Raw genomic sequence first — 141688 nt, 5'->3', positions numbered from 1 at the left:
ATAGATAGATAAATAGAGAAATTGAAAAAGAAAGGAGATAAATAAACAGTAGCTCTGTTGATGAGTCTGATGGTTGATGATTGTGACTTTTTGTTATGTGACAGCACATCAGTGTTAATCTCTCATCCTAGCTGTTGTTCGGGTCAATATCTGACTTTAAATGTGTCCCTTACAGACCACCATAGGACTTGACAGCCATCAGTCCTTTGTCTCTGAAATCACCCCAATAAATGTCCATACATGATCGAATAGCCATGAAAATGACACGACCATACAAGTTGTATTAAACCGAAATGGATTTCTTTCCGCCGTCTCACTTGAATTCATTCCACAAGCTGAGGCCTGCAGTCTGAGGAAGTGAAATGATTTGCGGTCTCAGCCCCTGAAGACGTGCCCGAATTGGTTTTATACCACCGACAACATGCAGAATTACTCCGTCATAAAGCTGTCAGGTAATATAACCATGTTGTGGTGCTCCTGAAGTGCAGTGCCCTGACTGTAAGTGTAGCACACGACGGTTTCCTGTCTTGTTCAGTTTGACGTGATCTGACATGGAAAAGGTGATCGTGCAGAATTAAAAACAACCACACGCATGCAGCATGTTTGTGTAGTGGATGAGTGAGCGAGCCAGAGCAGCGAACAGTGAGGAGAGAATATAACTTAAAAAATCAAATACTTGGGTTAAAGGTCAATGTTTGAAGATAAATAAAACAGGAAATCTGACAAGATTCCTCTGTGTTTCTGCTTGGACTGTACGAACACAAATCTACTTTGTATTTGCCTTGTTTCCTGTGTTATTCTGTGTATTTCAGGTCACACGTAAGAGATATATATCGACTTAAACAGCAAATATAACAGGAAGTCTATGGGCTGTTAGTTCTGTGAGTAAACATGGCAGCTGGTGGAGGGTGGAAGAGTTTATTGGCAGGAAGAAAGGCAGTGTTTTAATTGGCTCATGTGGAGAACAACAACATTTTGTGAAAGCACAGTGAGCGGACCTCTGTCCTTCTGTTTTGTTTGTTACCATCACAGAGACGTGGAGCTGTCTGTGGTGCTGAACCTGCCGGTGCTGAAAATGAAATATTTGTTGGTCACATTATGGCACTTCCTGTGATGTGAAAGAAGAATCATTACCAGGAAAAATGATCACTCAATACACTGCGTATATTTCATGAATGTTAATTTGATTTGTTCATTCAGCGAGAAAATTCTTTGCTGTTTTTTTTCTTCATCAATATTGTCCCAGTTGCTCATTATGGGCTTTTTACATAATTCACTTATTAGTCCTACCACGGGCTGTTTATGCTGTTTGGGCTCCTTACTTTGTGTTAATGCTGAAGGCGATGCACCAACACTGAGACTCTCTCCACACTCAGAATGATCACGTGAGCAGCTACAAGTTCCACTAACAGGGAGCTTTTATGCTGCATCTTTGCACCATTTGAAGCCTCCTTTTTTTTTTGCACACATGAAGGCTTTATTGGGGAAAATATTGAGGGGGAAAAAAGATGAGAAACAAAAACAACTATTCAGACAGTAACTGCTCTGAAAGTAACAGATGGGGTTTGGAAAGCACTGGTCTGCATGTCAGAACAGACGTCCTCTAAACTCTTTTGAAATACAACAACTTGTAAATGTTCTTTCACAAAAATAAAAGAGATTGAACGCAGAGAATGAGAACGAGACAGAGCATAATAAAATAACACGAAACATGACAGATAACAGATAACGAATTACTGCTCTGAACTAACAGCACAGAGTTTACAGCTCTGTGAGCCACGACGCTGCTTTCAGCTGTTTGAAGCTGCGGTACAGTATTTATCATGATCGTGCTCTTAGTTTAGCATGTTAGCATTAGTGCTAATCAGCACTACACTCAGTAGTAGTCAAGTACAGCAGAGGTTCATGGGAACGTCATTGGTTTTGCAGACATTTGTAAATAAAGTGGGACGTCACTTCTCCACTTCCTCCCACTGCACAGACATGAAGCCAAAAACATCCAGTGAGCCAAACTATAACTGAATGAGTCGCAGCGGTTTGTTAGGTCATGTATGCAGGTTTAAACCTGAAAGCAGACGATGAGCGGCTCTACTTGAATGTTATTGATAGCTCAGCCTTCTGCTCATTGTGACCAAAGGCTTTTGGCTGCAGCTAATGCAGCTTAACCTCTTAAGACCTGAGCTCTTGTTTGATATGCATCTTTTATTTCTCCTTGCTATTTGGGCTTATTGGACCCTGATAAGTATAAAACCTAAGCATCATCTTTTTACATGGTGTAGTTTTAGAGAAACATTATGTCCACATATGTGGACAATCGGTCTTCATTTCCAGAAAACACAATAAAGTCACCTTTGTCCAAAACTCTTTATTTCCACCCTGAACATAGCAGTTTTTTTTTTCCTGACTGCTTTTGCATGTATTTATAACACAAACAAAACATATTTTGAACATGTTTTGAAAATCACGGTGCAAAAAACAATATGAAATATCAACAATTTTGCCCACATACATGTCCACACGGCCCCAGCTAAGCAGAATGAACTACTATGGTAATATAACCCAGGATGTGATGTCCACGCATGTGTACACCAGGTCTTTAGAGGATAAGTAGCTAGTCAATCTTAAAGCCTCGAATCACAGCGTATCATCGCAGAGATGCTTTCCAGGCGCACAAGAAAACAGGATACTAAACAGCATAACAGCATTGGGATCACAATCACGATCAGTTGAAGCTGCTGACTTAATTTCTGATGGAGACAAAGAGGGGAGAGCTGCAGGAGTTGAAATGATCTGATGTGTGCTTTGAGTTTTAGTAGTTTAACCCTCGTCCCATTCGTCGACTTGGAGCTGGTGGGGCTCACGAGCTTTACTGCAGCGAGCCACCAGGAGGATATCCAAATGTTTTGGCTTCACTTTTTTGGGAAACTGTCATTCGGTCCATCTTTATAAACACTCCTAAAGCACTAACTTCCCTGGTAATGTATCCCATAGTTGTTAAGACATTCAATCTGACCCACTAATGTCAACCTTATGGCGGCACTAGAAGAAAAGTCATTCATCGGGATTCATCCTCTGGGGACCTTAAATGTCTGTACACATCTCTGTGCCAATCTATCTGATAGTTAAAAACTGGTTATTAATTACCTGTGTCATTCTAAATAGGCAGAAGATCAATGAAGAGATGATAAAGAGTATTTTGAGATGACATTTCACGTTTGCAGTCAGTTTCCAGGGAGCAGAACCCTCTGGATGTTGAGATGCCCGAATGTCCAAAGCTATGCAGGAGATTTCTTCACCCTGTGGCGACAGAAAACATGCAGCTCTTCTCCTCCCGTGATCTGATCTGCCAGGACTGATTCTCATGGGGTTTTTTTTTCTGCAGAGCTCTTTGAATGAATCCATCAGCTTCTCACAGAAATGTCATTTCATGGTGGAACTCTTTTTGTCTGTCTTGCAGCGTCAGGAGATGAAGTCTCATTTTCACTTGTGGTTAATGAGCCAGATTTTCCAGCATTAGTCTGCACTAAGCATCCACATTTACAGTAATCATTACTGAATATAGGGCACACGTCGGTGTTGTGCTATGGCATGCTAGATGAGCTGTAACCACATACAGTTACACAAAGCTGAAATGTGATTGAGAATAACACATTAGCACCAGAGTGGCACCGAAAATATTAGTGTTAGTTTTCCTCATAGAAAACCCATGTACAGAGGCTGAGTGTGTAATATGAAACACTGTAGTAGTAATAATGTTGACTAACACATCTAACAAAGTGTCAGTAATATATCAGGCTTTTGTCTCTTATTCATGTGTTTCTGTTCCATAAAATATACATGTGAAGATATCAGAGGTGTGGACTCGAGTCACATGACTTGAGTCATGAATTTGATGACTTTTGACTTGAAAAGACTTGCTACTTTCCCCAAACCCAAAGATTAAAAAGTATGTTGACATGGACCGCTATATATCTATATCTGTGTGTGTGTGTGTGTGTGTGTGTGTGTGTACCAGAGCACGACATCCAATCAAATTAGATCCACGTTGTTTTGATCCGACAGCATCCAACCAATCAAATTACAGGACAACCAGTGAAGCGGATAAAGCAGCGCGCCAGTTGGCAAAAATGACACCAAAGATAGTTTGTTTGGGTATAAAAACTACGAGGTGGTCAACAAAAGACGAATCTCAGTATGTAAAACATGCAGGTCGAAGATTACGGACGGAGACGCAATGTGATGGAAAATACTGAAATGACAATTAGCTGTTGATGACCTAGTGTGACAATACCGAGACACAAAATGTATATCTGCCCTGCAACAGTCCTGCAACTGATCCTAAGAAAAGAACATGGCAAAAACAGGAAAACACCTGGAGTTGAGTTTGAGGGCATTTGATCAGAAAACAGGAAACCACCTTGATTTTAGCGTTGGGGAGGATGACCAGAAATTACCTTGTCGCTCTTTGTGTCTGTGATTTATAATGCTGTGTTTTACTTAGATTCTTACCGTATAAGGAAGAAAACCATTTGTGCTTATGATACGCCCAACTGCCTATAATATTCTGTCTGATATCTCTTTGTGCCAGTCAGCTCCTTCACTCTCCTGTGGTGTGGATAGTAAAGAGTTCAGTTTGCTTGGCATTGTACCGAGCTTGGTTTTATTTCAAATAGCGATTTTCCACTACAGCAACAACTTCCAACTTTGTTCGACATTTGAAGCTGCACAAAGAACGGTAAGTTAAGCTAACACTAGGACTCGAAAGGACTTGAAACTCAAATGGTAGGACTCGAGGGCAAAGACTTGAGACTTACTCTGGAAGATATATAAGAGACTGCAGAGATGCAGAGTTTATTTACTAAAGGATGAATGTATGAAATGTATGGCACAAATAAAATGTTAAATTGCCCGTGGTTAGAAAGATGCAAAGGAAAACACAGTAAACAACAAGCCAGTGTTCATATTCAGCATCCACAGTGTGATACCTTTTGAATGCAATCCTTCTCTGAACAGTTTTTCCTTCCTTGAAAAATGTATGTTTCCCCGCTCTTTGATTTTCAGTGGCCAGAAGCAGAATCCCGAGACCCCGGTGAAACAGAATCAGGAAGAAGAACCAGAAGCCAGCTACTGCAGCACAATGAGAAAACGTACTTCAGATAACCTGCACGCCTCCATCGTCTGAAGCAAAGACAATACCAGCGAATAAACTTCATGCCTCCAACACACAAAAACACCACCTCATGAATTCTATGTTTGCGTTACAGCAGAATTCGTATGCACTTCTGCTGCTGTGGCCCACAGCTGATAAGCCTCTGTGAATGTGAAGCTATATTACATGCCTCTCCTTCCCACCAAGCAACTTCAAGTGCAGTGAGACTGAGACGCCTCTGTCACAGCTCCGAGAAGGCAAAATGAACCAAGTTGGTGGCGACAGACGACCTTGTGAAGTCTGGGTTTTCACTGGTAGTTTCATTTCCTTTTTTTTTTTTTTTGCAATTCTGCTACAAGCTGGTAGAGAACTGTGCTGCTTTATTGTTTTTCTTTTTTTTTTGGTTTGTGAAAGAGAGAAGCAGGCAGGCAGATGAACGCAAACTCCGAGTGCTCTGTAAGTGACATGGCAGCAGCCAGATTCACAAATTGCTCAAGGCATCTTTGAATTAACAAGAGGAACAGGCTGGACTGCCAACTGCAGAAGCCTGTTGTGTTGTCTAGAATCAGTAAAACTATTGTTTGTAGTCTTATACCGCTGCTGAAGACTGTTGTGTTGAGTTGTGACAGTCAGCTGTGAATGTGTTTCAGGATTCATCGCAGAGCTGCTTTAGTTTTATCCAGGTGTATCTAATAAAGTAGCAGCTGAATGCACACCTCTCCATTATTCATTTCTTTGTAATACTTGAGCTGGTGAGCAGGAAACATTAATGCGTAGTTAATGAAAAAGTAGCTGCTGCAACAGGGAATGATTTTTTTTTACATACTGCAGCTATTCAAGAAGCATTGACCTGTGCTGAACTCTCTGCTGAAGTTAATGTCTTAATCTCATTGTCTAAATTTAAATATCAGAATTAAGTTAAAGTATTCTTGTTTGAGAGAATCAGGCTAATCTGTGAAGAGCCGGCAGTGTAATTCAGACACATTCATCTAGAAAGTAAGAATGAAGAAAACATCCAGCTCTCCTTTCTTTTTAGCTCTGTTTTGGTCTTCACCACCTCCCGGCTCTTTAGCTCAACTACAGGGTTCACTAAAAGTTAGGGATATTTGACTTTCAGGTGAGATTTATGGAAAATGTAAAAAGTGAATGCTACAGTGATATTATATCATGAAAGTAGGACATTTAAGTAGAAGCATGCACTGGTGATTTTATTCATCTTAAACAATTTATTGAAAGAAAATCTAACAACAGTGGAGGGTAAACGTAAAATTGGGACGTGAAAGCCGAATATCCCTAACTTTTTGTGAGTAGTGTATGTTCACCATCTGGTTGCTGACGTTATCTGTCTGGACAGTTTATGAAAATAGCTGCTGGAAATGAGGTTGACGAGATCGACGAGACTGAGCGAAAAACAAGAAAAAGAAAGCTGCAGGTCCCAAAAACCAAAACAGTGAGCCGAAAAGAAGAAGAGCTGAAAAGAAGAGCTAAGAGCTGTTAAAGAGCTGTTAATTAATAATATGATATAGTATAAATGACTAGCGCAGCTTTAAATGATGTTTACATCCTAATTATACCACAGGTTTCCTCTGACTGCACTACTGCTGCAGTGTAATTACTCTGATAAGAGGAGGGAGAAGTGTTTGTCCTTCAGCTATTAAATAAATCTCCATAGAGGTAAATATGAATTATTCTTTTCTTTTTCTTTTGATTTTCACGTCACCGTGTGTTTTAAAAACGTCGTGAACATGTTGGACATTATACTGGGTTATAAGTGCAATACAGTAAAATAAAAAGAAAGAAAGAAAAATTGTACTTTTTAAAAAAAAAAAAAAGCTTTATGTAGATTCCCATACGAATAAAACCAGATGAGTCATGGATCAAAAACAGGCTTTTAGACAAATCCTCCACAATTACCATAAGAATAATCATACTAAAGAACTAACAACAGCTGTCTTCTTACAGCGGGTACAATAGATAAAGAGTCTGAAACCTAGATTAGGAGGAATGACGGGGGATTTTTAGGTGGCTGTTGTTGCCGAGCGCCCAGCTACTCATCCTCAGTGATGATTGACAGCAGGGTTTTCAGTGGGAGATAAGAGGTGAGAGTGTGTGAAGCAAGGTGTCAGCGGAGCTGGAACATTAAGTCCAACAGAGACGACAGAGGCGACGCTGCCAACGCAGCATCCAAAGCAAAATGCAGCTGGAGTGTCTGTCTGTCCTGCTGTGCAGTTAAATAGGTGATGTTCATCCCCCATTAATGTGAAACCATCTGGTGTCATCTGTCGCTCGGCCAAGTTGGTGCCTACTGTAAGAGGGGTTCGAGTCACGTGGTCAGCGGAGCGACAAACACAAGGACGGTTGGTTTTCGGCTGGATTTTGATTTCACAGGACACATTACATCATACATTAGATTTGTATGACGATGCTCCTTTTGGACGCTATCATGATTTATCTCCTCCTCCTCCTCCTCCTCCTCCTCCTGCTCTAGTTTGGCTTCTGTTTGTGGTTTTTACCCAGAATGCCTTTTGCCTTTGGTGGGGGAACTTTAGCCTCTGTCCGGGTGACGAGTGCTGTGATGCTCCCACACCGACGGTGGTGTGTTCACTCTCTGATTCTCTGTGATTGACAAAGTCTGACATTTGCTGTGGATGTTTAAGGTGGATTTTTTTTTTTTCTGATGTCAGGCTTATTTCAGTTTGGAATATGTGGACCTGACAACATGTCATCCAGCTGTATATACACACTAAGCCAGTGAGATGATAATCAGACTAAAGTGACATTTGGTTTTACATTATTCATTCAGCCTGACATTGTTTTCATGTTCGCCGATCACTTTTTTTTTTTGGGTTGAGGGTTATTTTAGCTTGATTTTCTCACAACCAATCAGTAGCTAGTGATGTATCAGCCCCATCAGTTGACAGGAGAGCTGATGTAGAGGCAGAGAAGACAACCGCTGAACCATCCTGACATGTGGGCAGTGTGTCAGAGACCCAATAAAGGCCGTTAAGCAACTTAATTTGTCGCTGAAATGCAAGACGAGTCTGTGTCTTTCATTAATATAGCAAAGAAAAAGATTACAACCGATGTTACATCTGCAAAGATCCGTTTATCGATCATGAGGAATACACAAAAAACAACCCTGATGCTCCAGATTTAAAGCAGAAAGGTGTTACAGGCTGAAAGCGTCGCGTCTTAAAGATGTGAAATTTACTAGCTATACTAATGCATTATGGGAAGTGTAGGATCCAGCATTGTTGGAGCTCAGCCCAAACTAGGGACTAGGGACTTCATTCCCCTCTGACGGTAGCGTGCAGCGCAGGCACGATTCTTCGCCGATCGTCATAGCAACACAGCACGAAACTGCCTTGGCATCATCCTCGACGTGACACAAACACACAGGAACAATGGCGGAGGTGTAAACCTTCTCTGCCTTTTATTCACTGACAAAAAGTCTGTATGTTTACTCCTAAACTGACAACTTAACTGCTAACCTTCCCCTCCGCTTCACGCCCATTCAGCATCATTCTCTGCCGCTCACTCTCTCGTTTGTGGGCTGCCATTTTTTAAAAATGCCGTCGCTATTGACGTTAGCTTGATTATTTCAAAAACGCTGGGTTTGTGGTGCGCTATCTCTCTGACCAGCCACTGTTTTTTAGTGTTAACTCAGCTCGGTTGGCAACTCCACCAAAACAGTACCATGCATATCCACCACTTTTGCAAAACAAGTGAGTAGAGTCAAGTGGAAAAGAAAAAACACGTGTTCATTCAGTCCTCCAACTTTGGAGCAATAGTAAATCCCTCCAGACACTCGTGGACGGTTCTAGTTATAAAGTAGTGACACAAAAGGCCCGACTCCATTAGGAAGAAGCCCCAGCTATTTTTACTGTATGCTGAATTATACTTATTCAGCTGGCAGTCGGGTTTGTTTTCCTGTCCTCCCCCACCGTCTTTGCTGTGTTGTAATTATTATGCAAATTGCCGTTGCAGGGATTGAGGAGCTTCAGGTTTTCATTAGTTTTGGAGATGAGTGCTAATTCTGTGATGGGTGGAAGCCTTGTCTCTCTAATCTTGTGTATAGATGGACCACAGATGCCTTTTTTTTTTTTTTTTTTACACAGGCACTGTTGCAGAAAAGAGCATCTGTAATATGTATATGGTGCTTTGCTGCAGCTCTGATGATGCAGCTGGATGTTGCTGTGAGGTCAAAGGTCAAAGCAGCATCACTGGCAATGAATTTGTAAAAGATGATGTCAGTGTTTGGCCATTGGTTGCACATAATTGCTGTTGTCGTCCAGGCTGACATCTCTATACAGCCGGAGACGTAGAGGAAACACAAAGACGCACCAGACCTTTGACAGGTCATCGTCTTCATCCTCCCATTCATGCCGTCTGTCTCCAGCCATCAGTTGTTTCCATGACTCCCACTGCCATCTCTCGCTCCTGCTGCATTGGCTGGCGCCTACAGTACGCTTGAAAGACATTCTTTTTAATTACACTCGCTGTTTTGTGACTATCTTCTCTCCCAGTGGACTCGTTGGGAAACTGTCAGAGTGAGCCAGCTCCAGGCTAAATCATTTAAAACAAGCATTAATGTGTCTAAGTGTGTGTAAATGTATATGGTGCTATTGATAACATGCATATTTCATTTTCGTAGCCAAGTTCCCCACAGTCATCTTCTTAATGTATGAGCAAAATGAGTAATAGATAATGTGGACAATTGTATTTTCCCTTTGCAGACTTGTTAGTCTGGATGTGAATTTAGTATTCATTAGTCCTAGTTAAATTGAATTGGGAGACAAACTGATGTAATTTTTCCGAATGTTGGGGCTTAAAAAAAATTGCAATTGCAAAACAATTCAAAACAATTCTATTATTTTGAGTGTCATTATAAATATCTGGATTTCATTTGTCTTCAGAAGCACTCTTTTTTCTTTTTTTTCCCCACCTCGTGCTCTCATCAAGAAGAAAGACGTCCACAGCCATCACTGTGATGTTCCTGGAAACGGTTTGTATGGGAGCATTAGCATCTGAGCGTTAGGACCATAATGAGAGAAGAGCGAACTAATGGTTGTGTAAAATGGCCTCGTGCTCCTCAGCTGATATAAAACAATGCGGCATAATTAGAAGACAAAATGACTCACTCGTTGGCTCCCCATATCATTACAGATCCATCGGCGTGTTTAACAGTTAGCAACAGACACTGTGGGCTGGTGAGATCGCTCCAAGTGTAAAGCTTTATGGTTGCAGGAACACACACACACGCACTATTATAGCACACATTATATTAGCTTTAGACAGTGTTACTGATAAACATCACAACATTGCGGGTACTTAAAGGAAGAGTCCAGAGTTTTGGGTGGTTGGCTCGTGTGCTGTGTCACTGAGTGGAGAGTTAGTGACTTTAAAGCAGCAATAATAAAGTGCAGAACTTGTAGTCTACTGGAGTATTTCTATTTCCTGCTGCTTCACACTTCAGACATTTTGTGAAGATGAAGATAAAGATGGACTTTATTGACTTTTAAATGTGCATGTTACAGCAACAACAACAGGGGAAAGATAGCACCAGTAGAAAAAGACAAAAAGACTGATAAAATACAATGACAACATTTTAACCCTTTCATGCATGAATTATGATAACTTCAGTCAGGATAAGTGTTTTTATTCATCTTTAGGCTGAAAAACAAGGTTTGAACTTTATTTTTTTTCAACCCATTATTCTATAAAGATATATTTACATGTCCACTAGTTGAAATACAGCCACTGATGCATGATGTTCACTTCAGTGGACATGTGATTAATCATAATTTCCTCCCAATATAAAGTCAATACTTTATTGTTTAGCTATTGCATGACTCCTTAGATGTTACTTGATGTCACCATATTTTTCTTACCTGCCAGGGTTTCTTTTTATAGGTTTGAAGAGAAAGAAATGCGCAACTTGATGTTTCTGGCTGTCTGTCGGCCATCTTGGCTTCCCACTGGGCAGCAGTCAGTGTATGAGATGATGCAATAGCTTCACTGTGGTGGCTGATGTGCAACTATGCCATCAAAAGTCATGCATATACAAGAAAACTGACCTCTATGCATGAAAGGGTTAATAACAATAATTATTACTTACACAACAATATTGTAGTAATGATAAATATTTACATTATGTACATCTTTCACTCATGTAGGGAATTTTGTTTCCACTCCATTTATCTGATAGCTGTAGTTAGGCTACTGTGCAGATTCAGTTATATAACACAAAACACGATCAACAAAGAAATGATGATTGATTGCTTGGTGAAATTCACATGCCACCATGCCAAAAGAATAAGCTGAAACTTTACCAGCTGTGACGTTAAAGAGAAAGTTTCCCAATTTTCATCTGACTGTGTATCTTTGAAATGTGGGTAGTCCGTTCAAATGGTAGCCTACGCATGAACACCTGAACGCCTTTAACTAGTGTTCAGCGTAGCCTCTCATCTCTATGTGCACAACATTTAAATGTGTTAGAAGAGGTCTTAAGATAACATTACATCTACCACACAGCCCAATGGACCACTGCAACACATTCAGCTTGTTGCTTGGTTGAAAAGTTCCCTTCATCTCTGAAAAGCTTTGCCGATATTGACTCTGTGCTTTATTGCGTTTATTGTCAGCCTCTCTGAAGCAGGATTTCTCCGGCATCTGAAGGGGCGTGCACATCTGAATTTGCAGAACAGCCAATGGGAGCGCTCCCTGTCTGAGAGGACATGTGATTGGCCAAAGTCTCCCATCTCCCATTGATTCAATAAAGCCTGAAAACAGCCAAGAGGAGGTGTAGAAGTCTAGTTTTCTCTCTCTCTCACCTCTCTTACAACATGCTGAAAGGTTATTAAGGATTCTCTGCCCAGTGACACAAATAACAAACTACCTACCCCAGCTTTAAGTACATTTCCCCAAATGTCCCAATACGTTTACATTACCCTGTATGGGACTCTCAAATCACCGCCTGCTACACAACACTGTCTTCATTATCTGAAAGTACACAAAAAAAACAAAAGTGTGAAATGCATCTTAATACTTGCTTAACACTTGAACCAATTATATGCAAATAAATGCCACAGCCAAGACATTAACCGAAAAGAAAAAGAACAGTTGCAGCCAGAAGACCTAGACGCTGAATAACAAAATGCAGTTAAACACATTTCGAGACGGAAATTTTAATTATTTGAAGGACTTGTTAGCATAACGTGGGAAAGAGAGGGCCTGTTGTGAACGCCTTATGTAATATCACCCAGCTCCTGCCACTCCACAGATGGTCCAGGAGAGGTAGGCAGTCGTACCAGCACATCTATTTCCACATAGCAGCAGTAAGAGCTCTTATCCTTCTCTGCAAGCCCAAACTCTGACAGGAGGCTGAAGCACTTGACGAGCAGCAGCGAGGCCAGATACAATGATTAAAAATGGATGCTGATGCGAGAGAGAATGTCAGCATGATGCTGCCATAACACACTCGTATTAAAAATTTTTTTTTTAAAAAGCAGTCAGATTGCTGCCTGTGGATGTGTCGCTCATTGGTGGGTTATTGATTATGGTGAGTGAGCAGAGTGTGCTAAGAGACAGGCCGGTCCCCAGAGAGGATTTGCATGATTGATGCTTTCTTTACGAGGCTTCTGTGCTTGTCAACTAGTCAGCTCAGCAGAAAAAAAAAAAGAAAAAGATGCATACTGTACATGATGATAAATGGGAACTTGTTGGGATGTGATCTCTGAAATATTGAATACCAGTAGACCTACATACAGTACATGGAAGCATGAGGAGGGAGCAGGTCCTGATTATCGAATGATTCCCCGAGTGAGGTTCGAGGAGGGTGACGGCTTTAGTTTCCTAAAAGCTGGTTTCTTCTGATTAGATGATGTGCTGCGATGCTGACAAACACTATATGAGTATATGAGATATTAAATATTTGCAGCCTCAAACACAAAACATAACACACATACACATCCAGAGAAGAATGATCTAGATCCTTGCGTAGCAGTATAAAAAATACTTACTCCACTTGACAAATAAATAAAACCCCAAAAGTACCTGTAAAATTGAGTATTGTTTGAAATATGTACTTAAAGCAGCTGTAATCAATGAAAGTGTAAAAAAAAGGATGCTGGTAGTGATGAACCCACAGAATTATCCCGTCTCTGCAGTCAGCAGCAGCTCACTGTGTTAATCTCTCCTAGCTCTGTTTCTTGGTCTCCACCAGCTCCTGAGGGAAACATCTGGCTCTTTAGCTGCTAAATGCTCCACTATGTTCAGCAGCTAGTCCCTAACTGTGTCCGTCTGCTGTTTTGTGCTGATGGGTAGCGTGAAGTGGGTTTTTAGAGCTTTTTTCCTCTGGAAACAGCTGCCTGCTGCTGCTGCTGCTGCTGACAATGACACCATGAGAGCAGAGAGAGTGTAGCGATACAGTGGAGCTGTGGGTTGGACAGATAGACAATGAGCTGGAAGTAGCTTTTGTCATTTAATACATTGTTATTCTGAGAAAACATCAATTATAACCGATCTAAGTACAGTACCAGAGTAAACATACTCAGTTACTTTTCACTGCTGAAGACAATCCATGAAGAAACGCATGCAATCCATCCCGCAGGCTGCATTTTCATATACTGTGCATGGTTAATTCTGAGTATGATGATATATGTCAGGTGTGGAATACGTTCAGGAACAATCATATGGCTACAGGGCTGGAGAGAGGAGCCTTGGGTCAGGGTGTTTTCAGCAGGGCAGAAGAAGAGCTGCTGAGATATTATCAGGTAGTGGAAAGAGCATTTCCTGAACCTGACCAACAGACGGGAGAATTTCCAGAAGCCTCAACCAAATCCCTGTTAGAGGTCTCTGAGGTCGTCTCTGCAGTGTCACATGGAGGTCGTCTCTGAGGTGTCACATGGAGGTCGGCAGATCAGGGTGGTGGTTCCCATTTTTAAAATGATGAACTGGAGGGTGTGCTCATCAGGGGCCTGACTGTGGAGCAGTGGAGCAGCCGTTTGTCACCACGTGTCTTGTGGACTTGGAGATGGCTGCAGGAATTTGGCCTACTGGGGCTGTTGCTACAAGCCATCCTGTCCATAATGATAATAATAATAATAATATTAGTGAGGCCAAACAAAAGTAAGGATTAATGTTAGTATTAAAACAAAAAGAAAAAGACGAGAGAGGGAGCAAGAGAAGAAATAAACATTAAAAAAAGTACATTAGAGTAAAAGAATAAGAACAATAATAAAAACAATGATAGAAACATGACCAAGACAACATCACATAGAAGTCTGTAAAAATGGGTTTTAAGAGGTCATTTAAAAGAAGTGACTGACTCTGTGATCGTTATCTCCTCCCTCCGTCCTGCAGTAGACCTGCAGGGATCAAATAAACTGCTGCAAGAAACATGATGTTAATTTATTTGTTCTCCAAACGTTGTCCATCCATCCATCGACTATCTACTCTGCTTATCCTTCATGGCCGCTGGGGGGGGGCGGTGGGGCAGAGACAGACAATTATTCACCTTTAGAGGGACTAATTAACATAACCTGTATGTCTTTGGACTGTGGGAGACCCCTTCTTGTTGTGAGTGAACAGTGTTAAACACCGTGCACCACCAAAAACATATAGTTAATTATGTAATTAATGTAATCTGAAATAGAAACAAGTTATTATTCATTTTAGGAAAGTTCCAGGTAATCTGCACACTGTGGAAAACAAATAAAAAAATACTTTAGGATAGGAAATCTTCAACAGGACTGAGGTGCCCCTACAAACCTGATATTGTGTGCTGCTTTAGATCAGAACCTTGTCTTTTAACACTGCTTCAGCAGAGCTGGGTGTTAAGTAATTTTTTATTTTTAAATAACAGAACAAAATAAGGAACCAGTCAGCACAAGATCCATCCAATCAAGTATACAGATTGCAATAAAGAGAGACAAGGACTACAATCAGCGCACAAGGTCATCACATACCAACACATGGATTACATTATTATCATCTATACTTCCTCCCTTTCCTTCCCTGATAACAAGATACACAGCAAACGAATATCATTACAAAGCTCATCATTTACTTGTAAAAACAAAGGAAGGACGTCCCTTTTGTAGCAGACCAGGAAGGTCATCAGGAAGATAATTAAGAAATGGCTGCCAAATTTGATAAAAAACATTATCAGAGCTGGGTGTTTTTGACCCAATTCATTGGTATCTAAAAAAAAAAAAAACACACACTAATTAAAACAGAAACAGAAAACAATAACATGAATTTATCAGGAACAAAATGCTTGAGAAGATAGAATAAAAGCTCCTGTGAGGTTGTGTTATATGACCTCAATGGGTGAGGGTCGGCCTGCTGCCACCGGCCCTGGGTCTGGAGAGGAAGGTGGATCTTGGATGGAAGCATCACATCCCGATTGCTTAGCCCCACCACCCTGGTTTGAATGAGCCATTACCGAGAGGCTGCATCCCATTCAGTAAACCTGCACCGTCCCTAATAGCTGTACACATGCACCCTGTTGCCGCTGATTAACTGCTGTGATAATAAGAGCGGCGGAGAGAATTGGGCCGTCGATCACATCGTCAGTTTGCAAGGAGATGAACGAGTGAAAAGAAAAATTCCATCAAAGTGAGTAAAAGCAGCACAATAGCGGAGAGCCGCCATTACCGAGCGTGACAATCACACAGATGAGCCAAATATGTGCCCCCCCCCCCCATCTCCCACCTCCCATTGTGCTCCAGTGTTATCACCCCGTACACTCCCGGGCACAAATTAGTGGCACGGACGTCCAAGAAAATGGGCTTATCATTAATTTTGCTATTTACTGAGGAAATACAATACAAGAGTGGAGGAGCAGGACTCACACACAGCCCGTCATAATTGAGCTCTGCCTCACCACACTATTGTCCCACTGGAGGCTATTCTTGGTGACTCATTCCCATATTGATGGCCAAACAAAGCTCATCTCAACCATTAAGGTGAGCAAAGACAAAACGGCGAATGTTTAACACGGAGAATATTTCCTGCATGCTGTTCAGCTTGATGCTCAGCTCTTGTACTTTGGTAAAGCTGCAGCCAGCGTGAAGTTTTTAGAGAAATAAGGGATTTTATGAGAGGAGTATTGGTGGCAGTATGTTACAAAGAGGGCATTTTGTCATGCTATATGTGCAACTGGAACCAAAGGGCATTATGATTCACTGGCATAACAACTAATGAAAAGACCACGTTTGAGCACGTAGGGGAAAGGCTGAACTTTCTTTGACCCTGGAGATGGATGTAATGAACTAAACACCAGCAGGCAGAGGCCGTGGTGAAGCTTCTGCAGGCTTCCTGTGAGCATTTATCACCATGTGGGTTTGGTCATTATAATTAGCACTGACATTGATAATCAGGGCTTTATTTTGGCTTTCTGTTCCTTCATAATGACAAACAGGGTCCCTCCTTTTACTCTGCTGCCTCCCTCCGGGACGAGACGACCGTGTGAGATGAGAAGATGAGCCTTAAACCAGAGTCGAGACGGTCCAAGTATTGTTGATAACAGATGTCTCCAAACGTCCTCTGCTCTGGGCAAGGTATCATTAATTCAATATGTTGCGAAGGCTGTGATGTATTATGCGAAAACTTTTCTCAATATTTGTTTGCTCAGGGAAGGTTTACCATAGATGTTGTGGTTTTTTTTAGCATTCCCTCGCGCTGCACTCCTCCAGCCTTGACACACAGTGTACACAGAAAGTGGGACCGCTCAGGTCAGCCTTGCTCCGCTACACTGAATTATCCCCTGAGCACCTGTGCTACAGATACTGATGCTAACCTAAAAGACTATTTATTCCAACAAAGGACAAAGACAATTTATACAGCGAGAAATTCACCTTTGACCACGGCTCAGTGTTCTCACACTGCGGTGAACTCCACTTTAATAGGCTCACCTCGGTTGTAATAAGTAGAAGCTACTTTTGCATTCAGAAATGTCTGAATTATTTAAAAACCTGGATTCAAGGAGGTGCTAGAAACCTACCGCAGGGATTTCATTTTCAGCCCATTCAAATGCAATGATCTCGCTTCCTACCCAGCGGGATCGAGGTGAGCTTCTGTATCTGTATATAGACATAAAGATAACAGCCTTTCCCTTTCCAATATCTCTCAAGTTATTTTCTTCTTTGAAGGACAACTGTAATGCCTTTTTGAATATTACATGAAGCCCCTAATGGAGAAGAGTGCAGTCTAATCAAGATCACCATCAATAAATGCTTTGTTTGTGGCAATGAATTATTCAAGCAGCACGCGATCATTTCACTGAACCTCATGTGGATTTTGTCCTGCTTTGCTTTTAACAACCTGCAGTAGAGTTTCAGGTTTCTTCACCTGCCTGCACTCGAAACCATTTTTAGATGCGATATCACTGCTTGGTTTGGGACTCCAGCCGATGCAACTAAAAATCGTAGCTGCTCTGCAGGTTAGATGAGTCAGGGCGCACCCACCCCATCGTGCCATTTTTGAGAAGCTGGTGATCAGACTGGCTCAGAAAAATCCCATTAAAAGCCTTTCTGTCCGCGGTGTGAGATGGTCTGTACGAGAAAGCACACCAGGTCATCAACTGTGAGTCAAACCACACGTCAGCGCCGCACATTAAATATTGAGGGTAATATTTACAGCCTTTTGTGGATATTTCCCTCTCTTGCTCTAAATCCTGGAGTCAGTTTTCTGTTTGCTGAATTATGGCACCTGCATGTTGGCACAGAGCATCCATCAACCTGAAACATGACTCATCAATAATAAATTAGATGAATAGAAGACAAAGTAAATAGCCATCAGCCCTTATGCGCAGCTGGAGTTTTCCTTTGTGTTGTTAGACTACCTTGTTTTGCAGTTTTAACCAAGTAAATTAATACAACAGCTGTTGGTGGTCTCATTGTGGGTGTAGGTGTCCCACTGGAGACAAGGTTAGAATTTAAATCCTTAATTACCAGACTGTCGATTCAAACTGTAGTTTGAGCAACAAATCGGCACACTCGTCACATTGCACCTTCACCGTATCAGTAAAGACTGCTTGTGCAGCTAAGAGTACAAAGTATTCTGCAAAGCAACTCCTCTCGGAAGTATAATTCATTTTTTTAAAGATTACTCAAGCACATGTAACAGAGAAAATGTCATGCATTACTACCCACTACTGATTCTACAGCCTAAATGCTTCAGTCAATCCTAAGATAATATTAACATGTTGATGTTTATGAGATAATAGTCACCATGTTTGCCATGTTAGATTAGCTGGATGTTTGATAATTAACATTGAAGCTTTTTCTTCCAAAGAGGAACATGAATGTCGGTACCAAACTTCATGTCAATGCATCGAAAAATTGTTCAGGTATTTTTCTCAAAACCACAAATGTCAACCTCATGGTGGCACTAGATGGAAAGTAAGGAGGTTACCAAAGTCTTTCTGGGAACCATGAATGTCAACGCTTTGTGCCAATCCGTCTAATAGATGTTGAGATTTTTCACAGGTTGACTGAAAAGTCTGCTGTTGGTGGCACCAGAGGAAAATCGTCAAAGTCACCCCTGGAAATCAGGGATGTTGTTCAGTAATCTATACATTGGTAGAAGACCACAGCCGATGGCCCACAGATCAAATACACAAGTGACACTGTCTGTCCACAAGTTAAAGCTTAATCTCAGCACATCAACCTCGTGGTCATTGTTTCATTTCAAATGATTATTTTCCTCATCTAGCTGAGTGTCCGTGATGTGCTCTGTTGTGGAGCAACCAAAATGGTCAAAGTATTCCTTGCCAGTATGTCCTTGTCAGTCATTTGTGTTTTCCAGAAGGACCCCGGGCCACTTTAAGGCGCAGTTCACACCTCAGTGATTTAATACAGTCTGCGCTGAAGCACAGAGGTGTGAATGGGCCTAACGGACTCTCTTTTCTGCTCTCCTGTTTGCAATTTACTACCATCCAGGGACGTCTGAGAAGCCTGCCACAGCATGATAAAGATTAATGGGGGCAGGAAATCATTAATCCCTTCCTCCATTTTCGATCAGGACGTGGCTGTGAGTGCCACACCAACTGTTGAGAAGTGGGGGGAGATCCAATCTTGTTTTAAATAATTCTGATTTGTAATGAATAACAAGAAATGTGTGTGAAACTGCTGAAGGAGCTTTGCACATTTCTCTAAATCAATGACGTACGCTCGCAAAATATATTGATGACCACAATGAAAATGTGCTTTAATTGAAATTCGGAGCAGATTGAAGTTGCTGGTGTTTACATTTTTCTGTGCTACTTCTTGGCAGAGTGGGACAGAGTTTGTTTGGAGTTATTCGGCGCATTTCACACTTTTCTAACTAGTTCCTCCCTTCACCTTCCTCAAATCTATGCAAAGTCCCCCAAGATAAAAAAAAAACATCAGCAGCATGTCTTGACCTCATGTTCTACCTCCTGGGTAAAATAAGTCAGGCATGATGCTGTAAAATCAATAGCTTTTAACATCACTATATTTCGAGCTCAGGTACTGGACCGATATCAGCTTGACAGAGCACATTTCCTCTCTGCTGTCAACACAGGCTGAGGAGAGAGAATTTGATTTTCCTTCCCTCTGTAAAAAAAAAAAAAAAAAGAAGACAATGTGTAAATTATTAATGGCTTGTGTTACAGATGCAGGCCAGAACTCTCCAGGGAGTGAAGATTTTTGTGCTGAGACAGAACTGACATCAGCCCAACCAGAGTTTGCATTCTTCTCATCTGCTGCAGCTTGTGGGGCTGCGCTCGGCAGAGCTGGACGTGTTTGCTCGGAGGCCGTGGATGGATCATATCTATACTGTCAGATTATAGGCAACATATAACTGCTGCAACAAGCCACTTGCACCGTGCAGTTGTTAGATAGATTCATGACAAACAGGTCAACGCTAAGAACCAAAAAGCGGTTTCTAACGACTTTTAACATTTCATATGGTGTACCACAGGGATACTTACTAGGTCCACTCTTTTTCTTTTTTTAATCATATATGCTTCCACTTTTCAATACAACATATTTACAATTATACAGATGACACTCATCAGTACCCGCATATTGCTAGTGCCTGAAACTACCTTAAACTTAAAAGTTTGGATGTGCAACAAAGTGATTGGTTGTTAGTGCTGATTTAAAAAGCGATAAAATTCGACTCAATCTGAAGAAAAAAAAACTTGGTTGTTATCATAACGATTCAAACTTAAGTAAGCATGTTGAGAATAGTTAGATTTATCATCTGAAGCAAAGAAATTAATTCATGTTTTGGTTTAACTTATTTCCTGAAAAAGTTAGTGAGTCGGCTGCCAGATGGACAGAACTGACAACACATCATATCTATTTAAGCATCTTTGTATTGAAGTCCTGTCTGTTTTATAACAGATTAGTCTTTGAATCTGGCATCCCCAAACTCAGCCAACTGTCTCCCTCAACTCCAAACCGTTGGCTCAAGTCATCGAACGCCACAGCGTTACATGTACCACAGTTAAGAAACCTTTTAAATGTTTTAATGCAGTTTGATGTGAAGTATTTTGAGCTGCACTGAAATCAACTGACTAGACTGTGCAGTTAAATAATGTTGGATGATTTCCGTGCAGCTCTTTTGAATTCATTTAATCGCTTTGGGGCTCAAAGTGCAAGGTTGCAGAATAACGTCTTGAGCTTCATTTTGTCGTTTACAGTTTACAGACCAGTTTAAAGGACAGCAGAGCTGATTTTCAGCTGAAATGTTAGTCCAGCATCCTAAAATAGCTTTATCTCACCAGCATACCTGTAATGTCACAGTAGTCTGACTCACAGGATGTAGGCTGTGGGTATAAAGACTGTCATTGGCCGACTATTTCAGTCGACGTTCTCCTTCCCCTCCTCTGTCTGCCTGTTGCTGTTTTCTAAGCCACTCTTGTTACATGAAACAACAACTTTTACAGACAAAAAAAAGAGCTTGATAGTGTTATCAAAGCAGAATCATAGAGTCTTGTGTAAAGTGGAACAAGTTGGTCAAGTCAATGTCAGTGGCAGAGTTAAAAGATGTTCCTAATCAACCCCGACAGACGACTGCTGTGTCAGAAAACAGGTCAACATCAGGCAGGAAGGTCTTGCGAAAGGATGACAGACTTTTCCGAGGTTCCATTTCACACGGGCCTCCGTGATATCAGTTTAACAATGTTTCTGCAAGAGCTGCTCACAGCTGTTAGATTGTTTGTGGTTTGTCCAGTGAGCTCCTCCAGAGCTAAAGCATAGGCAGGCGTCAAGTCTCTTTTATCAGTAAAAGTGGAATCAGATAGGCGACAGTCTTTTACTGTTTCATGTGGTGTTTCCTTTCACCTGGCGTTTTAACCCTTTAACCTCCTCACCAAGAAAAAAGCAATGAAAAAATGTATTCTTTATATATTTTATTTCCTTGAGGCACTAATTACAAAAATCTATGTTTTTTTATGAACAGACATTTTTTGAAATATTGGCCTCTCCCAAACGGTTGAGATGTCGTAAGTAAAACATGTTTTCAATAAGATATAGTGAGCCAAAATGTGCTCTACCATATGGTTGAGCAGAAGGTTAAAGGGTTAATGCCATGATTCAAGTTTTCCCTCGACACTATTGTGCCAGGGTGCCGCCACTGCAGCCTGCGCATTGTGTTTGGTTTAAAGGAATACCAGAGCATTTCTTCTCCTCTGGTTATGTGAGACTGTTGTCACAGTGGCACTTTTCTGCAGAGGACGGATTCAGGATGAATAATTGTGAAAGACAATTGACTCCAACAGTATTCAGGCTGGGTGGGTAATAATATCACTTGTGCAAAAGAAGCCTGTTCGAATGCAAATGCTGAAATGTGTCCAAAAGACATCTGAGCGGTTTCCTGCTGCACAGTGTGACATATGATGACAGTCTTGCTCCACTGGTTCCATAGGGTTTTCCGCAGGACTTATTTTATGCCAGGTCCTACTGGAACAGACTCCAAGAGCTCCCAGTTCAGCTCCAGCACTTATTTGTGAGGGCTTGCCATCATCACATAGCAACGGAAATAATTAGCCAACCGCTTTCGACAAGTCTTGTTCAGATGGCCAATCTCACAGATTGCCTTCCCTCTCTCCAAACTTGACACAGCACTCGAGCACTGGTTATTCATGCTTCCTCTGATGAGGAATAGCACAAACTCTCAGCATCATGATCAGCCAGCATGAACTGTCTTATTTGATGGATGTTTTTTTTTTTTTTTTCCATCAGACTGAACATCCAATCCTATCCTGGCGTTTACATTCAAGAAAAAAAAACTGCAACCGTAAATCAATTTAGTTATTAGATCCAATCTTATCTTTAAAAAAAAAACAAAAACATCCAAATGAAGTCCAGCACTTTAAAATTCAGCATTTCAACCTGGAGACACATCCGACAGTTGGTTTCTCTCACCTGGTGTGTTGCACCACAGGCTGGAGCGAGCACCTTGAAGCCCTTTTACTCCGTAAGAAATATCAAAAGATTTTTGGATGAGAAACCACAACATCACCACCGTCTGCTTTCCACACTCCTGGAGCCTCCTCACAACTTCAAATTCAAAACTTCCCCAGATTTCCATTCTTCTTCTATGCTGCTGGATAAATGCAATAATTAATTTGGATCTCATGAATCATTATCAACGAAGCAAACAACCACACCTGTTCAGTATTAAATATATGTGACTATGTGACTATGTGCACGCTCTGACACAAAAATGAGCTTTTAGATAAATCCCTGGATAATGAATCACATTTTGTATGTTGGTAACATGTTAAATTAACCTTTAAATACACAGACACATTTCATAGTCTCTGCGTTTAAGTCCATGTAAACAAACACAGCAGAGGGGAGGGAGGGAATGAATGTTAATGTGCCCACAGAATGGGGCCTGGTGGTGAAACCCGGCCGACGGCGGCACCGTCGACAGGTTCTGCACTTTTTACAGCCCAGATAATCCAACAGGGAACAAAAGACACAGAGAGGAAAGTAGGGAGAGGAAGAACTGATCCTGTCTTGATTCCTCTTTGCTGTGGATCCTGTGGGCTTTGCCCTTCAAAATGTGGCCTCACACACACACACACACACACACACACACACATTTTGACAACATAAACTGGGATCACTGTCTCTGTCTGGGCCTATATCAAAGGCCTATATCAGAGGATTGACTTTTGTTCTTGGCAGCATGAAAAAAAGAGAAAACTTTATGTTTTTTATTTCCCTCTGGTTTTATTTTATCCGTGCTCCTTGTGTGTGTGTGTGTGTGTGTGTGTGTGTGTGTGAGTTGCTGCTGCGTGTTGGTGAGACGTTTGTTTGTGAGTTTGACAGAAAGCTTGTCAGTGTTGACTCGCTTTAATGCGGTCGTTTTCTCCGGTGAAAGAAAGAAAATAGGAGAATGAAAAGCGGAGACGTGTCTGCTTTAAATATCTTCTGTGGCATCGAGAGGGCTTCTTAGTTGTTTTTCCAGAGACGAGGTCGGAGAGACCTGGGTCATTCATGCTGTTGTGCCACAGCGAATATGATGCACACACAAAGACTGCTGCGCCCACATTACTAGAAACATGTTCAGGTGCAGAGCACTTCTAACAGAAGGCTGACCTCTAGTGGAGGAGAGTAACAAAGACTGAAATCAAATGCAAATGTCAGAGTTTTCATACGTCATCATATTTACTTCAAGTCCACAGCATGAGAACAGAATCTATAAACAAATAAATATTTTAATTCATCACAATATCTCAAATATCTCAGAAATAAAAGCAACGGGGGGGTGATGCCAGATTGCTTTCAGAACACCGTGGTCAATATTGTGCCTCACAGAAGTATGATCCAAAATATATAGAACAATCATTACACTGGAAAAGAATTAAAAGCCAAACCTAAACATATATACACACACACAGGCCCTCTAACTGAATTACATGGACTTTACTTGAATTTGTATCTTGTGACTCCTTTCGTCCCACGTGAAGAATGCAGATGTCCACATTTCTACCAGCTGGACCAGAAATAAAGTGTAAAAGAGTCCCGGAGTCTGACTGAGATTTGGTTATTCGTTTAGCCTGTGCTTTTATTTCTTTAAGTACACGGTACTTTGGTATTTGAGGATCCTTACTTCAGTTACTCTGAACAACCATCGTTAGCCAGCTAGTTAACCTGAAGGCTGATTTAACAAACCAGTTGCTAATTAGCTTCTAATGGATACAAGTGTTAACAAGAAGACTTGTTTTGCTTGGCAAGCTAACAAGCTAATACGTGTGTTTGCAGTGATAAATAACACAGAAACTTAATGTCTACTCGATACTTTCAAGTCTGGAAGATCAGACTTTAACTCAGCTATTGTTGCAAAAGTGACGGCCCTCCAACATGGCCGCTCCAGGGTGAGCCACATCAGCTGGAAAGCTTCCAGCTTCCTGCACACAAGCAGTGGGCAGTGTCTCTGTTTCATCCGAGGTTTTATTGGCGCTCTCACCGTCAGCACCGACACCAGTTTGAAGCGGGGAGAGGAAGAGGAGCGGATCAGGAGGAGACCGAGCCGGAGTCTTCAACATCTGTGGAGTCGTATTCGTCAGCGGACTCCGTGAGGGCCGGGTAGGGCCGAGGCTGGTCCAGGTTCACATAGGTGACATTCAGACTGATGTAGTGCTCTCCCTCCAGGCCGGACAGGATGGTGGAGACCGCCGACACCAACGTCGCAAAGCTGGGCCTCAACTCCGGATCAGGGTCCCAGCACTGAAGCATAATGCTGTACCTGGAGAAACACATGGACACGTTAAACTCACATTATAAACAAAATGTTTTTGAGCGATAAGCAGCGTCTGAACTCCTCCAGACCGCCCACATGTTTTTAGATTAGACCTCTACTGAAGACACACTGTGGTTGACCCACATCTGAGTGAAAGCACCTCTGCGGGTGCGCAAAGTTAAACACCAGAAATTATACTGTGTTTTGCTGATTTATAAAGAGTTATCGGTCAAAATCTGTCCCGAACATTAGCCACTTATAGGAATGGTTTGACAGGTTAGGAAATACTTAAATCGGCTTCCTTGCTGAGACGTAGATGAGGGTGTTGATTTCACGCTCAGACCTGTTTGGTAAATTAAATATATTGTCACAGTGTCCGTTCACTCTGAAACGAGAGCCGACAAATGTTTAGCTTGTCTCATCACAAAGACTGGAAAGGGTCTGGATCAGCTCTGTCCAGGGTTCAGTTAGCCTCTAAACACCTCTTTTATACCTTCCTAATCTGCACATTTACTTGTATGTTAATAATGTTGCACATTATGTAAATATATTTATATTAGTAATAGTAGTTTATATTTTATCTTCTTCTCCTGCCTGCCACTTTTTTTTACTCTTTTTTTTTTACTCTCACTTAAACTCTTAAGGCATTCAGTGATTTTCATTGTACAGGGACAATAAACGCTTTGAATCTTGAATCTAAAAATGTAAATGTAGTTTTTTATACGTACTAAACAGCTGCCAGGCAACTGGCCGCGACATATAACTCCCCGTACATGACTATTAATTGTTGCGTTGAAACTTCCTTTGTGTGAATTAAATAAACTACATATGTTAATAAGAGGTTCTGATAGGTTTCCCCCTGTTTGCAGCGGTTATGCTAAGCTAAGCACAGACATGAGAGTAGCATCAATTTTCTCAGCGAACTTTCATCAAGAAAGCAAATAAAGGTATTTTCCAAAGTGTCTAACTATCCCTTTAATGTCCCTGTGCTGGGGTCCCTGAGCGACACTTTCCCATGAGGTCTTAACCCACGTCGGATGTGTGACCGGGCCTCAGCGGACAACGGGATGTGAATGGTTGATTTATTCTCCGTCAATCTGTAAGTTGACGGTCAAAAGCTTTGCAGCAGAAACATGTCGGCTGCTCTTAGTGAATCCACACCAGCTGTGTGTCTCCGGGTTTAGTGTGAACGTCTAAACATACACATTAACTCACGTCGCTCAACCATGTTGAATAACGAGTAGTGGACAATTTACGGGTTTCACACGACTCGGTGACCATTCGTACATTTTGTTGTTACGACTTGGACTTTGTGCCACGACCGCTTCTCTTATTCCACACTGAAGCAGTCTCAACAGTTTTACAGTGCAGGTATGCAAACTAAGCAACAGGCTCAGACGTACAGCCGTCCTTTAGGCTAATTCAACAACGTGAGCAACATACTGCTTTTCCTCCTGCTACTTACAAAGGGTCGGGGCAGTACTGAGGCTGGGGGAGCCTCCTGCCCTTCAGTAGGTAATGTGTTATGTCATAAGGGTCCACCTCTGGGTAGGGGCTCGCTCCTCTGGTCAGCATCTCCCACATCAGCACACCGAAGGACCACTACAGCAGGACAAGCATCAAGTACAACCACGTATCAGGACACTTGTATGAATATGAACTCGTTACGCTTTTTAAAAACCTACTTAAAGGAAACTATGAAGCTATAATGTTTCCTGTATTACTGTACCCAGATGATTTAGTGCTTAATCCAGCTAAGTGTGGGTTTAAAGACACATTTGAGGGGTCACTCACTGACAGCACGTGATAGCACATAGATTCCTGCCATATGTTAATATGATAAAAACTGATATTGAAAGATTGAAATGTTAAAGCAGACGCTGCTCCGCAAGGTGCAATTTTTCACAATCTACCAACACAGCTAATACTGTAAGCATGTCATGTTGCTTTTCCACCCCCAGAGACACGTGTGCATCTTTTCCCGCCTCCTCCAGCACATCCTTCCCTCACCACGTCGGACTTGGAGGTGAATTTCTGTGTCTGCAGACTCTCGATGGCCATCCACTTGACGGGCAGCTTTGCCTTCCTGTGATCCTGAACGCTGTAATACTCCTTATCGAAAACATCTCTGGCCATGCCAAAGTCTGCCACCTTGACCGTATACGACTCGTCCAGCCTAAACGCAGACAGAGTAGATCGATGTGTTTGTTCCAAAATATTGCGGCTGACTTTTATGATGCAACAACCTCAACCAACTGCAGCGTGAAAACAGAGTCAGGCCTCATGACTTCATGAATTAGTGAATTAATCCTGATGACTCACATGCAGTTACGTGCTGCGAGATCTCTGTGCACAAACTTCTTCTGAGCCAAGTACTCCATCCCTTTGGCGACCTGCAGCCCGAAGCCGATCAGATCCTTCACGGTGGGGTTCTAAGTAAATCCCACACACACACACACACACACACACACACACACACCACTTAAAACAGGTGGAAATGTTTGATAGGCAGTAAACATATGGCTCAGATGATTTATCTCCGCTGTTTTAACGTCACACCCTCTTCTCGCAGCGTATGAAGTGCCGCAGGTCCCCGTGCTTCATGTACGGCAGCACCACCAGAGGGAGGCCTTCCTGCGGCAGGAGGATGCCCAGCAGAGACAGCACGTTAGTGTGGTGGAAACCCTTCATTATGATCCCTTCCTTCAGAAACTGCTCCACCTCCTCGACATCTGTTATTCCTGGTGACGCACACGTGTACAATAAATACTATGGAGTCGAATCTAGAAGAGGGGAAAACACTGACGTCCCAATTCTGAAACGCTGCTTTCAAAGAGAGACTTCCTGGTGCTTCAGCACTAGAAGAGCAGATATTACTCACTATTCAAAGACTTGACAGCACAGTGGATTTCTCTGTTGTTGTGGTCAGTGAAGTAGCCATGATAAACAGTGCCAAAGTGACCTGCAGGGGAAAAAAACAATAAGACAGAAGGAAACAGGCTGAATATACTATATATCATCTATTGCATCACTGCCATGGCACGTGTGGGAAGGCACAAGACAGAAACGTTCCTTAATGTAGCTGCATGTGTGAATAGTGAAAATCACTAGCTGGGTCTGAAAAGTTATCCTAGTAATTTACCGGGAACTATGTGTGAAAGAGGTTCAGGTTCAGGTGGAGGCCGTGGGGCTCCTTACCTTTGCCTATGATCCTGTGGTGCTGCACAAGAAGCATCTCAGCAGGAATAAGAACATCTTTCACCTCCTCCAGCAGCTCTGGCCTGAAACTGGAGATGGAGATCTTCTCTGGGGGCATGAGGGGAGTGAGGGTAGGATCTATGCTGCTCGCAGCGTACGCCAGGCTGGGGAACGCCAGCGGGGTCAGAGGATTCAGGGGTACTACTGGTGAGAATCCAAAGAGACGGGCTCGTAAGTGAGAGGCACAGGGGTCTGTGTGCCAGAGGCAGAATCAGCACTTATCTTGGACAGTCACCTCTCCTGTAGTCCCCGGCAGGCGACAGCTCCACGTTATTTGTAGCGGAGCGGTTAGCGCTGTGGTTCAAACGGGTCTCCACCATGGCGGCTGAAAAACATTTCACAACACTTTTTGTTTTAATCATCAACCCCAAGAGAAGAACACCGGCACATCCCCTGCAACACCGGGGATGTTCCGGTTGAAAGATTCATCTCTGATTCCCACCCACAGTTGTATAAACAGGTCTGACCAAGGTCCACGCCGCAGAGAGGAGCCCACCTTTTTTCTTCTTTCTCAGGTGTTTCATAACAACAAAGGCCAGCACCGCTCCGGCCACCAGAGCCGCCAGGATGCCCAGAACAATGCCCACCATGTAGTGGTTGCTGACCCTCACCACCGCGCCGACGTTGTGGACCTGCCCGTTGATGGAGATCTAAAGAGCCGTCACACACAATGAATACAGTCATTACTGGTTCAGGTTATTTACACTGAGGCTGGTTTTCTCTCACATGTAGGTGACTTTAAAGCTCTGTGTCAGAACACGTGTGGCTAAAAACTGGCTGCACTATTCAATGTGAAGAGTAAATATATGTTTAATTTGTATTAGATGACTCAAACCTTCTTCAAACACACAAATCCAACAGGCAGATTTGTATCAGCTGAGTGTTGCTATTGATTCATTTAACAGTTCCTGACAAACAGTTGCGGTCTTTACTTTAAATAAATCCTTTGATATTTTAATAAATGCACTTATTGGCTCTCTTGCTGAAAGTTAAATGAGAAGATTGATATCAGGTTACACTGGTCTGTGATGCAGCCTATCGTGAGAAAGAATGTGACTGTAGCTACATTATATTATATTATATTATATATAATAAGAGTGTATTATAAGTGTAAAAATACAAGTTAGGGTTTAACAGGGGGGTTGTGTTCTGGACTGCCTGGGGTCTTGTCCCAGTGAGGCTAAGAAATAGTCCAGATTAGTAAAATTTAGAGTTGCAGGTAGTGTTTTCTAACCTTTGGAAGGAGACAATCAAGCTGTTTCCCCCTTTTCCCAGTATTTGTGCCCAGCTAAGCCAAGTGGCTGCTTTGAAATGATCACACAGACGTGGAACTGGCATCAGTCGTCTTCTCTAACGCCCATCAGAAAAGCTAATATAGCCAAAATGTTGTATTATTCCTTTACAGGTCCAGTGTGTAGGCTTCAGTGGCACCTAGTGGGGAGGTTTCCAAACTGCAACCAACTGAACACCCTTCACCTCCTCCCTCCTCTTCCAACCTTAAATGTTACTCCTCTAATTCTTCCAACCACCGAATTCAAGCTGACATGTCGGCATAAAAACTCAAAGGGCCCTTGTTTGTGCATTCTGAGCTTCCGTAGAAACATGGTTTGTAGGTGTCAGTTGATTATAGACTGCTGAGAACATCATTATGAATATTGTATTTGCATTTCCCACACACTGGACCTTTAAGTTTGACTTTAAGTTTTTGCCTTTCTCATCTCATGGCTTATTGAAAGTGCAGAATGGTTGGTGAGAGGCACCGGAGTGACCCGGGGGGGCTGCTTTGCATGCTGGATCCAGGTAAATCAATCAGTTAATCATCATGTAAACCAGCCTGACTAACCTTCACTGGCAGTCCCTCACTGGGGATGGTCATGTTTTTGGGGATCCTGCAGGTGATCTCGTTATCCAGGACTTTGGCATCGCAGTTCACCCCAGCCACCGTCATAATGATGGTCATACAGGAGCTCACCAGGTTCAGCTTTTGATGCTGTGTACAGTGAGGTAAACCAAGGTGTGAGACAAAAGAAGTCATTTATCTATAACAATTCAAAAGCAAACACCCTGAGAGTTATCTCTTACATGCAGCGACACTTCATCAAACCCTGGGTACAAACTCAGCACGTGTCCCTCTGTTTCAAAAGGGATGGGCTCGCCGTACGGGTGGTAGGAGAACTCGTTGTTCCAAAGTCCCAGCGCTCCGTCCATGTCGAAAGAAAGCACTCCTTCCTCAGTCTCATCCCTGGGGAACACGGGAGAGACGCACTCCATCCTGGTGGGCAGGGACCTGCCTATGCACTCCTGGAACAGAGCAGCGTAATCGTCCTTTAATGCTACGTCAGCACGGTGAAAGGTAATCATGTGGCCGTGGAGGGAAAGCAAGTGTTTCTAAAACCGTAGACTGTATAATACTTTAACACTGTACCCTTGTCACAGGTTTCAAGTGGCTCTCGTTGGGTTTAAAGTGGATGGTGGTGCGGTAAACAGAATCAAGGTTCTCCCCCTCAATCACAATCTTTGACCCCCTGCAAGTCAGACAAACGGCAATCTTATTTATGCAGCACATTTCATCACAGGTGTTTCACTTTAAAAGGCAAAATATTAACACAAACATGAGCAACATACATTAGAAGACTTACAGAAACACAGATCAGTCATCCTGCACACCCCCGACATTCATTAACGTCAACAAACACTCACACGAACATACAGTGAATGAGTAAATGTGGATGTGATGGAGCTCAGGTCATCAGGCAGCTTGGACCACAGCTGGAACACCTCTGCCTGGTGACCTGAGGGGTCCGATCAGGTTATAATCTGTCAGCAGGTCAGAAACCGTCAGGGGCTTTAAGGACTATTAGCAGGACTGTGAAGGTGATTGTTTGAATAATAATCCTAGTGAGTGTTCCAGAGGTCTGACCTGCTTGAGACGAATGCATGAACCAGTTTGAAGTCTGAGTTTTGTAAAAAAAAAAAAAAAGTCTTCAAAGTGATAAAACGCTGTTCTGTGATTTTTCCTTTTCCAAAATAATTCCAAGGTTTCTGACGTGCTCGTGAGGGATGGGAGCATTTTCATGATGTCAAATATGTTAAGGCCATTTCCAAAACAATACAGTTGTACATACAGCATCTTTAAACGTGTGCAGGTTGATCGACGTACACAGCAGCCGTCTGCGCTGCAGGTCTCGCTGGCCTACCTGTCAAAGCTGCAGCCCGGCAGGACGGCTGTGATCTTGGGGTTTTCTCTGTAGTAAAACACCTTCGTGGTGAGCACGGGAGACTTGTCGATGAAAACGCTCAGTGGGACGTCCCTGACCTCGGAGATGCGCTGGGACAGACAGATAATGGAGGACACGTTGCCTTTAGGCTTCGTGACTCTGAAAAGAGACAGAGGAATGTGAACAACACGCCATAACAGAGAGCCTGTGCTAGATCAAAAGGCTTCATGCTCTTAAACATATTCTGTTAGTTCAATAAGATCACATCCACAGCAGATAATAGCTGCGTTCTGAGTCAGCCTCTAGTTTCCCAAAACCATAATCATTCTACAGACACGTTGGAACACGTTTGCTTAATACATCATAGCAATGAAAAGGTTTTGAAAGGCAGCTCATCCTCTTCACCTCCAGCGCACAGGGCAGGCACACAAAGCTGGAACAGGACCTGTGAGTCAAGTGTGGTGAAAACAGCAGTGTCTCCTGACCTCTTTATAGGACAGGGCACGTCGTTCAGAGTGACTTTCCTGGTCTTCCCAGCATCCAAGTGACGTCCAGTCACTGTGATCAGCGTTCCCCCAACACGGGGCCCATAGTTGGGCTGGATCTCTGTGATGTTGGGAATCTGGAGGGACAGTTTATTATAGTGCTGCTTGAAAAGTAGATTAAATAGACCGTAAACAGTACAGGTTAATGATGACAGAAAAGGTTACCACAAACGTGAATCCTGGCATTTCTGCCTTCCCGTCAATAGAGTAGCGTCCCTCCACCTTGCCCTCGTGCACCTCCACTGTAATGTTGACTGCTTTAGACAACTCGGTGGCCCCAGAGCGAATCTTACACACCAGGCTGAAAAGAACCACAACCAAGCTCCTGTCAGCAGCAAATAAAACACAGCTCTCAAGTTAAAGGTGAACGCTGTCATTTTTAAACCTGGATTGTATTATATTATATTATAGTCTGACACAGGGGTCATAGATCTCCCGTCAACGTCACCAGACTCATTTTACGTTACAGAAAATGGGAATTGTTGGTCCGTCGTTGCCTCGATCGGTTAGTTTGTTTCTGTTATTGTGGATCTGACCAAACCCTTTAAAACACTGAAGTCAAACGACAAAACAAATGACCAAACCAATTGAGGGATCCTTTCCATGATGCTGTCACACACTTAGAATAACACTCTGAGCCTGTGAGTGGATCAAACAAGCTCTTTTAGTGGACCTACTGTGATCAGGCACAGTTGCCCCAAAGGATTATATGACGTCACTGTTGCTTGTTCGCAGCCTGAGGTGATCTATCGGACCAATTCCAAAACTTTTTCAGAATCAGAATCAGAATTACTTTAATAATCCTCAGGGGGAAATTGCTTTTTGTTCCACACAGCTCCAAAAGAAGAAGAATAAGAATAAACTTCAAACACAAAAGTAAAATATAAATATATAAAAGTATGTGTGTATATATATATATATATATATATACATATACATATATATATATATAGATAGATAGATAGATAGATAGATAGATAGATAGATAGATAGATAGATAGATAGATAGATAGATAGATAGATAGATAGATATAATAACAATAATACCACTACTAATAAAAATATATAACAACATGCACAATCATAGTAAGGCGCTGTACTATATAATACCAATAATACTTCTACCAACAATAACATATAACAACATGTACACTCAGAGTGAGGAGCTGTACCATATTATAATAATAATAATGATCCAAATAATACCACTAATAATAATAATAATAATAATAATAATAATATATAACAACGTGTACCTTCAGAGTGAGGAGATGTGTTATATAATACTAATACTACTACTTTTTGTACATATTAGTCATTTCTAACCACAAAGATGTAGAAATAGGGCTCAGGTTTAACAACTATTGTCCTTTAAATCAACAATGAGATCATCTCTATAGAATTAGTTTGTTGATAAATCTTTTAAAAAAAGAAAATTCCTAAATCTTTTCCACACAATGACCACGGTATGAACAGACGGTGCCTGCGTGGACACTCACTGTGTGTTGTTGCTCTTGACTGGAAGCACAGTGCATGCAGCCTGTCCCAGTCGGACCTGGTGGGTTCTGGAGGTGATGGCGGGTCTTAAGGGGGACTGGAACTCCCACCCACACAGCGTTAGCTCTGTTTGACCGTCAGGGGGAGCAGTCCGTGGAAAGAACTGCGTCAATAAAGCAGAATATAAAGCACCACCTTGAAATGACACGTTTTTATCAGTTGCACGAAGAGATGCTTGTATCCCAGAACAAACCTCACCCCAGTGATCCCGGGTGGGCAGGACTCGTTCCTCCAGCGGCTGTGACACTCGCTCTCCCAGGAGCACACGCCAGAGCACCAGCCACAGCCCATGAATTTAGGGGCCGTCAGACACATGGCGCAGGTGAGGAAGTGCTGACAGCCCGGCCCCCTCTGGGGCACCTGGATCATCTGAAGCAGGGAGATGATAATGCTTAAGGTCACATATTCAACCTCAGGAGGAACATGTCCCACGCTGTTTCATTTTTAATGTGGCTATTAACATATCTGCTGAATGAAATGACCTTAATTTACTCCTTAATAATTTATTCCTTCCATGCAAAGAGACACTGACACTGGGGCTCATTCTGCACCAGGCTTTGTATCAGGTCACATGGACAGCTTCAGGTGCTGAAGTCTAATAGACGTATCAGAATAAAGATTAGTGAGATTAGTAATAAGTACAACTAATTTCTTCATGTCTATTCATTAACCACTGTTAATTTGCACGTTTTTAAGGGTTTCAAGAAAATATTTGTCATTTTCTGAGACTGGAACAGATGATAAAAAACAGAGTTTTCAGAGGTGCATTCATTTTCCCGTTGTATCCCAATCTCAACAGCACAGAGCAGTAATCCTAATGTACCACAGGACTCATGTGATTATTGATCCGGTGTCAGCCCTTCGCATCCATCCTGTCCCAAACCACCAAGTCATATGAACTCTATCGATTTTCTTTAGCCACTTATTTATTCTCCGGGTCACATCGGTCACACCCTTCCAGCAGAAGGCAGGAAAAGGCCCCGCACAGGCCTCCAGAGCATCGTGAGGTCGTGGACAGACAATCCATCACGCTCCCAAACTCATTTGTAATTATAATGTAATCTGACCTTCATGTCTGTGAACTGTGGGAGGAAAATTGAGCCCAAGAACATCCATTAAGCCACTCTACACATTTACCGGTAAAATCTGCCCAGAGATATTGTTTTACTCAGCTGCTGTACCTTGTCTCCAACCACAAAGAGAAGATACTCTGATGAGTAAACGGCGGCAATGGATGAAACCCTCTGGTTCTCTACCAAAGAGTAATTGGCAAAGATAATAGGGCTGGATCTTGTCAGTACAAGCTGCCAACACAGACACAACATGGGATAATTAGCAGAGTGGTTCGTGCACACTTGCACAAATACAAAACAAAGAAACCAGGGATTGTTTAAACCCCGCTGTACCTGCAGCAGGCGTCCAGTGGAGGTGCCGATATGGGCCACAGTCTTGTTCTCTATGGTTGTGACCAGCAAAGACGTGAGCAGCACGTCTGTCATCTGCCTGTTGAAGAGGTCCACTCTGTAGTAGGGCTTCGACACCATGGTGGGCTGGTCTCTGCACGTGGCGTTGTTCTCCATGCTCTAGTACAAAGGCCACCGGCAGCAGAGGACACCAAGATGAGACAACAAGGGACAGAGTGAGACAGAAAGTAGATCTGCAACGTTTAATCTTTTGATTAAATGATTAAATCAATCGCCAACTATTTTGATAATGGATAATTCTCTGATTCCAGCTTCTTTAACGTGAATATTTTCTTTCTTTGCTCCTCTATAACAGTAACCTTTGGGCTGTGGACGAAACATGTGAGGACGTCATTGTGGGAAACACTGATTTACATTTTTCACCATTTTCTGACATTTTACAGAGCAAACAGACTAATGGACGGTGTAAATAGTCGCTGGTTCACGGTGTTGTCTACAACAGGTGGCGGGGACATTAGAGACAGAAAAGGAAGCGCGAGAAGTCTGACTTCCTGTAGCAACAACAGTCCAACAATAGTAACTCTGAGGATATATTATAGTCCTTTACATTCCCTTCATGCTGCTTCAAACACAAACAGAAGGAGCTTCTATTCGGTGTCAAGTTTCCAGCACCCAATCTGATTTATTAATACATTTAAATGAGCTTGACGTCTCAGAGTGTATATTTACTGAGGGGGTCACTGTACAGATAAAATGTACAGATAAAGTCAGACACAGTCACAGTCACCAGGGTAATCGTGACAAACAAGGTGTCTGACACAGCAGATACACAAGGTGAATCTGTCATGGTAATATGATCACTTCATAATGAAGAGCCCGTGATGAATGAGTTTGTGCTGCATTGCTGACAGAAGCGTTGCCTCGTAGCTACAGACGCGGATCACTGCGGATTAAAGGGAGTCTTCATGTAAACACTGACATACATCTCTGAGGCCAAGACATCAAAACAAAGAAATTACACTCTATAATTGTTTTCTTGGCATGTAAACGTGGAGATAGGAAACTGGGAATTAAATCAAATGGATGTGAAAAAAAAAATATTGGAAGACATGCCTCCTCCACCGTCCAGTAGAACCATGTGAGCTTCAGGAAGAAAACCCAAACAGCATCTCTATTGGCTTAAGTTATTCACGTCAAAACCCTGGAGGGGCATGAAGCCTTGTGTTATCACTTCAGTTTCCTCAAATTCAATTTGACTGACCTAAAAATAAAAATACTCTGAAAAAGCACTGATACATTATTAAAAATAAGACTGTCAAAAGCAGAAAAGTGGCATGTGATCAGCAGAAGTGAATACTCGCATATTGATATTGTCTAAATAATTCAGTGCCGTAGTAAAAAAGCACAAAAGCGTAGTATCTGTGAGGCACAGATGATGTTACTGGCACCAATGGTGTTTGGACATGCCGAGAAATGGAAGATCCAGGATTTCCAATTGTCGGATAATCCTGCTCATCGGGTTACTCAACTCTGAGGCCGACAGCCAAAAGCAACAAAACAGAAACAGAGCCTCAGAGGAAGAGTTCATCAGTCTGAGCAGAAAGGCTTCCTCTAAATAAAAACGAGACAAAAGAACATTCAGAATAGAAAGTTCAAACTCGAAAAACTGCTCGATCGCTTCCAACTTTCCATCGACTGTGACTTTAACAGCTGAAATGGTCATTTTTCAGCTTTTCCTACCCTTAAACATCTGTCTGTTTCTGAGTCACAACATCTGTTTTCTATCCACAGATTCAAAGATTCAGCACCCAAACTATTAAATCATAGCTGCAACTCCTCTTTTAGACTTTTAGAAAACGGGGGAATATGAAGTCTCACCATAACCCTGCACTTCCCAGCAGCCAACACTGGAAGAATTAGCATTAAAAAACTTAGATTATGGGAAAAATCCATGGGATGTGGAAATAAATAGCAGTTTTCCCAAGAGAATTAACTCCAGAAACCAACGCTACCATAATTGAAGATGTTTAAATATGCAAACGGATGCACACTATGGCCTTAAAGGCTTAATTTGACTGACATGAGATAAAATCTGGGTATCTTTAAATACTCTCTGCCTGTCTGACCTGAGAAATTCGCTCAACTGATGCAGAAAAGAAGTCATAACTGCTCTCACTCCCACCCCCCTCCTGGATGTTGTCCAATTTTCATTCCACAAGTGTGCAGGCTGACTTTTTCCATATTTATCTTTCCACCCAAAAAGCATCATGTATCCCTGTTTTCATGGCTTTAACAGTGAGCGCTGACGCAACTGCTTCTAGCTGCGTTCCTCTGCCGGCTGGGATGCAAATGACCTCAGAGATACTTTGCTTATCTTTGTCTCAAGTTCGATGAAAAGATCGACGCCAGTCTCCTGTCGGCAGGCTAATTATGAAGCTAGAGCACGCAGCTAGCTTAGCTTAGCATAAAGACTCTGGCCAGACAAATATATAAAAAGCATAATAAGATATCCAGTCGTTTTGTGGGATGTGACGATGCTTTCACTTTCACCCTTCATCTTCCACAACGATTGGCAGACAGATTTATGTTGGACCCTATGATATGAGACAACCTCTGCACAGTAATGCTGTTGCTGCCTGTGCTAACAGTGAAATATTGCTTTGTTTACATGATTGTGTAAAACAGATGACTATGGTGCGGCGCTTGTCGTTATCATTTTTTGCTCCTACAAACAAGCAAATGATGGTTTTGAATGATTTCTTCCAGCCACAACGAGGTCTCAGTGACCGCCTTCTGTGTTTGTACACATGGTAACACACACCAGGCATATTTCATAGCTCCACTCCCACACTGTGAGATCTGTAACAGGCCCTATCAAGACACCTGATGTTTACCTTGGATACCTTGGATGTTTTCTATTTTGAGTGATCTGAAAGTCAGTGATGTATTCCTGGAAACAAATGGATCATCTTTGTCCTGAATTTACCTTAAAGCAAATCAAACTGGGGGCTCCTTTGGTTAAATAAAAGTAGACCTGATGGACCTGGACTGATGGACTGATGGGCTCACCTCATGTGGACAGCTCTCGCAGGGCTGGAAGTGGCAGAGCCCTCTGGAGAGCTGCTCTGGTCCGGACTCGCAGCAGTCGTCCACCCCATCGACGATGGCTTTGTTGACGTTGTCCATGGGGAAGGCACACAGGGCCGAGTCGTGCTCCGTGACCCCGCTGTCATCGGTAACGGCAAAAACCCCATAGAGGATGTCGTCCTCCTCCTCCGCCCCCAACTCCTCCGCCAGCTCCCTGCCCGCCCTGCCAAAATGGGCTGCCTGGACCACGTTGTACACCACATCTTTATAGGGCTCACTGGCTACATTCCTCCTCCGGCGTTTTGGCTCAAACCGACACTCCAGGATCACCTCGCGGTACCTCTTCATCTCCCATTCATTCCGCGGTAGACGACCCAGGCGAGTCTGGAAGGGAGACGAGTCCTGATCGGGGCTCTCTCTCTGAACTGAGAGGAAGTAGACAAACTCCTGAGTGAAAAAGCTGTAGACATATTCGATATGGTACGTCCTCCTCAAGCCTGGGAGGACAGTCAGGCCTCGCACATCGCTGTAGAAACCATCTTCTGTGGCCAGTGGCCGACGCACTGATATAGACTTCCTTCCGTAGCGCTGCGTCACACTGTCATTGACAGTGGCGGCAACAAAGAAGTACACGGTCTGACCCTCTTCAACCATGGTGACCTTGGTGCCAAGAGGGCTGGCCACACAGTCAGGGCAGTAGGCAGCAGAGTTCGAGTCCTTTCTGAACAAACACTTAGAAAGAGAAGGCGACTCTCCGTCTGAGTTGAGTTGGTGGAAATAGCATACACCATACTGAGAACTTCCACAGGAGTATAAATACATGAAGAGAGTATCCAACAGCAGGACCTGATTGTTTGTGTCCTCCAGGAAGTTTGAATCCTTGTCCACATCGCACAAATCGCATATCTGACACTCTGGGCTCCCCACCGGCCCGGTGCGGAGCTCCCACACCTTCTCCAGGCTTCTGTTGACGGCTTCGATCACATTCTGAGAGGCGACGTACACCTCCTGGTAATACGAGTTGTTGACGATGTTCTGGATGGGGCCGCGGGCCTGGAAGAAGGGCATGGTGTAAACCACGGAGAAGTTGACAGGGCTGGGGGCAAGTGAGGAACAGTTGGCCGAGGCGAGGGCCAGAAGAGCTTGAAGCCAGACACATGTCCCCCACTGTGTGGTCCAGTGGACCATCTCCACTCCGGGGTGCACGGGGGGCAACAGCATAGACAACGTGGGGTTACCTCCAGGTCTGATGTCGGGACAAAAGCATCCTTAACGCCAGCCGCTGATACCTGATGGAAGAGAAATGACAGAGCAGAGTAAGTCATTAAACCGTTAAGAAACGATCCTCTACGTCACAATGAAACCACAGTGTGAAAAATTAATCACTGACCCTGAAAACAGTTTGAAAAAAACAAAATCTTAAGAAAATAGTTGTTACATATTTGGTTTGTCACTGAGAGAGTACTGATGCCACTTTTATTCATTTGTCTGTTTAATATGAAGCTGGAGCCAGGAGAGGGTTAAGGGGGAAACAGCTTGACTGGCTCCGTCCAAAGGCAACTAAATCTGCCTACCAGCACCTGTAAAGCCACAAATCCTCATTTTTACACTTCAATTTTTGTACAGATGGTGAAATTAGTTAGTATTATTTCAGCTTCTCCAATATCATGCTGATTGTTGAGCTTTAGAGGAGCTGGTAGACACATTTTGTCACCTTTGGACAGAGCCAAGCGAGCTGATCGCCCCTGTTTCCAGCCATTATGCTAAGCTAAGCTAAGCTAAAGACCTCCTGACTCCAGCTGCACATTGAACAGACAGATAAAAGAGGTAGCATAAATATTATTTCCTAAAATATTCAAACTATTCCTTCAATTCAAGGACGCTTACCAGCTGTTTTCAGAGCTTTCAGCCTCATCACATGGTCCTCTAAAGGGAGAGGAGGCTAGGAAAAGAACCTTGAGTTTCTTTTTAGTTTAGTTCATAATGAGTTTATTATTATTTCTTCAGTAACACTAGACCTCCTGTGGAGATGCTGCTTAACCTGTGAGCATTATTTGAAACTGAGCAAAGCTAAAATCAACTCCACTCTGCACTGAATCCTATCTGAGGTGCCAAATAGCATCATCTGGGTTAAGCCAGACGATGATGAAAGTACATGTGGTCGTAAAGATAAAAGCCTCCTCTGACTCACCACACTGAGAGGAAATGTTTACATAGTCAGGCCTGTGTTGGTGGCACTATTTTATTGTGACTTCCTGCAAACGTAATTCATATCTGCCTGGTCATGTTTATTCTCGGTAATCCGACATCACATTGTTTGTTTTCTCCCATTGCAAGTCATCGTGTTCTTTTATGCAGGAGAGCTAGTGGTAACAAACCAAGATGTAATGGCCTCAGTTCAACTTCATTGCACCGAATTTATCACATCTAATTGAGCGTTTTTCTGCGGCTCATCTTCATCCGCCTCTGAACAACAGCCAACCAAATGGAACCATGTTTCAAACTCCTCGCCCTGAGCCGACGCTGCGGGGTGGATCATTAACTAGCCTCTCTGCTTTGCATTCCTGTCACAGCCGCTACGTGCCTTTCAGGGGGAAAGATGTGCACGGACTGATGGTCATGAGACGACATGTGCCTTTTTAGGTCCTGGGCGGAGGAGAAGCAGCTCGCCTGCTCGTGCCAGAGAATTTCATCGACTCAATTTTTTATTTAGAAGCAGAGAAACTTATTCCAAAAGAAAAAAAAAAAACGGCACTTATTCTTGCTATAAGCAGTCATATGGAAAAATTTGAAGCCAAGAGTTTAGTGTCTTTACATCAATAATTCATAGAATCCCTCTAATGTCGTGTTACATTTTAACATTTGCAGCTCCATGTGAAACTGGGGTTAAGGTTAGAGGACATGCGTACACATAGTAATGGCACTGATTGACTTTCTTCATGTACGTGGTTAATAAAGCAAATGGTTGAATTTGAGTTTCCATTCAGTGTGCTATAGTGCTGTTTACAGAGCACGCACGGATGCTGAAGGCTGCATCAGTGCTCGCAGGTGAATTTAAGATGGAGAAGCTCTGTTATCAAGCAAGATGTCAAGCAACATTATAACCTGCAAGAGTCTGAGTCTTCTGTTTCTTGCTTGTGCATTTCTATCTAAAAATGGTTCGGAATATTTGGAGTGGGGTTGTGTGAGGTAGTTATCCATAGTTGGTGTATTACTCACAGTAGATTGTGGTCAGTGCACACCCAGTTTGGAGAGGCAGATGGGAGTTTTAGATTGCAGCCAGACAGATCTTTCAACAGGGAACTGAAGCCATTGTCTCTTTCTCTCTGCTCGCTTCAAAGCCACCAGACTCCATTGATGAAAACTGTAATTTTAGCTCACGGAACACGGGAGTTGCTGGTCTACCGCTGTCACAATCAGCTAGATAGCTTGCATCATTGTGTGACTTAAGTGTTTTGAATGGCTGTTTTGGATCCAAACTAACTAATGGTAGTTCATTAATCGAGGCAGTGGCGGCACAGCGAACTCCTGTTTTCTGAGCTAAAATGACTGTTTTTGTCAATGGAGTCTGGTTGCTTTGAAGTGAGTGAAGAGAGAGATGGAGAGAACAGCTTTCGGACAGCAACGTAGAGCAGTAAAAACATTCTAAATACAGCGTACACTTAAACTGCTGTTGCTCGTTTTAGGTCTTTTTAGGCTAAAATGCGTTTTCCTGCAGCTCCCATCCACACCAGTATGTCGCTTCATGTCTGTGTTGGGGCTCCTGCCTGTTTCTCCAGACTGGGTTGTGCTGACCACCACCTACTGCAGGTAATACACTGACTATGGATGAGGACAATCAAACTGTCTCAATATACACATTTCTGGCATGATTCACTTACAACAAAGACCTGTGAGACTAGAGGGCTGCAGATGTTGCATTGGCTGCAGTGTGCAACAGCTTTATTGGATCAGTGGCTTTCTCACAGGCGCTTTGCTGGCTGGCGGTTAATTAGAGTATGAAAGAGTGGCTCTCTTTCATTATTCACCGCATAGATCCAGATCCACAGGGATGGGAAAAGGCAATCTGCTGTGCCCACAATCAGTGGTCAAAACATATTGTACCCTAAGGACCCCTTGTATTGATTCAGTGGCAGGAAATGCATCCCAAACCAGCACAGAAACCACCAGGACCCACCTGCATGTGGAGACAACAGGTCTGCTTTTGTTCTATTACGAGACGCCTGAATTCACACAAAGATGTTTCACTTTTCGCCTCATCTTATATCGTCTTATCCACATGTTCATGCTCCTGGTTCTTCTCCTGCTGGTGAAAACTTGCCTGTGCGTTCTGGCTTCAGTCCACAGCCAAAATGGTTATTAATAATATCTGATGCTGCTCATGTGGGAATTCTTCAATCCTTAATGTTGAATTCCTGATTCCATGTTGGGTCTCTCTCTTAATTAAAGAGTTTGGTCTGGACCTGCTCTTTATGGAAAGCATCTTGAGACAACACTGTTGTGAATTGGCGCTCTATAAATAAAGATTGATTGATTGATTGATTGATCCTGACCTGAGAGGACCTTTCATTCTAGATGTTATAATACACATGTATAATCATACGAAATACGAAATACGTTTAAATACGTTTGATTCTGTGTTAACGTGCTGTTCTTCCTCCAGTCTGATGGCTGCATGTGTTAAAGCTCCCACAGATGCTCTCAATAACACGACTGGTACCTGCAGCAGTGTGTGTGTGTGTGTGTGTGTGTGTGTGCTGGGAGAAGCTTACCTGTACAGGTTAGACCCCGTCAGCCTGCCAGGGGAAGGTCGATCTCTCCTCGGCCAGATTCAGGATCCCACTGTTAGATCTCCGGTGATCTCTCTCTGCCTCTGAAAGTTTAACAGCCGCAGGTCCCGGAGCTCTGTGTCCGCTGAGTCGGTGTCGGACTGAAGATCAGCCCCCAGAGTGAGTCGCTCCTCCCCCCAACACACACACACACACACACTTACCCGTTTTTACTACCTCGTGGGACCCCCTGACAGGGAGCAGCCTAGTGGGAACCACCCTTTCTGAAGGGTCTACAGACATAGTTTTAACTGCTAAAATCATTAAAAATTCATGTAAACACAAAAATCACTTGAAATATAAGAAACTCTTTAAAAAATTGAAAACCTGATTTTTGCTCCCCTTGGGGACCAGTCTCATCAAACCTCAATCTTGTCACCTCCTGGGGACCAATCATGTGACATCTTTCCACATGCACTAAACTGCACTGTTAGCACTACAAAATCCATGACAGGCATTTAATCCAACTGCTGTAGGATTGAAACCTTTGTCAGATTACATGAACACTGAATCTGATAGTCCAGACTGTCAGATGACAGATTTTTCTAAAGAAACAGGTCAGATTCTCACTCTAAAATATAATTTTTGTGCAAATGTTTGATTAAACAGTTAATAAACATGATGGCCCCTTTCATAAATCATGCTTGCTGCTCCGCCTGAACACTCCAATGGGTTCAGTATTAAAGATGTTACCTCCAGCCCAGCATCCATCTACAGAGCACACAATCAACCACTGCCGATTTCCCTTTTGTTTTTTATTGTTTCTGCAACATATCCATAGTGTGGATAAATACATGCTGAGACTGAATGCTATATTCTCCAGAAGGTAGATACTCACAGCATCTCAGGTACTCACATAATTCACAGCCAACTGGCTGGTATTGTTTTGTTTCTGCAACATGAATACATATAGAAAATAAATCCATTTTAAAATTGAACACTACATTCTCCAGCACGTAGGTACTCACAACATCTCATAATTCACAGCCAACTGGCTGTCAGATAGAGTTTTAACAGAACAACCCAAACGTGGGCATTGTGTGTGTCTTTGTCAGTAATATCTTCTTGCACTTTCACGCTGAAAGGCAGTGATGCGATTTTTAACATAAAACTTTACCGCTGTCCAAGTTCTTCCTCTCAGTGCTCCCGGTGAAGCCTCGATACAGCGAACACAATCTGACTTTCCTGGTACTTTACCAGATTGTATGAAGGTCATTAGTGTCTTTTCCACAGCACAGACCTCTGCAGATGACCAATGTCTCCTCTTTGACGATTCTAAGAAAGAGACAAGAGAATCAGTATTTAGAAACATGGAAGTAACATCTTGGTCTTGATACATATTGATCAAGAAATTGGACTTCTGAGATGCAGGTGAAATCAGGTTTTTAGTCTCTGAGAGACAGCACTTGTCACTGAGGCTCTCTGCTCCCAGTGACTAACTGGAGCCACTGGTAGAGGCCATTTCAATCAGGCTAGAATGTACAAGCCCTCATTACACATTACACTGATAAAAGCAGGTGAGTAAAATAGAGGGGGGGGTCATTTAGTGTGAAATACCTGCTTTAAGGTCACTACTGTCAGACTCAGCAGTTTCCGGTCTTCTCTTTAGAGTTAACAATCCTGTTAAAATAGTAAATGTTGAGCAGATCAAAAGACAAGTAACAATTTACTCAGCTGTCTCTCAGATAGTTGAAGTATTTCTGCGGCTTTGAAATAAAATCATCGTATTAGGGCTAGAAAACTAAAATCAGACTTTGTTTTAATACTGCCCGTTTTTCTGTTCTGTGAGAAAAACATAAAGACAGATAAACAGGAGATATGAACATCAAGTGCCATGACATCAGTTTGTGGAACACCTGTGGCAGTAGGTTCAGCTCTCTGTCCTATTTGAGGAATAAATAGTTTACAAAATTAAAAAAATGCAGGTCACTATGTAATACCAAGACGAGCGAAAAAGGAAAAACAATTGGGAAAATGGCAACTGAAACACAGCAGTTTTGTAGATACTCCAGCCACTGCATTGCCACCCAGTCTTTTCTAAAACCAGTATGCTGTGTGACCTGTGAGCAGTAGACTGGACTCCATATTTAAGATCCTAACTGTGCTTGAGTGCGAGTGCACATCCATGTGGGATAAAGTCTTTCCACAGCATTTGTATTTCTTTTTTCAGTGGGCTGAAATAATTATAAATTAGCTTGGTGCAGTAGTAGTACTCATTTTGATAATATTTTCAGATAATGACAGTGGCATTATTTTCTAACTGAATTTTGCCAACTTAAATTTTGCAAAATAAATCAACAGAATTTCTATTCAAAAGTAGTTGGCGTACATTTGGTCAAATATTCAAATGCTATCACATTATTTCTTTAATTTCATCCCTGTAAAAGCAGGCAAGTCAAATAACAATAAAACGATCTATTGTGTGAAATACCTGGTGTAGGGTCGTCACCGTCAGACTCCTCCATTTCATTTCTTCCTGTGGATGTTGAGGATCCTGTTAAAATATAGGAAGAAACAGCATTTGTTTTTGGTTGCTAAACTGAAAGAGGTAACTCAAATAGCAGGAGGTATTTTATTATGTAAAGATACCTGTTGCAGGGCAATCACTGTCAGACTCAGTTTCTTTTTTTTTCTTGGGTGTTGAGTACCCTGTTAACATAACAATAAATCATTCCCTTTTTAAATTAGTCAGTGTTTATAAAAGACAATGAAAGAATGGAGAGAGTAGTTTCTACCCTGTGGTATACCTCTGGGTGTGACATCATCAAACTCGTCTGCGGATGGTAGACTTCTCTTCGAGGAGGATGTTGAGGATCCTTCAAGAAAAACACACAATATGGTAAATGCATTGGCATGTGGTTAATCTTCACACTCGCCTATTGTGTTGGAAGGTATAACTACTGTAGTAGTTGTAACCCACCTGCTGATGAAGAGAAAGACAGGTCCTCCCCTGCATCGGAGAGATCGCTGTCCCTGGCTTCTGGCACTTCCTCTGAAAAACAGGGTTATCCCAAATATGACAGGAAAACATTTCCTCTGGAGTAGATCAATATTGTTTAAACTCAATTTACCGTTGGGATCAATTTGGATTTGGTCCAGGCTCATTCCCTTGAAGTCTGAGAGTCGGCCTTGTTCTAGGGCAATCAGCACTTTGCTCACTTTAGCCAACTGCAGCGTTCCTTCAGGTAGTCTATAGTACTGCCTATGGACGCGGATGTCATGGCCGAGGAAATTTGCAAGTATGTCCATCTCATTATCCCTTAGGTTTAGCACTGTGGACAGTGTGGACACGTGCTTTCTTAACTTGGTCGAGGACAGAGTTTCAGGATGCTTGGCCCCACATTCCTTTGCAATCTGTCTGATGGCATCTGATCCCCTTAAGTGTGTTTCTGATTCAGGTCTGGAGAAAAAAAAGGGATTTTCATCAGGGACACCGCAGGCCCGTCGATGTGTGACCAAGACTTGCATTGAGGAGAGCATGTCTGGAGTCAGAAGAATGGGAACTTTCCTGTCTCTTTTCCCCCTGATTTCAATGCGCTCAAAATGCTGGCAGAGCTTTTGCTCGAACTCTGAAAGTCCTAGTGCCAAATCTGAATGCACTTCTGAGCTGTCTCTTAGAGTGAAGGCACTAAGTGGCATCTTTGACACCTCACCCTCTCTCCTGCGATTGAACAGTATCACCTCACAAAGAGTCAAATTGGCCAGCTTGGACCAATTCTTCTTATTTGGATCATCTTTAAGCCTGCTTTGGTATTCTTGTCTGCACTTGTCAAGATACGTGTGCATGCTCTTAACATCCTCAGTGAAAGGGAGGAGTTGAGGTGTGTTCCACTTCCCCTCTTTTAGAGTTTGTAGGGCACGTGATGACACGCACACATCCCACTTCTTCTCATAAAGACCCCGGCTCCTCTTCAGATTCTTGAGAAATTCTTCATTGTCAGACTCTGCCATCTGCGCTTCACACTCAAGAATATCAGCGATCTTCTTCAGACTATGGCCCAGTTTCAGAGCCAAAGATGGAGTTTTGTAGAGATTTCTCTCCTCATCAAAGCCTGCCACGCCCTTTACAGCATCAATCACAAAGTTGAAGTTGGAAGGTACATAGAAGTCCTCAATCCTTTTCAGTCTGCCCATTTTCTGCGCGTGCTGAATTAGTCTACCCATTTCTCGCATCTTTTGTCTAATGTACTCATGTTTGGTCTTGTCATGTCCATGTTTTGCATAAATGTATTCTCCAAATCTCAAAATACTTTTCTGCTGTTTGATGATGTTTGTAATGTCATCTTGGTGCATACCATTTATCAGCTCCCAAACCTTATTGGTAACGCCATCTGGGGCTGGCTGTGCAAAAGCACAGAGTGACTGGATCCGACTTCTGCCGGGCTTGTTTGTATCGCATTTTTGTGAGAGCCTGCACCTGGACACGTGCCTCCATAATGATTTTCTTTTAAGAAAAGCCTTGCAGTTTATGCAGTGCATAAAGTCACTTACTTTCGCTGTTTTTCCAGATTGGTATTTTGGGATTAGCGTTCCACGACCAGATTTTAGGACCTCATTATTATGAGCCTGGTCTCCTTTGTTTCTAATAAGGTCAAGATGCAATTTTCGCTCTTTTGAGTTCAAAGGAAAGGCAACTGCTTGTGCTACAGCCGTTTCGTCGCCGTGTCTGCGTACTAAGTGCCTCGCCATTTTAAGGCAATGTATGGGACAGTACAGACAATAATGTGGTTTATTGTAAAGTCTGCCACCATCTTTCTTTTTCTGCAGCTTCAGCACTGACACACCTTCCAGGTTTGTGTCCGTGTTGTCACTCTTTCCTCTCCTGTCATCATTATCTTTCGGAGTACTGTCCAATGTCTTTCCTCTACAAGGCTTCGACACCTTCTGTTTCACAGATGGAACCTTGCCCATAGGTTTGTCAGATCCATCTGAACTGCTTTCATCTGTGGAGTCTTTGGATGGAATATAGTCATCATCAGTGCTTTGGATGCAGCTATCTGAGGCTTCTGTATTATCTGGCACCTTGTACATCTGATCCAGGTATTCTTTGGTAAGCTGGAAAATAAAATATAAAATGACAATTGTAGCTAAATTATCTACAAGAAATATTAACAGGTATGAAAATCTTACATGGACTTGTGTTTCCCCTAGGATGGAGTTTAGTGGCTGAGGTGTGCACACATGACCTGTGCCTGCTGGCACCAGGAGGAAGGCCTAAGTTCATACAGTACACAGGTGCACAGTAATAGCCAGGGTAATCTGTTGAAAGCAATATCAAAAGATGATCTGGTCAAATATAATAAACTACTCTGCACTTGTTTATGAAGAACACATGACCAAGTATGGCTCATGTACTTAAGATTTGAGAATTGTGCTCTATGGAACAGATAAATAAGATTTCAGGCTTTAGCCCAACAGGCAATACTGTACTTTGTACTACACTTCATCTGAGGACCTGTTTGAAGCCTCCAGTGTTGAGGTGCTGCTGATCAATTGTTAGGTGTCGTCTTGGTCTCATGATGTCAGAATGTGAACAGCATGATGAGGAGGACTGTTTAAATACCAGTTCTAACTGAAGCAGGAAATGTATTGGTGGTGGTTCATCCTGAAATTTCACCTGAAAGCCGAATATCCCTAACTTTTTGTGAGTAGTGTAAGTAGGCAGTAATATCATGCAGATATCCATCCATCCTCTATACCGCTTATCCATCAGTGTCGCCAATTCCAGCTGACTTTAGGAAAGAGGCGTAATCACCCTGGACTGGTGGCCAGCCAACCACAAGGCCAACATATAGAGACAGACAACCAGTCACCCATACCTACGGGCAATTTAGAGTCACCAGTTAACCTAACGTGCATGTCTTTGGCTTGTGGGAGGAAGCCAGAGTGCCTGGAGAAAAGCCACGCAAGCATGGGGAGAACATGCAAACTCCACACATCATGCAGATAAGTGAAAAGATTAATGTTACAACTGTAACTCCATTATTCTACACATTTACTAGGGCTGCTCTCCAGCAGTAAGGAAACAGAAGCGGCACCATTTATTAACTGACACACTGGTGCCTACACTGTACACCTACTGCTCACTCACCTGTTGCTTAACCACTAACTGTTTTTGTAGAATGAGGAGAGACAAAATTTTAGCGGAGGTGCTGATCCCTCTGCATTAGCAGTGCACTTCTACTAACTGAACCTCGGAAAAACACAAGTCTGTAAGACCCCCTTAAAACCTGAAGCTGACACTTGATGTTTCCAAGAAGCGACATAAATATAGAAAATTAACAGAATTGTTCTCTGTAACCATTTTCTCTTTTAAAAGTTAAATGCCCTGCTAGTTTTCATTAAACAAACTTACAAATATGCTGTCAGTTCGTTGTAGGGGCGGGACATCTGGGTCGTCAATATCAGCATGTGGGCTTTCAAGACTCCATGCATCGGTGTCGATGTCGGCATCTAGGCTCATTACCTACGGGGGAATATATATACATATATATATATATATATAAGTACTAGAAGAAGTAGTCACTGTAACATACTGAAAAAAACTTCCTGAGCATTTGTCAAAGAGGATTCATTTCCTACAACACCAAATGATTCCCAGTTTGCTCCTGGTTTAAGAACAGTCTGCTTGTGAGGCTTGTCATTTTAAAAGTGCTTTTTTGGCACTTACGAAACTCGAAGCTGCAAGAAAGCTTGATGACCCTTCTGGTGGTGATGATGAGGTCTCCCCCTCTTGGAGTAAACTTCCTGAGGGCTGGAAAACATAGAGGACACATGAATTACCATTTCTCCAGGACATGCAGGTCAGAAAGAGTTAAACATATGGTGCTGTTGTGTATAATATACAGTATGTGGATGGAAACACTAAAAACCAACATTGGATATAGTCAACGTTAAGAACTGCATCAGCAGTTATTAGTCTCTCCCTCAGGCCTTTGTAACTGATTCATTGTTTGACTGGTCAGCTTGCATCAAAGCGTGAAAGTAAGAGAAGAAGTGATGCACACAGAGACAAAAAGCTTGTGAGAGAGAGACTGAGTGTGAATTAAGGAGCCAACTGTGAGACAGTAGCTTAATACATTTTAATATGTTAAATAATGGTGTACTGTAGTGACTTTATATTTATTTCATTACAATAATATTGGGGTGCATGTGTTTCCATCAGTTTTCCTGGTCAACAAAGCAACTTATGCTGAATTTAAGAAAAAAGATTTATACACATTTGTAACATAATGGCAGTGAAGCTAGGTTTGTCAATGACAAGCTAAAATCTCTGCTTGTTTATCACTTACCAAACTCTGGTGAGTTGTGCATGATTCAGATGGCAGCTCTGGCAGTGATGGGGTTTCTCTGTCCTGCAGTGGAGCTGCTGTGGGCTGTACACCAGACAGGACAGATGTATTATCATAGATGTGTGTGCTACCGCTGACATATTAAAATACAAAAGGACGCACTAAACTCACCATCAACACATCCAAAGGACCAACTCATTTACCCTGAAGCCTGAATAAACTACACTGCCATCAATCTTTCTAATTTATCAAAGCTACACTGCTAATACGCTAGTAAATAATACTGGTACAATTTTTATATGCATCACTGCAATCAGTGCACTGATACTTGCACCTATAACTATTTTACAAGTTTCATATGTGAATCAATAAACTGGGAAGGGAACACTTCAATCACATTGAATTCCAATGAACTAAATATTCAAAATCAGAATCTTTACTGTACATTGTGTAATTCATTGAAAACAAAGCGATGCAATAATGTCACTGGAAACCAAAATCACAAACCGCCTGAGGGCTGGGTACAAAACCGCACTGAAAATCAGAGTAAAAAACTGAAATCTATTCTATTTAATACAATTGTATTCTGTTTGCATGAATACTGTATCACATTTGAAAGTCCACCTCATCATCATTACCTGCATTTGGTGTTTAACACCTGTCCTGGTCTTGGATAAGTGTTTACCATGTCGCTTCCTCAGACGATGTGAGCGTGTCCTCTTCCTGGTGGATGGTGCGCTCCGTCTGCAGGAGGTTAAACACAAAACACTGTTACATCTGAGCAGAGCAGAGATGTTTACATGGAGCCGTGCTTCCTTGGATTTAGAAAGATGTGTGACTGTAACTAAACTACAGTACAGCAGCCTGTAGACGTCTCAATAAGTCAGTTTCCACCACTGCGCATCTGACCGCTTCATTTAGCCCCCAGCGCCGGTAACACAGCATTAGGGTGCAGCAGCAGCTTCTCTCACTGCGGTCCATAAGCATTATAACTAGTATCACTGCAACTATCACTGCAGTCCATAAGCATTATATCAACCATCACTGCAGTCCATAGGCATTATATCAACCATCACTGCAGTCCATAAGCATTATATCTACTATCACTGAAACTATCACTGCAGTCTATAAGCATTATATCTACTATCACTGCAACCATCACTGCAGTCTATAAGCATTATATCAACCATCACTGCAGTCCATAAGCATTATATCTACTATCACTGCAACCATCACTGCAGTCCATAAGCATTATATCTACTATCACTGCAACCATCACTGCAGTCTATAAGCATTATATCTACTATCACTGCAACTATCACTGCAACCATCACTGCAGTCCATAAGCATTGTATCTACTATCACTGCAATCATCACTGCAACTATCACTGCAGTCTATAAGCATTATATCTACTATCACTGCAACCATCACTGTAACTATCACTGCAGCCTGTAAGCATTATATCTACCATCACTGCAACCATCACTGCAGTCCATAAGCATTATATCTACTATCACTGCAACCATCACTGTAACTATCACTGCAGCCTGTAAGCATTATATCTACCATCACTGCAACCATCACTGTAACTATCACTGCAGCCTGTAAGCATTATATCTACCATCACTGCAACTATCACTGCAGCCTGTAAGCATTACATCTACCATCACTGCAACCATCACTGCAGTCCATAAGCATTATATCTACTCTGTTACCAGTGTACAGCATGTCAACAGGTTACAGTAAGCGTTTAAATGCACCAAGAGAAATGCAAAGAGATTAATTCGTTATTTTAATTACAATAAAAATCCAACTCCAACTCAGCTGCTTCTAGCTAATGTGTGTAACCCTCATGACCTGTAGTTACATTAAAGTTTGATTCTTCTCACATTACTCGACATTAGCAGCAGGTGTTACCGACGCTGAAACACCAGCCATGACTGTTAGCTAGCAATACTGTCCACTAGCTATACTGTCCACTAGCAAAACTGTCCACTAGCAATACTGTCCACTAGCAAAACTGTCCACTAGCAATACTGTCCACTAGCTATACTGTCCACTAGCAAAACTGTCCACTAGCAATACTGTCCACTAGCTATACTGTCCACTAACAAAACTGTCCACTAGCTATACTGTCCACTAGCAATACTGTCCACTAACAAAACTGTCCACTAGCAATACTGTCCACTAGCAAAACTGTCCACTAGCAATACTGTCCACTAGCAAAACTGTCCACTAGCAATACTGTCCACTAGCAAAACTGTCCACTAGCAATACTGTCCACTAGCAAAACTGTCCACTAGCAATACTGTCCACTAGCTACACTGTCCACTAGCTATACTGTCCACTAACAAAACTGTCCACTAGCTATACTGTCCACTAGCTATACTGTCCACTAACAAAACTGTCCACTAGCAATACTGTCCACTAGCAAAACTGTCCACTAGCAATACTGTCCACTAGCAAAACTGTCCACTAGCAATACTGTCCACTAGCTACACTGTCCACTAGCAAAACTGTCCACTAGCAATACTGTCCACTAGCTACACTGTCCACTAGCAAAACTGTCCACTAGCAATACTGTCCACTAGCTACACTGTCCACTAGCTATACTGTCCACTAGCAAAACTGTTAGCTAGCAACACTGTCCGCACACGTTAGCATGTGGTAAGCTAGGTCGCGTTAGCATTAGCGAATCATGCTGGCATAAAAATAAGCTTTCGGCTGCAAACACTCTAAAAGTTAAATTTAACCTAGTTAATTAATAAAACAACTCTCTGTACTTACTTGGCTTTCATTACATCGTCTCTCTGCCGTCCGACCACCGTCCGTGCTGTCCGCATGCTCCTGAACTTCAGGTGAGACGTGAGCGGGGGGAGGGGGTGGGGCGGCGGCGTCGCAGGTAACGTGGGGACCGAAAATGTCTGGAGAAGTGTGTCCCATCTCTCCTATGTGTCCCATCTCTCCTGTGTGTCCCATCTCTCCTGTGTGTCCACCGCGGGGTGGGGGATGGGCATGAGCAGCGTGGGGACCACAGTGAAAGTGTGTCCCTCCCTCACTTTGAGTTAGTGTGGACATTTTATTGTTGCTGTTTCACAGTCAGATCAGTGCATCTAGGAGAAGCCCTGTACATCAGAGCAGAGCAGGGTTGGGACACAGCCCTAAATTAGAGATCATTATGAAGTTGAGCTTTTATCATCCACACTATATAAAAGTGTATTAAGTTGACTGCCAATGCTATGCATGTAGATCTACACTGCTCAAAAAATAAAGGGAACACTACAATAACACATCCTAGATCTCAATGAATGAAATATTCCAGTTGAAAATCTTTATTCATTACATAGTGGAATGCGTTGAGAACAAAATAACATAAAAATGATCAATGTAAATCAAAATTATCCCATGAAGGTCTGGATTTGGAATCATCCTCAAAATAAAAGTGGAAAATCACATTACAGGCTGATCGAGCTTCAGGGGAAATTCCTCAAGACAAGTCCAAGTGAGGCTCAGTAGTGTGTTTGGCCTCCACGTGCCTGTGTGACCTCCCTACAACGCCTGGGCACGGTCCTGATGAGGCGGAGGATGTTCTCCTGAGCATCAGTCAACTCCTGGACAGTCTGTGGTGCAGCGTGGCGTTGGTGGATGGACGAGACACGATGTCCCAGATGTGCTCGATTGGATTCAGGTCTGGGGAACGGGCAGGCCAGTCCATAGCATCAGTGCCTTCATCATGCAGGAACTGCTGACACACTTCAGCCACATGAGGCCAAGCATTGTCATCAGAAGGAACCAAAGGCCCACTGCACCAGCATATGGTCTCACAATGGGTCTGAGGATCTCATCCCGCTACCTAATGGCAGTCAGGGTACCTCTGGCTAGCACATGGAGGGTTAGGGGTTAGGGCCCTCCAAAGAAATGCCTCCCCACACCATTACTGACCCACCGCCAAACCGGTCATGCTGGAGGATGTTGCAGGCAGCAGAACGTTCTCCACAGCGTCTCCAGACTCTGTCACGTCTGTCACATGCTCAGTGTGAACCTGCTCTCATCCGTGAAGAGCACAGGGCACCAATGGCGAATCTGCCAATCTTGGTGTTCTCTGGCAAATGCCAATCGCCCTGCACGGTGTTGGGCTGTAAGCACAAGCCCCACTTGTGGACATCGGGCCCTCATCCCACCCTCATGGAGTCTGTTTCAGACAGTTTGAGCAGAAACATGCTGGAGATCATTTTGCAGGACTCTGGCAGGGCTCCTCCTGTTCCTCCTTGCACAAAGGAGGAGGTAGCGGTCCTGCTGCTAGGTTGTTGCGTTCCTACGGCCCCCTCCACGTCTCCTGGTGTACTGGCCTGTCTCCTGGTATCTCCTCCATGCTCTGGACACTGTGCTGAGAGACACAGCAAACCTTCTTGCCACAGCTCGCATTGATGTGCCATCATGGATGAGCTGCACTACCTGAACAACTTCTGTGGGTTGTAGACACCGCCTCATGCCACCTCTAGGGCTGAGAGCACTGACAAAATGCCAAGTGACCAGAACATCAGCCAGAAAGGATGAGAACAGAGAAATGGTGTGTGGTCACCACCTGCAGAACCACTCCTTTATAGGGGTTGTCTGTTCCATTTGCACAACAGCAGGTGACATTGATTCATCAGTGTTGCTTCCTAACTGGACAGGTTGGTTTCACAGAAGTGTGATTGACTTGGAGTTACATTGTGTTTTTTAGGTGTTCCCTTTATTTTTTTGAGCAGTGTACATTTCATAATCTAATGTGACTAACAATGCGACATCACCTGTATTCTCAGTCTGTATAAATGTCAGGATGGTGCCAACAGTTGGCCTGGTCGAGTCAGTATTGGCAGAGTATGTGAACACTGCAGGTGTCCCACTGTTCTCTTCTACAGAAACAGGAAATATAAAGACAAGCTGAACAAAGGAAACATTTCTAAAACAATTTACTGAAGCATAAGAAGTTTAGGGCTATGCCGTGATTGTAACAGCCACCAAATGCAACACACAGGACGCCATTGACAAGTCTTTCATTAGGGAGGGGGCCCACTGTCATCTCCACAGTTTTGAGCTTGCTCAGCTCCAAGTTGGTCTGACCCACCAACAGGCCAGCTGTTTGATAGACCCCATCTGTATGCAGACTAAAATATCAGGACACAGGCTAACTGTGGGTCTGGTCTCAGTTTGGACACTCATCAGGACACAGGCTAACTGTGGGCCTGGTCTCAGTTTGGACAAATATCAGGACACAGGCTAACTGTGGGCCTGGTCTCAGTTTGGACACTTATCAGGACACAGGCTAACTGTAGGCCTGGTGGCTAACTGTAGGCCTGGTGGCTAACTGTGGGCCTGGTCTCAGTCTTGACAAATATCAGGACACAGGCTAACTGTGGGCCTGGTCTCAGTTTGGACACTCATCAGGACACAGGCTAACTGTGGGCCCGGTCTCAGTTTGGACACTCATCAGGACACAGGCTAACTGTGGGCCCGGTCTCAGTTTGGACAAATATCAGGACACAGGCTAACTGTGGGCCCGGTCTCAGTTTGGACACTCATCAGGACACAGGCTAACTGTGGGCCCGGTCTCAGTTTGGACACTCATCAGGACACAGGCTAACTGTGGGCCCGGTCTCAGTTTGGACACTCATCAGGACACAGGCTAACTGTGGGTCTGGTCTCAGTTTGGACACTTATCAGGACGCAGGCTAACTGTGGGCCTGGTCTCAGTTTGGACACTTATCAGGACGCAGGCTAACTGTGGGCTTGGTCTCAGTTTGGACAAATATCAGGACACAGGCTAACTGTGGGCTTGGTCTCAGTTTGGACACTCATCAGGACGCAGGCTAACTGTGGGCCTGGTCTCAGTTTGGACACTCATCAGGACACAGGCTAACTGTGGGCCTGGTCTCAGTTTGGACACTTATCAGGACGCAGGCTAACTGTGGGCTTGGTCTCAGTTTGGACACTTATCAGGACGCAGACTAACTGTGGGCCTGGTCTCAGTTTGGACACTTATCAGGACGCAAGCTAACTGTGGGCTTGGTCTCAGTTTGGACAAATATCAGGACACAGGCTAACTGTGGGCCTGGTCTCAGTTTGGACACTCATCAGGACACAGGCTAACTGTGGGCCTGGTCTCAGTTTGGACACTTATCAGGACACAGGCTAACTGTGGGCTTGGTCTCAGTTTGGACACTCATCAGGACACAGGCTAACTGTGGGCCTGGTCTCAGTTTGGACAAATATCAGGACACAGGCTAACTGTGGGCCTGGTCTCAGTTTGGACAAATATCAGGACACAGGCTAACTGTGGGCCTGGTCTCAGTTTGGACACTTATCAGGACGCAGACTAACTGTGGGCTTGGTCTCAGTTTGGACACTCATCAGGACGCAGGCTAACTGTGGGCCCGGTCTCAGTTTGGACACTCATCAGGACGCAGGCTAACTGTGGGCCCGGTCTCAGTTTGGACACTCATCAGGACGCAGGCTAACTGTGGGCCCGGTCTCAGTTTGGACACTCATCAGGACGCAGGCTAACTGTGGGCCCGGTCTCAGTTCGGACACTCATCAGGACGCAGGCTAACTGTGGGCCCGGTCTCAGTTTGGACACTTATCAGGACGCAGGCTAACTGTGGGCTTGGTCTCAGTTTGGACACTCCTCAGGACGCAGGCTAACTGTGGGCCCGGTCTCAGTTTGGACACTCATCAGGACGCAGGCTAACTGTGGGCCCGGTCTCAGTTCGGACACTCATCAGGACGCAGGCTAACTGTGGGCCCGGTCTCAGTTTGGACACTCATCAGGACGCAGGCTAACTGTGGGCCCGGTCTCAGTTTGGACACTCATCAGGACGCAGGCTAACTGTGGGCCCGGTCTCAGTTTGGACACTCATCAGGACGCAGGCTAACTGTGGGCCCGGTCTCAGTTTGGACACTCATCAGGACGCAGGCTAACTGCGGGCCCGGTCTCAGTTTGGACACTCATCAGGACACAGGCTAACTGTGGGCCTGGTGGCTAACTGTGGGCCTGGTCTCAGTTTGGACACTCATCAGGACACAGGCTAACTGTGGGCCTGGTCTCAGTTTGGACACTCATCAGGACGCAGGCTAACTGTGGGCCTGGTCTCAGTTTGGACACTCATCAGGACGCAGGCTAACTGTGGGCCTGGTCTCAGTTTGGACACTCATCAGGACGCAGGCTAACTGTGGGCCTGGTCTCAGTTTGGACACTTATCAGGACGCAGGCTAACTGTGGGCCCGGCCTCAGTTTGGACACTCATCAGGACGCAGGCTAACTGTGGGCCCGGTCTCAGTTTGGACACTCATCAGGACGCAGGCTAACTGTGGGCTTGGTCTCAGTTTGGACACTCATCAGGACACAGGCTAACTGTGGGCCTGGTCTCAGTTTGGACACTCATCAGGACACAGGCTAACTGTGGGCCTGGTGGCTAACTGTGGGCCTGGTCTCAGTTTTGGCACTTATCAGGACACAGGCTAACTGTGGGCCTGGTCTCAGTTTGGACACTCATCAGGACACAGGCTAACTGTGGGCCTGGTCTCAGTTTGGACACTCATCAGGACACAGGCTAACTGTGGGCCTGGTGGCTAACTGTGGGCCTGGTCTCAGTTTGGGCACTTATCAGGACACAGGCTAACTGTGGGCCTGGTCTCAGTTTGGACACTCATCAGGACACAGGCTAACTGTGGGCCTGGTCTCAGTTTGGACACTCATCAGGACACAGGCTAACTGTGGGCCTGGTCTCAGTTTGGACACTCATCAGGACACAGGCTAACTGTGGGCCTGGTCTCAGTCTTGACAAATATCAGGACACAGGCTAACTGTGGGTCCGGTCTCAGTTTGGACACTCATCAGGACACAGGCTAACTGCGGGCCTGGTCTCAGTTTGGACACTCATCAGGACACAGGCTAACTGTGGGCCTCATCTTAGTTTCATACTGGGCTACTGTAGCTTCAGTTTGTACAGCACACTGTCACTTAGTTTTCACCTCAGCTTAAAATCAATATTAATGTAAATGTCATTCTCTCTTAATGAGCTCATTTCATTGTGATTAAACACCTCCCTTTAAGGTTTATGGTACATTGTGTACTCTGTAATAGTAATCAATATTCCATCCAAAATATCTGGTAATCATTCATTGATTCTGAAATCAATGAATGATGTACTGTACCAGTACTGTACTGGTCCAACAATTAATTAATTTATTAATTTATTTGTTTGTTTATTTGTTTATTTGTCATTTAAATATGTATTTACTTCAGGCCATTAACAATGACGTCACTTCTTTCAAAGAATAAAAAGGCTTTGAAAGGAATTTAATGATGAACCGGGTCCCTTTCCTGATTTTAGGTTCTGTCATTCAATAACATGCAAGTCTGATGACATCAAAGTGCTCAGAAAGTGATAATATTCATAAAACACTAACCTCATATAACATACACACTTACACACACTGTCAGGAAAACGGACCCCACCATCCAAATACACACACCGCAATACCCTTGACCACCACTGGGGAACACACAAAGTCTTGAAAATCAAGTCTGTGGGGACCAAAATTATTTTTCAAAATAAACCTCACCAGGCATATCAGGAGGTCGTTTTCTATTGATTGCAATGCTCGTGCCTGTGGGGACCGGGGGTCGGTCCCCACAAGAAAAATTGGTCCCCATTTGGTGAGTGAAATGTCAGGTGATGGTCCCCACCAGGATAGAAATACAAACGCACACACACACACACACACACACACACACACACACACACACAGCAGCGACCAATGGAGCCACACACACCTTCCAGGGCTCTTACATGATGCAAGTTTCAGTTTCTCGGTCCTCAGGTTCTCTTTCTGCAAACTGATCAAACTCCACCCTCTGCCCCGCCCACCACCACCACCACCACCACCACCACCCGAACTACAGCAGCATCAGTCAGTGGCCTGTGGTCATCAGGCTGTAAGAGGAGCCTCAGTGTTTAGGCAACACACCGGCAGGTCCACTGGTCCACGGGGCTGCTTGGCTCATGCTGGTCCTCTGGAAAACACCAGGTCCACAAACACATCATTAAGAGCTTGTGCTCCATGATAGAACTTCATTAATACAAATACAGTGGAGGGAATAATAGAAACACCTGCCAGTAACACACACACACACACACACACACACACACTCTTATCTACTACTGGATAGGCTGTATAAATGAGAGAACAGTAAATAAATAACAGTGCTTCTATTATTGTGGTGAGGGTCAAAGTCAGGTTGTTAAAACTGCTCATCTATGACCTTAAATAAAAGGAAACCACACAGGTTACAGACACAGGGAGCCCGATTTATTTATTTACATCATAATAATAGCTGTAACTCTGCACTGTTACAACCTTTCAGTATATTGGCTCTGCAAAGTGACCGTTAGTTAAGGCATGATTAGTGGAGCCAAGCAAGACAAACGTGAAATACAGCAGACCTTTATGATCAGACACAAAACACATCGAATGTTTTTAATTAAAGTGCCTGTTTTGGTAAACCAAACACAAGTGACTGGAAGATGACTGGACCTGCATTTAGATTCCTTTACATTAACATTATATGTTGACAGTGACAGCAGTAAACAGGCTACAGGCTCATGGACACGTTTCTGTGTGCTTGGAGTGATTCTCTGCATAAAGAAAGTGCATAAAAAGGTAAGATGGCGATTTTTTGTACAGTTATTGGTCGTCATGTGAAGAGAAAACACAGCAGGAATGTGGTTGTTTTGAGAGAACACATTCAGTTCAGCAGGAAAAAACATTTTTTTTTTAATTCAAATGTTATTTTTGATTATTAAGAACTGAGCTGATGGCATTTAAAAAAAAAAAAACAGACATACTCTCAGAGGCACAATAGATCGGTTACAGTAAAACAATCATCAGTGACACAACTCGACCAGCATACAAACACCTCCGCAGGTTGTTCCTGTCTGCGATGATGCTGAAGCCGCTCCTGTCTGTTGTCGTCGTCCAGTTTTAAAGTCATAAAAATGAAGCCAGTTAAAACGCAGCTCTGACTTACCTTTGATTGCATCTACTTCATCACAAACCTGTTAGTTAGACCAGAGGACCCAGAAGCAAGGAAGAGAAAAAAAAAAAAAATCATTCAAGAACCCTGAACTGACCACTGCTTCATCCACAGCTGTTCTTAGCACCAGGCGCGGCGGCGGCGGCGTTCGCGGCGACACCTCATCGTTTCAGGTGAGTCAGCCAGTCGGTGGCGGGGTGGGGATGGGGGAGTGGGGTGAGGTGGGGTGGGGGGAACTCAGTATGTGAGCGGACTCAGGATGAAGAGGCGGTCCTCCTCCTTCCTGATCCACTTCAGCAATTTGGTGACAGCAGAGACGGCCAACGCCTTGGTCCCCAGCGGGCTGAAGCAGAGGTAGAGCTCGAAGCCGCTTGTCACCTGAGAGAGGGAACGCAGCACAAGATAACCGTTTAAAGGAGCATTACACTATTTTGATTTGGCTCTTAAGTAAAACTCTTAATTCAAAGTTGACTGTGTTAATCAGTTAATCTTAAGAAAATAACTCTCTAACTGCAGACAGAGTGGACGAGAGGAAGCTACTTTTACTGACAACAACCTTTATTGCAACAGTTCAGTGATGATGATGCAAGAACGCAAATGTCCGAATCACTTGGACTGGACATTACACGGACTTCACCCTGCCAGCTCTGTGGTATTAAGTCTGATGTCCAATCAAGCCCATGCGTGAACTGAGCAGGTCATTGTGTCAGCAAGCAAGTGGGCGTGGTGATGACGTCTCTATCATGTGAGAGGCACAAAAGCAGAAGTAAGACACTCTTTGATACAGTGGATACGTCCAAACACACATAGTATCGATGTCAAGGCAACAACAGTCACCATCCATCATCTTTGATGAGCTCTAAACATAATTTAACAGTAATTTAATGAACGTTTGGCGTCACGTCCTGCCTCCTGCACACTCTACCCAGGCTCCTGTTATGTGCCACACATGTGAAAGGGCACCTCTGGACCTGATTATCGAGACATCGTGCAAACTTCATATGAGAAAACGGCTTTAGTGCATCATGTGTTTCCTGATTTCATGTTGTGTGAAACTGAAACTGAAGAGTGTGTTGTAAAATACTGCAAAAGCCTACAAGCATCTCATCTCACAGTGCCAGGCTTACCCAAGCCATCAGGTTTTCTGTTTCACTACAGCGGTAGAAGGAGCGGAGGGGTCTGGTTGGATGGTGCAAGCGGCTGTGAAGGTCCTGGTACATTTCCATCAGCCTCTCCTGCTCTTCATCAGACTGGTACACTACAGGAAACTCTGGGCTGCAGGAAAACGCATGAGAGCAGCTTGTCAAGCACAAAAGTGACTACAAGAATTTAAAAAATGATATGGCCTGTGAGGTTTTAGGCATGTTTTTTTAATGCAAAAACCATAAACTCTGAAAAGCCGTCCTGCCCACCTGGTGTACAGCCCTGAGCTCTTTGATTTGTACAGGAAGTGCCTGAGCTCCGGGATGCCGACCTGCTCCACAGAATAGCTGGGACATTTCAGCGCCTCATTCAGTGCCTGGTAGGCACTACGCTTGCTCAACCTCTCCAGGAACCGTTGCTTGCAGTCGGACATGTTAAAAAAGTCCTCCCGGTCGGTGGAGACCAGGATGAGGCAGAGCTCGGACGCAGGCGCCAGGTAAGAAATGTGAGCATGGAAAAATCCTGCAGTGTTAAACTTTGGCAGACAGATCGGCGTCCAGCCTTCGCCTTCTCGAAAGGACGAGGAGGAGCCGACGAGGTTGAAGACCAGGTGCAAGTCTATGTGGTGCAGGAACTGGTCCTTCTTCCTCACCAGAGAGACTAAGCGGTCCCCCGCCAGCAGGATGGAGAATACCAGGCTTTTGGCTTTGGCGGCCTGCAGGCTCGATGAGACCACGTCCCTGGCCGAGCTGGCCAGGGGCAGGCAGGTGACGGCGCTGAGCAGCAGACCGGGGTCCCGGTCCAGCCGCTGCAGCAGGTTGTCGGTGAGATACTCGGAGCCAGCCAGCAGGCGGCGCAGGTCGTAATTCTGCTTGTGCTGGAAGATGTGGTTGAGCTGGGTGAGGGTGAGCAGGCTGACGATCTGGTAGTAGATGTACTGCAGCTCCCGCAGCAGCTCCTTGTCTGACTGACAGGTTCGAGACACACCCACCAGGACCAGAGGGCTCTTGGCGAGGAAAACCACTTTACAGCCATCTGACACACAAAATGTTTACACAGTTGACATGGAGACACGTTCCATAAAATGCACTCTTGACCCATTTATTTGTACTCATCAACCACATCCTAGAGCCACAGCACATTCTGACCTGAGTGGATGGAGCGAATGATGTTCTTGTCGGCCTCAACGAAGGACACGAGCGCCATCATCACCCCCATGGTGCTGGACAGAGCCTCCTCCGTGCCGTAGCGGGTGTAGATCGGCTTTCCGGCCTCGCTCAGCACAAACACGTGTTTCCTGTGGCTCCTCCAAGCCTCACTGGACACGTCCTCCTCCTTCGTCCTGCTCTCTGATGAAACGTCGTTGATGCGTTGCTCCTCTATGATTTTCTCTCCCACCAGCGCCTTCAGCTCCTCTGCACACTCTTCTGACTTGTCCAGCTCAGCCTCGCTGCCTCTCTCTTCCTCGGCCTCGGCGGTCAGATCCTCGAAAGACTGAGCGTGGACGAACATGGCGCTCTTCTGACCGGCCCCTGCGTTGACATAGGGATAAATGTTTGTCAGTGTAATGCATGGATACGTAAGGAATGAATAAGTGAGCCTGCAACAGTAAAGCCCTGTTGGAGCATCTGTTTAGCATCAGCTGACCTAGCCCCCTCCAGCACCGTGTCAGAAGTAAAGTAAGACATGATTTGTGTCCGTCTTTGAATTATACTCGGTTTCAAATAATAATTTTCAGATTTTCAGGAAAAAATACTTCAAGGACGCAGACTAGGTGGCTGGTTTGACAAATGTGCGTCTAGTTAACTTTCCCACCTCTGGAGAGCAGAGCACAACCACAATCCTGAGCTTTTCTATGGGAAGCTGGCCAAAGAGTCCAGACTAGGCCTCAGGAACAGATGTTTTATTTGGTCTATTAATAAATATTTTATTGGTGCCAAAAAAAAAAAAACAAGCGTTGTCCTACTTTAAGCTACCGCTTTGCAGAACAGACACCCAGTGAGAGACATTAACAAACTCTGGTCACATCTTAATTCAAACAAAGAGAAAGTAGGAGAAGAATAGGACACGTCTGATAGTGAGTCAGCGAGATAATGCTACAAAAATGTCGTATTTATCTCCAGACTAAGTACAGCAAACCCACTAAAAGTGAAATAATCTCTCCTGTCAGAGCAGGACTTGTTCGAGCTGGATGTGACACGTGTGCTCCTGCCAACATACTTTCACCGTGACAGCATCACACACAGGGGATGGATGATCCTCACACTTCCTGGGGAACAGTGCGCTAATGTTGCCTTCTTATATTGTCGGTATTGTTCAAAAGGTTTTTCTTGTCCAGTCAAGTTAGAGAGGTTCTTATCATTAGTACAGTTTAGTCTCATACACCCCAAAAGTAATTACATTTTTATTCAACCAGGCAATTAATTCAGAGCAAATTCATATTTACCACAGAATGGTGCGTTCAGGTGCTCTTTACCAGACAAAAGTGAAGTCAAACAGTCGGCAAAGTGGAATGAAAGACACATTATTGTGGTCATATGTTCACCATTTCTTTGCGCAATCAGGATGTGCACACTCATGCGCTCTCACACTCTCTCTCTCTCTCACACACACACAACACACACACACACAACACACACACAGCTCAGTATGAGTCCCTGAAATAAGTCTGCACAGTTGTAATGCTGCCGACTTAATTTAATAATGGCTTATTAATAAGGTCAGAACAAGCCATTCTGGTATTTGTGTTGCTTGGAAACAGCCGGTCAGCAGGAAGTCTTCTCACCCGTGAAGGAAGTTACAGGAAAGTATTACTGTTGTGCTTTAAGCATGTTTACGTCACTGTGCAATTATGTATATAAAAGATTTTCTGTTATAAGTTTAATGAATGTATCAGTGACAGCTTGCAGAAGAGTTATTACTCAGGATTCACAACACTGGATCTGTGCGTATCTGTAGACTGATGCAGGACCAGCCCACCTGGAAGCTCTTCCTTTGTATGAGGGCCACTAGTGTACTGTAAATGCAAAGCGCGTGTAGTGTAAACATTTTTGATGTTTTGTTATACGATAACATGGGGGCTGAGCCACAAGACGGCAGGACACTTAAATGAAATCAAATTTATTCAATCACTTCATTCTTCCACTTATCCAGCCCTAAAGATGTCCGGACGAGGGTTGTAAAATTCTGGGAGTATATTTAAAGGTGGAACTAATGGGGAAAATACTGGACACATGGAGGTGTTTAAAGTGACCGACTAATTCATAAATGAGGTATTTTACAACAAATAATCAATGGAAGTAGATTAATTGACTGTTAATTAGCGTGCTCGATCGAGCTACACATCCGTAACAGCAAGCCGGCCAAAACTAGCAGAAGCTGTTAAGAACTGTGTGCTTTATTTCCGGCTGCTCTCTGCTCATAACAAAATATAAAATACATTTAGTCCAGTACTAAGAAAAGCTCTTAAGCTCAGACAGTGCAGGCTGTGGGCTGAGCATGTGATAGCAGACAGTACTTTTACTGAATTTCTATTTAATGGACTGTAAATTACATGTGATGGGCAGTGAGCTGCTGAATGCCGAGCGTGGTCACAATTCAATTAAGTTAAATGGGCGTATTTTTAGCCAAAACACGCCATGAGACCTTGCAGTGCTTTTTTTTTTTTTTTTAGTGCATCTCCCACGAATGATGTCATTAATAAAACGCCAACATTCCCAAAGTTACCGAGCAGGAAAAGGGAAACGTTTTCCGACCCTTTGCGTCCAGACTGACCTACAGTCTGTGAAATAAGCACCACGGGGGGACAGACCTGGTTCGGTTCCCTCCACCAGACCCGGTGTGGGGCTCTCCGCCCGCTCGCTGCGGAGGCGGTCCACCGGAGCCAGGTAACCACTGTCCCAGGCCACGGCCGGCCTCTGGGTGTCTCCATCCATCACTGCTACTTCAGGCAGGGACACACACCTGTCAGGACAGACAGACAGGCAGAGAGAGAGAGAGACAGAGAGAGAGAGAGAGAGGAGACAGAGAAAGAAAAGGACAGGAGAGAGACAGACAAGAGAGATACAGGAGAAAGACAGACAGATAGAGAGAGAGATACAGGAGAGAGACAGACAGACAGAGAGAGAGATACAGGAGAGAGACAGACAGACAGAGGAGACAGGAGAGAGACAGACAGATACACACACACAGGAGGAAGACAGACAGAGAGAGAGAGACAGGGGAGACAGAGAAAGAGAGAGAAAGACAGAGAGATGAGAAAGAGAAAGAGAGAGAGACAGACAGAGAGAGGGAGAGAGAGAGAGACAGATGGACAGACAGAGGAGACACAGAGAGAGAGATATAGAAAGGAGACAGACAGATAGAGGGACAGAGAGACAGACAAAGAAACAGAGAGACGGAGGGAGGGAGGGAGAGAGAGAGATAGACAGACAGACAGAGAGACAGACAGAGAGAGACGGAGGGAGGGAGGGAGAGAGAGAGACAGACAGACAGACAGACAGACAGACAGACAGACAGAGAGAGACGGAGGGAGGGAGGGAGAGAGAGAGACAGAGAGACAGACAGACAGACAGACAGACAGACAGAGAGAGAGAGAGAGAGAGAGACAGACAGACAGACAGACAGACAGACAGACAGACAGACAGAGAGAGAGATAGACAGACAGACAGACAGACAGACAGACAGAGAGGGAGACAGCTTATGGGATCAAAGGTCATTAACAGGCCGTTGAGATTTTACGGTCTGATTTAAACGCTGTTTGGTCGCTGTGAGTCTGGAGTGGAAAACCCAGTAAAAGACTACAGAGTGAATAAAACATTTCTCCTCCGTGTCTGCACCCTCTCCCTTCATCTAAGTCCTCCTCGTGCCTTCTTTCTCAGCCTTCGGGCTCTGGTGGACTCTTGGACAACTTTAACGGCTACTTTGTGCTAGCTAGCTTTAGCAGACAGCCAACAGTAAGTTACATCTAACGCTAGCTGCTTTCACAAAAAGCTCTCCTGGCACTTTAGAAATCATTACCTTTCATTTCCGGAGCTGCCCGCATTTGATCGTCGAGCTCCGCGACTGGCTTGTCACAGTCACTCCATCTAAATTAGCTAACTGAGTTAGCAAGCGGGGACAAGACAGAAGTACTTCTTCTAGCTAGTCAACATACCCTGGTACGTTGAGGAGAGGACGAGGGGATTCTGGGATATGGAGTTCTCTGTCAGTGACTGTCTCCTGGAGCAGTAAACGGGTCGATGTGAATCGGATAAGATAAAAAAAATAAATTGGACGGTTACTTTTGAAATATTTGTGAATCAGTGTGGTGGCTCCATGTTGAAAGTTGTATTAAGTAATTTGTGCTGTTATTTAGCTGACTGCTTTATTTGATACTGCTGGTGCGTTCAAAGCACTCCGGACATTAGATAACGCTACTTGCTAATTGTGAAGACACTGGAAATGAGAACACACTGTACTATATATGTAACAGAATAAAACTGTATAAAACTACCAATGTCATGCAAAAATTAATTAAATTTAAATAGACAAATACGTGTAGAATCACTCCTGTAATCATTTGCACATTTTATGGTTCACTATTTTGCACAACCCTGTACAAACTGTGACACTACAGCTCTTTAATTTAAAAAAAACAGACCAATTTTACATATTATCTATATATTTCACATATTGCGTTCTTAATTTATTTCATTGACTTGCAGTATTGCTTTTTATGTTCTTGTTTTCTCTCGCAATATTTATTTTTATACAGCAAAATACCAAAACAAATTCCTTGCATGTGTAAACTTGCTGAGTCTGATTCTAAATTCTGAAATTAACATTTAAGAGAAAATGTATTATGACATTATGATAAATATCTGATTATTGATTGTATATGCTTTTTTTAAAAATGTATTTTTACATTTGCTCACCATACATGTTTCATTTTATCTCTTAAACGTTATCCTTTATTCTTTTGATTGTTTTAATAGTTTCATACGTGCCTTTATTATTATTATTTTATTAATATATGATTTGTATTTATGCATATCTATTCTTATTTATTTATTTTGCTTTAAATAGCCTCCTTGCCAAAGAATTTCACACGAGTGCATTTGTACACAATAAACATCCTAAATCCTGACAGACCGTATTTACGAGCAGCACCTGAACGCAGCGTTGGAGGCGGGCCTTACGTTTGAACGTGCAGCGCGGAAACAGCTTTCAACGTTGTTAGCTAGCGGAGTTTTCTGTCTGATAGAGTCTCTTCAGCTCGTTAAAAATGCCCGATTCCACGCACTTTTAGATGATTATGGAGGCTTGATTTCACTGCGAGGGTCTGCGCAGCAACTAAACGTCTTGGTTTTGTAAGTATGGCGACTGTTGACAAGGAAGCTAACGTCAACCAAAGCTAAGTGGCGTTAGCGTAGCTGAATGTGAACATTACGAGTGCGTGTTAGCTAAAACTGACGTTACAGCTCCACCTGAGCAATATTATGTACATTACACACACGGACACGATTAAATGATGACTTTTATGTTTATGGCTTCAGTCGTATATCTCTTAAATACGTGATTTGGCTTCTAAATGGTGCAAAATACATCATAGTTAATCTTTTGGGGCAACAAATCATCACAATACGTCCACCAAAGGTGCTTGTTTCTACCCTTGGCAGGCTTAGGTTGTTATTTTTAGTGTCTAACAACGTTTCCCATATGATTCCCACAGAAATAGACCTGTGAGATCCTTTTGGTTTGACCACAAACAGCCGTGATAAGACTCTTATCAAAGCCACCAGACTCCATTTACAAAACTAGCAATTTTACCACGCAAAACACAGGAGTTGCCGTTCTACTGATGCCAGTATCGGTTCGTTTGTTTGCTTTATTGTGTGTTACTCAGACATTGTGATAGAGCCGAAAAACAGCCAAGTCCCACGACATGACAGAGACACACAAACACACAATATTATATTGCATGCAACAAAACTAAAACAAATATGTAAAATATAAAGCATGCCTTGTAAGGTTAAAAATGGGTAGCGCTTAGGGAGCACAGCACACTGTGAAATAATTTTCCATATTATTCATTACAGAGCGATCCTTGGGACAGAAAGATGCCTATCCGAGCGTATTGCACGATCTGCTCAGATTTCTTCGATCACTCCAGAGATGTTGCTGCCATCCACTGCGGACACACTTTCCACTATGAATGGTAACCTGATATCGATGGTCAACCCCTCAACTACATGTCACTTCTGACACAGCTGTTCTGATCCCTTCTCTTTTCCCTTCACAGTCTTCTTCAGTGGTTTCAGACGGCCCCCACTAAAACCTGCCCACAATGTAGAAAACAGGTACAGTAACTTGCGCTGCCAACCGCCCCCCCCTGGCTGCTAACTAGCCCAGAGTGAACCGAGGTCAACCTTTTGTTCTCTGTGTGTAGGTCAGCACCAGACACATCATCAGTAAGCTGTACTTTGACATTGGTGGAGAGGAGGGGGGCTCGGCAGACCCGGAAAGCTTGCAGGTACCAACAGATGTTACAGATGGTCCTTTTTGTCATCACGTCGAGTCTGGTGCTTTTTGTTCTCACCGTATGTTTCTCCCTCCTTCAGAACGAGCTTGATCGAATGAAGGTGCTTTTAAACTGTAAAGGTAAGGAACCCGGCCGCGCTGCGATGCTTGATTGTCAAAAGTGGGCACCGCTCGTTCATCGCCTGTGTGATCAAATTGCAGAGCGAGACTGGCGGGACAAACAGAAGGCGGTGGACAGTCTGAAGGACACGGTGGACAAGCAGAGGAGAGACCTGGACAGTATGCGGAAAGACGTTATGGAGAAGGAGATGCTCTGTTCTGCCCTCAGAGTAAGCTGCCCGTTCTTTAACCGCATTTTCTACACTGACTAATACCTCATCGTCTCTGAAATGCCTTTTATTATACACTACTCACAAAAAGTTAGGGATATTCGGCTTTCAGGTGAAATTTCAGGATGAACCTAAAATGCATTCTAACCTTTCCAGGTGAACTTAATGTGACCTTCTCTAAACCTTTGAATGCACATGTCCAACTGTTCAGTGTCTCAGTACTTTCTGCACCAGCTGCTGTTCTCTAACAAGAAGCTTAACAGCAACATTCACAACAGGTTTGATCCATGAATCCACCAATACATTTCCTGCTTCAGTTAGAATTGGTATTTAAACAGTCCTCCTCATCCTGCTGTTCACATTCTGACATCATGAGACCAAGACGACACCTAACAGTTGATCAGCAGCACCTCAACACTGGAGGCTTCAAACAGGAAGTCCTCAGACGGAGGTGTTCACTGAGCTTAGAGGGTCACAGAGTGTCATCAGGAGGTTGGAACAGTGATACAGAGACTGGAAGAGTCACAGAAAGGAGAGGAGTGGACGTCCTTTGGCCACGTCCCAATTTATTGAGACACTGAAAATGTTTTGTTGTGGTATACCTACCACTATTGGTAGATTTTCTTTCAATAAATTGTTTAAGATGAATAAAACTACCATTGCATTCTTCTACTTAAATGCCCTACTTTCATGATATAATATCACTGTAGCATTCACTTTTTACATTTTCCATATATTTCACCTGAAAGTCGAATATCCCTAACTTTTAGTGAGTAGTGTATAATTAAAAACAAGCTAACAAGGTTGTAAATGTTTGGTCTCACCTCTGGTAATCAGTTTAGCTTTAAAAGAGAACATGGCACTGATGTGTGTGTTATGCTCTAAAGGAAATAGTGGCGTAATATAAAAATTGCTCTTTAGTTATGTGATTTATTGATGTATCCAAGGCCTTTGCCAGAATGAATCACGTTATGGCAAATACATCAGATTTAATGCCAAAAAGAGTGATGCCAAACATAAAGAGGGGAAAATAGGAGCTCAGTTCTTCCTGTGTTTCACTTGTCTTATATTCCTGTCATGACTTGCAAGAAAATCAAATTTCACGGCCGCTTTCTCGTTTGTTAATTTGAACCATGACAGACCTTGTCGCATGTTTAGTGTGAGCTCTGTCAATGTAAAATGTCCACTGTTTAAAGCGTTCTGTGCGCCTACTGTGTGTATACAGCTCACCTTTGGTGCAGCGACAGGAAAATTAGTAAGTGAAGGATCACAGTGACACGAGGCACTCAGAAGACACCTGGCGTACAGGTTTACGTGCCGTTTCAATGAGTCGGAGAACAGCATCAACAGAGCCTTAACCCTGACTTGTATGATAATAACATAATAATAATATAATGTTTTTTTTGACTTCTCACAGAAACAGATGACATATCTGGAGACGCAACAGAACGAGGCTCATGCTGCCAAGGAGGAGGCCAGGAGACTCAGGGTCAAAATGAAAACCTTTGAAAGGTATCTGCAGCCATATTAAGACTATACTTAGTGTGAAAGATGTCTTAGATGGTCTTGAGTACCTCAGTATTTACAGGATGATGGTGTTTTGGTTGCATAAACTTTCATAAATTAAATTTGTGCATGAAAAAAATCACCAATTTGGATATAAACAGGAATTTGTTGTTAATTTCCCTCAACTAGAATAATGTGGTAAGTTAAAGATTTATCACAACAATAATTATATGACACTCAGAACTCTTGATGTTTATCCTAATATTATAATATGAATGGTTTATCAGTTCTGTGCACTAATACTGCCGGCCTGGCCTCCAGCCTGGACGTGTTGTTGCAGGGCCAGAGGGCCGAGGTGGAGTCCATGATCACAGATATGGGCATCAGCCAGGCGGCGGTGGAGCAGCTCTCCATCTACTGCATCTCACTCAAAAAGTAAGGAGCCCCGAGAGCGTGAAAAAGCATCCCCGTCGTTCACTGTGCATTCATGTCCTCCCTTCCTTTCCTTTTTTTTTTTAATTTAGAGAGTACGATAATCTAAAGGGGAGCCTGAAGTCTTCAAATGACATGTGCGAGAAGCTGAAGAGAGAAGTGCTCTCTGCAAACAACAAGGTAGCTTTGTGTTAGCGAGTCACGGCCCCCTGAAGAACTGATTCCTCAGTGTGGAATCTCTTAATCAAAGTTTGTTCTGTCGTTTTTAGTTGCACAAGGCCTCAATGGAGGTGAAGCAAACGAAAGAGGACATGAAGTCTCTGCAGAACGATCTGTCCAATGCTGACCAAGAGATCTCTGTAAGGCAAATCCACTAAATACGCTTTCTATTTCGATATGAGAGAGAGAGAGAGAGATTCATGGTTGTGACTCCTGCCTGTGATTCCCGTCCACAGAGTCTGAAGAAGAAAGTGGAGTTTCTTCAGAGGACTCTGAGCACCCCGACGCGGACGAATGAGGCCCTCAGTCGGCTCGTCTTTGAAAGGTGTCGCCACAGTGTCCACGCGCTGCAGCTCGTCGTCCGCGGAAACCTAAGTCATGTCTGGTTTTAACTCGTGCGGTCTCTGTTTCAGCCCCGCCCCCATGGAGCTGAAGCCGTCTCGCCTCCACCACCCCGCAGACGGCGAGGACATTGACCTCAACATGACTTATGACGTCACCACACCAGATGACGTGGCCAAGAGGCTGACGCAGAGTCTGACCAAGAAGCTGCAGCTTAACCCTCCTCCGGCGTGAGTTTGACGTAGTACACGAGGGAACGCTTGTGTTCATCTCAAATACTGTGTGTTTGCATGTTAAAGGTGCTGTCGGGCTCATTTTCAGGCTCATACCTGTGTTTCTTCCATCCAGGAGAAAAAGAGAGAGGATGGAATTAAAGAGAACGGCCTTTAAACGTTTAAACGCTTTCTTTTTCAGGTCATCTACGCTCAAACACAACGAGAAAAGTTCATCTCGGAGCAAGGTGAGTGTGAACGTCAAAAGTGTCGAAGTCAAAGTAGGAGCACACGTGTCTCACTAGCTTGTCTCGCCTCAGGCTCGAGATGAGGATGGATCCATGGATCCTTTCTTCAGGAACTCCCTGCTCTTCAGAAAGAAGACTTTCGGCAGCATGTTGGACCCTCAGAGGAAGCCCGGAGCTGTACGTACCGCACAGACGTCCACCGCACGACATTATAATGACTCGTGTGTCCTTTTTTTTTATCGGTTTAATCAAAGGAAACGTCTTATTGTCTCAGGTGAAAACTGGTTACGATGGTTTAGGAGGACGCACCAAATTCATCCAACCTGTATCCTTTTCTCTGTCATGTGGACTCGATTTGTCAAACAGATGTTTGGTGGATTGTATCACTGAAGACTATTCATTGTAGCTGTGGTGAGACTAATAGTGCTACTAATGCTACTCTGATGCCACTTCCTGTTCATCATTGCACACCTTCGTACTAATGAAATCAATACTTTGACGTAAAATAATGATTTTAAAATTGTTTTCGGTGATTTAAAAATGATTTTATTGGTTTAAAAATGAATTTATTCCCTCTGCTATTAGAACTACACCCATAGTGGTCCGTAGAACGCCATAATTAACCAATCAACAATTCAACAAAGCTTTGCAGTTAAAAGTGGTGATATGCCACTGTTGTATTTTAACTTTGTAACACCAGTCACATTTAGGTTTGTGATGCTTTGAATAATAATGAAGTTTTGGATAATATTTTCAGTGTATTCTTCCTTTACCGCTCACTCCCCTCCAGTCTCCTCTATCAGAGATTCGCCCGCTGATGAAGGCTAAAAGGAAAAAGGTCAGCAGGCCTCCAACCAAGATTGCAACTTGCCTGACTCTGGACGGCTTCCTCGAGTAAACGCTCCCCCTCGTCCCCGGACGTGTGAGGTGGTGTGTTTGTGCTGCTCCGGCACAGAGAAGCAGCGCTTCTGCCTCTCGGCGCCAAACGGGACTTTGTGATAGAACTTTATTTAAAAGCGAATTACTGACGACCTCCTTGACAACAGATGCTGAGCTTTTGGTGACATCTGTAAACCTGCTGTTCATTTGTGTGTGTGTGTGTGTGTGTGTGTGCACTGTGTGTGTGTGTGTGTGTGTGTGTGCGCACTGTGTGTGCGTGCGTGTACTGTGTGTGTGTATACTGTGTCTGTGTGTCTGTGTGTGTGTGTACTGTGTGTGTGTGTGTGTGTACTGTGTGTGTGTGTGTGTATACTGTGTGTATTAACCAGCCACCACTTCTTGTGGCTATGTTGACTTCTGTATGTGTGTGTGTGTGTGTATACTGTGTGTGTGTGTATACTGTGTGTGTGTGTGTATACTGTGTGTGTGTGTTAGTTATACCACTGCTGCATCTCTTCTACATACTCCACATTCCTCCATGTGGATGTACTGTAGGTATGTTTAGTTTTAAAGGTCCCTTCAGATGTAAACCAGCTCAAATAATAAACAATATTTTTTTTTATTAAGGTTTTTTTTTGGGGTCTACAAACAGTTCCCTCTTCACTGTGCTTTTATTCACAAACATTTCACTGAGGTGTGCTCTCCTGCAGGGGGCAGTACAAGCAGTGTTTTCTCTCACACACACATACACACACACACACACACACACACACACACACTCAGGAGGACATGAATCTCACGGCCCTCCTGCACTTGGAGGGAAAACCCGGTGCACGTGGTAACTGCCGAATCCGTTGGATGTGTTGAAAAGGCTGCGCCAGTATAGAAGAGAATCCTCGAGGAAAAAAACCTTATTTAAAACGCCTTCAGTAAAACCTGAGTTTGTACGTTGATCAAGTAACAAAGAGTCAAGAGCGAATCAGAAACTGGCAAGTCGGGGAGTTAAACCCGTTAAATGAAACATAATTATTGCAGAAATGAGATCTTGGAGTGATGGAGGACCTTTCATGGCACAAAATGAATCAAATACAGCTGATGATGATGATGATGATGTTGTTGTGGAGCTTTCTGATGAGGTTCACATGCACGAACGCAGAAGCAGCTCCTCTGTGAGATATATTTTGTCTAACAATATGGGGAAATGCCTGTGATGTGAGAGCACCAGGTAGAACACACAGTAAATATCCTGCTCCCAATCACTCCTATCCTGTTTTGTTCAGCCTTGAGTTTACAGTTTCCACACCGACAGCCAGCTTGTTCCACAATAACTGCATTCACAACGCTAACTTACATAAAATGCTCTGTCGCATTAGTGATTGGACGTTGACTGATTCTGCTGTGAGTGATTACACTAAAGTGATTAATTCTACCTTCCCAGGGGGACTTGGTTGCAGAAATAGTAGCAGGATACGGTGGTTGCATTTTTTTTTAAAAGCTTGTTCCTTCCAGTGCAACGAGAAGAAAAGTCACGACACCCCGTTCACTCAATGTTACAAAACCTTCCAGTACACATGAAACACATAATCCATGCAGTGCTTTTGGAGCCAGGAGACAATAATGCTTCACGGGCTCAGCGGGATTCCACATACATGTACATCTTCCTGTAGGGGAAAGGTCGCCATTTTAGGCTTAACTTCTTTTTTTTTTTTTTTTTTTCTTTTCTTTTTTTGTGTCCTAAACAGCATTTCCCAGGGAAAGTTAAAACTAATAATACCTCTTTGTCAAGTTGAGCTGTATATGTGGATGCTGTTAGAAAAGAAGATAACCCTCCAGTTCTTGTTAAAGTGTGCTAAAAAGTTTGTCTGTTTTTTAAAAAGGGGGGTGGGGATGGGGGTGGTGGGGGGGGAGCATTTCGGTTTTTCCTTTTGTGCTTCATTCCAGGTTTAGTAGATCTGAGTTATCTAAGTAAGTGTGAGAAGAAACAACATCCAGGAACGTCTTTGCTGGTGGTTCATCCTTAATTAAAGAGGAGAGAATAAAAAAAACAAAAAAAACAATCCAGCCCAAACTAAAATAAATGCTTTTTCGTTTTGTTTCACTGCGACCTGTCCGGCTCGATCTTGGACTCTCCGTTCTGTTTGTCGTTGGACTTCTGGGACAGGTGTGTGGACACGGTGGCCGCCTGCACCACGGCTTTGAAGCTGCGCTTTCGCTTCTGGACGTTCTGCTCCGGGTGGAAGATGATCACGTAGACCTTGGGGATGTAGAGCATGCCCAGGGACACGGTGGCGCTCAGGCTCATCGACACGGTGAGGGTGGTGGTCTGGATGAACATCTGCGGCAGAGACACGGCAGGTGAGACACAGAGCTGGACACAGCAGTGAGTCAGGTGCGCGGCTGCTTCACCTCACAGGCTGTCTTTACCATTTTCATTTCAAAGCACGGGAGGAAATGCTTTCCCCCCCCTCGATGAATGATTTATAACCTGGTATATGTAGTCAGGAGAGGAGGCTCTATTTATGGGCTTTGACCACGTCTCTCCTCACTGTTCTCCTTCTCCTATTGCAAATCCAACAGTAATAATGAGAAGTGACTTCTCCTGAGATGTGCCTCCAATAAATTATGAACTCATTATTCAAGCAAACCGTACAGGTCATAAATAAGTCACGACATATGTGCCATAAATAAGATATATTTGTGCCATAAATAAGTCATAAATTGTACACTATCCTCAGCAGCAGATCTCACAGGCTGATGTCCACACAGTATACTTTCTTTTATCACTTCCTCTCCGTTTCTAAAAGGAGATGTGGCGATTTATGAGCGCAGAGTGGATTGTATTCATGCGCTCGGCCCGAGGGAGCCGAGCAGGGCAATGAATGGGTCTCCTGGATGTAAATACAGACGAGGAGAAGGTAAATCGCCTCCCACACGTGGTCGGACATATGATGGGAGGATAACAGCCGAGACTTCTGAGCGCCAGACAAAAGTTAGTCTCTATATTTAGCTCTTTTTTCTAAGTGATGATTAATTGAATGGGATGGCTGAATTGGTCTGCTCCTACCGTCCCACAGCTCATTTGACCTCCTTTCTTTTCCTCCCTCCCCTTTTCACTTCATTTCCATTCGGAGGAGGTGAAAAGACTTTGAAAGCACCTCGGGCTTTAATCGTTTCAGCCTGACTGATTCATAATACGGCTCTCTATTAGTCAAAGCGTAGCTCTGTTTTTTCCAATATTCCCCCAACAGTCTCGTACTTTTGGACGGCAGAAATAGCCCACAAGCTAAATTAAACCTTCAGTACAGTGGAGGCAGGATGTCCTGTGCGTACAGCAGGAAGCAGGATAGATGATATGACAGCAGCAACCTCAGATTTCACTTTGGAGCATCAGTGGGATCCATTTACTCCCTTACTATTACTGTGTGTTGCGTAATTGTGAGTCAAAACACTCCCATCAGCGTGAATAAAAATTAAATTACTGTGAGGAGAAGACTGTGCTGCTACTAACTCAAGATCTAATTGTGCAGCAATTAAACTTTTTAACTTCTAAATAATATTTTTATTGGAGATAAAAAGCTTAAATTATTTAGAAATTAACTGAACGGCTGCAGAACACGTGCTGGTTAATATTACTGTTTTTAATCTTATCTGATGGAAGATAAAATATCTCACCTCTGGCTTTTTAACCAGACTCCCACTTTAAAGTCAATAAAATAATCTGCAGATGAGTTTATTGGGGTTGCAATCCATTTTTTAAAAGTAGTTATATCTACTCTACTCTAAGTAAAAGTCCTTCATTCATGATTTTAGTGAAGTTTGAATGTATAAAAGTGTTCAAATGTAATGATTTAATGGTATAATTTATTAGTTGGAGCTGCGTTTAACTAGCAGTGATGGATGTCAGAGGGGCATCAGGGTGGAGAAAGTCAAGCTGTGTTGGGCCATTATTGTATTACCCCCTCCCACAACCCCACCAGGGTTAACTAGTCTGTGTACTGTTGTGTGGTTCAGTCTGTGACAACATCATAGATTTTAGAAGACCATCCATCCATGCACTGTCTACACCGTCTACCCTTCAGGGTCGCAGTGGGGGCTGGAGCCAATCCCAGCTGACACTGGGTGAGAGGCGGGGCACACCTACGGGCAATTTAGAGTCACCAATTCACCAAACCTGCATGTCTTTGGACTGTGGGAGGACGCCGGAGCACCTGGAGCACAGAGAGAACATGCAAACTCCACAGAGAAAGTGAATAATGACTTGTAATGTCCCTCTGAAATGAGATCTGGCCAGTTATTTCTGATAAATATGTTGAATTTCCCACCTTCTCTGTTGACTGCGCCGTGCCGAAGAAGATGGGCACGAAGGCCAGCCAGACGATGCAGGTGGTGTACATGGTGAAGCCGATGGGTTTGGCCTCGTTGAAGGTCTCGGGGACTCCTCTGCTCTTGATGGCGTACACGGTGCAGGTGATCATCAGCACGATACTGTAGCTCAGACATAAGATGAGGGACAGGTCGGACATGTCACACTTGAGGATCCCGCGGGCGAACTCCGGGTTCGGGGGCTTCTGCTCTTCGTAGTCGATGATGGTGTGGGGTGGCATCACGCCAAACCAGATGAACACCGCGAATACCTGCAAAGGAAGCAGCGTTGGTCATAGTGCTTGCGAAGGATCTGGGTGATGATGGCGTGAAAGAAGCGTCCACACCATACCTGCACTGAGATGAGTATGAAGGTGATGATCAGCTGAGAGGTGGGGCTGATGAATTTCGGGGGCGTGACCGACTTCTTGCCCTGTTCGAAGATCCGGTAGATCCTGTTGGTCTTGGTGAGCATGGCGGAGTAGCTGATGCACATGCCGAGGCCCAGCAGCAGCCTGCGGAAGGCGCACACGGCCACGCTGGGCTCGGCTATCATGAGGAAGGTGATGAAGTAGATGAGGAAGATGCCTGTCAGCAGCACGTAGCTGAGCTCTCTGCCGGAGGCTCGGACGATGGGCGTGTCGTTGAAGCGGATGAAGGTGACGATGACTCCGCTGGTGGCCAGGATGCCCAGGATGGCCAGGAAGACGGGGATGATGGCCCAGGGTGAGCTCCACTCCAGCTTGATGATGGGCGTGGGCCGGCAGCCTGTGCGGTTCTTAAAGGGCCTCATGTCGAAGGGGCACATGTCGCAGGAGAACTCGTCCAGCAGGTACTGGTAGCCATCGCAGAGCTCACAGTGCCAGCAGCAGGGAACCCCCTTCACCATCTTCTTCCTCTCCCCGGATTCACACGGAAAACTGCACACCGACTCCGGGATCTTTTTGTCACCACCTGACCACTGCATCTCCTCCGACTAGAGTGGATGAACAAACACACAAACATCGTCTGCTACTCATGAAGTCTAGTCTAAAAGGCCACAAGCTGGTCGGCCCAGACTCATTTGAGCAAATACTGGACTGGTAGTTTACATGTTGTGGCTGAAACTGGCATGGCACTGTTTTGAGACGCTGTGTTACAAAAGTGAAGCTGCAAAGCTGATAAAGTCTGCGTCTATCAGCCATTGACGTCTCCACATTTTTCTTTTATTCTTACCTTCCATTAACAGTAGAACTGCATGAATTAATGTTTCCTGAATCTCTGTTTGTCCGCGTTGTTAAGGAAACGGTTATTTGAATTGTCTGTGGATGAAATCGACTTGGGGATCCTTGTGTACCTTAATAAAAATCCTAGATTTTCTTGCAGTTAAAACAAAGTGTGAGTTAACACAACATAGAAGATTAATTAAAACGCACAGAGAGAAATAAGTAAGTAGAAATAGTTTAAATAGTTTGGGGGAAATTTGCTCTGTTGCTTTCCTTCTGGACGTTAGCTGAGAAGATCAGCACCACTGTGTGTGTGTGTGTGTGTGTGTGTTAACTATGTACCAGCAGCTGGTTAACTTATCTTAGACTGGAGCTTAACTTAAAGACTGGAGAGAAGGAAACCGCTAAATCCAGGAAGTTACTGCACCTTGCCAGGAAACAAAGTCTGACACATAACCCTCAGTAAATAAAAAAAAAAAAAAAAAAGCGGCAGTTTTGCTTTTGTTTTTTATGCAGTGAACAAGATGCAGCCTATTAATAATTGAGTTTCATTGCTGGTTACCTTTGGACAGAGCTGTTCTCCCAGTGTGCAGTCTTTATGCTAAGCTAAAGCTACCTGGATAAATGTCAAACTATTAGTAGCAGTTGAACTCGTGTCACAGATATTTACGTTGAGTCGGAGGTGGTTTGTCCACTGGCCGATAACCTTGTATCCGGGGTTGCTGACGTTGGACAGCTGGTACTGGAAGATGTCATAACGACCAGGAGCGTCTCCGTTCTCATTGAACATCACTCCAGTTCCTGCGCTGCCTGTTTGATGGAAACAAGAGTTTTAATAACCTGCATACTATCAAAAAACAAAAAAAAAAAAAGACGGGATGAAGAATTCAAGCTCTCCCAGCTGGAGACGGAGAGAGAAAACACCCACATGCCGTTGAATACAGCTTGTGTTTGCTTTCTTCTGTCCTGTGCAGTCATGTGAAAACTGAGTGCAGGATGCTCTTTAGTGAAGGCTCTCCTCCACGCGTACAGTCTTTCAGTGCACTCTGCTCTGCTGCCCTAACGTGATTGAATGTTCCTCTCGGGTCCCTGCAGGCGCTCAATCAGAAAATCTTCCATACAAGCCAAGGTCATCCAGCAAGAGGGGAGCGGTAAATAGGATGCTTTCATGGAACACATTTTTTTTTTCTTTTTCTTTTTCCAAACTGTGACTTTTTTTATGAAAGACGAGAATGAAAAGCGGGAGCGTTGTGTATAGGGAAGAGCAAGGAGGCAGCCCTAGGGAGGGGACGTACATTGAAGAAATGCACCGTGTTCTGCAGCTAGGTACATTAGCAGGAACATCTCAAGGCTTCTGAGTTCAAGCTGACCTCCCTTCTGCTGTTTTCTTTTTTAAATTGGCGATCTTTTCAAACCTTCTGCGGCGGAAAAGCAATGAGTGTGGCAACATAAATCTCCATTACTTAGGGGTTTTTCTCATCAAAGAAACGAAATGTTTTGAACCTAAACAGAGGAAGAAAAAAAAAAAGTCAAAAGCTCACCGTTGAAGTTGACGGAGCGAATGTATTGGAGCAGCATCCTTCCCTCCACAGGATCCATCTTATCGCAGACCCCCATGTAGCCGGGACACAAGTCTATGTGCATGCTGTGCAAGGCGTGGGCCATGGCGTACACGGCATCGATCACAAACTGCACCTTGCCCTCCTGTTCGTACTGAGAGTCTCGACTGATTCTTTCTTCACCTGGCAGATGGCAACAGTGTCAAATGTGGCAACGATGAAAAGACTCGCGCAAACACAGGACTCAATTTCATTTTCAAGGACTTCCCTGTTGAACTGTGGCCTGCTCACCTGTACATTTCCTTCTACCGAGTTCGTACTTTATGCCAGGGCGGGTGAGCTTGCACTTGAAGTCGTCCTCCCAGAATTCAGCGAACCACATGTTTCTTCTGTTGTTTTCCAGAGATCTCGACGCGAAATACTGGTCGAACCCTGAATCGTTGCACAAACCAGATTTTCAATGAAAATAGTGCCGCTTGATTTGAAGCCACAGTGATCAGACTGATATCAGCATTCCAGTAATCATTCAGCTAACAAAACACAAACGTTTGCACAGTGAGATGTGGCTGTGACTCAATTTATAGTGACAGGACGGAAATATCAGCAGCAGACTTATCATACATCATTCATTTCCCTTATGTGTTGCAGTGGTATTAGACTCATCTATCAACGTCATAAGTCGCAGGCTACTGTGTTCCTATCGCTCCCGTCCGTTAGAGGCCCTACCATCAATAGAGGCTCTTTTGGGCAGGATGGTGACGGCACCCTCGGCCACGTCCTCCTGGTCTTGAATAGGGGAGCTTTTGGCCCCCCAGCTGTCGGAGCCGACAAACAGGAAGTGGCCGGTCAGGTTGGCCTTTTTGGCAGTCTGCAACACCCGTCTGAAAGAGAACAGATCATCACACACTCACTACGTCCCTCCTCTGCCAGCGGCTCAGTGTGATTGTCTTAATGCGCTTCACTCACTTGATGTCGTCCTCGTTGGCAAAGATGATGACCCCTCGAGCATTTGAGGTCTCCATCAGTCTGTTGATGATCTTCTCAAACTCCCCCGGTTTGGGCTCTCTGGGGATCTTTATGGACTGTGCAATACACAGCCCCCCTGTTCGGACACATTGGGGACATGTTGGAATACTAATCTGTATCATAACTGAATATTTAAAAGTATATTATTGGGTCAAAGGATTATATAGAATATGGAGATGTTACACAAACATGAGGTCAACGTTTCAGTTTGTTCAAAACGTACATTTATGACTTGATACCTGCAAATGCTAGCATGCTAACACACTAAACTAAGATGGTTAACATGCTAAACATTTTACAAGTCCATCATTAGTTATTAGTCAGGGATCATCAGGGTTTCGATTTTGTCTTGATGGAAACTCTAGATGGTTTAGGATGAGCACTTCACAATGACAAAGCACACACGATGAAGACACAACATTTACAGATCTCGTTAGAGCTGCATATCTATGGTTATCATCCAGACTTGACACTGGGATACATCCTGTGGGGATAATGAACGGCTCAGCAAAATTTCACAGCTGTTAAGATGTCTCCACCGGAGCAAAGTGGACTGAACGCACCAACATGCTGGTGTAGCAGGAATCTTTCCAACATTGTCAATTATTGATGTACGGTGTGTGTGTGTGTGCTTTCTGATGATCTGAAATCTGATCCTTTGTAACATCATTGCAGCTTTTAAACCCATCTGATGTGGTGATCGTCTGTTTGTCCTGCTAGTTCTCGTGCGTTAAAGGATTTGTGTCTCCTATTTTAGTCTTTTAATGAGTGAGAACAACGCAGTAATCCCCTATTGTCACAGCAGCGAATTCACATTTAGAACGGTCGGACACACAACCTGCTTCTCTGGATATCTGGAGGAAAGCGTCCACACCACTCTCTCCGTAGTTGCCCTCGGAGGCCAGGGTGGAGACGTAGTTCCAGCCCATGGCTTTGACGATGTCCACCATGGCCTGTGCCTGGTAGGAGTCAGGAGGCACCACGCGGGAGAAGAACTCGTAGCGGCTGTTGTCGCTCAGCTCCGGGGCCGTGGAGGCGTAGCTGATCTGGGGGATCTGAGACAAAAGGACGGGTCAGGTGGAAATTACTGGGCCAATATATGCTATGAATGGTAAAATGAATGACTAGAGGAGGCAGTGATCCATGTCAAAGGATGATGCGCCACTTACGCACAGACAAAACCTTAACAGGGTCTAAATGGAGGCCTTCCGCATTAATACTGACAAGTTGTAGTGCATTAAAATCCCAAAATTGGACTATCATAGAGAGCGTTCTCAGTAATTCTCAGAAGTGAGGCAACTTCACAGTGCGATCTGCCCAGAGCTGGTCTGTGGTGAGGATATAACGTCACAGTGAAATACAGATGGTTGGAACCACAGCTGTAAAAGCATTTGTTTGAGGAAAAAAAAAAAAAAAATAGATGAGAAGATTAATTTACTGGTGTGCTACTTCTTTAATGACACAGTTTATGTCGACAGTCTCAACCCTGACCCTGCTAATGCCGGTCCACCAGCGTGGCTTAGCGCCGGGCCCTCCGGAGGGGACGAGGAGAGAAAGGTAGACACAAGGGGTAGTGAAGGGAGAAGGAGAGAGGAGCGAGAGAACCATTTCACAGATTATCTAGAAGGATTAAAGGGGTTTTAGTCAAATTACGTTAAGCACAGAGGGAGAGACAGAGATCAAGAGACTAGAAAAAGGCTAGCGTTTCTCAGCTGTAAGCCATACAATATATTTAATTCTGATGGCCACATGCAGCTTCAGTTTGCTGCAGCGTTTTAACCCCGTAAAGCTCGAGTTTACCGGTCAGCCCGCGTGTCGCAGACCACCTCTTTAACTGTGGGTGAACTCTCCCCCCCCCCCATCAAAGCAAAAGTCCTTCCCGTCTCTGTTTGACAAGTCTGGGCGAGTCCCACGTGCCGTCAGTGTGTGTTGAAGGAGTCTGTGTCATCGCCAGCGAAGTCATTCACTTGTTTGGATACAGATTTGTAATGAACAAGACGACACATAATCCTCTCCAAAATAATCCTGTGGAAGCATCTGCACCAATTCACTCTGGGAAATCAATGAGCCGTATCAGTAACACAAGTATCCTCTTACAAACCGGCTCTGCTGAGATCCATCAATACAGGACTGAAGCTGTTCGACATATTCCAGCATCCAAGGATAACTTTAACTAACAAAAGCGTAAAACGTGTCCTGACAGGCTCGGGGAAATTCAATAGAGGGGATGAATGGTTTATTTTTGTAATGGCTTGTGGAAATCAGGTCTGAGAAAAGGAATTTTAACTGCACAGTCAGTGGATGCTATGATTCAGATTATAGACATTATTGAAATATTGGATGATACTGAATACATGATGAGTATAAATAGGCCAAAGTCAATAATGATTGTATTATATTAGGATAGAGATTTTTTTTTTTTTTAAATCTAATCTATAAAATGCCAAAGTGATGACCAGCAGCACAAAACCCAAACATGTTTAGTTTGGGATGATGTAACAGAGAAAAAGGGCAGCAAATCCTCAAACTTAAGATGGCCGACTGATAATCAGTTAATCATCTGTTGATCGAGTAATGAGCTCAACGTTTCAGCCGTGAATTTCTCGAAATGTTTTGTGCAGGAAGTGAATTCACTGAACGCTGTGCTTGCAGGTTTACAGACGAAAGATGGAACTCGAATGATACAAATAGTGGTAAAGCACTGATTATGTAATATGAGCTGCATGTGCAGTTTATTGCAACAACAACAACAAAAAAGCCTAAATAATAACAGTACTCTGTGTGTGTGTGTGTGTGTGTGTGTGTGGGGCATCTCCTGCTCTGGCCGGGAGCAGATGTTCGATGTAAAGCAAACATCATTCTAGATGCATCCACGGTCCGGAGGGCAGCACATATGGACAGTAGGAGGAAACACACCATTTAGCTAAATCTACTCCACACCGTCCAGGCTACAAGTTGCTGTTATCCTAGAACCAATGTCATCCCGCTGCCCTGATGCTCTATTTTCAGCCCAGGGTCCTGAGCTGCTGAGAGGGGCTTAGTGGACGCTGGGATCTATAATTCTGTAGTTAACATCTGCCCTGTATGCAAGCTGCCCCTCCTTGGCTCTTAACTCATCGTCCTAACTGTGAAGAATGCTGCAGTGAGTAGCATCCAGGCTAACAGAAAGGTCTTTTTATTATGTCAAACTAATGTGGCCAATTTGGGCCCAGGCCAGTGTTTATTTTTAGACTTTTCTAGATTTCTGGCAGGCTATGCCGGTAAGTCGATGAGAACATGGCATAATGTGGGATTTACACAGACTCAATATCCCATCATCGCTATAAGCAGTGTAATCAATTATCAAAGGTCAATTGTCTGTCAGTGTGCAAAAAAAAAAAAAACTGTGCAGTGAACACATAACACGGATTAGCCTGCGGAGGTCCTCCGTGACAATGGATTCAAAATCCTGTTAAGTGTACCTGCCGTCAATACAGAAACTCATTCAAATGATTCTTCCTTTCAGAAATCCCAGCAGGTTACGTGTGCTGAACATGTGTCTGCAGCAAACAGCAGCAATAAGGTGATACCTTCAATATCATCAATCAGTAAAAAAACATGTTGTTACATTTGAGGAGCAGGCAAGAGAATAGTCCTGATAGTTCGTCATCTAAGAATGGACTTTAACTAGATTATAATCGAGTGAAGTTAACAGTACAAACGTGAACAAGTAGGGTCAATAAATAGAAGATAAAAGTTCAGTTTGCGCTGTGAGCCTACGTCAGATGTTTCTGAGCACAGCTGGCCTCTGACACCATTACAAGATGTTCAAAACTAAACACGTACAATCTTGAATTATTTGTGACGTGTCGCTGGTTTGACTCTTATTTTGAAAGTCACGAAATTAAGTTTGAGTTGAGCAGAGAACGAGCAGAATAAGCATCTATATCAAAAATCTGGTGTCACTTTTTAGATTTTTAGATTTTTCCTGTCCCTGTTCTCATGTTGTGACCTCCTCAGGTTTATCTTGTTGCTGAACTCCAGTTTGGGAACCACTGCTTTAACTCCTGTGCCTCTTTTTCCTCCTTTGTGAACAGATTACGGGATAATGGCTTTCACCTGGACTCACCCCATCAGCTTACTTACTGAAAAGAGGAGCTGACCCAAATATTTTGCCCTTTCGGTGTTTAATGAAGGGAGGTGATGAAAGAAAACTCACGGCAAACAGTCGGAGCACGTTGGCCACCAGGATGGACACCGAGCTGCCAGACGCCCCGATCACCCCCACCACCCTCTCTGGTTTGGGGATGATGGGAGGCTCTCCGTTTGAGCAGCGCACATCTGACGTGTCCTTCTGGATGAGGGCCTGGACGAAGGTGAGCGACTGCTCCAGGGCGTAGGTGTCTCTGGAGCAGGTGTCCAGGATCCTGGCCCCCAGGGTGATGTTAGGCAGCAGGTCCGGGTCGCTGTTGATCTGGTCCAAGGCGTACAGCATGGCCTCCAAACGGTGGATCCCCTTTTCTTTCTTGACCTCCCCGCAGGGCACCCCGGCAGGTCCCCGAGAGTGCACGGGGAACAGCCCGCCCAAGGTGATGTCACCCTCGATTTTGATGGACTGGGGCTGGGTGCCCTGCTGGGCCCACGAGCCCGGGCTGATACCCAGCAGCAGCACCCACGTCAGCTGAAGCCATGGTTGGTATCTGGATGGTGACCCGAGCCAGCAGCACTGATGGGACGAGTGGGCCTCTGATGTCATGATGATGACCTGCAGAGGTACTGACAGCAGGCCACTCCCTCTACCTTTGGCACCTGAGGGCAGTCCGACAGGGGGCTTTAAGGGCCGATCATCATCTCACCACAGTGACAGTACAGTACGTATAAACCCCACAGTCTCAGTCTGGAAACACTGTCAAACTACTATCACCATCCACCTCCTCTGATCTTTATCTCCCCAGTATTCTTTTTAAATTCATAATACTCTTCAGAGATAAAGCTGGATCAATCATATCATCATCTTTTCTCCCCCACAATGTTTAATATTTTGTATTTCTGTTTGCTCCGTCACTTCAGTGAAGCCACGTCGCTGTGAAATATTTAAGTACAACATGCAGTTTTAAACGGTTACAACCTAAGATGAAAAATCCTGGATGTGCTTGGGATCAGTCTTTCTACACTTCCTTGTAATTTGGACCGACAGGCTTGGGATCCTCAGAGACTTGGGATCTTGAATATTAACAATAGTAATAATAATTGAGTGAAGTGCTTCTGTGTTGTTGAGGAACTGAATGCTAAAATGTAGAAATGCCTTGAAAATGTCATGCTTCAGATATCCTGGCATGAACCTGCAGTCTGTTCTGGTGCATTAGATCCAAACTGAGGAAATACAAAAGACTAAATATAAGCTGTGTGTGTGTTTGTGCAGCAAAAACCCGCTGAGGCTGAGGAGGACAGCGTGCGTGGTAGATTTTAGTCAGCATGCAGGATGACACGGAGTGAATATGGGAAGCTTTTATCACAGAGAGCCGAGAGAAACACTATAAATTTTGCAAAACACAAAACATGAAGTGAAGCTCCGCAGCATTTCATGCTCCAAAAGTTGGAGCAGGCTCATTTTATCTGCATGATAAAGGACCGCTGGCAAAATCCCATGAAAAGACTGAAATGAAAGATGCCACAGACTGAAGAAGAATATTTACGCTTCCAAGATTTAAAACATGTTTATTTTTTTAGTTTAGTTTGTTAAAATCCAAAAATCTAACATGAATCAAACATAAATGATAAAAGATTTATTTTCTTTCAAATAATAATAATGATAATAATAATTTAATTGTAATTTATTCCTCTATTCATGCTTAAACTCATATTCATGATGCAAAATCTTTATTTTTCCGCACAAAGCGTATGAAATTTAGTTTGATTTTCACAAAATCAATAAGAGCCTAATGTGAATCTGCAGAAATCTGCACTGCATCAATCACACAACTGTTGCAGATCATTTTTTCCCCATCAGAAAATACCTGCAAGTGGAGAGATGTCTGTGTGTAAAGGCACGTCTTACCTGCCCATTCTTCATCGAACAGTCTTGATTTTATCCATCACATGAGCTCTTCCAAACAGGCCTCCATCCATGGTCCAAAAGGTGATTATATATCTAGAGGCAAGGCTCTCCTCTCCTCACCAAAAGTAAATCCTCTATCATCTCAGACGGCCGCTGCGCACTCTCAAAAAAACCACCACGGCACGCTGATGACAAAAGGTCTAAACAAGAGGGAGTTGTGGTTCATAAAGGCAAAATGGAGATGCTGACTTTTGAGGCTTCAGGCTATCATATCATGGCAGAATCTGGGAAAAGTGGAGGAAAAGCGCAACATTACAGCAGTCAGATTCTACAAATCACTGCCAAATCCCTTAAAAGCTCTCTCTCTCTCTCTCTCTCCCTCTCTCTCCCTCCTTTTACTCTGCATGCATCTCTGTCCAGGGACTCCCCCCTCCCTCCCTCTCTCTCCCTCTCTCCCTCCCTCTCTCTCTCTCTCTCTCTCTCTGTTGAACCCTCTTCTTGCTCGTTCTCTCAGTGCACTAATGGCCACAGATTGGGATTATCATCGCAGGCGTCTGTGAAGAAAGCACTAGGTGGACTAGCCCATTTCTTTTTTTTTTTTTTTTTTATTCAGCTGAACCAAATGCAAACCCCCCACCGCCAGCAGTATTATGGAACTCTGTTACTTTGAGAGATTAGATGAGCGGCGATTTGATTCATACTCACTCTCTCTCTCTCTCACACACACACACACACATATATATACAGTTGCACACACACCTACCAACACAATGGCACAATGGTGGAGGATCTCAGAACACATGATATGTTTCTGCACCACAGAATGCAGCTGGATTAGATTTATTATTGATTCAGGTTGATGCTCCTGGGGAAAGCAGCTCCCAGATCAGTTTTGCAGCTCATCATCTGTCAATTATGATGCTGGAAGAGAGTCTGTCTCTGCTGCCGCCTACTGTACCGACACGCGGTGAACATCTCAGACAGCAGGCGTTCCGTCATGTGGTGTCAGAGGAATAAAGAAGCACAAAGCACAAGCTGTTTGTTTCCCTTCATATGTTACGTTTAATTTCAAGTTAAAACACTCTATGCCATGTTAGAAAAACAGATTAAACTGGTTTTATTTGACAACAGAGACGACAGAGGTCTGAGGTGCACTAGTACCTGCGTCAAACATGACACTTCTTGTTAAATTCTACCCCAAGAAGACAGACTTCTCCAAGCCGTCCTCCACTTTGGTGTACTCCAGGTGAGATTTGAAGTACTGGCTTTCATATCGCGGGCTGCTGCGGACATATTCCAGGTAGTCAGGAGTTCCAGGGCAGATCACGTTGTCCGCCAGCAGGATGCTGCCTTTCCTGAGGAGGCCACACTCCTAAAAAAAAAACAAGCAAAGGAGGTGTCATGGCAGGAAAATCAAGAGTGTGATGAGCAGACGACGAGGACGACAAACTTGCCTCCATCAGTTTTGTGTCAGGAAGGTAGCGATCCTTCCAGTGATCCAGGAAAACCAAATCAAATGTTTTCACCCCGAAATGCTCCTTTAATTTGGGGATCCAGTCTCCAGATGCTCCTTCAACTAACTGCACCTAAAAAGAAAACACGCTGTGTTCGTCATTTCTTTTTCAGTTTGTGTGAAGACGTGTTGAAATATTAAAAGTTAAAGTACACGCTGCAGAAAAACCCTCACATGTGACCGTCTGGAAAAGTTTTTACATGAAAACTGACTTGATCAAAATAGTTAATCGATAGTTAATTATACATTTCAGTCAACCAATTAATCAGCTAATCATCTCAGCTGTCATCATACACATTGTTGAGTAGTTTCTTATTTTACAGACTCTAGACTAGAACCAGAGGACTCAGATCTGTACTTGATACTTGAGCAGATGCACTTGGTTCCACCAGTGGGAGTCGTCTGGCTTTACCTTTTCCTCTAGTCCTGCCCAAGCAATGACGTGACGGGCGATAGCAGCAAAGTCTGGGTTAAACTCAAGCGTGATGAGCTTGGCCTGAGGGGGGAGCAGGCTGGCGATCCGGACTGTGGAGTAGCCACAGTAGGTCCCCAGCTCCAGCACCGTGGCCGGGTTCACCTCGGACACCACCGAGTCCAGGATGCAGCCTGTGGCCAAAAGGAAAATAGAATAAAACCCAGAAGATGCAGCAGCAGTGATCTCACACGTGAAAGCAGCTCACTCTGTGTAACAAGAGAGCAGAACCTTTCTCATCCCCCACATTCATGGCCCACTCCTTGTGTCTGCAGAAGTGGTCGATGGCCTCCACCACGCTGCGAGGGTCTCCTCTAGTGGCGTTCCTCTGCACCGCACCCAGGAGCCGCTGGAAGGGGAGTGAATGGAAACAGAGCTGTTATTCACTCACTGATGCTTTTTGTAAAAGAAGGTGTTCTGAACGCATATTTAAGTGGAGAGAGTTTGTCCTGTTGGTTTTTAGATTCTTCTTGATTTAGCCGACATGAAAATGTCCCCAGCTATGTTTCCATCATGGATGTCTGGATAAACACATACTTATGTGTACATTTTAGCTGCTACGTCTATTTTCTTATCATCTTAACCCTTTCATGCACAGAGGTCACTACAGTGTGCAGCTATTCAAAAGCTGTTTTCTTGTATATGCATGAGTTTTGATGGCGTAGTTGCACATCAGCCACTACAGTGGAAGCTACTGCATCATCTCATACACTGACTGCTGCCCAGTGGGAAGCCACTGCAAGTGAAAAAAGAAGAGTGAAACCAAGATGATCGACATTTCTTTCTGTTCAAACCTTCTATATAAAGAAACCCTTGCAGGTAAGAAACATATGGGGACATCAAGTAACATCTAAGGAGTCATGCAATTGCTACATTTTCCAAGTATTGATTTTATATTGGGAGGAAATTATGATTAATCACACGTCGACTGAAGTGTACATCATGCATCACTAGCTGTATTTCAACTAGTGGACATGTAAATATATATTTATAAAACATGGTTTGAAAACAAAAAAGTTCAAATCTTGTTTTTCAGCCTAAAGATGAATAAAAACACTTATTAAAATAATCCTGACTGTGGTTATCATAATTCAGCCATGAAAGGGTTAATCTTGTTTTATTCTCACCTGATGTTTGTTCTTATTGTAACTTGTTTCAGAAAAAATTGTTTTCTTTGTCCATAAAGGTCACAGAGGGAACCTTTTGTCTACAAACTCTAAAAAAAAAACAAAGCTGGCCACGACATGGAATTACATCAAATGTTTATTTCTTTTTTTTTTTTTTAGTTGTAATTTAATTATAATAAAGTTAAAACCAATCAGTCAAAATATGGGAAACCTAATAAGAAAATGTGTTTTTGTGTGTGATCTATAGTGGAAGTGTTACAGATGATATCCCCCCACATATGCTGACTAAAGCATATAATATAAAGGCACATGTATATTTATTTTGCTGCCAGTTCCCCCTCAGCAGGTTTTCTGCTCCTGCACACCTGGTTCCCATCAGCTGTTTGCCGCTGGGAGCTGCTACCTGCTTGCACAGCTGCTTCTCCTTTGCTCATTAGGCCTCCTGCATGCAGCAGCACAGGCAGCAGCTCCTCAGGAAGAGTCTGACAGTTTACTGTCTGTCTGCTTATTCCTTTGTCAACCCGTTTCTGATCCACTGTTTGTCTGAACATCTTATCGAGCCTTGTTCCACCGAGTCTTTTAACGCCACCTGATTTCAGTCCCGCTGTCTTCTAAGACAACTCTCTCCAAATCACTCAAAATATCTTAACATGCCAGCAGCTTTCCAGACTGGATGTTTCAGGACTTTGTGGTCTTTTGTTGCTGGTGCACCTGCTTCGTGTGCAGTATGAGCCATAATTTAGTATCCAGGTGTGAGATATAAGTGTATGTAATCACCTACTGAGCCACATTATGAACGTGTTTTAATTAAAAAATGACACCTAAAGCTTCTTTTTTCCCTCCTTTCATTAGATACAGGTGAAGCATCAGCCCGTATTAATAAGCACAAAGAAGGAAACAGTGTGAATTCACACCTTTGCATGCACATCTGTTGTGTGTATAGGTGTCTCATGTATGAAAGGCTTTATCATCCAGTGGCTAAAATAAAATCATATCTGTTATCTGCATCTTTTTATGGTGTAAACTTTCTATAAATCATGTTATCAGTATTATATATAAGTATGAACAGTGTAAGTGTTTTCACACCAGGAGGTAACGAGACTAGATTATTTTTTTTACCCTCCAGTATGTTAAAGGCTTTCGGCTTTTCTTAGCACAGGTGTAACCAACAACATGAGCAGTGGCTCTGTTGCAGATGAGGCAGTGAGGCAGTGGGACTCCTGAAAAGAATGCAGCTCTTGTGATCGGTCTTAGCTGCACCTGTGAAAGGTCTTTTGTTTCCTGGTAAATCTGTTGCTGAGCTGCGCCTGACTTGTTTTCTTAAAGGCTTAGTCAAGTTGGAGAAAAGATCTGATCTGGAGGTTTAACATTCGCTGTTTCTGCTGCTTGTTTCTTTTCTCTGTCACGTTATTTTATTCATGTTTTTAGTATAAAAACTTCATATATTATTTTTTCGGTCACACTCAGCTCACCACTTTGGTCCAGAAATGCTGAAATATCTCAACAACTATCACCATGAACTTTTGCACAGACATCCTTCGTCCTCAGATGATGAAGTCTGACCCTTTAGCGCCACCATCAGGCTAAACTTTACATGGTTGGTTCATATGATCAAATACCTGTTCCCATCCATAATAATTAGCAAATGTTGACCTGGATTAAGATGATGAAGAACATTTTTAACATGTTAGCATTGAGCTCAAAGCACCACTGTGTCTGAATACAGCCTCACTGAGCCGATAACGTAGCTGCAGACTCTTTTCTTTAAGTATAAATCATCAAACATTCTTAGTTTAAATCAGCTACCTGCTTTAGAATAAACACCATGTGAACCGATCGGCTATTAAGCACCTGTGGAACAAGCTCCTAAAGTCTGCTAAAACTGTCAGCTCATTTAAATCAGGCCTTAAAACATCACTAGTTACTGTGACTTTCCAATAAATTAGCTAAATAACTTCCTTATAATCTATAATTATTTATCCACGTGCCTTTATTATCTTTTAAATGCAAGTTTCATGTTTCTGTGCCTTGGTTTTATTGTGTTTTATGTCCCTGTGCAGCACTTTGAATTGTGCCTTGTGTCTGAATGGTGCTGCATAGATAAAAAAAGACTTACATGTCTGTGAATGAACATTTTCAGACACTACTGACTCACTGAGCTGTTAATCCTTGATTCCTTCTCTCCTGCAGTGCATGATGGTCGCCTATATAGTCATAGTTAGTGATACCATCAGTTGCACACTACTTTTCACAATGCATTGTGGGATACTTTGAGCATTGTGACGGCACTGCAAAAAGGCCAGCTCACTGTACAGTGGACCGTGCAGCGATATCAGACGGACGCCTGCGAACGAGACCGACCACGAGCATGTTCACAGCCGTTGCCATGGATACGCACACAAGGAACTGAGAGTCATCATGACCAACCAGGACGTTCGTTCGGTCAGATGATGCTCCGGCTAATTGAGCAGGAGGAGAATGTACTTTTGCGGTTATTAGCAACAAGCTGAAGCTTTGAGGTGAAATAGCACCTTTTTTCCCCCTGTGGGATGGGAGAAGACACAAGATCAAAGTTGACTGGGCAGGTGGGAAGGGTCATAATGTCTGCAGGACACACACACACTACAGCAGGACTGGGATTAAAAGACCAGTGGACAACATAAGAGTGTGACCTCAGCCTTATTTTCTATCAGCCTGAATCTGACCATCGCCGTCACTCGGCCTCCTCTGCCTGCAGGACAACATCACACCACTGTTGGGGCTACTGAAGGCGAACCTGAGGACGCGTGGACCGGGTCAGCGCGTCCAGCATCCGCTCCACGATGACATCATGCCAAATGAGCGCCAGTCCTCCGTGGTACTGCACGGCGGCGGGGATCAGCCATCGGTACAGAGCGTACAGGAGAGCTGCTCCACCGGTGCAACTGTAAAGAAGAGTCAGCCACATCCTGCAAACCAAGGCGGAGAGCAGAAACATCAGTTCAGCGTGGTTATATGGTGCTGCATCATTTGAAGAGGCTGTGATAAATGAACCGCGCACACACACACACAAAACACTATAACAACACATCTGCATGAGATAAATGAAAGCCCTCCTATCTCCCCTCACTCTACATCCCCCTTTGTGCAGAGCTAATGAGATGGGTGTTCACTATGCAGGCTACAATACTGTCACTGCTCCTGTTTTCATTATCAGCTGCTGCTGCCAGGTCCAAGCTGCACACACACACACACACACACACACACACACACATCACAATGTGATCATATCACTGTAGGATATCATTTAACATCACACACACACACACACACACACACACACACACACACACACACACACAGTGCTTTGTGTGCTGCTTTCCCACTCTCAGAAGCAATTTGTCTGTTTAGATATCTTGAGCTCAGATGAACTGCAAAGAACAAAGCAGGAAGGAGGAGAAAGGCACGGCCAGAATCCCAAACAAGGGCTGCGTCTGTGGGAAAGCAGCGAGGAGCACGGCTGGAGAGCGGCATTACCTTGCACTACTAATGCAACTGTGAAAGACCAGTGGTGGTTGAGGTAATTCCTTTTGATTTGGAGTTTGAGTTGCATGGCAACTGGCTGGGGGTTAGGAGCTGTGTCACAAAAGGCAGAGCACCGGGACTCTAACCTTTACATTGGCTCCCTCCCAACGTACACACAGCCGAGAGATTCAGACGCAGAAATGCTGAATAACCTTGGCACTGCTTCGTACACCCACACTTGTATCATCTTTTCGCATTGAGTTACATTCTGTGCACACCAGAAATCAATCTCCATGCAAATCACATCATAAAAAGTTTTCAAATGACAGAGCAGGATGAAAAAGGTTATGAAAATATCCCAAACTTGTTGATTATTGCAGGCGTGACACATTATTTGCTGTGAAAATAGCACGACTGAGGAGTATCACCAGTAATGTCAGTTAATCTGAGCTTCTCGGTTGCACAATACTGTCGGGGCTCTTCTGTCCAAGCCAGACTGAGCAACATGGGAGCAAACACTTGTTAAGGAAATTACAAAAACAAAAAAAAACAACCTCACCATGCATTCTTAAAGCGTCTCTCATTAAAATCTAACAGAGAATCAGACTTACATGTGTGGGCAGGCGGCGTTCCCTGTCCTCTTCTCACCTCCTCTCTGCTGCTGGAGGAAAAGCTGTGAGTTTCCCCCCAACAGCCGGCATATGCCTGCGCGTACGTGAGACTAACTCCTCCCTCCTCTTCCTTCCATCCCCCTTCACGGAGCGCTGCTGAATGTGAGCATGCAAGGAATGCACAGCAGACCAAATCTCCAGGGTCACAGCATCTCACACACACACACACACACACACACACACACACACGGCACGACAAAAGCAAAAAAAAAAGGAGGGAGTAGTAAGAAAATAATTTCTGCTTGGTGTTTTAATGATTTCTTCATTGTTGCAACCGGTTGTGGTTGCAGTAGGTTCCTCATTTCCATTTTGACTACAGCCCTGCCCTTTCCTCCTCGTGCACCTAACATGAGGTCACTGTTACAGTTTGTTGTTTTTTAACAGGACAACAGATAAGCTGTCTTCTTCTGGTTGGCATTTCTGTTCAGACTGGTTTACCACCACCTCGGACTGGACGACCACCAGCTTTTATATTTGAACAAACGTTTCGTGGGGGGGGCAGTGTTACCCGGATTGTTAAACAGAACCATCTGGGAAGAGGGCTGTGGAAAATGTTTGAGAACCTCCTAACACGGGCGAACTTCATCCAGAAAATCAGATCAACAAGCCATGAAACAAAGTTCAGACCCAGAAGAAGTGCTGCTCAGATATAAGTGATGCTTCAGCACACACATAACACATTAACTCGGGTTCTTTAGAGATGGACATTTGCTTGACGGTCATCTTCAGGGAGGTTGTGTGTGATCTCTGAGGCACCAAACACAGAGGTCATGTGATATTATTAGTCCTGTGTGACTCGTCATCTCTGCAATTAAGGATTGTTTTGTTTTTTTTCATCATTTTTCTGCCTCTTTACCGGTCGAGAATTATGAGAAGTGATAAAAAATAAAAGTGTGACAGCATTTTAGGTGCAAATCCAGGTGGAACCATCTTGTTTCACGGCATGATGCTGATGTTATGCAGAGCCTTGACATCATATTTGGGGTATAATGTTGGTAAATGATAAGTAAAGCTTCATGTGGATGCACTGCACCAATCGCAGGTACAAACAGAGCGATAGAAGTAAAGATAAATCAAATCTTGTGTCCATTTATTGAAATCCATGAGCTTCAGTTTGTTTTCTAGGAAGACAAAACGTCTCTCTTGTCTTTGCTATGTGTGAGTTAGAAGTGACCAAAGGACCTGCAGGGAAAAGGCTGTTAAATATTTAACAAAGCTGCGAACATGATGCCGGCACCAGATTACGCCTGTATATCCCACAGGTGTCCGAGTCTCTAAGTGTCGCGGTGATCCTAGGAGGTGATCCAGGGGTGTTTCAGGCACTGGGCGGCTGTGGCTCTCTGAGCTGGCAGCAGCTCCAACATGGTCAGGAGGAACGAGCTGAACTGGGCGGCTTCCTCCCGCGGCCACTCGTACTTCTCCAGCAGGATCTCGAACAAGCTCCACGGCATCAGCTTTGAAATGTGTTTGAGTTGTCCTGCACGGGGCGAGAAGTCGAGTGATGCACCGATCATTTGGCAGGTAGGAGAGTTTCTGTCGGACCAGAAGTTGCTGACTATTCCAGTCCAACTATCAGATGCAGATAGTTTGGTTGTATGATGAGCAAATAAGAATTTCTACAAACAAGGCAATTCAAAGTGCTTCACAGGGACATGAAACACAACAAAAACACGCCACAGAGACATTAAAGTAGTGCTGCATCTGTAATGATTCAGCATGTTTTACCTTTACGGTTGAAGTATCGCTTGGCATTCCTCCCTGAGAGGGCGAAATGGCATGGAATGGGCCCCAGCAGCTCAATGATGTGGCCGATGTGATCTGAGAGCACACAGTTATTTCTATTATAAGCACATTTAGTTTAATCAAGGACAAAAAGGGCGTAGTGAACTGCACAAACCTTCCTCGCGGGAGAACGTGGCCCCTGACTGGGGGTCGAACAGATAGTCTCCTGTGGCCAGCTCAAAAGCCTGCAGGACAAAAGGTTCGGTGGTGAAACAGCAACGCTAGAATGAGACATATTTAATTCTTTGAAGAGCACACACACACACACACACACACACACACACACACACCATGCAGGCGGTGCTCCAGATGTCGGCCGGTGTGTCGTAGTCGGCACCGATCAGGACCTCGACAGAGCGGTACTGACACGTCTGGATGTCCTCAGTGAAGTGTTTGTGCTGACGACAAGAAAGATCAGACTTTAACGCTCCACTATTAATCAAAAGGTGTCAAATTCATTCTTTTTTTTTACATGAAATGACTTTTACTCTTCATCAGTTATGTTCATATTATGTCAGTAATTATTGTATCTAGTTATAAAACTAAAATGTGCCTTCAGTCACTGATAAACTAAACTAAACTCACTGAAACTTATTTCTAATAGCTGAGAGTGCAGTGTGTGGTGCTTTGAGCTAAATGCTAACGCTGGCACGCTAACATGTCGAGCCAAATCAGAATCAGAATTACTTTAATAATCCCCAGGGGGAAATTGTTTTTTGTTCCACACAGCTACAAGAGAATAAGAATAAACTTCAAACACAAAGTAAAATATAAATATATAAAAGTATGAATTAAAAAAAAGATGTATTAAAAATTATTATTACAAATTATTACACAGAGGTAAATTACTGCACCAGGTGAGTCCAGAGTCTTATAATAATAATAATAATAATAATAATAATAATAATAATAATAATACCACTACTAATAAAAATATATAACAACATGCACAATCATAGTAAGGCGCTGTACTATATAATACCAATAATACTACTACTACTACCAACAATAATATATAACATGTACACTCAGAGTGAGAAGATGTATTATATAATACTAATAATACTTAATAATAATTAATTAATTAATTAATAATAAATGTTGGCATGACTACATATAAATATATGAATGAATATTCAACACATGACAACATGACAACTGGACCAAAAAGAAAAACTAGAGAGAGAATTAGGACAATTTTCTCCAAAAGAAAACGACTTTGTATTTTTTTTAAAGAAAATACATTCGGATTAGTTTTTGCATGATTATTGTATTTTGTATGTTGAGCTGTTGAGTAACTGTATTTATCATCTGGGAACAGTTTTCATCAGGAACTTAAGCTTAGCTTAAAGGAGATGGAGATGTCATCAGTTTTGTTGACCTGATGAAGCCAAGAAAGTTATTAAAACTCATGAATTTTGGAGCAGCTCATCCCATATTTGTAAAAGATATTTGACTACAAAAATCAAAAAGTCGATCCTCTGGTGACCACGAACGAAGCACAAAACGTCACGTGCATCCAACCAAACATCGTCAGCTGTTTCCGTCTGAACCAAAGCGGTGGATGTAACCATACCAACCGCAGGCACGGATAGAAAAGCTTTTAAATCAGAGGGAATAACATCATAACCGTCGGCGCTGGGAAGCTCTGAAAGGCTCAACGTTTAAACTGAACGTCTCTCTCAGCCCACGCAGTCTCGTCTCTCTGGGGACACACGGCAGCTGCTGCCTCTTTCACCGGAGGGCACGGCGAATAAACACGGTGCTCTGCAGAAAGCACCTGTCACTCTTGGTTCAGTGGGAAAATGATGGGCTGTTTGTGTGTTTTACACTCTAGACATGATGAAACACTTCACAGTTTGCTTCGGCCTGTCAGGACGAGCGCCACCCGTTTGGTGCCGAGCATATTTTGAACTTGAAAACAACTCGAGTTCATCTTTTGTTGGTGTTTTTTTGTTGCCAAATTCTGAGAGAAGTTGTCTTTCGGAGCCCACTGAGCAGTTGCAGATACATTTAGATGACGTACAGAGCTTAACAAATGTATTAGACCACCACCCAGTGGAAGGTGTTCGCCTCCCCTGCCCTAAATTAACAGTATTGCTGATTACCAAACTATTTTTTTAGTTCCTGTAATGGTTAATCCACCAGTATGTGTAAGCTCTTTAATCTAAATGATGTATTTGAAATGATGTAAAAGGAATCTGGAGTAGAGGAACTGATGGACTGGACAAGTCAAAGTCCAGACTTGAATCCTATCGAACAGATCTGGGATTTATTGAATTAGAAAATAGATCACACACTAATTTAATCCAAAGCAAGTCTGAGGGAACAGCTGGGAACTATTTGGAGCTCAATAACAAAAGAGACGGTGGAAAAGTCCATGAAAACAATCAGGGCCAAAGGAGGTCAAACTAAATATTAAGATTTTTGGTTAAAATATGTGAATAAGGACTATTTAGTTGTTCCAGTTTGTTATTTGCCTAATAAATAATAAAACAATGTTTAATTTGAAACAAGTTTTTGACAGATTTCTATTTTTATATATAGAAACTATTTAACTGTAATTTCACAGGTTTGTTGAACAGCCACTCACCACCCAGCAGGCGTTGCCCAGGTCAGCGATCTTGATGAGGATTTTATCAGCGTTCTGGGGCTTCAGGAGATCCAGAGGAACGTCCGAGTCACTTATACCTGAAATACATAAGAGAAAGTGATCAGACGTAAGTAAATATCAATAAATAACAGCTCGTGTAAACATGCTAATAAATGTATAGATTTTCACCAAGCTGCAAACAGGAAGAGGAAGAGGCTGATGAAGAAATGAAACACAAACTAGTGATGTGCGGATCGATCCTGAAATATCGATACCTCCGATACCGGATCTTTCTGCTCTAAAATCGATTCTCAAATCAAAATATCGATACTTTTGATACTTCAGTCATTTGAGGTAATGTATATCCTTAACAGGAACTACTTTTTCTTCCGCCTGGGTAACAATGTAACATGAATTAAGACGCAAGTTTGCATCTTTATAGTGGTTCTTAATAATAAAGAAGAATTTATTTTAATGTTTTTATAATTGTACTCATTTTCTTTTTTTCAGAGAAACACCATTTTCACATATTTTGTATGATTGTGTCCTCGTTTGGTTTTTCTACTGTTGTATTAACTCGGCTATATTGTAAATGAGGCCGCTACCTCAATATACTTTTAAAGTTTAAAATAAATAAATAAATAAACAAATAACTCTGCCTTATATTCTTAAGGAAGCTATGATTTGAAATACACTTCTTTTTTTTTAGATTTAAAAGACATATTAGGTGTAGTCGCATAAAATATAGGTATCGGTATCGGTATCGGTATTGTACGGTGGCCGGGAGGTGCAAAACAATTTTACAATACCAGAAACACTTTTACAAAGCTGGAGACAAATTTACATTTGAGAAAACAAATTTACAAGACGTGAAACACTTTTACAAACGCAGAGACAAATTTACAAGTAACTTTTCCAACCGGAAAGGGAATGTACCGCGTTAATCGGCTCATATGTTCGCCACAAAACGGGTAAAAGACCGCTTGACTGCCGTCCATCTTGGGTCGCCATGAACTCCTTATCACTTCCGGTTCTACTCCACAGTTGGTACATTCCCTTTCCGGTTGAAAAAGTTACTTGTAAATTTGTCTCGGCGTTTGTAAAAGTGTTTCACGTCTTGTAAATTTGTTTTCTCAAATGTAAATTTGTCTCCAGCTTTGTAAAAGTGTTTCTGGTATTGTAAAATTGTTTTGCACCTCCCGGCCACCGTAGGGTATCGGTATCGAACATCACTAACACAAACGTGATGAGACTGACCGCGGGGGGAGGATGGTGAAGGTGGAGGCGGCTCTCTGTCTGCAGTCTCATGTAATGGCCCTGATCTGGAGCCAGAGACCGCGCTGAGGTCTGGCCACGAGCAGATGGAGGCCCTGTGGCTGTGCGGAGCCACGGAGTCCAGTCCGTCTTCCCACAGCAGCGTCTGCCTCCTGAACCTCAGGTTGGGGCCCGAGAGCTTGGAGAGGCAGGTGGAGCTCCGGGTGCAGGTGGGAGCGGTGACGTCACTAAACGACACGTGGAGTTTGTCTCTCTGATGGCGGTCAGAGCCGCTCTCCTGTCCTCTGCGAGTCCTGTCCTTCCTCGTCAGTCTCTTGATTGGGCTGTTGGAGAACTTGCTGGACTGTAAAAAAAGGAGCAAGCAGAGGTGAGAAGAACATTTAACCTGAAGATATTACCATTTTGAGAGGAAAGCAAATCATGCAAATTAAAGCCACTATAAGTAAGATTTGAAAATGTCTGACTTGGATGGAAGTCAATGAGAAAATGAGCTGACTTCTTGCTTTGATTCATCAGCTCAGGATGTTCGTTTAGTAGATTATGGTCCCATTTAGAGGGAAACAGACCAGGAAGAGGGGGTACGCTCTGATTGAGAAGTGGCTACCTGTCAATCAGGATGGAGGGGCGGCCGTGTGTGTTCATGGCACTTTGCACATTTGAGTAGATTTAAACAAACTAAACTTGTTTTGGGGAGTTTGACCCTGTCGCAGCGTGCTTCCAGTTCATTTTTAAACATTTTGGAGCACTACAAGATGCTTTAAGCCTGTTTGCAAGCCAAAATTAGCACCTTAATTAATATCACAGTCAAAGTGAGTTGTGGATGCACCTTGCTAACAAAGCTAGCTCCACCCTCTCGTCCAAATATGGTCACAAGACAGCGACAGGAAAAAGGTGCCGAACTTGAGGTTTTTAAAACAGCAGTACACAAACTGAGCCTGTTAGTGACTCGATGATGCCAGCACACATAAACAGGTGTTTTATTATCATTATTATGAGATGATTATTGTCAAGATGCATTTAAGAAGCTGAATAAAAACACAACATCTGTCTTACCCACTCCCCAAGAGTGTGGAAAACCTCGGTCAGCTTCCCCAACAAGTTGGACAAACTCTTCAAAGGTCATAGCAGAAACACACGGGTCATAGTGCAGTTTGAAACGAGCTACAAACTAAAACTGGATGAAGTAATAATGAAGTCATAATGAGGTCTGGTTGCACACCTGCTTTTCTCTGGAGCTTCTGTTCGCTGGCAGGAAGTCAAAACATCAGCAGGGAGAAGATGCACAGGATGTGAAGATAAGTGAGAAAGACAAAGTTTCTCTTCGTTTAAAAAGAGGAGCTGTGACACATCGTGCTTTAGAAATGAATCCAGACGTACGTATGATGTGCCAGTGGCAGCATCACTAACCTGAGGAGCCGGTGAGAGCGGAGGACACCGGCAGCTGCCACAGCTTGGTGCCGGCCGCCAGGTCCTCAACGTAGGCCTCGTCCACCCTCAGCAGAATGTTCTCCGGCTTGATGTCCGCGTGGATGATCTTGCATTTGGTGTGCAAGTAATCTAAACCCTGCAGGACCTGTGACGAGGAATGAAAACACAGTCACTGTCAAAAATGGAAGATGAGTCAGTGTAGGAGATGATTTAAGGTGGAGTGAAGGGCACCTGTGTGAGGATGCTCTTGACGCAGGGCAGAGGGAGGCCGGTGTAGTTGGATTTGATGATCCACCGCAGCAGCTGATGTCCCAGCACCTCCAGGACCATGCACACATCTGGTGAGCAGTTAAGGACCTCGTCTCATAGTCGTCCTCTGGGTTTCTCGAAGGAGGCACAAACACTCTTAAAGTCCTGTCTGCGTGGGAATGAGCGGCAGAATTTAAGAGCAACACCCGACAGACAAGCCGAGCGATGCCAGCGCGGAGGTGACTGTTATCATTATGTCTGTGTGTGAAGGATACGCTCTCCGTTCGCTCCAGTGATCCTGAAGTCATCGATGAGGTGCACGATTCGCTCACGTTTCCCATCTTTGGGGTCGCTGTCCCTCACCTGAGTCAGACAGGGAGCATGTTATAGTGTCAGCACACACAGAGAACACCACCTCCTACAAACAGCTTTGATTTCATTAAACTGAGCTACAGCGGTGAGATGCTGGTTGTCTGTACGTAAAAATAATTAAATCTTTGCAGGGGGAGGGAGCTCCACACACAGTATTACCACAATCACACACAGTGTGTACATCATCTCCTGCCAACACATTGAACACATGACGACTACTGACTGGAAGAAGCAGCCATCACAGCTACATGTGAGCTTATTTCTAATCCAAACACTGTTAGTTGTGTCGTTATTGTCATCTGAAGATTAAATAGTTTCATCTATTAAAACTGCACAAGCAGAACTAACAGAAACAGAAACAGAAAACAATGATATGTGTGTTCACACTGACGCATTTCAGAAGTTGGATCTCATCCAGCGCCGTCTCTGTGAACGTCTGAGCACTCTTCACCACCTTCAGTGCCACAAAGCGCCTCTTCCTGCATGCCAGACAAGTGTGACAGTCAGCTACTCTTGCTGTTAATGTGTTATTGTGTTTGCACGCCAAAGGCCAAAAGGTCAAACCTGCACTTACACCATGTCCCAGCACAGCCACACGGTAGAGAAGTGACCCCATCCCAGCTTTTTAACCACCTGGTAGCGGTCGATGAAGATCTCTCCGATCTCTACGCGGTGGTAACCACCTGCAACACAGCGTGCATGAAGGAGAAGGTGCGATCCCTCTGAGGAGGCAGAGCTCGGCGTTTCAGGGCGGTGCCTACCTGTGCCGTAGTCTGCAGGGCTCTCCTGCTGCTCGTCATAAGGCCCCGGAGGCTCGGGCTGCTGAGGAGGGCGGTGGGCAGGTTTGCCGGGCAGAGGGGGAGGTTTGGGACTCTCTGCTGGGTCTTTGGAGGGTTTGGAAGAGCTGGCCGAGCGCAGGGCCGATATAGCGGCGGCGTATGAGGAAGACATGTTTGACCGGAGCCCCGTGAGCTCGAGCTCAGCTGAAGAAAGCGAGATGCACTGATTTACGTTCAAAGGTGGCAGGAGCTCATCGACCCCGCTTACATGTCTGCAGCCAAGAGGTCAATCACCGTCTCTGGCTGCTGGTTTGTGCTTTTAGTCGCTGATTGCAAGGAGGCTGTTTGCAATGACATTTCAAAGGGGGCCAGTGAAAATGCAGGTTTATTTTTAGCTGGATGAATGGCATGTCAACGTAAATAGCTCCTGACTCTGGCCCACATGCAACTGAACACTTCCTGATTTTGCACGGACTACTGGTGTGGTAGTAAACATGAAAGGCAGGCAGTTCGGATTAATCCACATTTTCCAGGGAATTCATTCATTAAGTGAGTAAAGAGATCAGAAAAACCACAGAGAGGTCCTCACTGTGCTAATGAGCAGTGAGGCCGGACTGGTTTTTGTGTGGTCGAGCACTTTGTTTAAATGGAAATGTCAAGATGTCTACACGAGGTCAAGTCTTCAGCGAAAAATGGAACAATGCGAGGTATAACCAGCACTTCAAAATAAAAGTCCAACAGCAGCACATGTGTCTTGATTTGCTTGATAAAACCTGTCCCATATTAACACAGTCTGCAGTATATGTTACCTGCCAGGTATTCAACAGTGTAACTCACACTGTAAGATATTTAAAATCGAGTATATGAAACATTTAAAGCTTTTATATTTAAGTTCAGTGAATATTCTAGGTAGATTTCTTTTTACACACACTTTTTGCCATCTCCAAGAATTGTTAATGTCTCTACGGCTTGTTTTAACACTACACATACTCAAACATACTTTTATTCTGAAGGTCTTTCCAGGAAGTCTAGTTTATTCTAGTGCCAGACTAAAAAAAGTGCTGCAGCATGTTGCTGCCTGCTCTTAACTTTGAGACCTGCTGCTACAAAAACTAAAACAAATACTCGACAACATTAGAGGAGGAGCTGACTTACCCCTGTGTGTGATAGATCCACTTTTAATATTTCTAACGCGGGAAATAAAAACCAGCCTGGCAGGAGGACAGCAGAGACGCTCAGTGCTCTGATCCTCACTCTGGTCTGAGACTGGAAAACACTCAGGTCCAAGAATAGTAAACTGCTGCTGCTGCTGCTGCTGCTGCGTTTCTGACATTTATCACCGTGTAGCCACCAGCTCTGGTTCCAGAGGTGGTGGGGAGGTCACTCTTTTATCTCCTCGTGTATTATTTTATCTGCGACTCTCATAAAACCCAGTCCCAGGTTGTAGAAATACTACAGGTCACCATGAGAGCATTACAATAATGCTACAGGAGAATAAACAGAGGACAGCGAGGCCCTCTGGGAGGGTAACGAGACCCTTTTTACATTTAGTGACTAAGCAGCGATTCTCATACAATATGAGGCTGTTGTGCTTCATATAAACTGAGAATAAAACAATAAGACAGAGCAGTAAACTCAGATATAATCTGGATTATTTTCTGCAGGGCCAGCAGCGATACCAGTTTACATTCACTTCAGGGGGGTGGAAACAGTCTGCAGATGTTTTTAGTTCATCAGGCGTGTGAAGGATCCGGTACTGACGTCAATCATTATCATTCAAATATTCATTATTTAAAGAGTTAATTTTGACTTCTTGAATTGTTCGTTAAAGAAAGAGTTTGGTCTTGACCTGAAGAGTGTCTCATATTTGCTAACATGTTGACATGTTGGACAAACAGGCCCGTGGACTGAATCAGGCAAAGCAGAGACACTAACAGGAGCAGCAGCCTCCTTAAAAAAGGGCCATCAAAATCAGTATCTGTGCACCATATTAAGAATATTTTCACCTCTTTCAACAGGGAACTGAAGCCGTTCTCTCTCTCTCTCTTTCTCTTTGTTTGCTTCAAAGCCACCAGACTCCATTGACAAAACCAGTCATTTTACCCTACAGAACACAGGCGTGCCACAGCTGCCTAGATCGATCAACCGACACGTTGGTTCGGACTCCTAATCGACTGTTTAAACGCGAGAGACATACGACGAAAAGACATGAGCAAACTGACTGGTAGAGGCAGCGGAAGACCGTCGAAACTCCTGTTTTTCTGCGAGGACAAATGACTGTTCTGTGTGAATGGAGTCTGGTGGGAAAAAGAAGGAGAGAACGGCTTCAGTCCTGCATTTAAAGAGCTGTCCGATGGCAAAGTGAAGCCGGGGAAATATTCTAAAACACGTTTGTGCTGGAGCAGAGTAGCAGCAGACGTTTTTATTACTCTTCCTTAGGAGTTGAACAAAAGTCAACTGGACGTGTTGAAGGTACTTGAAGGTACACATCCAGTTGACTTTTGCTCAACTCCTAAAGGAATAACTACGACCTGGATGTTTTTATTACTACTTTTACTTTTACGACACAGTTCCCAGAAAAGACTTTTTCCATTTAGCATTTTTAAAGTCTGGACTGGACTCAAACCGACCACACGTGTGATAATAACATTAATAAGTGCTTCATTTGACTTAGTGTGTTAGTTTTAGCACCTGCAGACGTGTGTGCCGGCTGATGGACGCACAGTTAAATCACACCAGAATGACCCAAAACACCGTCTGAGGTTTAACCTCACTGCGTCCACTCCTCCTGCACGGTAAACAAACACGTGACGGTTTCAACATGACACTTTATTTAGTAGAATGAATGCACAGTCTCATACATACAGTATAGGGCGGGCCTACTCAGTCTCATCTCATAGGCCTGGTTATAAAGAGAGGAGGATAGAGAAAAACAGCTGCACTTAAATATCTAAAAAAGATAAGAAGAATAATCAAATATTAACACGCCACACTGCTGAGTGAAATGGTTTTAACTCACATTATCAATTCCCGCACTGATGAGGAAGAGCTACAGTAGATAGCTACAAAATGTTATAGGTTCATAAATATAATATAGTTTGAATAAATTTGCTTCGGAGCTAAATTTATATCATTTATTTTCAACTTACAGAGTACGTTATATGAAAAATACATTTACGACCCCCAGTGCACAGCAGTTTGGTCTTTGATTTCAGGTTTTAACCAGCCGGAAGAAGCTGCATGAAGCTGGATACCGAGAGGACGTGAACACATCAGACAGCAGAAGAAACCAGGCAGCGTCCCCACCGGTGGGCTACAGTTTGTACCAGAGTAGGAAATAAAAAACAATACAGCTGATGACAAAGAATTACATTCAAATGAGTCCCAAGATGGCCGAAGGTACATCAGATGGAAACGGGATAGTCTGGATTAGTTTGAGTGTGGTTGCATGAGGTCCTCATCCAGTCCTTAAAAAAGGGGCCATCAAAATCAGTATCTGTGCACCATATTTAGAATATTTTCACCTCTTTCAACAGGGAACTGAAGCCGTTCTCTCTTTCTCTCTTTCACTCTTTGCTTGCTTCAAAGCCACCAGACTCCATTGACAAAACCAGTCATTTTACCTTACAGAACACAGGAGTGCCACAGCTGCCTCGATCGATCAACCGACACGTTGGTTCGGACTCCTAATCGACTGTTTAAACATGAGAGACATACGATGAACCGACATGAGCAAACTGACAGGTAGAGGCAGCGGAAGACCGTCGAAACTCCTGTTTTTCTGCGAGGACAAATGACTGTTCTGTGTGAATGGAGTCTGGTGGGAAAAAAGAAGGAGCTTCAGTCCTGCATTTAAAGAGCTGTCTGACGGCAAAGTGAAGCCGTGAAAATATTCTAAAAATAGCGGAAACTTACTGATATTAATGATTTTTTTTTTTTTTAAATGGACCTTTTTTTAGGAGGCTAAAATCCATTTTCCTGCTCCCCCCCCCGTCCACAGCAGTACATTACTTAGCATCCGTATGGTGACTCGTCTTATCTACGGAGTACCTCATGCAAAAAAAAATAAAAAAAATCCGAACTATCCCTTTAATGCCTGTTTACACTAAGACAAATATTTTCAGTCTCCTTCAGGATTTCATTTATTTTTCAGATTTTTGCTGAAGTTTATAGTGCAGAATGCTACTAAGACTCTGATTACAAACTTAGAAATACACTTTTATTGTGACACATAACTACTTATTTTAAAAAAAAAGTTACTATTATTTTTTCTTTTTCTTTTTTTTTTTTTTTTTTAAAACAACACAAAACCAAGCACGTGAAAATGAGTCATTACAAATACAAAAGAGAAAAGAAATCAGCCAGAATGAATTCTCATTAACACATTTACTGGTATGAGACCTGCTCACACCGTCATTTAAACCTGCAGCAGCCCCGTTTCTCTTCACAGCCAATTAAACAGTGTTCACATGGGGGTGGAATGAAGTGGGAGGGGGGTGTTTTGATTAAATACTTGTATGGTTAGTTTAAAAATGACATTGTTAGTACGGGAACAAAATATCAGCTTGAAACTCATCAGTACACTCCAGTACGCTATGTACAGACTCAGATAGACCTTCAGGAGACGTTTTCCTTTAGTTTCCCCCTCCCCCAAAACCCCAACCCCCCCATTTATAAACCCTGTGAAAACCTTCCTACTGCCTGTCATCTCTCTTGGTGACAATTTCATAGGGAATTAAGGCTTAAGATGTTCATAAAGTGCTCCATATGACACTGAAATCCTCAACTGAAGGCAGAAATAAAAACAGATCAGACACGAGTAAACGACCGCCGCACGCCAGCCCTCATGTTTCACCTACACCGGGTCTAATTATTCAAGGTCAGCACGGAGACGTTCATCAGCCAGAAGCTGGAAAACACACTGGAAAGTTAAAAAAATCACAATAAAAGATTTATGACATCATTCCAAATAACCCTAATTTAGTGACATCGTGGAACTGCTTCCAGTTTCTGATTAGACCAAGCTCACAAAAAAAGGCTCAATGCTAGCAGATTATTAGAAAGCACTTTAACCCTTTCATGCACAGAGGTCACTGCAGTGTGTTTTCTTGTATATGCATGAGTTTTGATGGCATAGCTGCACATCAGCCACCACAGTGAAGCTACTGCATCATCTCATACACTGACTGCTGCCCAGTGGGAAGCCACTGCAAGTGAAAAAATAAAAGAGTGAAACCAAGATGGCCGACAGACAGCCAGAAACATCATTTCTTTCTCTTCAAACCTTCTATAAAAAGAAACCCTGGCAGGTAAGAAAAATATGGTGACATCAAGTAACATCTAAGGAGTCATGCAATTGCTAAATTTTGCAAGTATTGATTTTATATTGGGAGGAAATTCTGATTAATCACGTGTCCACTGAAGTGTCCATCATGCATCACTAGCTTCTCACAAATTTGTACTTTTCAATCTGTACTTTTTGTTTTAAAAAGGGACGGACTATTTAATTTAATTGTATTTTATTGTGTCTAAGTTTCTGTTCAATTTTGTATTTTAATATTTTGTATTGTTGTACCACACTCTGGCACAACAATTTCCTCCGGGATAAATAAAGTCGGTCTTATTCTTATATTTCAACTACTGGGCATGTAAATATATCTTTATAAAATTTGGGGTTGAAAAAAAAAAAAAAAAGTTAAAATCTTGTTTTTCATGCCAAAAGATGAATGAATAAAATTTTTTAAATCCTTACTGAGGTGATCATAGTTCATGCATGAAAGGGTTAAAGGTTTCTAACCAAGGTTTAGTGTTGATATTAAAACATTCAGGCTCTCCCGTCCGTCCGCTGCGGTTCTCGGCCCGTTTCGTTCATCGAGGGTGAAAAAAAAACACGAATGGCTGTGAAATCAAAAGAGCAGATGGAGACTGAAGCATGTGTTTTTTTGCGCTCTATATAGTTTACAAACACACATTCACCGGCATGTATTAATACTTTTTCAAACGGCGTGAGCTCATATGACACCTTTGTATATCACACGCTTAATGAGCAATAAATTACCTCTTTAATAGAACTGTTCTTTATATCCCAGAAGATACAAAATAGTAATTTAGAGTTGTATATATTCTGTAAAAAAGTATATCTCAGGGTCATTAGGGAGGATTTTACTGCTCGTGTTGGACCGGAAATATCGATATATGAATAACAGCGCGACCGTATTGTTGTGGGGTGTGTCGCCCCCCGTGCTCACCCACATGAGAGCGCTGGGTGTGGAGTTCACACACGGGGTCAGTTGTAACACGGGGGAACTTGCCAAGGCTTTTTCACACTGTACAGCTACAGTTTGTTCGTTTATTCCAGTCTCTTTCTGCTGAGGTTGCCGTGTTTTGCTTTTGCTGTTGAGGTCACGTTGTATCAACTTGTGTGTGTGTGTGTGTGTGTGTGTGTGTGAGGCTACATATAACGTGTGTGTGTGTGTTCTGCTGCTTCAGACTAGGGTGCCTGGGTCTGCACTGGGTTCCTTTGGGCTCACGTCTTGCATCTGTGGATGAGGAGTCTCCTGATAGAGAGAGAACTCCATCGATCTGTTGGGGGGGGAGGAAAAACAGATCAATACAGCTCTCCACAAACATGAGGCGGGATGTGGAGGGTAAAGAAATAAATAAAAACTGAGAATACTTTTTCATGAAACCACAAAAAAAAAAAACACAACAACAACAACGTATGAATCATCGAGTTTGGAGAAGGACGTCCTTGAAAGTTTATAAAGTGATAACCTCTATTTTTAAAACTTGGGTCCTATTTTTAGATAATTTAGTGTCTAAATGACTGGTAGGTACAAAAAGTTTTGGAGGTGGTCCAGTAATTCGTCTCAGTTGGCAGCCTCCAACGGGCTGCAATGGCTGCAACATGATCCTTTGGGGCATCTGGGCCCATCAAAGTACATCCACTGTAACTGACAGGCTCAGATTGTTATTCTAAGTGTGTGACAGCATCATGGAAAGGATCCCTACAGAGAGAGACCTGGAAGATCCTTTTGGTTTAACCACAAACAGCCGTTACATCGCTCTCTGCACACACACCAGACTACATTCACAAAAACACTAATTCTACCTGGCAGAACACGGATGTTGATTGTCTAATTGTTGTGAATTTGGTTTGCTTAACAAAGTCAGTTCACATCCAAACTAACTTTTCAGAGCACCAAAGTCAAACAACAACACAAACTAACTAACCAATCGAGTCAGTGGAAGACCATCAACTCCTGTGTTCTGCCAGGTAAAATCCCTGTTTTTGTGAATGTAGTCTGGTGTGTGTGTGATATAACGGCTGTTTGTGGTTAAACCAAAAGGATCTTCCAGGTCTCTCTCTCTCTGATTGAGAAGACTCGACTAGTATTAGATCAGGAGACATCCGAGTGGGTGCTGGCATGAGGCTGCAGGAAATGCTGCCGACGCAAAACACAAACCCAAATAAAACAACTGCGATTGTAAAAGTCACCGGATGACGGATGGGCTGAGAGAACAGCACCCTTCCTCAGCTGGAGGACTTGCTGCCAGCTTCCATCTTCCGAATCTCAGCAGAAAATACTGAGTGAGGGGACTGTTTGCAAACATGCATGCTGGTATTTGTAGTTCAATTCTTATATTCATATATCATGTAGTAAATCAGATGTATAAATCCATCACCAAGGAACCGCTGTGTTATTTTTGCCGTATTGCTCATTTACAAACCAGCCTGGAGATCTACGCTGTGTGAGTAAACCTACTGCAACACAGACGCGACCTTCAGATAGTAAATAATGTCTCCAGGTAGTTACAAGAAGTTTATCGAGCTACGTGAAGACATGTCTCTGTCTCTGTGTGCACTCTGGCCGCATGGTAATTATTTCAGTACCTTCTACGCTTCAGAAAAACATCAAAAACATATTTTGTGAGCTTGTAGTTTCTATTTAAACTATAATGTTTGTTTTTTTTATTTGCTCTCTCTGTATAGATCTTTATTTTATTTTATTTTTATACATATATTCCTTCTTTCTGTAGAGAGACAAGAGACAAACGGAGACACTCACCTTCCATGCAGCGGGTGACCGTGGAAGCTGGCTGACTGGGGTATCTGAGACCTGTGGAGGTTGGCTGGTTCACCTTGAACAGACTGGGCCTGGTGCACCAGCGGGTGGGGGTGTGAGAGGCGAGAGATCCCCGCCTCGTGGCCCTTTGGGGCGGCGGGCGGGTAGCCGAGGGCGTTCCTCAGGTACCAGTCCCTCAGCCCCTCCAGAGCCAGGGCTTTATGCAGGCTTCGCGTGGAGTCCTCTGGGGTCGGGAGAGAGAACTGAGGGGGTCTGCGGCCGAAGGAGGGGCCCGACAGCTCGGTCTGGTAGGGGTGCAGGTTGGGGATGGAGGACGTGGTGGTGCCGGAGGCGGGGAGGGGAGACTCGTACGCCGACAGCAGGATGGCATCCTGGGGGTGTTGCTGCAAAGGAATGAAGGGTCCACAGGATTTGGTTCTGGTGACTTTGACTCTGCGCAGCTCGGCTTCGGACCCTCGGAGGACCATGGGGCTGTAAGGAGGAGCGGCGCTGGGGAGGTGCACCTGGGAATGGGAGAAGCCGTTGGCGTGGGGAGGCACCGCCGCAGTGGAGGAGCGGGGGGAGGGCGCGTCCTGCCAGATCCTGCCCGTGGACTGGTACAGATGGTGCTGCACCTGCATCCTCTGCTGTTTCCCCCAGATATAGTCCATCAGTAGCTCGTTGTAGCCCCCGCCCGCCGCTCTGCCCCCCATGGACAGACGCATTTTGGCCTGGTCCACAGAGCCGTCGACGTGCCTCTCAGGGCTGCCCAGGTGGATGTGTCGCAGCTTCCCGTCGGTCAGCGTCTCTGAGCTCTTGTAGGGCCCTCCTCTGGGGGGCATCCCGTTTCTGGGGGCGGGATCGTCGGGGAGGGTCGATCTATCCAGCAGGGCCTCGGAGCTGTTGCTGCGCCTGGCCCGGGAGCTGTAGGGGCAGCCTCGGCGGTCAGAGGACGAGCCCTCCTGGGCCAGAGGAATCATATAGGGCACGTCCAGGCTGCCAGACCACTGCTTCAGCCCATTAGCCCCCGCCGCATCCGACCTACGGCAGAGAGGAGCACGACAGCAGCTTAGATTAGGAGAGGACGCAAAGCAGCTACGTACAAAGAAGAGTGAGTGAAAGCAATTTCAAAGAAAACCGTGTAACTGCATTTCACAGAAAATCACTTAAGAGGCGACGCAGTGTTTTCATGCTTGTGACCAGCGGACGGGCCGAAGCCCTCGCCGGGAGCTAAATATGACACTAATCGCTGTTACAGCCCCGACTCAGTGTCTGCTCTCAACAAAGTCATTAAGCTATTTCCAACCACACAGTTATCACAGTGGGGGGGAGCTGTAGCTGCACCAGACAGCAGCTGCACTGTGTCGCTGCGCTGACAGGCAGGATCATGTCCCACCGTTATTCTGAATACGACGACGTCCCGAACCTGAATATTCTGTTTGGATGTTTCAAATTAGGGCTTATTCCCAACTTCTGATTAAAGGGACGGTTCTGATTATTTGAGGTGAGGTTGTATGAGGTTCTTATCCAGTCAGTTTATTATCATCATCATCCTCATCATCATCCTCATCATCCCAACTAACCATTTCAAACATCAAAGTCACACAATAGCAAAAGCAAACTAGATAGATAGATAGATAGATAGATAGATAGATAGATAGATCAGCAACTCCCTCTGAGAGGTAAAATCACTGTTTTTGTGAATGGAGTCTGGTGGCGAGCGAGAAGGAGAGGAAATCATCATCAATGTAGAGCAGTGGAAATATTCTGGATGTGGAAACAACACTTAAACTGATGTTGATTTCTCTACGTGGCTGAAATATGTTTTTCTGCTGCTATCTTCCATGTTGCTTCGTGTCCTTACTGCTCCTCCTTACAGCGCCATCTACTGTACATGTACGTCATACAACCCCAATTCAAATAATATTACAAACCATTCCTTTAAAGGCACGTGAGGTATGATTAATGCGATTTAGGTTTAGGGGCAGCACATTTAGAATATGTGTCTCAGTTGAGGTTTTCAAACTAACAAACTAACATTTTCAAAGACTTTACAAGCAGAAAATATCCCACTTGTTTCCCTTCTTTCACATGATCTTCGTCATGGGGGTGTTTTACGTTAATCGAGGGATGTCAGTGGAGTGCACCCTTTCATAAGCTGTCTGTTCTGTGGATGCACACGTGATGACTGATTACCTGACGTGGACGCTGATCGGAGCAGTTCGGGCCAAGAGAGGAGTAGCTGGAACACTTCTACCCTCGACGTTAGATGCACTTCTTGGTAAAGAGTGAGTCGGGCTGCAACACAAAAGGACACAGATGTGTTAGACATTCATACACCATACAAACAACAGCACACGTGTGCACGGCTGGCAGCACTTTGACAGAAGTACCTAACGGAGCTTGTGACGGAGTTGCGGCGCGTCCTCATCTCGTAGTAAATCTCGACCGGGGAGAGCTTCCTGCTGATCCTGTGGTCGGGGCTGCCAACGGTGAGCCGGGGCTGAGACAGAGAGCGCTGGTCGGCGGCCACGCTGGGCGAAGACTCTTTTAGGGCAAAGAAATGATCTTTTAATGAAACAAGAAAAAAACAGGAAGAAGAAAAGAAAGACAGGTCTCTTTCATTAAAAGCTGAGTGCACTACTTGGGGGGTTTCTAACTGAAATGAGACAGTGTTTTCTTATTTGGTGTCTTAACACCTGAAGTGCAAATGAGCCTCCCACCTATTAAGTATGAGTGATGTGTTTTGAATGTGAAAAATGCTGCAAATTCATTGAGCTACTTCTACGGGCTGCTGCGGCACGGAGCTCGTTCTGAATCTGGATCTGCAGCGTCCAGAGGCTCTGTGGACTCACCGTTGTCATGGGACGTTGAATCTGACATGGAGCTCGTGCTCTCTGACATGACGGTGTCCTCTGAAAGACAACGAGACGACACACAGACGATGCAACATGAAGTTTGATGTCTGTGTTTGTTGTTTTCTTTTTTGTAAGTGGGTGAGGTTTTCGTTGCCGTGCAGTCATACCTGTGTGACACCCCCGATGAACCGTCCTCTTGCTATTTGGGACGTTTCGCTCTGACTCTGAGTGTCTGTACAGCGCACCGGTGAAGATGGCTTTCATCTGCTTCCTCTGGGCCGCCTCATCCTGCAGCCGGGGACATTCAGCCGAGTTACACCGCGAGCAGACGGCGAGGCACGGCCGCTGCGTACGCACAATTGATATTCAAGGTGTTGACTTACCTCTGCCTTGCTGTTGGGCGCCAGGCCAGCTCTGCGCTGCACCACTGGGGGTTTCTCTCCCGTCTCAATGGGGAAAGCACGTGGCAACTTCCCAGTCAGCTCCTGCAGAGGACATCATTGATGCCACTTAACAGATTACTTTTAATCCCAATAAAACCACCCATTAGATAGTTGGCTGCACTGGAACAGATAATGCTTCTATCTAACTCTGCAGATAAGTAATGCTTCAAACTTGTAAATTAGCTGAACTGAAAGCAGAGCAGACGCCTCGTGAATACAGTGCGGTCACTCTACATCCAGCTGAAGCCACAGGGAGGCTTTTAACAGCTGCTCGTGAAAAGCTGAGGCAGAAATATCTCTGACTCTCAAGATCAGAAGTTCCCAGATCAGAAGAACCCTTGCGATGAGGATGGAGGGAGGATCAACCACAAACACTCGGTTTCCAGCTAAATGCAGTCTAAAGCACAAGCTCTGCAATAAACCCTCCCTTCAGGAAGGTTAGAAGGCGGAGATTCAACCGTGTGGTCATGTTGGGGGGTTGTAGTTTGTAGTTTGTCTGCAACACAGTTCAAAACTAGCAGCACCATAAACTAGATCCTCCAAAATGACCAGACAGCGAACGTCACGATTGAGGGTTCGTCAGCATCGGACTCTTGTAGCTCGGCCCGACAAACTGGAGCCTAAGCGTGCGTTTTAACTCACCGCTTCCTGCAGGCAGACTTGTCTGAGCTCTCCCACTCTGGTGCTGAGGAGAGCCTCCAGGGCCCGCTTCCTCTCCTGCAGAGCCACGATCCTCTCGGCCTGCAGCTTGCCGTCCTGGCAGCCTTGCACATCTACAAAGCACAGCACAGGCAACGCAGCTTCAGACGGACTGAATTAAAGCGTGAGGCCGGCTCTGTTCTATATTTTATTTGACCTCAACAAAAGCACCGCAACCGACACTGAATTGATCCCATTGAGGAGTATTATCTGTGTATCTAAAGCCTGATGAGATGCTCAACACTTAATGTAACACTAAATATCCTGTGTCTTCACTTCGGCCTTTAACTTTTCCTGAAAATTATTTTTGCTTTTCACTTTACTCTCATACCTTCACCCTTCTTTTAAAATGTTTACTGGATTTTATGCATTTTTTGAACTCTAACGCTAATTATTATCATAATTTAATATGTCGCTATGGTTACTTCATGTCACTTCTTCATGTGAAGCAGGTGGTGCTGTACACATAAGTAGTAGTAGTAATGTAGTAGTACTAGCAGTGGTGGGCCGTCTGAATCACAAACTGATGTTAATGACATTTTGTCCATGAATACTTATTAAATAATTCCAAATGTTCTGTCCGCTTCCTTTCGTAGCTTCTCCGATGGTTGTGCTGCTTCCACACATGTATTTTCATATTAAAGCATTTAACCAATCACATTTCAGCCATCATTTGTTGCCAGGCAGGGTCAAAGTAAAAGAAGTCCGAAGGCCTTCACAATCCGTTCTGCAGACCCTCTAACACAAAATAAATGTCCATGAAACTGTTGCTTCAACCGATCAGGTGTTGAGTTGGTGTCACCAGGACCCTCTAGCAGGCGTACGGCTACGTCACCGTGTTCAGACCCGTTGATTGGATAGTCTGGATTGGACAGAATAATCTGTACGACAGAGTAACTGAACTGTTTCTGAGGAAAGAGAGGAGGATGGATGTTGTTTACAAATAATCTCAATTTTTGGGGAGTAAAATGTTGCTACTTTCCTAAATAATATTGTAAGTTTATGAGGTTATTATTGATGTTTATTATGTGTGTAGCTGCAGTAGAAGGAGACTTGTTCAACCCTGGTTTGTTTATTCAATAAAGGCATTTATTGTGGCTACAGGAGTTACTACTCTTTATACTGTATTTCTGCATAATAAGATGGTTTTTATAACCATAGAATAGTTATTGAGGGGTGGATTGATTCAGGCGGAGCACTGCTGAAGGCCTAGGTGTGAAATGCACGATCCTAGTACTAGTATAATAATAATAATAATGATGATAATAATACGTTTGAGTCCGTCCCCAAAATGTGTATTCATCCACGGCTAAAAATAGTTCTTAAACAAACGCACAAGTGACTCATGTTTGACTAAACTTCAGTGAGAACTACAACTGTGTTTCAAAAGCTCAGAAATGTTATTTGTCCACTGTCCCTGTTAAATAAAGTAATAAACTAAACCAAAGAAAAAATGACACTTGATATTTGTCCCTTCGATGGGAACCAGCAGACGGAGACGACAGGGAGGTCAGAAGGTTTGGAAACAGAGAAACAGACTTTTCCTTTAACAACAGACAGACAGAGATTCAAACTAACACATTTTATCATCTAAAAATATTCCTATTAAATTAAAGATGCTGTGTTTTGTTGCACACTGGTTGCTTTTCAGAGAGAGAGTGTGTGTGTGTGTGTGTGTGTGTGTGTGTGTGTTTCCAACAGCAACATGTCTGCCCACAGTTGGTGAAAGTAGTGAGATAAGATAATCGGACAGCTGCAGTGACGAAAGACCTTCACACACAGCTGCTTCTTCACCTGGATGTTCCCTTGAGAAAAACACCTTTGTTGTCAGAAAACACACACACACACACACACACACACACACACACACACACACACACACACACACATTTGCCGGGCCACTTAATGCTTGCCCAGACGTGAAAGTGTGTGTCTTCACACTGTGAGAAGTCACTGTAACTCACCAGGAGCCCCCAAACCCATGGATGTGATCAGATGACCTTTGACCTCCATGTGATGGAACTCTGGGGACTTTACAACTCGCGCTCCCAGCCGCGTCCTCACCTGATGGGAGAGAAACTGAGATTAACCTGCTGCTGAGATGCACGAAGGAAGCGCACAGAGGCTCGGGGGGGGCGGGGGGTTCTCCTCCCTCTCACCTTGCAGTATCAGCCATGTGTTTCCTTCTTCAGGTCTCGAGTCAATGGTTGCATTTCTGGGAAGTCAGCAGTAGATAAGCAGGAGCGTCTCCTCGATCAGATCACACCAGGTACCATCGGGGGGAGCCACTGCACCTCTGGTCAGTTAAAGAAAAGGTTTGTTAGACAGTTTTAATAGAAAAAAGTGAATGTTTTCATGCTTCTGTGCCTGAACTAGGTGACCGCCAACCTGACATACTGCACGAAGTAAAGAGGAACTACAATCAGCACTAAAAACATTATAATCCCTGATTTTATAATGAATAAAGCCACATTGAAATATGCATCTGGCTGCTTTTATAGATCATTTATTAAATCTCAAAAGTTCAATAAAGGTCTGATCATAACTTAACTTGCAGCTTGAGGCAGCGTGAAAGAGAGTAATGCTCTAAAATTAGCTCTCAGATACAATTAGCAACCAATTAATTTGCGCAGAGAAGAAGAAACGAGACGGGGAAAGTAACATTAATAATGCATGGACAGACACAGAGAGGGAGAAACCTAATCCCTCAGTGTTTTATGTCTCAACAGCTACTGGTGCTACAGAGGGGGAGCCAGAGGAGCAGAGCCAGAGGCAAAGTGAGGGAATAAATAACAGAGGCGAGGAATAAAAGCAGCGTTCAGTGGCGTTTCCTCTTTGCTGCAGTCATAAATATCAAGGTTTACATGAAATTCACTTTGCGTGGAATTACTTTGACTGTGCTTTAAAGCTCCTACATGCAGAATCAGAGCGTCTGGGATGATTCTGTTGAGAAAAAAAATGAAACTGTTGCCTGAAATTGAATAAAGAAAGAAAAAGCAAGTGAAGACATGAAACGCTGCCTTCGCTCGACTGTTTCATGTGCACTTCTCCACACAGAATATGGGGATGGGGGGGGGATGTTCATTACAAACAAAGCCTCTCCCCTAATGCCCAATAGAGACTCGACATCCAAAAATAGCGATCGCCTTTTTCCTGCCAAAAGCCTCTCATTCAACGCTGCTCACAAATCGCTGCCATAAACAAGCATCTTGCCAGTCGAGTAAATCATAAACGATTCCATTCAGCCCACAAATCTAGATGGAAGGCCTGGAGGGCTGCTTCTGCCAGCACGGCGTCTTTCAAAAGAAAACATTTATCCATCAGTCACTCCGAGCAGCTTGTCTCTGCACACAGCTGATCAGCTCTCTGCTGGCTTTTTTTTTGGGGGGGGGGGTCAGCGAGACACCGCGTTCCGTTTCCCTCTGCTCAAACAACATGAAGAATTAGGCTTCCTTTGTGTGCTACATACTTGAAATACTTGCACAGAGTTTGCGTTGGCTCCTGTCCTGGAACTGAACCAGTAACTGCTGTTTGCTCCCCGTACGTGTGAAAAAAAACAAAAAAAACACCCTCCAGCATGCTTGACCTCCCTCTGACGGACGAGCAGGAGCCTCTTCACACAAACAAGTGGCAGAGTTACAAAAGCTCATCACATGAATCCTGTTACACAAAACCCCCCCCCCCTGTCTGTGATAATCAGATTTTAAGTTAATCTAATATAGCAGAGGGGTGGGGGCACTTTCACCTGGGAATGTGCGAGGCCTGGTTGTATTTGGAAACCCAGAGAGAGAGAGAGAGAGAGAGAGAGAGGCAGCCAAGAGAAGACAGACAGAGACATTTGGTGTTGGTCGCTGGGCAGCTGGACTCTGGAGCCAAAAGGCTGCCGAGCCTCTAAACAATGGTTTTGTCCAGCAACCAAAACATTTGCTCAGAAACTCGCTGCTCTCCTTTTCACTCGCTGAAATGTGCCCTTTGTAAAACTCTGGTTTTAGCTACTGTTTCATTACTGTGCCTGATAAAATACTGAGCATTTAAAGCATCACAATGAAACTTTGAACAAAAGAGAAAAAAAAAAGATTCATTAGCTGCAAGAAACGACTCCCAGACCCCGGAGATGAGCTCGTGTTTTTGAACTCCTGCGTTCCCCTCGTCTAAAAAGAAGGTCTGCGGTTCACACAAGCCTGAGAGATTTTACTCACTCTGTTGTGAAGTTGAATCTTTTACGTGTCTTAAGTGGCTAAATGAGATGACGGAGGATGTTGGAGACGTTAAAGCGCCAAACACCCGTCTGCTCACTAGTTTGAGGCCTCTAGTTGTGTTTCTACTCGCTCTCTTGCAAACTATATTAACTCAAACTTCCCAACTTGTTTGATTTATCAATTTATAGTGCTGAAACTGGAGTTAAAGTAAAAAGAGATCATGCTGAACAAAATGCATAAACGTTTGCATGCAACAGAACTGATTTTCTGCAATAATCCATAATCCAGTGGAACAATCCCTTCAGACTTCAGGGTTGGTCGACAAAAATACATCATTCAATCTATAAAACCCACCTTTGTTCTCTTCAGCGTTCGGCTGCTAAAGCCTTACTTTGCCTTGTATGACCATAAAAACTGCTGTGTAACCATCATGACTAAGTCACTTTGTGGGCTTAATGACTCTCCTTTACATTTCTGCTTCACACACACACACACACACCGTCCTCTTTACCAGCATCGACGCACATCAGCTCTGCAACAAGAAGTCCCGACTTCTTCTCATCTCATCTCATCTCTTCTGTCCGTGCACCAACTTGTTCCACGATACAGAGCGCTGCTCTTCACGCTGTGTTTAAGCGTTTACCGTTATCCCATAATTAGTCATTATTCAACTACAGTTGCACTTAAGACTCAAGTCTTATCCTTAAGTCTTACTTCAGTGTAACCCACAGTGCGTCCAGTTAATGAGAGCTTCTTGGAGCACTCAAGTGGGTCTTTCTGTGGAGAGATTTCCAGCAACAGCTGTTGCTGTTTGTTGGGAGTGAATAGAAGAAGAATTTAGTGGCGAGTTAGCGGCAGCAGCAGTTAGAGCAGCTCAAGTGAGACAGTAAAAAGCTGCAGAGAGTTTGACAGAAAGGGAATATTAAGAGGACGGAAACATAAAAATATCTCTGCAATAAAGTGCAAAAGGAAAAACACCACATGTACCCCCTCCCTCCACACAAACACACACACTCACCAAAAAAAAAAACAAGAACTACCCTCCAAAAACACACCAGGACTCTCCAGGGTGACCTCAAGTGTAAGACAAGCCCGAATCAATCACCCTCAACAGGTCGCCCTCCAACCACCACTGAGTCTAACAAATAACACACCTGAGGGGGATCAGCGGCCGCTCTGGTGGGAGTCGACCCTAACCCTAACCGCTTACACATCTGGCGTGCAGATGCGTGCGGAGCTACAGGTAACACAGCACGAGACGGCATCACATTCCAGAGGGAGGCCTGCGGGAGAGAGATGGCGGGACAACGGAGGAGCAGATAAACAGAGAGCGGCATCAAAAAGGAGGGATCAGAGGAGGGCCGTGAACGCAGCACGGTGGCGGTGGGATGAGGGGATGAGGGACGGGGCTCTGGGTGGTGGTACGGATGGCGCTGTGGGAGCCATGTTGATTAAAACATAAGCTGTGTGAGCCGCCCCTGTGCAGTGTGCATCACACGAATGCAAATCAGCCAGGAGTTTAATATTCAAGTCGGACGGGCTCAACGCTGAAGCCTGTAGGGTAGCTCCAACCTAACCGGCTCCACACACACACACACACACACACACACACACAGGAACTACACTGCTCTCTCTTAGCCTTTGAAGTCACACATATTAGATCGCAGCGTTCACAGCAAAGCAAAACTACCACAGGCTCCAGTTTTCTATCCAGTTTTTCTAATCCCCTTGTAAACACGAACACACACACAGAGACTCGCTCTCCCTGCTGTCAGCTGTTATCTGGACCACAGAGTCCCAGGAACAGCTTTTAGAAGACCAGGAACATTCAGGTCCGACAGCACAGACGGTGCGTTCACTGTTCAGCTCTCATCTGTTGCACACTGACTTGGTCTCTTCGGAGCAGCTGACGCGTCACCTGCAGCCCTCCGGACAGGTGAGGCCGCCAGCCCTCGTGCTGACTGTTGGGTGTTGACACAGCTGCTGCTGTTGTGAACTTACACACCCCCACCTCCACCCCCCAGAGCTAAAAGGTCCTCAGACTGTTCCTGAGGAGCCACAGAAAGGCTGATAATGCTGCAGGGTGGGGGTCACATTACTTTGTAACTGCTAATTTAATCCACTGGATTACAAACGCTGCTCAAAACATTTACAGCGCAAATAAAAATGCACATTCAGCATTTAACTGTCGAACGGACACAAACTGTGAGCTCCTGTTCTCATGAATATTATCATGAGAAATAAGAAAATAAGAAGAATGAACAAAGTAGGATGTCGTTCTTTTGCGCTTATTCAAAATGTTCCTCTTCCTTTTTCAGGGCATGTAAAAAAGGAATTAAAGCGGATTTTAAAAAACAAAAACAAACATAACTGAAGTTACTACGAACAAAACTGGCAACCTGAGGAGTTGAAGTAAGAAATAAAAACTGCCTGACTGTAATCTGAATGCATCTTTTCTTCAAATGTCATCTGATTATTGGGGCTTATTGTGTTACATGTAATCCGTTACTACCCAACCAGTCCATATATATAACCACGGTTGCCAGGTTGGCTCTCACAATGCCTGCAGTGGCATGACAGCACACCGTGTGTCCCCCTGAAGCGTCCGACCTCTGAACCCGTCTGTGTTCGACTGTAAGAGAGCAGTGATGTGACCTTCATCTGCACGCTGTCCCCGTCAGCCAACATCAAGCTGCACGGAGGTTACTGGATGAGGATGAGGATGAGGAAGAGGATGAGGAAGAGGAAATGTCAACATCTAAAACCTTTCTGAACCACAAGAGGAAAAACGAGACGAGACACAGTTCCTGTTTCTGCATGAAGAAGAAGAGCTGATTCAGTGCAGAGGACCGACTGACCCCCACCTCCACCTGAGCAGCCCCGACCAAAAGAGCCGCGGAGGGCTTACGGGAGGTCAGGTGACCCTTCCCCCTGCGCTAACACCCTCTCTCTCCTCTCGTGCTCCCTGTATATCCATGAAACACTGATCTCTAACACGCTTATCTCTCCGCAGCAGGGCAGCTTAGCTCGCGCTGACCGATCACGTGGCTCCTGGTTCCTCCTCTCTGGCCTCGGCGCTCACCTTTGCACGTTTGACACAACTGCAGCTACAACTGAGACAAAGCAATCCTAGTGATTGCTATCCACCTGGATTCTGCTAAGCTGAGGTTGAGGGGGGGGGGGGGGGGGGGGGGAGTAATAAAGAAAGGAATGTGGCTCTAGCGTCTGAGGGGATTATTCCTATACGTTCTCCCTTTGCTCCATAACACCTGGAGGGGTTTCTGCACTGTACGCAGTCTGTAATCCACCTTGTTTGGTTTATGGAGCGAGCTCAGGGTTCCTTACTACACATGCAGCCACATCGGATTCTTTAGTGCCGGAGAAATGTGGGTGAATTCCCATCTTGTCCCGCTGCTGCTGCTGCTGCTGCTCTGGTGTATTTTCAACCCTGGATAAGATCTGGGATTTGAGGGCATCATATCAGGAGCAGAGTCACCTTCATGCAACACAACCGGCTACAGAATACCAATCTGGGTCACGATCCAATTCCACGGTGTCTGATTGAATTGTGACGCTCAAAACGACAGGCAGTGCCATGATACCGATCTGAAGATAAGAGGCGAGAAGACAAACACCAACATGTGTCAAACCCCCCCTCCCCCCTGTCTGAGCACGGTGAAAGTCTCCCAGCTATAAAACAGCCAAACCAAACCTCCGTGGGGGGGAAAAAGCCCAAATGGTCCGTGAATCCAAATGAGATGCAAAGACACAGACAGGAGGAGCAGCAGAGAGGAGAATCCTGAGAGGAGTTCCCTCCAGATAACAGCAAAAGGTGGATCACCCTGAGGGCACAAACTGACCCCCCCACCCCATCCACCCCCCCACACACATAACAACACACTAGGAGGAGTGCTTTCAGACGCAGGCCTTGTTGAGGAATCTGTTGATAACAGGGCTGAGCCACTATTTACATATGAGAGCAGAGGCCCAGCAGACAGCAGCAGCGTGCTCCTGCCTGTTGGGCTCCACAACAATGCAGTAAGGAGGGTGGGGGGAGGTGGAGATGGTGGAGATGGAGATGGTGATGGTGATGGGGGTGTTGTGTATTCCCAACAAGCATGACACAGATTTTGACTCCTTTAAACGCAGCTCTCGTCTGAATCCACGCAGACGCCGCGGTTGCAAATCGTGGCTCTTTCCTTTTTAAATGACCGACATGCTGCAGCAGATAAACACACACAGCTTCATTACAGGTTTTTAAACCTGCAGGCGTGTGTGTTTTTTTTTTTTTTTTTTTATGTGGCTCGGCGTGGAAAGCACACAGGACGAGGCGTGCGCTCCCACACCAGAGCCCGGCTCCATCAGCAGCCAGCCCGCATCTGCAGAGCGGCTGCAGACGGATGGACGGACGGACGGACAGAAACACACACCGGACTAATGAACAGAAGCAACAATACCGCTCTGAGGTGTGACTGGCGCCGTCACGAGCCCGGTTTTCACGTTAGAGGTTACCCACGGAACAACCAGAGCACATGTAGCGCCTTGTTGTGTCCTCCGTAGGCCGAGGATGCGGCTCGTGCTGGTTAAAACGCCCAGTCAGGACGGGAAGGACATCTTGGAGCAGGATCCCCCCTCTTACCAGAGAGCATGACCGAAGCCTTCGGGGGTCTCCGCGGTCCTCTGTGGCGGCGCCGAGCCCACAAACACCATCCCTGCCGGAGCCCACGGCGCAGAAACCGCTCCCTCCAGATACAGACGCACTTAAATCTCAACACACGTAAAAGACAGATAAGGAGAACCGGATCAGACAGAGCCCCTCGGTCATGGTGGCTTCTTCCGCGTCCCGATTGTAATTCACCAGCAGCTTTGCGCGCCGCGTCGGAGCCGTGCGCATCTCAGCGGACCTGCGGCCACGGAGGAGCGAGATTTCCCTTCTGCACCGGATGAAAACCCTCTTTTCTTTCTCCTCCACACAGCTGTCTGTCACGGCACAGACGCCCCTCCCAGATGTGAACAAGCCTCCAATGTGCGCCACTTCCACCGCGTGACACCAATATTGTTATCCGGCTGCGGGGGCGCGCGCACGCCGCCGCCAGATCCACGTAGAGACAAACAGATCAGGTAGAATTGATGAGTGAGCTGCTTTAGCAATGATCACCTGTTTAATTTGAGCTAAAAAATAAATAAAAAAAAGCTAAAACCATCAGATATTTATTTTAAAAATGAAGAAAAATACAAGATATCAAGTCCAAAAGTGTGAAAATAATCCGGCTGGCTGATGGGATGATGAAATATTAATAATTTATTAATGTTTAAGTTAAAATTACTCATATTTAAAATTTCTACCATTTTATTTACAACTTTTTCCAAAGGAAGAAATGACAAAATAAATAAAAACACCCTTTAGTTAAGTCTATGACCAAATTTAAAGGGTTTTTTTATGCTGAAATGGAGCAGTGGGTTTCAACCTGAGGTCTGGGGACCCAAAGGGGCCACGAAGAGGGTCCCTCGAAGAATGGGGGAATATTTAAATGTCACTATTATTTCATTGGCTGAGAGAATATAGAATAAATCCAGGCTTGGATTCACTTAAAGCCATTCGCTCTGGTTCCCTCTGAACTCTTAATTAGAAAACATTTGTCCCACTGCTTCATCATAAAACCAACAACTCAGCCGGCAAGTAAAGTAAAGCGCTGTGAACGTCAGTGAAACACGAGCCGGCTCAGTTTGCTGGAAAACACAGAGAAGCAGCTGTGAAAACGTCGCTGAGCGTAAAATAATAAAAAAAACAAAAACCTCCAGCTTTCACTGATCCTGAGTCAGTTCACTTCCCAGGACGAGTCTCAGACCAGTCTGATTAACACAATGTTGGAAATGTGGAACACTTCAGTTCTCTGAACGTCTTTTAATTCAAAGACTAAATGACAGTAGTTTTTCTTTAACAATGAGCTGATCCCAAACATTTCAAAATCTGCACAGTTACTTGAGGAAACAACACAAACAGAAAAAATAACAAGCAATAAATCTGATCCGTGTTCAGAGAGTCAGCGAGATCCTCCACGTGACGGCGGGATCCTTTCAAACTTCAGTTATTCTAATAATCAAAAGCAAAAGATTTAAGGGAACCACAGAGTTTAATCATCTGTCAGTCATCCCACGACCAAATCTGCAGATTAAAAACCATCTCCTGTCTTTATTCTGACGCAGGAGCTTCTGCTGGGCACCTTTGGAGAGGCAATAGCGTCACTGTGTTGTAGTTAGCGGATTTAAAAAAAGGGTTTTTACGACAGCGGGGATGTAAACGAGGCTTCTGACGGTGAAACTCTGAACACTGATCTGAATTATTACACAGATAAAACACAAACTAAATGACGAGGTTAAGTTAAGTCGAGGTAATTATTAATCTTCAACACTTTCATCAGAGAGGATCGACGTCTTCGCTTAACCTCCTTTTAAACTGGGTCTCACTGACTCAGGCGTCCTGAGCTGTTTCTTTCCCCGTCTCTCTGAAATAAAGCTGCAACTTGTCCTTGTGAACGCTGGACTCTAGTCTGTGGCACTTTTAAAACTAATTGTGTCCTGATGACAATACTTTGGCACTGTTGACTTCTTGTCAACTTGTAGAGGTTCATTTCCACCTTTTTCTGGGTTTTTTTTTAATCTAATTTAAATACTGTTAAAGGATCATTTACAGGGTTAAACATTGGTGCTGGAGATACTACGAGTAGCAGGACCAAGTCAAGTGAACTCTAACGAAGCAACTGTACCAGATGTCGTGATCATATAATTTACGATAAAATGGAGGGTGCAAAGTAAAAAACTTGTTTATGTCTGCTGGTTAACTCCCATTAAAAAAGGTCCCATATTCTGTATTTGGACGTTTTAAGATGATTAGTGTTCAAAAAACAAGAGCGGACGTGCAGCTTCTGTGTGAACGCTTCGTTTTAGAGGAACAGAAACAACCCGTGGCTTCGTTCTCACCCTCGACGTATTAGTGTTAGCGCGAGCTGGCGTTGGCGAGGAAAGAACGATGGCGGACAGCGAGGTGGGCGAGGTCACATGATCATGACGATGACGTCATAAGGGGAGTCAAATCTTAACGGAGCGTTTTTCACGCGTTAAATAAAAGACGGAGGAGGAAAAAGAGAGTGTGAGGGCCACAGAGGACACAGATCTACGTGGAAAAGACATTAAAAAGTGCATTTTGTAGAAGGTGGGACCTTTAAATATGGAACACATCATACGGGCGGCATTACCACACTGCTGCTGGTGAGAAGAGGAAGATTTGCTCAGAATTTCAGTTTCATTTTTGGGCTGAGAGAGAAAAAAAAACGTGGTTTATAGGTCCCTCAAGTAAGAGTGTGGATGAACCAACGACACGACGGCCACACGCAGTGGCTCTGCTCATCACTGCCCCAAATCTGACGCAACAGTCGTGAAGAAAAGCCCTACAGCAGCGTAACAGAAGACACGTGAGAAGAAACACACCTCGGTAATAATAATGTCACAGCACCTGGAATGCCTTTGGTGATTCTTCAAATGTTAAAATCATACAGTCCAGAGGTAAATCTGTAAAATGTCCTATGCGTTATCACCTAAAGAAGAACAGAAACATAAAAAAAAAAAAAAAAAAAAAAGAGGAGAAAATGGCACAAAGTCGCACCAGTGGTCACAGAGCGTCTTCTGTCCCTGCTGATGTTAAAGTCCTCGCAGCACTCTGCAGTTAGCACAGATGCTCACGTTCTTCCTGACCAAGAAGTCGCACGTGGACGCCCGCTCCAGTATGAGAGGCTCTTTGCTGGGTAACGCCTCCTCGGGGTGCAGTCCCTGGCACACGGCGTACTTCTCCAGGCCCAGCAGCAGGTTGACCACGTCGGTCACGGAGGCCAGGCGCACCGGGTGGCTGTCGTAGAGCGGGTGGGTGGGGAGCAGCGGCTGCTTCTGGACGGTGACCTGATAGCAGAAGCCGGGGTCGATCAGCACCATGGTGTCGGTCATGTTGGACTGCTTGGAGCACTGGATGAGCTGCAGCTGCGGCCCCTCCACCATTATGGCGTACCAGAGGATCGGCAGCACGGACGAGCGCAAACCGTGGAGCAGCTTCATCAGCTGGTTTTCGATGTCCGCGCCGCTCCCAGCCGAGTGATCAGCCAGGCTGAAGATCTGTGTGATCTGCAGACAGCAACAGAATACAAGCAAACATGTCACCTGTGGATATTCACACAACTGGTATGAGAAGTCTGAGCGGGACTCTAACCATGGGCAACTCCTCTTCTTCTTCTTCTTCTTCTTCTTCCTCTTCCTCCTCTTCTTCTTCTTCTTCTTCCTCAAGGTGTTTCTGGCCGTCTCTGCCAGCGTATGATTTCTCTGCATCCCATCTGCTTAGCTGCTCCTGGATTGATACGGGTGAACTCATGAGCTCAACTGTCAACAGATGACTTGGGTTGGAAAAGACTAATCAATACATACAGTTTTGGTATCGGTCCAGCAGATCGCCTCAGCTGACGGCTGCAAAATGAGCTATAATGGCTGCGATGTAATGCTTTGGCATTTGGTGCTCGTTACAGCAGGTCCACTTAAAGAGCTTGTTTGATCCACTGACAGGCTCAGAGTGTTATTCTAAGTGTGTGACAGCATCATGGAAAGGATCCCTACAGAGAGAGACCTGGAAGATCCTTTTGGTTTAACCACAAACAGCACACACACCAGACTACATTCACAAAAACAGTGATTTTAGCTCATGGAACACAGGAGCTGCTGCTGTTCTGCTGCCTTGATCAGTTAGTTTGTTTGTCTTATTTATTACACACATATTGTGTTGGATCTGAACTAAGCCTTTAAAACTCACACAATAACACAGACAAACTAACTCATCAAGTCAGCAGTAAACAAGGAGCCACTCTGTTCTGAGAGGTAAAATTACTGTTTTTGTCAATGGAGTCTGGTGGTTTTGAACAGAGCAATATAAACACAGTAGGTCCACTAAAAGTGCTTGTTTGATCCACTGACAGGCTCAGAGTGTTATTCTAAGTGTGTGACAGCATCATGGAAAGGATCCCTACAGAGAGAGACCTGGAAGATCCTTTTGGTTTAACCACAAACAGCCGTTATATCGCTCTCTGCACACACACCAGACTACATTCACTAAAACACTGATTTTAGCTCACAGGACACAGGAGTCTTCCGCTGCCTCGATCAGTTACTTTGTTTGCTTTATTGTGTGTTGTTGTATTGTTTGGTGTTTTAAAGGGTTAGTTCACAGTGTGTAAGATAAAGTAACCCAAACTAACTGATCACCCAGCTGAGGCGGTCTAATTGACCAATTCCAAAACTTTTGTGCCCAAAAAACAAACAAATAAAATGAACAAATAAAAATACTGGCCTCATCCTGCAACTATAACAACCTCAGCTGAACTGAAACTGAATTTCAGTCACATAAAACTGTATCAAATCAGCTTTAAAGTGATACAAATTGATCTATAGTTTTTGTATTGGATAATGGACCATGTGATAGATAAACACTTCTTATATCTAACCAATGCCACTGAATTGTGTTTTTGATCATTTGTCCTTAATTTATATCATTAATGGACAAAATATTGAAGACACTACTAATAAATCTAAATCTACTAATAAATCTAATAAACTGTGAGCTAAGAGGATGTTACGTCACATCAAACTATTCTCTCTTTCAGAGCTTCATCTGCTCCAATCTGTGACATCTGATAACAGCATCCGTCTGTTTATAAAACTTGACATCTCTGCATTTAAGATGACTTACAGGGGTTTCTTTTTTGGGGCCTAATCAGACTGAAGTGGGTCTGGATGAGCCAAAAAAAAAAAAAAAAAAAAAAGGCTTTAAATTTTTTGCCTCTTCAGCATTCAAGACATTAAACGTGAAACAAATAATAAGAGCTAAAGTTGTGCACCATCAGTATTTGCAATAAAACCAGGATGGTGAAGCTTCACTCGCAGCCTTTGCCTGCACACTTTACCAGGCGGTTTAACGGTTTTTAACGGTAGGAAATGTGTGTCATGCACATTATGCTGAAGCCTACACAGACAAAACACAGTGACACAAAGCTGATGATGGGTCACGCAGCTTCGTGTGCTTCTGTCTGATCCAGTGAAGGACGGCCAAGAAGGGAGAGCAAACAGCTTGGCAGTGAAATGTGTCCTTCATAAGGACGTCACATTCACTTTCCAGGGCGGCCAAAGATATTAAGACACGTAGCTTGTAATAGCAGCATCCCGAGGGGCAGAAGGACTACAGGACAGGGGCAGAAGGACTACAGGACAGGGGCAGAAGGACTACAGGACAGGGGCAGAAGGACTACGGGACAGGGGCAGAAGGACCACGGGACAGGGGGCAGAAGGACTACAGGACAGGGGCAGAAGGACTACGGGACAGGGGGCAGAAGGACTACGGGACAGGGGCAGAAGGACTACGGGACAGGGGCAGAAGGACTACGGGACAGGGGGCAGAAGGACTACAGGACAGGGGCAGAAGGACTGCAGGACGGGGGCAGAAGGACTACGGGACGGGGGCAGAAGGACTACGGGACGGGGGCAGAAGGACTACGGGACGGGGGCAGAAGGACTACAGGACAGGGGGCAGAAGGACTACGGGACAGGGGCAGAAGGACTACGGGACGGGGGCAGAAGGACTACGGGACAGGGGGCAGAAGGACTACGGGACAGGGGCAGAAGGACTACGGGACAGGGGGCAGAAGGACTACGGGACAGGGGGCAGAAGGACTACGGGACAGGGGGCAGAAGGACTACGGGACAGGGGCAGAAGGACTGCAGGACAGGGGCAGAAGGACTACAGGACAGGGGCAGAAGGACTATAGGACAGGGGGGCAGAAGGACTATAGGACAGGGGGCAGAAGGACTACAGGACAGGGGCAGAAGGACTACAGGACGGGGGCAGAAGGACTACAGGACGGGGGCAGAAGGACTACAGGACAGGGGCAGAAGGACTACAGGACAGGGGGCAGAAGGACTACAGGACAGGGGCAGAAGGACTACGGGACAGGGGGCAGAAGGACTACGGGACAGGGGGCAGAAGGACTACGGGACAGGGGCAGAAGGACTACGGGACAGGGGGCAGAAGGACTACGGGACAGGGGCAGAAGGACTACGGGACAGGGGGCAGAAGGACTACGGGACAGGGGCAGAAGGACTACGGGACAGGGGCAGAAGGACTACAGGACAGGGGCAGAAGGACTACGGGACAGGGGCAGAAGGACTACGGGACAGGGGCAGAAGGACTACGGGACAGGGGCAGAAGGACTACAGGACAGGGGGGCAGAAGGACTACGGGACAGGGGGAGAAATCAAAACAAAACACAGCCGTAGCAAAAAGATTCACCGAGCCGAGTGGAACACTTCGAGGTGCAGATTGCATGACCGTGGACTGGAGAAAAACCTGGTCAAACAGAGTTGGAACCAGGCCCGGATTCATCACACTGAGCCTCCGGCCACAGAGCAGCATGGCAACAGATAAGGACACGGACAAGCTGCCAGAAGCCTATTCGAGGGAACAGGAGTAAACAGGAGGCCACGATGACTCACGATCAGGCTACTGACTGAATTACATCGGTTCTTCCGTGTCTGGACTCACAGTGAATCAGCCGAGAGAGTAGGTTAGAGTATACGTTATGTAGTCCAACACAGAGTCCGCTTTATTTCACCGCTCAACACGTAGCAGCGAGGGCCGAGAACACTGTTTAAATGTGACTTCCTTAGCGTTGGACAGTAATGTTTACCACACAGGCTTCATTCAGCTTTTTTAAGAGTGAAATTCAAGCACTTTTCAAGCACTTCAAGGTACCCAGATCAAAAAGCTCCAGACCTCAAAGCCTATATCATCACATAAAAGTTGTGATGGCTAATTCACTCACTAATTTTCTAAAATAACATCTGGTTTTTCCGTCTACCGTCTGTCTGAATCCATGTGAATGAAGCATCAGGCTAAACGGCTCCTAAACTTACTAGTTCAGAGTCGTTGCGGTTGCTGCCGCTGATTCGAGGGTCAGGAAGTCCGTTCCGCTGTCCAAAGTCCGAATGATTCAACTGCTGAAAGACACAATTCATTTTTAACGCTCTGTCGGGGGAGATAAGTGTTACATGACCAGAACGTGCAGATGGTAATCCATGTTCAAACCTGCATAGATGATTGGTGGTTTCTCACGTTCATGTCGTAGGAGTATTTGCTACCGCTGGCAGGCTCAGAGCTCCAAGTCATCTGCAGAGAAACGTAAGAAAAAAAAGGTAACAGGGAGCCGTGATTCTTCCATAAAAGAAAAACCATCCTCAAAAAACGAAACGCTGGAAGGATTTGGTGGCCAAAAGCATCAGGAACTCACCGCTTGTAAGTTGCTGTCATCGTCTTCGTTGTCGGTGAAGTCCAAACCGACATGTGGGCCTTTGCTTTTCTTTAAACTTGACTTCCTACTGTACGTGTAGTGCGGTCTGGGCCTGCCTGGCAGCACTGCACCATCTGGGCCGTAGTCACCTTGCCCCATTTGGAAAGGCAGCAAGTGTCTCTGCCAAACATAAGCGGAGAGAGATTTAAAAAAAAAACAAGCCCATTTCACGTCATTACTGCAAGAGACAGCTCACTAAGTGGAACCTGGTGGGGTCTAACCATCGCCTGTCTCTGACACTGACGTAGTCGACACTTCTGCCTCTTCTTGTTGCTGCCTCCAAACTTGGGCTTGTCCACGCAGAAATCGCAGGTGCCGCAGTCTTTCCTGCAGAGACAGGCTTTACATTCTCCGCAGGATCGCCGTTTCCTCTTCTTGTGCCACTGAAAACGAGAACAATAAGAGAACTCAGCACAGATGTAAAGGCGTTATGTGACAGTCCAGAGAACAAACGAGAACAGATGAACTCAAAAGCTTCTAAATCTTCAGTACATAACAAGAAATAGATATTTTCTTGACGTATTTATACAGTTACTTACATACGGCTACTAACAGATGATGAAAGGGAAATTTATTTCATGTTCAGAACATGTCATGCAACTCTGGAAGTAAAAGCACTCGGGTGGAAACGCCCCAAATGTATTTTGCTGGTGACAGTTACAGGAGGGCATGTGGTGGTGTGTGATGACCAGCAGCACTGACTGTCTCCACTCCTACGTTCAAGAGCTCCTGCAGCAACAAAATGTTTCTCAACTTCTGTATTTCTACGCATAGTCCGACTGTTTAACCTTCCCCAAATCATATTTCCAAACAAATCATTTGTGGTCTTTTTTTTTTTTTAGTTGCAGATGGAAACATGCATCCATTTGCACTTTTCTTTTGCAGATTTTCTGGAAATTTAGGAAAAGTTTGTGCTACATTTGGATGGAAACTTGGTGTCCAACAGGTCCACTGTGCAGGATTTGGTGGCCTCTAGTGGTGCGACTGCAGATTACAACCAACTGAATACCCCTCGGCTCATCCCCTCCCTTCTGAGCATGTTGGAGAAGCTACGGTGGCCCACAAGGATTGAGGCTCCCTTGCCTTTTCTTGTGCTAAATAATAAGTGTGATCCTCCATTTGTCAACATAAAACAGGAAGTTTTATTTGTCTGTTCTGGGCCACCGTAGAAACATGGCGAACGTGCTTTCTATGTATATCTAAAGGGAAAAGATTCTCACTTTAAGGTGATGATACACATGTTATATTCCATTTCTGCTAACAGATCCTCCTAAATGTCTTCCTGTCTGTACGGGTCAAAGAGACTCACATCATCGTCATCGTCGGTCGACATGTCGTCCTCATCGTCAACGTCCACGTTGACTGAGAAGTTCTCTGTGTCGCTGCTTTTGAAACTCGGGTGCTGCGTGAAGGAGCGGTTATCAGTGAGAGTGAGAAACAGGTGTGGAAGTATTTTTTAGTGTGATAGTTAAAGATGTAGCAACAAAAAAAATTATAAAGTTACCTGTGAATCTGCAACTTCACTCTGTAAAATAAAACAAATCGGTGGCTCAGTGTCAAAGCTGAGACTGTACAGCCCATGTTAGACAGTATTATTATTATTAGGTCAATATTATTGACCAACAGTCATTATTACTATTATTATTTGAAAGATTTGTGCTTCTATAAACCCAGTACTGACTTAACAGCCAAGCAGTGGAAACGTTGCTTTAAATTTGCCACAGAGAAAAGTGCTTAAAGTAACACAGCAGCTAATTGACTTGTAAGAACCCATGAAAATCTGCAGAGGAATTATTACAACACGGCACATGGAGGTCTTTGACTCTCGGACCGGCACGGTAAACATGCAGTGATGACTTTCCGGTGGGTCCCCAATAAAATGTTTAGACAAATTCTAGTGTTAAACTCGTGCTAGACCATCAAAATGTTGTTTCTTTACTTTATTATCGTCTATGGCTGTTAGCTGTTAATGCCAATAAAATAAATAAGGAAGGGATATTCTTACTGCTCCATTCAAAGGAAAAGCTTTTAAACAAAACTGAAAAAAAACTAACTGTAAAATTTAAAAAAAGTCCTAATAAAAGATACAGGATTTAAGTTTAAGCCATTTCTTGTTGTTTTATATTCAGTTTATATGAAGTAATAACAGTTGTATACACTTTGTTTGTCATGAATAGTACCTCAGCTGTGTACTTCAGTACATAACTGGACTAACTCTCATCTCTGACAGGTATTTGGTAAAATAAAGTGTCTGTAACTCCAAACTCTCTGACTGTATTAGCTTTAGTGCGTCAGTATGTTTACTTACTGTAAACATGTGTTGTCACATTAAACTGCAGGTCACTGTTTAATTTGTTCCTCAGTTAATCTCTTGACTGGTAGCTCCATTAGCTGTTAGCTCTATAAGCTCTATTAACTCTATTAGGTCCATTAGCTCCATTAGCTGTTAGCTCTTAGCTCTGTTACCTTTGTTAGCCGCACCCACTGCAGGATATATTTATTATTCACAGCACTCATCAGGGAAAAAATATGGTGCATCCCCTGGATGTGTCGGTTTCCTTTTGGATTTTTACCGCAGCAGGAACACAGGACTCATTCTGGCGACATCACTGAACACGTACTGTACATTAGTTTGGATCATACACGCGTTTATTACCTTGAAACTCATGCTGTCATCAAAGGTTTCAGGCACGTCATTATACGGCCTCTGAGGCGGGAAGGTTCCACTTCCTGGGTCCTGATGAAACATGCAGGGGGAAAAAAAAAAAGAGGCATGAATGCAAAAGTAACATAACCAAGAAGAAGCACCAAAGTACACAGAGACTGTTGTTTGTTGTGTAGCCGTCAGCTTACCTTGCGAATAGGACATATACATTTGCGTTTCCGGCATATACGTTTCCGGGACTCGGGGCTCTGCAGTCCATGCTTGCAGTTGGCACACTGTCCACAGTTCACTGTGTTGTGGCATCCCACACACTGTCCACAGGGGATCCACTGCACACAGCAAAGGTCTGTTTAGCAATTAATATCTCATTTATGTGCTTTTAAACATTTTAATATTTGAAATATTAATACTATCATATAGTATTGTCTTCTTTTCTTTTCGTCATGCACCTTTTTCTCCTTGCCGGATGAAAAAGGCCAAAATGTTCCTCAGATAAACAAAGTGAGAATTCTGCACCAGTGGTTTGAACATTGTACCGATGAGTTCCCTTTGGACCACATGTTAAAGTTTTAGTAGGAACTTTTGTCATTTACCTGGGATTTTGAAAAACCTCGGCGTGTTTCCACCAAAATCACTCAGGGGGAAAAAACTTTCCCTGAAAAAGTACCTAGTGGGGGGGTAGGACTTTTCAGATTACCCGGATTATTCTTGAGGGGCGGGGCTGTGTGCTGAAGAACGCTGATTGGAGGAACACACCTGCAGTGTTCTGCACATCCGTGTTTAAACCAGTGTGGCTGCAAACTGGTTTATTTAATTTCTACAAGCTTCACTTCACTTGTGTTTTGATCATTTGGAAAATGGAGCAAAAGAAGAGAAGCTACGAGAAGAGGACGGACGACGAGGTCCGGGCTCTTTTCAGCGTATTTGCAGAGGAAGAAATTCAATAGCCGACAAGCTGGCGGAGCTGAATGTACGGCACGCGGCGAAACACATTTGTGAAAAGTTGAAGAAACTTACGCAAGATTATATAAGAAGGACCACAAGAGTCGCAGTGGGTCCGACCGCCGTACTCTACGTCCCCCATACTTCAGCAGCCTGATTTGAATAAATGTTCCTCAACTTTGAGGTGCGGTGGAAACGCAAACCACACAGATTACCAGGAATTCTTTTACCCAGGTAAATAAATTCCTGGTAATAAAAGCTCCTGGAAAGGTTGGTGGAAAAGAAGCTAAAGGGGCTAAAGTGTAGCTCGCTGCCAGAGAGCGCTTTACCTTTCTGAAGCGAATCATCGGATGCTCTTTTGTCTTTGACGCTGCTGGAATTTAAAAAGACACAAACATTGTAGGATTAATAAACCTGCAAGAAGGTCGTCACTTTTACCCCAGAATCATGACATTGCTCGCTCCTAAAGTGACATACCCCAGCAGGTGGGACAGCAGGGCCTCTTCCTCTGTTTGTCATACCACGTGCCTGTGAAGGAGATGCCACATCTGGCACAGATCCTGCAGAGAAGCACGACAACGCTCAGTCCATCTGCTTACAGCCACAACTCTTGTTAATTAGTCTCAATAACAAGGTTAAAGAACTGAAACAGGGACTGAAGTAATGGCGGACTCACAGAGTGCTTTCCTCTGATCCGATTTCTCCATTGATGGAGGGGAGCGGTCTGGACGACGTGGGAAAGGGAAGTTTGATTCTGTCTTCGGCTGGTGGATCCTCACTGCGGAGGCCTTGGTTTGGAGTTCCTGCTGTGCTGTGCGAGGAGAAGCTCGTCTGGTTGGGCTGGGGGTTTTTGGGCCCCTGGCTGGGGGTGAGTCTGTGGTGGGAGTCCGGGGTGTCGGCTCCCTCCCCTCTGTCCATCCAGCTGGACTCCGAGGAGGAACGCTCCCGGACCTTTCTCTGGAGGACGAGAAAGTGTAAGACGTCACGTCAGCTTATCATCTTGCTTCTTTGCTTCAATAAAGATAAATTCGACTCATCGGATCTTTATTTCATGACATGTTTTAAGTTTTAGGTCAGGTTGAGCATCGAGAACCAAATTAGGACCCGTTTCAAAGTTTGTTTCCGCACATCGCTTCCTAAACAAATTTCACAATCCTACTGTGAACAACAACTGTGTATCTGTCAGAACCTGTGTGTCTGCCTGCGCCTGATCTAATCCAACACTTTGGTGACTTTAATTAAAAAGCTCTAATTTACTGGGTTTTTAATGCATTTTAGCACCTTATTTAGATTCAAACTTCCTCTCTGAATCACTGAAAATGCTAGTTTACTTTGCAGATTGATGTTAATAATAATAGTAGCTTGTAGATACTACTGAGTAAACACAAAAACATTTAATCGACTTCCTGAGTTTAGAGAGAAAAACGTTTAGAGACTCATAATCGAGAATTATTAAAAACCCAAATGACACCCAATCCTAGTCGTAGGCGATAAGAGGCCAGTACCTTCGCTCGGTTTCGAACTCTAATGGGTGGTGCGTCACCATCGTAGAACGTTCCCGACTTGTAGTCGAAGCTCGACAGGTTGAGAAATCCCTCCAGCACAGAAACCAGTTCTACTCGGCTTCTCACTCGATCCCCCCGAGGACTGCAGAGCGAAAACACAATTACAGCCAAGGCAAAGAGCTGCGACCCTTAAAAACCCAGAGAAACGGACGTCTTACTCGTGTCAGTCCCTCCAACGGTTTCGCAATTTGGGAATCTTTCAATCTTTTAATGAGCCTGGTTTAAAAACCGGTCTGGGTTTTCTAAAACAATCTCCATTTATTGATTAATTGTTCAGCGCACACAAGTGCTCAGAGGACTGTTATCTGAGACTTACTCCCCGTCGAACTGAGGTCAGACAGCTGGTCCTGCAATTCCTCAGACAAACACATTAAAAGTCTTCCCAAAAGGTGAAATGCTCACACACTGTCGAGTCCCAACCCTTTTAAGGGGTCAGACACAGGACAAATACCCAAACCCCCTCTTTACACTGTAACTGCCGTTAAGCAGCCAGCTAGCGTTCCTTCTGCATCTTTAAACTTTAATTTCACCAGAATCTCGTCAAACTCAGACATGTCAGTCACCCGTCGTTGTTTTATTGAGATCCTGTTCGTGACGCCAATTTGTTGTGGAAGTCTGAGAGGTTGTTGAAGTGCAGCAGCTCATGCAGGCATCAATTCTGAGGATCCTCTCTTACCGTTATGTATTGTCCTTTGGGTGAGGGGCCAGATTTAGATTACAGATCAATATGGAGACAGCTAGTCTGCTCAGTATTGTTAGGAACAGACAACATCTAACCTTGACTAGAGCAGAGTTCTAGCATATCTTCCTCCTACTCCGGTAGCGCCTGTCTGTTGGAAAGCCATATAAGGCCTTAACATGTTGTCTACATGTTAAGGCCTTATATGGCCTGTAGAGGTTTAAGTGGCCTGCTCTAACCTACAGGATCATTTTTTTGTCTTATTACCCTGCACTAACACACAAACTGCTTACCAAAGGTGGAAAACAAGCAGTGGAGGGAGGAGCATGAACAGAAGAACCACATGAGAAGCACATCATTAAGTATGTTACACCCCCTGAATTCAAAATAACAGTATTTACCTCAGGTAATACACATCCTTCTGTCCAATACTAGAACCTGAGCGTCGAACGACTTCCTTGCGTTTCCAACCCTCTCCGAGAACCGGCCACTCGACCCATCCTTCGTCCGGGTGTGATCGCTTGCGGCGGGTGACGTTAAGCCTGCACGAGAAAGACGAGATGTGAATGACGCACGTTAGAAACCATCTTTACCACGTGTTGTTATGCACAGCTATGTCGTCTTATATATTCATCTTCTTTCAGCTGATTTAGGTGAAGCTGAGATGCGATTCTTTCAACTGTAGCTGAAACAAAAAGTCCTCTGAAAGACATTATTTAACCTGTATGACAAACATGTTCACGTACAATTACACCCCGTTTCCTACCAAGCAGCGAGACGCAACCCGTTCGCTGGTGCACTTGATCTTGCAACCATTTCCCTTTAACTAGAAACAATAATACTGTCAGTCAGAAACTCAGCACAGCACCTCACACCACACATGCATCACCACAGCCAGCTCCATGCTGATAAAGACAATGACATTGTGCTTGCGCGTGACCATACAAATCTAAATCTGATCCAAATACAATGCTCCTCGTTACCTACAGCACAAGACATAAGGGCTCTGCAGACAGCTGACATGTTGCACTATGATTACATGACCACAGACTGGATAAGACATTATTCAACCTACTGATAAATCTTTCTCACGGCCTTGTCGCTGCCCGCCACGCTCTCACTCCTTTCACTTTCTCCTGCCAGGCTTTCTTCCTCTGGATCATTCACACCAATGCTAGTGGCATCATCATCATCCTCAAGCGGCTCAAACCAGTCTAAAGGAGGCTCACCACCAGTGGCCTTAGCCTCCTCCATTGCCTCTCCTGGGGTTTCCCCTACTGGATCTGAACTGGGGCTCCCCTTTGTGCCCAGTCTGTGTGAGGGCGCCTTGGGCTCCTGAGCTGCAGCATCCTCACAGGACTTTCCCTCCTTTCTGCTCTTCATCTCCGTGCTTTGTCCCACGTCTTCCTCAACAGGCTCTGCATCCTCTTCCACGGGCTCCCTGTCAGGGGCCGGGCTCTCGGCTGCTTCCTCGTTCATGGCTGCTCTAGTTTGGGCTGTGAACACTCACAGGTGTTTTCCTGGAGACGAGGTGATGGTGTCCTCCACAGTAGGTGTTGCATCCCATTTAAAAAAAAAAAAAAAGTGGCGTGTTTTCACATTGGCTTTGGTCTGGAAGGTTTGAGCGGGCAGGTGAGCCTTCAGGATGGTTGGCAGCTGCTCAGTTTCTCATGACACAACCTGGAAAGGGAGGAGGAGAGATTACACACACCGTGTAGCCAGTGCACCGAGCAGCTAACTGCTAACCCAGCTGCTTAGTTGTGTTTATAACTCGGTGGCAGTAACTTAACAAGCAGATATTCACGTGTGGTTACACAGCATTTCAAAAGCACTCACAACGCCGACTGACTGAAGACACCACATGTATGTCTCTCAGCCTGTGGACGCCGTTAGCCGGCTAGCAAATAAACAACCACCGCGGAGCTAGCTAACACTGGCATGTAGTAAATATTAGCATGCTAGCACATATCGTTAGCAACACTAGCTAACCTCAACTGCTGCTACTGCCGAGGAATCTGCTGTCTGCTGTTACCATTCCGATATCGAGGCGGATTGCTTCCTGAAACGTAGTTTAGAGTTTAGTTTAGTGACACAAAAAAGGATAAGCAGCGGAACTAAAAATGGGAGTACCGTTAGCGTTAGCCACCGTTAGCTATAGCCCCCCTCCTGTGCTGGCATCATTCCTCTGCTTATACAGCTGTGTGTCGCTGCCAGTTTGAAATTATATCCGGTTGGATGGACCGACAAAACACACACACCTTTAGGGTGGTACACCCCAGGTACTTGGCTGTCTGACCGCCACAGGCTCCACTTTACTTCAGAGCTACCAGCGGTGGAAACACTATGGGAGGCTAGCTGGATACCAAAGATCAAATCGGTCTGGAACCGAGATGGTAGCCCCAACTCCTCCTGCAGAGAGGACTACTAACGCCACAAAGGGTACTTTCCATTAACAAATACAATTAGGAAATATTTTTTTTAACAATATAAGTCACTTTAGTATCATAATACAACGGGTTTTTTTCTATCAGCCATTATAATGTGTCAGAAAAACCCCGTTTTCGATGATCCCATGATACAACCACTCAATGCGATTTAATTGGATTCACTTCGCTGTTTTAAATTTTAAACAATCACTACTCATCTGAATACTCGTGAACAGTATTAAAATACTCTGCCAGGGGACAAATTCAAACGAGAAACGGCGCATTTCGCACAAGACTTGTCCGATCAGCTGTGAGTGAACGGAAGGTGAAGACGGAGGGGAGTGAACCCTCTCGTTCCGCCTGCATCCTCTTTGATGACATGCTCCATCTGTGCTGCTCTCAGTGACTCTGTTCCTGCTCTAGATTAGATTAGATAGGTTAGATTACACAGGCGCCGTCAACGGGGTCCAGGGGGGGCCGCGGCCACCCCTGGAAAATGCTTGCCCCCCCCCCAGTTCTGATAGGTCAAGTTCACATTTGAAAATTTCGGAAATTGTAACTACGTTGTCCGAGTGCAAGTGAAGGCAGCACTGCAGCAGCTGCTGCTCAAACTCAGAGATTGACAGCTGTTGAGACAACCAGACTATCAACAGCTAAACCAGTCAAACAGTACTTACTTTTAGAACAAATAGTATGTGTTTGGTAAACTGTGTCTGTGCTGAACCTCCTGCTGAGTTATGAACCCTGGTGCAACAACAGAAAGCTTCTTGTTCATGTTTACAGGTAGAAGAGTTTGAACAGTCAGAACAGAACTGACTGTGGGTCCATAATACAACTGTAATCTGGGATTACTATGGACAGCTACTCATGTTGTTATTGTTGTTTTTGCTGCTGCTATTTTAAATTCAGAGTAACTTATTGTCCTCATGTTTCATCACAGATATTTCCCAGTCAACATCAGAGGGCCCAAACAGCAGCACCTCAAGTTTTTCCCTCGTACTCTTCAAGGGGGCAGAAGACGAGGCTTCAAGAAAGACTGGCACAGTGCTCACACATGGCTACAATCCTCTCAGAGCTGTGGTCAAATGTCTACTGTCAAAGACAATGCTTTAGTGGACACAGTCTGTTACATGTTTACAGCAGAGGCCTCTGTGTGGTGCTTTTAAACTTGAGTAGACTTGTTCCCTGTAACTGTTTAGTTCATTACATGAATGTACTCCCTAAAAGTAAAGCTGTATAATACAACTACCCTATTAGAACAATGAATGTCCTAACTCATAAATAAACCAACACTTAATAAAACAGGCTTGTATTAGTCCATGTACATCTAAGTAACACTAACTGTAAAATTAGAAAGTATATGAGTACATGATTCTTTAACTCTCATACTGACATTGACTTTAACTAGCCTCAATACTTACAACAGATTTTCTTCTTGAAATTCCGTTATTGTTTTTGGTTTTAGTGTGCCACCCCAGGATTTTCACTGGCCCTATCTGCCCCCCCTGTGAAAAATCCCTGGGGGACTTGTCCGATCAGCTGTGAGTGAACGGAGGGGAGTGAACCCTCTCGCTCCGCCTGCATCCTCTTTGATGACATGCTTCATCTGTTCCTGCTCTTTAGATTAGATTAGATTAGATTAGATTAGATTAGATATCGTTTATTGATATTGATAACGTTGGCTGTTACAGCAGACAGACAAAAGCACACGGTTAAAAGAAATACACAATTAAATAGCAATAATATAATATATACAGAGGA

The 141688-nt window shown here is 44.2% G+C and overlaps 8 protein-coding genes across 11 annotated transcripts; 1 reads left to right on the top strand and 7 right to left on the bottom strand.

Annotated features, from left to right (window-relative positions):
• Window positions 1–22601: 22601 nt before the first annotated feature.
• Window positions 22602–39157, bottom strand: mst1rb (macrophage stimulating 1 receptor b). Of its 2 annotated transcripts, XM_070842153.1 has the most exons (21): window positions 37952–39157; window positions 34865–35041; window positions 34640–34762; window positions 33657–33827; window positions 33401–33561; window positions 32067–32202; window positions 31842–31978; window positions 31336–31515; window positions 30564–30663; window positions 30221–30439; window positions 29982–30128; window positions 28635–28788; window positions 28374–28463; window positions 28079–28282; window positions 27762–27842; window positions 27440–27621; window positions 27203–27312; window positions 26891–27056; window positions 26346–26482; window positions 24608–24886; window positions 22602–22729 (listed from the first exon to the last, which is right to left on the bottom strand). In XM_070842153.1, the coding sequence occupies exons 1-20, from the start codon at window positions 39155–39157 to the stop codon at window positions 24655–24657; spliced, it is 4113 nt and encodes a 1370-aa protein (XP_070698254.1). In that variant the 3' UTR covers window positions 22602–22729; window positions 24608–24654. The 2 variants fall into 2 exon arrangements, with proteins under 2 accessions (XP_070698254.1, XP_070698246.1); XM_070842145.1 differs by lacking the exon at window positions 22602–22729 and having other exon boundaries at window positions 23415–24886.
• Window positions 39158–59443: 20286 nt separating this feature from the next.
• On the bottom strand, window positions 59444–66463 carry mon1a (MON1 secretory trafficking family member A). Its single transcript, XM_070844168.1, has 6 exons — window positions 66332–66463; window positions 65124–65275; window positions 62461–62844; window positions 61582–62347; window positions 61297–61444; window positions 59444–60547 (listed from the first exon to the last, which is right to left on the bottom strand). The coding sequence occupies exons 2-6, from the start codon at window positions 65245–65247 to the stop codon at window positions 60407–60409; spliced, it is 1563 nt and encodes a 520-aa protein (XP_070700269.1). The 5' UTR covers window positions 65248–65275; window positions 66332–66463; the 3' UTR covers window positions 59444–60406.
• A 1093-nt stretch (window positions 66464–67556) lies between these two features.
• On the top strand, window positions 67557–73588 carry traip (TRAF-interacting protein). Of its 2 annotated transcripts, none has more exons than XM_070848672.1 (16): window positions 67557–67662; window positions 68392–68510; window positions 68595–68652; window positions 68742–68825; window positions 68914–68953; window positions 69035–69162; window positions 70580–70674; window positions 70990–71103; window positions 71193–71280; window positions 71370–71459; window positions 71556–71644; window positions 71733–71891; window positions 72076–72121; window positions 72194–72298; window positions 72396–72446; window positions 72912–73588. In XM_070848672.1, exons 2-16 carry the CDS (start codon window positions 68413–68415, stop codon window positions 73017–73019), a joined length of 1353 nt encoding a protein of 450 aa, XP_070704773.1. In that variant the 5' UTR covers window positions 67557–67662; window positions 68392–68412; the 3' UTR covers window positions 73020–73588. The 2 variants fall into 2 exon arrangements, with proteins under 2 accessions (XP_070704773.1, XP_070704781.1); XM_070848680.1 differs by having other exon boundaries at window positions 72376–72446; window positions 72912–72933.
• A 1282-nt stretch (window positions 73589–74870) lies between these two features.
• Window positions 74871–87310, bottom strand: grm6b (glutamate receptor, metabotropic 6b). Its single transcript, XM_070838776.1, has 11 exons — window positions 87190–87310; window positions 85351–85940; window positions 81991–82207; window positions 81093–81228; window positions 80853–81007; window positions 80418–80558; window positions 80109–80309; window positions 79238–79377; window positions 77715–78338; window positions 77323–77634; window positions 74871–75335 (listed from the first exon to the last, which is right to left on the bottom strand). Exons 2-11 carry the CDS (start codon window positions 85885–85887, stop codon window positions 75096–75098), a joined length of 2703 nt encoding a protein of 900 aa, XP_070694877.1. The 5' UTR covers window positions 85888–85940; window positions 87190–87310; the 3' UTR covers window positions 74871–75095.
• Window positions 87311–87400: 90 nt separating this feature from the next.
• comtb (catechol-O-methyltransferase b) lies at window positions 87401–94603 on the bottom strand. Of its 2 annotated transcripts, XR_011585205.1 has the most exons (7): window positions 94417–94603; window positions 93078–93249; window positions 89406–89523; window positions 89115–89308; window positions 88644–88775; window positions 87953–88561; window positions 87401–87473 (listed from the first exon to the last, which is right to left on the bottom strand). XR_011585205.1 is itself a non-coding variant. In XM_070838778.1 (6 exons), coding segments are annotated over exons 1-6 (798 nt in total). In that variant the 5' UTR covers window positions 94419–94603; the 3' UTR covers window positions 87827–88381. The 2 variants fall into 2 exon arrangements, 1 of the variants encoding a protein (XP_070694879.1); XM_070838778.1 differs by lacking the exon at window positions 87401–87473 and having other exon boundaries at window positions 87827–88561.
• Window positions 94604–95569: 966 nt separating this feature from the next.
• LOC139208994 (SRSF protein kinase 3-like) lies at window positions 95570–104234 on the bottom strand. The gene is made up of 15 exons (XM_070838777.1): window positions 104110–104234; window positions 102937–103158; window positions 102750–102858; window positions 102567–102654; window positions 102079–102166; window positions 101786–101892; window positions 101534–101699; window positions 101346–101371; window positions 101180–101236; window positions 100109–100469; window positions 98852–98949; window positions 96549–96656; window positions 96374–96443; window positions 96202–96294; window positions 95570–95953 (listed from the first exon to the last, which is right to left on the bottom strand). Exons 2-15 carry the CDS (start codon window positions 103124–103126, stop codon window positions 95769–95771), a joined length of 1746 nt encoding a protein of 581 aa, XP_070694878.1. The 5' UTR covers window positions 103127–103158; window positions 104110–104234; the 3' UTR covers window positions 95570–95768.
• A 5205-nt stretch (window positions 104235–109439) lies between these two features.
• On the bottom strand, window positions 109440–117285 carry ccdc120b (coiled-coil domain containing 120b). Its single transcript, XM_070850324.1, has 10 exons — window positions 117180–117285; window positions 116985–117084; window positions 114964–115094; window positions 114262–114363; window positions 114046–114166; window positions 113876–113935; window positions 113414–113567; window positions 113217–113318; window positions 111024–112061; window positions 109440–109536 (listed from the first exon to the last, which is right to left on the bottom strand). Exons 2-10 carry the CDS (start codon window positions 117031–117033, stop codon window positions 109440–109442), a joined length of 1854 nt encoding a protein of 617 aa, XP_070706425.1. The 5' UTR covers window positions 117034–117084; window positions 117180–117285.
• A 7819-nt stretch (window positions 117286–125104) lies between these two features.
• LOC139220224 (methyl-CpG-binding domain protein 1-like) lies at window positions 125105–138980 on the bottom strand. The gene is made up of 16 exons (XM_070852299.1): window positions 138577–138980; window positions 137903–138043; window positions 136763–136904; window positions 135934–136214; window positions 135735–135817; window positions 135587–135630; window positions 134504–134644; window positions 134307–134387; window positions 133155–133175; window positions 132960–133052; window positions 131872–132033; window positions 131591–131770; window positions 131389–131469; window positions 131217–131300; window positions 127477–127611; window positions 125105–127391 (listed from the first exon to the last, which is right to left on the bottom strand). The coding sequence occupies exons 1-16, from the start codon at window positions 138978–138980 to the stop codon at window positions 126918–126920; spliced, it is 2547 nt and encodes an 848-aa protein (XP_070708400.1). The 3' UTR covers window positions 125105–126917.
• Window positions 138981–141688: the final 2708 nt, after the last annotated feature.

This window comes from Pempheris klunzingeri, chromosome 2 (genome assembly GCF_042242105.1).
Source record: "Pempheris klunzingeri isolate RE-2024b chromosome 2, fPemKlu1.hap1, whole genome shotgun sequence".
NCBI classification, from domain to species: Eukaryota; Metazoa; Chordata; class Actinopteri; order Acropomatiformes; family Pempheridae; genus Pempheris; species Pempheris klunzingeri.
The sequence above is the reverse complement of the archived record's forward strand: the minus strand, read 5'-3'. Positions and strand labels throughout refer to the sequence as shown.

What these genes read in the sequence shown, in the direction of transcription:
- comtb (XM_070838778.1), bottom strand. An exon ending in CCCGGTCCACGCGTCCTCAG is followed by an intron (nt 89,524 to 93,077) that starts GTTCGCCTTCAG and finishes CTCCCCTTCCAG; the next exon opens with CGGCTCCTGGGTGCGGTGCA. An exon ending in CTGACACAAAACTGATGGAG is followed by an intron (nt 88,562 to 88,643) that starts GCAAGTTTGTCG and finishes TTTTTTTTTTAG; the next exon opens with GAGTGTGGCCTCCTCAGGAA.
- LOC139220224 (XM_070852299.1), bottom strand. Translation starts at nt 138,980, where the DNA reads ATGAACGAGGAAGCAGCCGAGAGCCCGGCCCCTGACAGGGAGCCCGTG. An exon ending in AGTGTCAGAGACAGGCGATG is followed by an intron (nt 131,771 to 131,871) that starts GTTAGACCCCAC and finishes TATGTTTGGCAG; the next exon opens with AGACACTTGCTGCCTTTCCA. An exon ending in ATGACAGCAACTTACAAGCG is followed by an intron (nt 131,470 to 131,590) that starts GTGAGTTCCTGA and finishes GTTTCTCTGCAG; the next exon opens with ATGACTTGGAGCTCTGAGCC.
- traip (XM_070848672.1), top strand. Translation starts at nt 68,413, where the DNA reads ATGCCTATCCGAGCGTATTGCACGATCTGCTCAGATTTCTTCGATCAC. An exon ending in AAAATGAAAACCTTTGAAAG is followed by an intron (nt 70,675 to 70,989) that starts GTATCTGCAGCC and finishes CCTGGCCTCCAG; the next exon opens with CCTGGACGTGTTGTTGCAGG. An exon ending in AAAGTTCATCTCGGAGCAAG is followed by an intron (nt 72,122 to 72,193) that starts GTGAGTGTGAAC and finishes GTCTCGCCTCAG; the next exon opens with GCTCGAGATGAGGATGGATC.
- mon1a (XM_070844168.1), bottom strand. Translation starts at nt 65,247, where the DNA reads ATGGATGGAGACACCCAGAGGCCGGCCGTGGCCTGGGACAGTGGTTAC. An exon ending in AGCTCAGGGCTGTACACCAG is followed by an intron (nt 61,445 to 61,581) that starts GTGGGCAGGACG and finishes GTTTTCCTGCAG; the next exon opens with CCCAGAGTTTCCTGTAGTGT. An exon ending in CAGAAAACCTGATGGCTTGG is followed by an intron (nt 60,548 to 61,296) that starts GTAAGCCTGGCA and finishes TCCCTCTCTCAG; the next exon opens with GTGACAAGCGGCTTCGAGCT.
- mst1rb (XM_070842153.1), bottom strand. Translation starts at nt 39,157, where the DNA reads ATGGTCCACTGGACCACACAGTGGGGGACATGTGTCTGGCTTCAAGCT. An exon ending in CCGGGCTGCAGCTTTGACAG is followed by an intron (nt 30,664 to 31,335) that starts GTAGGCCAGCGA and finishes TCTGACTTGCAG; the next exon opens with GGGGTCAAAGATTGTGATTG. An exon ending in CTCGCAGCACGTAACTGCAT is followed by an intron (nt 27,057 to 27,202) that starts GTGAGTCATCAG and finishes GTCTGCGTTTAG; the next exon opens with GCTGGACGAGTCGTATACGG.
- grm6b (XM_070838776.1), bottom strand. Translation starts at nt 85,887, where the DNA reads ATGACATCAGAGGCCCACTCGTCCCATCAGTGCTGCTGGCTCGGGTCA. An exon ending in CCAGATATCCAGAGAAGCAG is followed by an intron (nt 81,229 to 81,990) that starts GTTGTGTGTCCG and finishes GTGTCCGAACAG; the next exon opens with GGGGGCTGTGTATTGCACAG. An exon ending in GCCAACGAGGACGACATCAA is followed by an intron (nt 81,008 to 81,092) that starts GTGAGTGAAGCG and finishes GTTCTCTTTCAG; the next exon opens with ACGGGTGTTGCAGACTGCCA.
- LOC139208994 (XM_070838777.1), bottom strand. Translation starts at nt 103,126, where the DNA reads ATGTCTTCCTCATACGCCGCCGCTATATCGGCCCTGCGCTCGGCCAGC. An exon ending in TCCACACTCTTGGGGAGTGG is followed by an intron (nt 100,470 to 101,179) that starts GTAAGACAGATG and finishes CTTTTTTTACAG; the next exon opens with TCCAGCAAGTTCTCCAACAG. An exon ending in TCTGGAGCACCGCCTGCATG is followed by an intron (nt 96,444 to 96,548) that starts GTGTGTGTGTGT and finishes TTTGTCCTGCAG; the next exon opens with GCTTTTGAGCTGGCCACAGG.
- ccdc120b (XM_070850324.1), bottom strand. Translation starts at nt 117,033, where the DNA reads ATGGAGGTCAAAGGTCATCTGATCACATCCATGGGTTTGGGGGCTCCT. An exon ending in AAGTCTGCCTGCAGGAAGCG is followed by an intron (nt 114,364 to 114,963) that starts GTGAGTTAAAAC and finishes TGTCCTCTGCAG; the next exon opens with GAGCTGACTGGGAAGTTGCC. An exon ending in CGCCCAACAGCAAGGCAGAG is followed by an intron (nt 114,167 to 114,261) that starts GTAAGTCAACAC and finishes CCCCGGCTGCAG; the next exon opens with GATGAGGCGGCCCAGAGGAA.